This window comes from Pogona vitticeps, chromosome 5, assembly GCF_051106095.1.
Source record: "Pogona vitticeps strain Pit_001003342236 chromosome 5, PviZW2.1, whole genome shotgun sequence".
Taxonomy (NCBI): domain Eukaryota; kingdom Metazoa; phylum Chordata; class Lepidosauria; order Squamata; family Agamidae; genus Pogona; species Pogona vitticeps.
The window spans coordinates 95,632,866-95,735,628 of NC_135787.1; the positions used below are offsets into that span (position 1 = coordinate 95,632,866).

The following is a 102,763-nucleotide window of genomic DNA, read 5'->3' on the forward strand; positions in this document are numbered from 1 at the left end:
TGACTAGAGTACTATCTGAGCGTATGCAGAGTGATGTATTTGATTAAGTATACTAACATGTTTATGCTTCTGTTTTTCAGACTAGTAGAAGGTCTAACGCGAATTTCTCTCATGTATGGTAAATACTGTAATTATAATAGTTCTCATGTAACAATTGTTTTGCTATTTTAGAATCATATTTGAAATGTATTACTTTATGTTCAAGTTAATATCTTTCTCTATTTAGTTACTGCTTAATTATGGCATCTCATCTTATTCTGTTATCAAAATTAAAACTTAAATTGTTTGAGAATTTTGTTAATCTTCAGGGGGCTTGTGATGAGATGGGTTTTTGAGTTAAAATCTTTTAAAGGCATATGGGTTTTGTAATTAAGAAATAAGCCAAAGAGGTTCCATTTTGTTTCTTTGTATATAGTATCTGTGCTATGCTGACAAATTGTTTTCTAGGCGAGCAGAGAGAATGTTATTCTGAAGGCCTGAGAAGGACTGTGTGATTAGATAGATGGGAATTGTTGTGATTCTTTGAGAAACCACCGTAAACCCAAATAACATCTGCTGTGTATGAGAAAGAATTCATGTGATGTAACAGGACTGTTTGCCTAGTAACGAACTCTGATTGGATGACATCGTGGGAAGGTGCATTAGGCCCTTGCCAGTTACTCTTGAAAAAGGAACTTTTTACCTATGGAATATTCTTTATGGACTTCTTTTCTTGGAATACTCCATATGGACTATGCTCTTGTAATTTTGTAAGGACTATGGTATATTTACTGGATTTTTCTTTTCTAAGGACTATGGGACATATAATGGATTTTTACTTTTGTTTAGGGATTTTTATTCTATAGGATCACTGAGGACTATAGCCTTATTATAACCTACTTGGATTATTTTGGTTTTTACTAATGATTTCCTGGATTGGAACTGGTTTGATTCTTTTTAATGTCTTTTTGTATTTTTAATAAGGTTTTTGAACTCTTTTATATTTTTCATGTTTTCTTTGCCTCACTACATCTTTGTAACTAAACAGCACAATGCTAGTTTATTTGTTTTGGTTTAATTTGGCTTAGTAACATGCTTTTTCTTTAATAAAATAAAGATTATAAAACTCATTTGGTTTCCTGAACAGTACACTTGTCATAGGGTCATCTGAGAGTGCTGCCTTAGAGTCACTTAGCTTACTTAGAGTCCTGTCAGTGGTGCAAGTTAAGTCTAAGGACTACAAAGCCCACTTGACCTTTTCACAATAATATCTGAGAGTACCAGGGTGTTCTTATGTGGGCAGACCTGTGAGAAGGAGTGTTGTATCATGGCTAGCTGAATTTGGACTCTTCAGCCTATTTTAGCATGTGCAAACTCCTGATTGCTCTCTGTCCAAGCTTACACGTGTGTTTTCGAACCCGTGTTCGCTACGTGCTGCATCCCAAATTTCGAATCAGTTATTCCCAGAAGCTACAAACGACCCCATCAGAGTTGTTTTCTTCTCTCTACCCCAAGAGAGACTCTTAATAAGTGACTGAATCCTCTTCAGGGAAGACCATGGAAAGCATTTCCTTGACATCCACCCAGGTAGGGGCTGAGAAACATGTCCCATATCCCAATATTAAAATTGCCCCATCAGTGGTACTTCCTGAAATGAGACAATGCAAAGGCTGCTTATTTCCTTGGCTGATGGGAAGCGATAGCTTCTCCTGTGTTACTGTGAATTCAACAGGCTTTTGTCGTCGCCTTTTAGAGAGGGGTGCTGTTTTAAAGCTGAGACAGGAGAAATATTTCATGTACCCGTCTCATGTGGGTGGGTGTCAAGATAATCCTAGTATTGATTTTTTTCAGGAAGGGAAGCATTGGTTTCTCTTCCCTTAGAGGCAAATAGGCAGGCTTGCCATCATCTCGTGCTGCAGCTGGCAGAAGTTCTAATTTTCAGGCAGGAGAGCTCCTTCTACCCGTCATTGGAGGGAGGGTGTCAAGGAGAGCACGTAAGCATTTGAGAAGAGAATTGTTAGTTTCTCTTCTGCTCCATAGTCATAGCAGGTTTGGCATTGTCACATTTCGAAGATGGGTTCGTTCTGGCAAAAGTCTTCGCATTGTTTCATTTCGGGGGAGTGGTGCGTCCTTAGGCACCTTTCCGTGGGCTTTCCTGAAGAGAAGTGGTGATTTCTCTTCTGTTCAAAGACATCATCAGGCTTGGCTTCGTCGTAATCGGGGTGGTGGTGGTTGAATAGTGCAATTTTCATTACGAAAAGGATTTCCTTTACCTGTCCTGTGTGATTGGGTTCCTAGGAAATGACTTTCATAGGCTTTATTGAAGAGAAGTAGTCATTTCTCTTCAGTTGAAGGAAACTATCAGTCTTTGCATTGTCATATTTCGAGGGGTGTGGTGCGTCCTTAGGCGCCTTTCATGTTAGATTAGGCGACGTATTTCCTCTACCCGTCTTGTGTGATTGGTTGTCGAGAAAATCCCTTCCGTGGGCTTTCCTGAACAGAAGTGGTGCTTTCTCTTCACCTTAAGGGTGTTATAATTTTTCTTTGCTACCCTGTGATGTGGTAGGGAAAGATATTGTATCTGCATTTTGAAAATAATGTTGGAGAGGAGAAAATAAAGCAACTTTTGTTTTCAGTTTTGCTAAATCCTGAAGAAAGTAGTTTATGGCTAGCTAAAGCCAAGTCTGTGGCAGATGGTTCAAAATGTACAAATGAAATAAGCATTCCTGCCTGGCAACAGATTGTATCTGCCCAGGAAACCATAGTATGTCCCCTGCTTTGCCCACAAGGGAGTTCAATGCCTTTAAGAAGGATGACCCAGGAAGAGACAGGTGGGCTTTGACAGCGCTGCAAGGATTGCTCCCATCATCCTTGCTGAGGACTGAACACCCGCTACAGAAGGGTCTTTTGGATCAATGAGTGTCTCATGTGAGTGGGAAGTATGGGAGACTTCTCTTGGTACCTTTTGTCTTATACCCTGTCTCTTATGTCTCATCAATAAATGTTACATGAATAGTGCTTAACCCAAAATTACTGGTGTGTGGTCTTCTTGTCAGTAGCCTTGCTAGGGCCTGCCTCAATCAATCAATATTTGCGGTCTCTGACCCAATAAAATACATACATGTAATATTTAAAATAAATGGAAGCAATTGAAACATTTTGAGATAGCTAAAACAGCATAAGTTAATTAGATTACCCAGACATTGTCTGGTTCTATATCTTTAATATTTGGTTTCTTAGGTAGGGGTTTGCATTGCAAGGCTTTAAGGGCTTTTGCAGCTGCAGAATGACTAGACTTTTCAGCCCTCCAGTTTTGCTGCAACAAATCCACGAGTTCTGACCATGCCAACTGCAATTCATTCCCCTCTATGGGCCTCAGCCTCAACACTTTGTCCTCAGGACAGAATGCTCTTTCCTGGATCTCATACAAGCCTTTCTCCTTTCCCTGAGTACCCCCCAAGCTTGGCTCTGTTACTTCTAAGGACTCCTCCCTATATTTTACAGGGACAATTAGCTGTTTGAGACGTCCATCTTCACCCCTACGAGGTGTTAATAAAACTTCCCTATATTGTTGTGTTCAGGCAATGAACAGGCTGGTGGGATTTGTGGTGATCACCAGATAATAGATAATAGGATAGCAAAGAGTCTCTTAGCAATAGATTAAGGAAGTCAGCCACACACACAGATGGATCTCTGCCAGCAGTACTCCTGGTGGGCGACTCATCAAGGAAGCAGAATGAGAAGTCTTCTCCGTTCTCTCTCTCTCTCTCTCTGTCCATCTCTCTCTGCCCTGCCCCCAGGTGACTGACCTTTTATTAACATTACAAGGTCACAGGTAGTGACAGCATTACAGATACAGTGGGGTCTCGACTTACGAACTTAATCCGTATTGGAAGGTGGTTCTTAGGTCAAAAAGTTCGTAGGTCAAATTTGCATTTCCCATAGAAATGCAATGAAAACCATTTAATCCGTATCTGCTCTTTTCCATCCATAGAAACTAATGGGAAGCTGCTATTCCGCCTTCTGCCACTAGAGGGGGATATATTTTTCTTTTTCCCCCCCTTAAGTTCAGGAAAGGAGGGGGGAGGCAGGGAACAGTTTGCAAAGCACTTTTGAAATGAAACCAATTTTAAAGACTGTTTTAAAGCATGTTGTGCTGATTTTTTCAGCACAAAGACACACAGGCAGGCTTTTTAGGTGCTGAGCAAGCCTCCCCAAGCCTCTTCAGAGCCAGCCGATCAGCTGATAGGCGGGGAGAGGGGAGGGCAGGAGCGGGGAAAAGCACAAAATGGCTGCCAGGCTCCTTTCTGGTGTGGGCTTTTAGCTGTTTCCTGCTCTTTTTCCTGCTGTTTGGGGGCTACCAAGGCCTGGTAAGTGACTTTCATTTATTTAATTTTTAAGTTTCTGCCCTTTTTTCCCCCTCCAAAACCCTCTAAGGGGAGGGGGCACTTTTTTTCCTGGTCGTAACTCGAGGGAAGTTCGTATGTCGAGCCCTTATTTCCCCTATAGGGCGGGTTCGTAAGTTGAATTGTTCGCAAGTAAGGTCGTTTGTAAGTCGAGACCCCACTGTATCATTAATGACAGAGGTCCATGCCATATGTCATTTTAAAAATAACCAATAGAAATTGTTTATTGTTACAGATGATGATAGTTCAAGCAATGTTGTTAACTCTTAACAAATATCCTCCTTCCTCCACTCTCAACCACCACTCCCCTGCGCAAAACTCTGTCAACTCTGTCAACTCTCAATCTTCTTTCTCACTCTCAGTTTTCTGTAGCTTTCCCTATCTCCCTTGCATTTTGTTTCCCTTCTCTCTGCTATTTCTAAGGCCTCGTTCGACAGCCACTTTGCTTTCTTGCATTTCCTTTTCTTTGGGATGGTTTTTGTTGCTGCCTCCTGGACAATGTTATGAGCCTCTATCCAAAGTTCTTCAGGCACTCTATCCACCAAATCGAGTTCCTTAAATCTGTTCTTCATTTCCACTTTGTATTCATAAGGGATTTGGTTTAGATTATACCTGAGTGGCCCAGTGGGTTTTCCTACTCTCTTCAGTTTAAGCTTGAATTTTGCTATGAGAAGCTGATGATCAGAGCCGCAGTCAGCTCCAGGTCTTGTTTTTGCTGACTGTATAGAGTTTCTCCATCTTTGGCTGCAGAGAATATAATCAATCTGATTTTGATATTGCCCATCTGGTGATTTCCATGTATAGAGTCGCCTCTTGTGTTGTTGGAAAAGAGTGTTTGTGATGACCAGCTTGTTCTCTTGACAAAACTCTATTAGCCTTTGTCCTGCTTCATTCTGAACTCCAAGGCCAGACTTCCCTGTTGTTCCTTTTATCTCTTGACTCCCTACTTTAGCATTCCAGTCCCCTAGAATGAGAAGAACATCTTTCTTTGGTGTCTGTTGCGACTGCCACCTCCTCCTACGTCACCACAAGAGATGACAGGTCACGATCCTTCACACACACATACACAACTTCGCTGCCACCAACCACACATAAACCTGACACATCAGACTTATTGTGGATTTAAAAATAAAAATGATGATTTATTGATTACAAAAATAAAATGCAAATCACTGAGTAAAAGAATCACTTGTCACACTATATTTCTCAGACCTTAACCCTGCACAGTTCTTTGTTACTTAACACTCAATTACCTAACCTATATCTAACCCTGGCTACAGATCTTCTTTCAAGCCCTCTCTCAGCCCTCTATCTATCTAAAACTCTCCTCTTTGCACTTCACCCTTATATACATTAACTCCACCCCTTTAAGACCCACCTCCTGCCCTGCAATAGGCCAGGAAACTCCAGCCTTAGCCAAGACAGGCAGGTGACGTCATGGCACACGTCACAGTGTCAGTTCTAGAAGGTGTTGTAAATCTTCATTAAATTGTTCAATTTCAGTCTCCTCAGCAATGGTGGTTGGTGCATAAACTTGGATTACTGTGATGTTGAAAGGTCTGCCTTGGATTCTTATTGACATCATTCTATCATTTTTGAGATTGTATCCCATTACAGCTTTTCCCAATCTTTTGTTGACTATGAAGGCTACTCCATTCCTTCTACGGGATTCTTGCCCACAATAGTAGATATGATAGTCATCTGAGCTGAATTCGCCCATTCCTGTCCATTTTAGTTCACAGACGCCCAGGATGTCGATGTTTATTCTTGCCATCTCCTCTTTGACCACATCCAGCTTACCAAGGTTCATAGATCTTACATTCCAGGTTCCTATGCAGTATTTTTCTTTGCAGCATTGGATTTTCCTTTCACTTCCAGGCACGTCCACAGCTGAGCGTCCTTTCGGCTTTGGCCCAACCACTTCATTAGCTCTGGAGCTACTTGTACTCGTCCTCCGCTCTTCCTCAGTAGCATGTTGGACGCCTTTCAACCTGAGGGGCCCATCTTCCAGCGTCATATCTTTTATCCTTTTGTTTCTGATCATGGGGTGTTCTTGGCAAAGATACTGGAGTGGCATTGCCATTTCCTACTCCAGGTGGATTGCGTTTAGTCGGAACTCTCCACTATGTCCTGTCCATCTTGGGTGTACTAGGAGTAGGGTAGGGAATACAAAACGTAAAAGGAAGTCTAAGGGATGGGAAAGGGGTTTTGAGGATAGGAGAACAGAGTATACAATCATCCAGTCTATTCATATTAGGTATACACACCTCTGATCTATTCATTTTTCAATGCAAAAAACAACTTTGTATTCTTTATATATATATATATATATATATATATATATATATATATATATATATATATATATATATATATATACACACACACACACACACACACACACACACACACACACAGAGTTTGGTTATCCTCTAAATATCAGCTCATATTCATGTTTCATTTAAATCTAAGTTATTCCAACTCTATCAGGAAATCGAGACCAATTATAAAATACATCCCCTCTTTCTTTCTTTCTGTCTCGGATGTACATTCAGCCTGCCTGGAAAGATATCCATTTCTAGCACTTCCCATATTTTCTCAGTACCCTTCTCTTGTTTCTGTGCTTCTATTTTCTTCCAGTTTGGGGGAGATAAATTTAAATCCAGGACAGTAGTCTGATTTGTAACATAAACTTTTCTGACTGTTATAGCTGGGTAGCTCATAGGGTAACTCTTAATTTCATCTATGTTACCTGGCATCGCTCTCAATAAAAACTGTTCTGGAGTTAATACAGTTTCATTTAACTGTTGTTTAACCTCTGATGGTTTCCCTTTCATCAGGTCTTCTACCTGGTTGAGGCACTCATATACCTGCTGAAATCCTGTTATTATTGTCATTTCCATGGTAACCAGCCATTCTTTATCTGGCAAAATTCGCAACCATTGATATTTAACATTTTCGGAGGTCGTTTCCATCTTTCCAATACATATGGTTTGTATAAATGATATTTTTTGATTCCACTATTTTATCAACAAACCAAACCCATCATCATAAACCTCCCCTAGGTATGTCCTCCCCTCCTTGCCCGGATAGTATAGCAATATTATCAAAATCCACACAGTCCAACCAAAACAGAGTCCAGACTAAACATCAAACAGGGAGCCAGTCTCTCTCTCAAAAAACAACAACAACAACAACAACAACAACAACAACAACCCCATCGTACTCCTTTAATAACTCCAGTCCTGATTTTCTTAGTTTCTCCGTCTATTTCTTCTGTTGAGTTCCTCTCACTGATGAGCTGATAATTTACTGTCCGTTGCTCCCAGAGATTTATTCTTCCTTCTAAAACCAAAGACGCTTATGTTATCAGAGTCCCATTCGACTCTAGTCCTGGCTTCTCCCGCTCTTCAATCTATGTCGCCACACTGATGATTCATTGCCTATTTTTTATTCCCAAAAGCTTATGCCTCCTGCTCCAAAGACAAGATTTTATTTTCAAAGTCTCACTCAAACTAGGGAGAAAAATCCAGACTACACAGCATTGACAAGATTTCAGTCCCTTGAAGCCTGTTGAGTAGTATTTCCTCTGGGATTTTTTTCCAGAAACAGAAAAATTTTCCGTGTCACTGTGTATCTCAATGACCTTGATCCAGCTTGCTAATTATAAACTTGCTGTTTAACAGTCAATTCGCTTTGAAGAAACAGGCTGGCAGGCACGGCTCGCCACTTCCTCTTTCTCCTTTCGGTCAAGTATTTTCACTTTGATTTATGAATAATTTCATTAAGATGTAAAAGAAACTAAAGATTTACTTTGTTAATGTGTATTTTTGGCTGTATTTTGTTCTCCTTCCTCGGGAATTTGGGGGTGGAGTTTTGTGCAGCTTTCTGCCATAGAATGGCCTCCCGACCGAAGGAGGTAGAAAAACTTTGCATCTCAGCCTGCACTGTACCGAGGGCTAGGATGGCAGGAAGTCAGGGCGTGCTCTGTCTTGTCAGTCACCAGGTGGAGGTTGGGGCTGCTTAGTGGCATGAGTTCCTGAAGTAATCTGTATTCCGCATCAGAGAAGTACGAAGCAAAGAACAGTTAGAACTGCTCCCTGAAAAGACACCTTTTCAACTAGAGCCAGGTAAGCCTGGATGCTTTGGATTGTCATTTCCACCAACGTTAATCCAAACAACCTTCCTCAATCTGGAACTCGCCAGCTGTTATGTCGGGGTGATCCTTCCAAAGGCTGGGCTGATAAACAACTCAGTAACCTCTAGCCCTGCACAGCTACCATCGGGGGAGGGAATCTGTGGGTCAGGACAGAACTTAGAAACAGGAAACATTAGTTTCATGGACGTGCCATCTTCTCATGCAGTTAACAGCAGCATGTTCAAACACATTTGGGTAAAGTCCCTTTCTGGGATCAAAATCCATCCATCGGTGAAATAAGAACGGAGAGTCAGGGAATGGGAGAAATCGGCTTATGAAGGGAAGCTACGAAGCCTGAACACTTGGCACTAGTGATCTCTGCTTCACAGAAAGATTAACTGCTCAAAAACCAAGCTCCTTTGTGTGTTCTTCTCAAAATCCAAAGTTAGCAACTAACTTCAGTACAAACTCCTTCATGAATCAGATTTCATCTCTTGTTATGTAGGTATGAGGAGAGCTGAGGGACTGTGACCTCTCTTCCAAAGAAAAGCACACACATACACAAACAGGCATGCAGATATCACAGTGAATTTCTTTACCCCATCGCCTAGTAAAACGTGGTTTCATTGGGTCCCTTAACATACCTCACAATGCCCTTGTGAATCTGCCTAAGATGCTGCCAGTCCGATTTCACTAAGTCTCCCTGAAAGCCTCCGCCAGCTCTAGCTGAAAGACAAAAGCTTTGTGAAGGAACAGTACTTTGGTGGCAGATGGAGTATGATTTGGAGATGTCTAAATATTGTAGAGATGTCTCGATCCATAACTGGTCCCAGATGAGAAAGGTTTGTGCTGAGAAAGGAGTCAGAAATCAGAATTTAACTCCATAGGGTCTCGACAACTGACCAAATTTAGATTGCAAACTAAAGACCTGGTATAAGATGGAGGCCTCCCTAAAGGAAGCCACAGGAAGCCTTGAGTTTACAAGAGCTTAGTGGGACTGTTGAGGACAAGACATTTTGGAGACAGCTGACACATAGAGTGGCCAGAAATTAGAGGTGACTTGACAGCATGGAACAACAGCAACTGCAGCAGTGAATCCCAAAGGATGACTATTTGCAGTCCTTATGGAACTAGGACAAAATACAGTGGTGCCTCGCACAACGAGTGCACCGTAGAGCGATGAATTCACTCTACGAGGCCGGTTTTGCAATCGCAAATGCAATTGCACACCGATGCCTGCATAGGGCGAAAATCGCAGAGCGAAGGTTGGTAAGCGGTTCGCTTACTGACCTTCGCTTTGCGACCCGCCAATCAGCTGTTCGGCGGCTACAAAATGGCCGCCGGAAGCCCCAAAATGGCCACGCGCAGCGTTTTTGCGCCCTCGTTAAGGGAGGGGAGGGCACAAAAATGGCTGCCGGCCATTGGAAAACATTGCTGAACGGTGAGTAAATCAGCCGATTGGAATGCTAAACTGCTCCATTCAGCGATGTTTTCACACAGCGAGGGTTAATCCGGAACGAGGCACCACTGTAGTTTAAAGTTATTCTACCAGTAATAAACTGGAAGTACTTCTAAGTGGGATGGATCGCCTGGCTGTGGAGCCAGAGGCCAGGAGTTCAATTCCCCACTGTGCCTTGTGGGAGAACAGCCATCCTGTATGATTTTGGACAAGCCACATGGTCCCAGAGTTCTGTGTCACATGGTTCTGTGTCCTGAGGAAGGGAACAGTAAACCATTTTTTATTATTATTTAATTTCTACCCCATCCCTCTAGACAGAGTCTACTTGGGGCGGCTTACAAACAGTTATAAAACATCATAAAATAATTATCATAAAACAATCACATAATTAAATCAACAAATTTAGAAGTTCTAGATGAAGAAAAAGGAAAACTAAAGAAGAAAAGAATCAAGTGTTGACTGGAGGGAAGGCCTGCCTAAAGAGCCAAGTCTTTAAATGACTCTTAAAAACACCCAGCGAGGGTGATTTCCAACAGCAAGGTGTTCCACAGTCGAGGGGCCACTGCCGAGAAGGCCCAGTTTCTTGTTCTTTCTTTCCTCTCTCGTCGTTAGGCCCCTCAGCCATCTTTCCTGGCTAGAACGATTGACTCAGGTAGATCTAGGTGGGAGAAGGCGTTCCACCATGTATTGAGGTCCTAAACCGTTTAGGGCTTTATAAGTCATCATTAACACTTTAAAGTGGATGTGGAAACGAATGGGAAGCCAATGCAAGGCGGCCAGGGTGGGAGAGATGTGCTGCTATTTTCTCATCCTAGCGAGAAGTCTGGCTGCCGCATTTCACACCATTTGAAGTTTCCAGAACAACCTCAAAGGTAGCTCCATGTAGAGTGCATTACAGTGGTCTGATCTTGAGATTACGAGCACATGGACCAGACTGGTGAGCGCCCCAACATCAAGATAGGGATGCAGCTGGGCTATCCGCCGCAGATGGAAATAGGCGGAGCAGACCAATGACACCACCTCGGTCTCCATGGTGAGCGCCAGGTCCATATGTACTCCCAAGCTGCGAACCTCATCTTTGTGGTGAGAGTCACCCCCCCAAAAGAGAGGGAGTTTCCCAAACCGCAGATGGAGGGGCCATCCACCCTCAGGACCTCCGTCTTGCCCAGGTTCAGCCTCAGCCCATTCTCCTGCATCCACCGCAGTATAGCCTCCAGACAGCGCTCAAGGGATGGGATGGCATCCACTGAGGAAGGTAAAAAAGAGATGTAGAATTGAGTGTCATCAGCGTACTGATGGCACAAAGCCCCATACCCCCTGATGACCTCTCCCAGCAGCCTCATATATATGTTAAACAGCATTGGACATATTGCCCCTGTCAGCCTCCCTCAACAGGTCATCCAACAGTGCAACCAGTGCCATTTCCATACTGTGGGGTGGCCTGAAGCCTGACTGAAATGGTCCAGGGCATTGGTTTCATCCAAAAGAACCTGCAGCTGATTGGCGACCACCCTCTCCACCACTTTGCTAAGGAAAGAAACATTGGCGATGGGCCTGTAGTTGCTAATGTCATCCACCACCAAATTTGGTTTCTTCTTAATGGGCCTAATGAGAGTCTCCTTGAGGGCAGGAGGAACCTTGCCCTCAAGGAAAGACCCATTAATTATCACAGTGGCCCATTCAGTTGTTATAGGCCTGGCTGCTTTGATCAGCCCGGCCGGGCAAGGGTCAAGGGAGGAGGTGGTGGCCCAACAGCGATCAAGCGCTTTGTCCACCAAATCTGGCGTCACAGGCTGAAAGAGTTTGAGTCTCATCGGGCAAGGTGGAGCACTGGATATCTCTGCTCGATCCACTGTATTTAAAAAAAGGAAAGAGATCTTGGCGGATGGTCTCCACTTTAGATTTTTAAAATGCTGCAAATTGGTCAGGTGAGATATTAGTGGGAGGCCCATTTCTGAGTCCCAGAGGGCTAGAAAAATCTGGAAAGGGTCACCCTAAAGTGGAATAGATTTCATGATATGTTAGTTGGCTAGATAGTTAATTGGGGAAAGGGCTTTGCCTGTGTGCATATGAGGGAGGACCACAGATGGTCTCACCCTCCTCAATAGCCAAGAGAGGATGACACCTGATGTGAAGGAAGAGGCAAAGAAGAGGTTGGGGTTACCAACCCGTCTTGTCTTAAATCTCTTTTCTTAGGAATTTTTTTTTTTTGTAATTAGAAGAAATGTCTTAATGTCATGTCTCAACATAGTGCAGAGCCCTAATGCAGAGAAAAAAAACGCTCAAGGAATAAGAAAAGAGAGGAGTGGTTTCTAGGCTTCATGTAGAATTAGGATTCAATACTATGCCAGCTAAGAGTATAAGACAGCTGGTCATCTTTTATTCTGGGTCCCCTGCCCTGTCGCCAGGCGGACTGTGTTTTATTAACCTTACAAGCTCACAGATAGTTGACAGTACAGTGCTGCCTCGCAAGACAAACGCCTCACGGGACGAAAAACCCGCAAGACTAATGGTTTTTGCGATCGCTGTGATTTTCCCCCCCCCAAGACTGATGCATTCCTATGGGAAACCGCTTTTCGCAAGACAAAAATTTCGCAACACAGCACTACTTGCGGAATGAATTACTTTCGTCTTGCGAGGCACCACTGTATACAGATAGTTGACAGAGTTCAGATAGGACAATGGTTACATAATGCCATTAGGATTGCCCCAAAGAAAGGCTTTGACGTTAGCTCCCTATCACTATGAGAAAGAGGAAGTACGGGTAGCCACGCCATCTCTCAGAAGCAGCTGTGACGCTATCCAGGAGAGTGTTGTCTACTACTGCAGAATCAGACAACAGCTTAGCAACTTTGGTGAGAGGCATTCCCCCACATTTCCCCTTTTTCTTTTTTATTAATTAAAGATATATATTCTTTAATATGCTTACAGATTACATATAAGTCCTTTCTACGAAGGCCAGAAGGCGGAGGTTTGCAACAAGCAGTAATTACAGAAAAAAAGGGTGGAATGCATTGAATAAAATAACAGCAAATTACAAGGAGTGTGAAAATCATAATTGCATACATTAATACAGTGCAAATCATCCGAAGTTGGGCAGCCATGACCATAAGCGGTCGCACCAGGAAGAAAGTATGTCTTGCTGTATGTTATAGGCAAGCTGTTTCAGCTGAGCAAGCTGATTGTTCACTGCATGACAATTATCAGATAAATTGAAGCAACAGAGATTATTAAAAGATTCAGAACCAATATGATTGTGCAACATGAGATAATCCAATGCTACGTGGTTAAAATAGCATTACATAATTGATGTTGTTCCTGATTCAGCAGGGAAACAGCAGTAGAAGTGTGGTTAATGGTCTTAGCTAAGGTGCATACATAAAAACACAACAGCATCAGGGAGCTGGCATTCAGCTGAGAGACAACAACTAGTAGAAAAGTCTCAAAAGTCTCTGGGATGTGCTGCTGACTTAGAGTTCTTTTGCATTAGCATTCTGCGCCTTTAACATCCCTCAGGTGACTTTGGACTGAGAGCTCTCAGGGCTGGCACTTCCGACATGCAGTCATCTGATTTAGGGTTAGGGTCATCATTGAGTGAAAATCTGGAATGGGGTTCTGCAGGTTGCAATGCCAGCTCATCCTTTCCATGATAAGCTCTCATGCACCGAGCTGGAATTCACCAAGGACCTGTGAAAGTAAACAAAGCTGCAGGGCTGCAACTCGAGATTAATAAAGGAAAAGAACCCTTCAAATGAAGGTCAGGGGGCTGCTTATAGATCTCCTGCAGCCGTTCCATAGGATTCTCTATTGGCAACAGCTTGTGCTGACCTGCAGAGACAGTTAAATGATTTAGTGCTATGGACCCTTGATGGGAATATTTGAATCTGGTTCCATTCTGGCCTGAGGACAAAGTAGTGGAACTGAGATCTATAGAGGGGAGTAAACTGCTTTTGGCAGAGACGAAAACCTGGAGATGTGTTTTTACTAGACAAGTTTATAAAGAACATGGGATTTCTCCAGCACATGGAAACTTATTAGTAGAAAGGAAAGAGAGACAAAAGAAAATTACTAATTTCTTTTCTCCCAAAGAGGAGGGCACTAAAAATATCAATGCAATTACAATGATACCATTACCTGCTCCCAACCTAGACTGGTCAATTGAGTATATAGATGTTCAACAATAGAAACAAATAAGGAAGATTCTGCTCCTGACCTGGCAACGGAGATAGCAGCTGCAGAAAATGCTTTGGAAACCAGCAGGGTGGAAAAGAAGGGGGGGGGGGAAAGGAAGTAGATGATCTTAGGTTAAAACAAATACAGTGGTGCCTCGTATAACGAGTGCCCTGTTTAACGATGAATCCGCATAGGTGGAGAACTTTCAAAAAAGGATTTACAATGTCATAACCTTGTCCAATCCTACATAAACCTTCTATTTTTCAAAAGTTTCATTATCTCCATGGCTCTAAATATGAGAAAAATTTATACTTTATATTAATGTATTTTGCATCGCTAAATTAAAGGGAAGAAAACAATAATCAGCATTCACAGAAATGCTGGAAAGATCAACTACAAAAATAAATTCTGTTTCACACATGCAACACTTCACAATATTTGACTTACTACAGCACTTCAACTCCTACCTCCACTCTGTCCCTGTGTATTTAAACTGGCAGCAGAGGCCAGCGCTTCCCCTGTAAAGAAGGCTCAGATGCATCCTTTCTCTGAACCTGAAAAGTCACTTGCACTCTTAGACAGGCATTTGGCAAGCACATCTGGTTTCCTATACAGGGATAAGGCCTTGCGATACACATGCCTTAATAGCTCCTGGACAGACTGTGAAGACAGTCCAATTCCAACCAGCTTTTAATGATGTACTGTGCAAAAACAATGTATCTCTGCCACTGTTTTAATGATGCTTTCCCCACTACTGATTTTGTTTTATTTGATTGCTTTCCCTGATATATATATATATATATATAGGCTGCTAATTTGATATGTTGAAGAGATGGCTCTGCACTCCTCCATTATTTTCTCAGAGGATTAATAAAACAAGGCCCAGAATTTTGTTTAAATACATCTGTTTATTTTATATGCCTTAAATAAGCTTCTTTAAAATGAAGAACAAAACAAATACTTCCTTCTAAGGTTTACCTGACTTATTCAACAGTTTCCAGCCAAAAGTTTTCATCTCTATGAGACAATCATAGCATTTCACATCCCGTTTCTGAACAACTCTTCCTCCTAATCAATACGCAAAGACTAACAGCAAAGTCAACACCGTTCTGGGGATATGCATTCCCCTGAGTCAACAAGCAAACCTAAACCAGTTGAAAGGAACTGCTGAGCCAGCTTAATTGTTTTTTTCCCTAGACTCTTCCAGGTTCACTATTAGTGAAGTGTGAAGCCTCTTACAGAGAGGATGCACTGACCACTTTAGTCATGCTTTGAGCCAGGGTGATGCAAAAGCACATCCAGGCTCAAAAGCAACCTTAGGGACAAAGCCTATTCTGAGATTTAGGCAGCTAAGAGTTGTTCTGTGTGTCTAAAAATGCTTAGAGCTAAGTGTAAGAGTGTGTGTGTGTGTGTGTGTGTGTGTGTGTAAACTTTACATGTTTTTACATTTTAAAACTTCAATACTGTAAGAGATATATTTCTGTTTTCTGCTGTTTTATTGTGCCTTATTTTAAGGCTGTAAGCCATTATATTTTTAGAATGAATTCAACACATTCTCATCGTTCTTTTTTACTTTCAAAACAGTTTTTACTCTAAAAACATATTATGCTCCTGTATTTCAAATGAAAGTGCATGCCTACAACTTAAGCTCTATTTTTATGTACTAAGTCAGAGGTGACTCAATGGCATGCAATAACAACACTGTTAGGAATATACTGTCTCTGTGTCTATATATATTTGTGAACCGGTGCCCCAAAGCACTATCCTTCTGTTGCTTGGCTGTATCCTGTAACTACACTCATTCTTCTCAAAAGTAACTTTTTAACTTCTGCTGGAGTACTCTAATTGGCAGCGAACTGCACAAGCCAGAATAATCAACAAACCCTTGCCATTACTAAACAGAAGCATCTTTTTTATGAATAGCTTTTTCGCACTCACTGTTCAGATTGCAGAAACCTCTTTGGAGCAGGTGTCAGGTTGCCCTGTTTTGTGTATATATTTAACTTAAGTTGATTCTAGCCTATGGTAGTCAGTCAAAACTACTGGAATGACTGTAAAATATTGGTTTAGATAAACAGGCTGCTCCATTCGTGGGTAGTCTGCCTAAATATTTTGGATTTTATAAGCACAGACTCCCTGCCCTTCCACGTGCTCAGAAAGAGCAAGCACAACCCAGATGATGGGAGGAGTAAGGGAGAAAGGCCAAGTTTCAGAAAAAAGCACCTTGCCAGCACCATGGCTTGTCCAGTGGGGGGCACTGGAGCAGTTGAAAAAGAAGTCAACATTCCACCCCATTCTGGCTGCATAGTGAAGGTCTCAGAAGTAGGGGATAATTTGTCATGGAACTATTGCGGAGAAGGAGGAGTTTTTGTTTTCTACAAACTTCTACAAACTCTTCACCCCACCCCTGCCAAAGAATCTTGTTCATATCTTTAGGTGGTAACATCTGAGACAAAGGCAAGCAATGTTGTCTGCATCATATTTTGCAGAAGATTCACTGCATGACCTTTGTCATTATCATCCACTTTCTTATTTAGGAGGGGCAGGTGGAGTGAAATAATAATAATAATAATAATAATAATAATAATAATAATAATAATAATAATAATAATAATAATAATAATTATTATTATTATTATTATTATTATTATTATTATTATTATTATCATCATCAGCAGCAGCAGCATCATCATCATCATCATCATTATTCCCCTGTCCCTCCACATAGGATCAGGGGAAGTGCTCAATTTGCCAATATCTTGAAGCAGCTTATTTTTAAAGCCATTTCACAATACTGGACATTGACACTGACTATGGAGCTGCAAGGCTAAATTTCAGTGCATTCCCAGCAATTACACACACGGGGAACAGACTAAACTAGAGTTACACAAACCTGCACCTAAAATGTAGAAGCCCCTGACAGGGATTTAAAACTATGCACGTTGGGGGGTTGTAGGGGCAAATTGGTTCACTCTAGCAGTTACATTATGTGGTTGTAAGAAAAAAGAGCAAACCATTTGCTCCTGTAGCACATCAAACAACGCCTCTCTGAATTAGCCCATACTTTATTTTAGTGTATTTATTAAACTGTGAGCTGCTTTCAGTCCCAGACCTAGTAGAAAGCAGCATAAATTAAAGTTAGAGTAACGGTAAAGGTTCCCCGTGACAATTAGTCCAGTCGCGTCCGACCTTAGGGCGCGATGCTCATCCCCGTTTCCAAGCCGTAGAGCCAGTGTTTGTCCAAAGACAGTTTCTGTAGTCATGTGGCCAGCGTGACTAGACACGGAACACCGTTACCTTCCCGCCGTGGTGGTATCTATTTATCTACTTGCGTTTTTAACATGCTTTCAAATTGCTAGGTTGGCAGGAGCTGGGACAAGCGACGGGAGCTCACTCCGTCGCGTGGATTCAAACTGCTGGTCTTTTGACCTTTCAGCCCAGAGGCTTCTGTGGTTTAATCCGCAGTGCCACCACATTAAATGTAATTAATTAAAGGTACTAAGAAGCAAAGCTGGCTTTCTGAGCTCCAGTCAAGACCTCTAACCACCACTACAGTGCTAGCAGATCAGTAGATTTAACCTGTGGATTCAGCCCCTGACCATCAAAAGGCGGTTAGTGGAAGCCTCTTTACTTTCAGAAATCACATTCAGACACTGGTTTATGAGAAAAATGTATAAAGCTACTATGTCTTAGAGACATACTTTGATATATAAAAGATGATAGGATTCCTGGTTCTAATTCACTGTTGTCACACTGTTTTCCAACCAACTTCCAACCACCAACCACGTTTTTTCTCCCTAAGGCTATTCATGCTTTCTAGAGAAGCACTTACAGGTAGAGGCACAAAGGGGTTGCAAAGTCAAAAACAGGTCGGGAAATCTTCCAGAATTCCCCTCTTTCCCCCCTCCCATCAGCCCCAGCCCACACCTTATTTATGGTATTCAGGGGTCTTTCAAGGCAATATCTGGAATGCATTAATTTCTGGCCAACGATTTCCATTTCCAATCAAGGAAGAAAGAGAGTGAGTGACTTTGTGTGCGGGTGGATGTTTTACCACGGGGGGAGGACACACACGACTGGGCTACTTCATCTGGTCACGGCACCCAGAATACAACCACGTGTTGTAAAGACTCCAAACAACCCCATCTTCCAAAAAGCTCCTTCCCTTTTCACTGCCAAGGCAGGGATGTTCAAGCCCGCCCAAGACATGATTTACACAGATAAATTAAGTGGGCTAAACTTGTTTGCCTACTTTACTTGCCCTGTACAGTTATCTGACACCTACTCTCCAAAGAGCTGTTTGCGAAGGAAGAAAGAAACACACGTCTCCTGAGTGCAAATGGCTGCCTGAAGTTGTGCCAAGAAGAGCCATATGATATGACAACTCATAATCTCATCTTAATTATTCATTTGCATTTACTGGAAAGAAAGAGCCGTGCAAATGATATGCATGTACATATTCTTCTGTTATGATTTCAGATGACAATTAATAAGAATGTTTCTAGCAAATTAGCCCTAAAGCTGAGTAGCACTAGCTTAATTGCTATAAAAAGATAGGGATTTTTTTTGTCCTCCAGGTATTATGCAATTCGGTTCTCAGTAGTTCTTACGCCATGTCTAATGATAAATGATAATGGACATTGTAATGCAAAGTATCTGGAGGGCTGAAGGGTCCCCAGCCCTGGTCTCTCATATTTGATGCAAGGTTGGTTATACCAACAACATTCCAGATATGCCACAGCCATGACCAGCAAATTGTGAGGAAACCGTCTGTGACAAATCAGGTGATACCAGATATTGTGAGCTTGTAAATCCTCGTGCTTTCTCCCTTTTGTTGTCCTTGAATAATCTGGAGTCTCTTTGGGTTATAATGATACGGAACGACCTAGCTTCATTTCTCCATCCACAGATCCAAACCTGCTTGCTTGTAAGGTGGGAGAGGACAACAGAAGTTTTGACCGATAAGCAAAAGAATGTGCAAGACATAGCAGACGGAAAATCAAAACAGGACTGTCTGCGCTGCTGATCCTGTCCTCCCTCTGTTACCACTTTTGCCAGTAATTCTGCTTGGTTGTGTCACATCAGCACAATAGGAATAATTGGTTGGTTGGTTTGGGCCATAACAAAACCAGACAAGAGAAACACAACCCAAATAATAAAGCAAAAACAATCAGGCACGGGAGTGCAGCATGAAATGGAGTTACGTGGAAAGCATCACAATATGCAAGTCAAAAGATTTTTGCTGTTGCTGCACTGGGAATAATGTACCTGTAAATGCAGAGCCAGGAATCTGCAGATATGCAAAGGATATAACTTCTGAAAGTAAACTGCTATATGTTAAGTGTTACATACAGCACTGATGTTACCTGTCTGTCATGGGTTTGGAGGGAAAGTTCCATCCTATGGGGAGTGGAAGGCGGGACATCAGGAGGAGGGGCTGTACTGTATATATATGTGGAGCTTGTGTGGAGAAGTTTAGAAGCTGGAGGAGAAGCTGAGAAAAGAAGCTGGTGTGGGAGTCTGTGTGTCAGACAGGGTACTACTGTGTGTCAGTCAGTACCTACCTGATAGGTTCAGGTGTCTGTATGGTTAGCCAGAACTGATAGGTTCAGGGTCTGTGCTTTATTTAAAGGTGTTCTGTGTGAACCAAACTGGTGTATGTATGATTGAGACTAAGCCACGTTACTGTATCTTATTCACTTGACCCTTTTATTTTCCCTGTGTGTTATTTAAATAAACCTTATTCCTTTGTTTGTTAAAAATCCATTCCTGGTCTGTGTGACTCCTTACAGGGAATGGTTGGTGGCAGCTTAGTGAAACTGTGGCATATCCCAGTAGGTCTGGGGTTGTCACATTGATTGGTGTCCAGCGTGTGGGATATGACTGGTCCAGTTGTCCAGTGGTCCAGCAAAGCCTTGGCAAGTGTGCCCAGAGCAAGGGGGGTCTAGTCAGGGACAATCTGAGAGCGCGTAGGTAATCTTCTAGGCTTACCTCACGGGGAGGTAGGCTAGTGGAAGAACGTGTAACCTCAGATTGGGGACTAGATTAGGGAGCTCTGAGGCAACCTGTTTTGGCGGGAAAAAAGCTGAGGCAAAGCTGAGTGAAGTAGGAGTGATCTAGCCTGTCTGCTGAGAGGCCTAGCAGAGGGGGTTGGACTCTGGCTGGCAACAGTTGCAAGTTAGTGCTGAAGGAACAGCAGCAATCTATAGAAGGCTGGTTCTGAGGCAAAAAGAAAAAAGAAAAAAAAAGTGGTCGCTTTATTTTGAGGCTTGACTTTTGAAAGCAGCCTGTTCTGGGGGGGGATTATGCCCTTGACTCGAAGCCAAATGGCAGAAATGGGTGAAGTGAGGGAACCCCAGGTAGACCAAGGTTCTGAGGATGAATTTGGCTCAGTGCAGGATGACAGCACGGGAGAACAGAACCCAGAACTCAGAAAAATGCTCCTAGCCCAACAGCATGAACTGAGGGTGAGGGAGATGGAGCAAAAGGAAAGGGAGAGGCAAAGACAATTTGAGTTGGAGAAAGAAAGGATGGCGTTTGAGTTAAGAAGATTGGAACTGATGAATCAGAACAATAATAACAGTAGAGATTCTGAGGGAGGCCAATTGTCTAAAACTGACCTGAAGAAATTCCCTGTGTACCACAAGGGAGATTGCCCTGAGGTGTTCTTTTCCCTTGTGGAAAGAGCGTTTGTGGACTTCTCAGTAAGGGAAACTGAGAAGATGACCATTATGCGATCTTTAATCAGTGGCAGCCTGGCAGAAGTCTATGCAGAGATGCCAGAGGAGCTGCTAAAAGATTTCGCTGAGTTTAAAAAACTGGTGTTTGCCAGACATGGGATAAATGCGGAACAGCTGAGGCAAAGATTCAGGTCACTCACCAAGAAACCAGAGCAGACTTTTACCCAAGTGGGGGCCCAACTGGTGAGGCTGCTAGAGAAATGGCTATCTCAGGAGGGGACAGAGACCTTCCAGCAGCTCAAAGACCTGATAGCGCTGGAACAGTTTTATTCAATCCTGCATGGGGAACTGAAGTTCCAGGTGAGGGAAAGGAAACCGAAATCTGTGGCCGAAGCGGCAGAGATCGCAGATTTTATTTCCCAAATAAGAAAGCCCTTAGGTGAGGGGAAATTGATAGGTAAACCTAAAGAAACCTACAGCAAGTACTCTCAGGGACCAGGGAGAAACCAGCAAGGGGGAGGGGCCCATGGTGAAGGGAAGCCCTCAGACACGAAACCAAAACCTCAGATTTTGGAGGGAAAACCAAAACAAGATGAGAAAGACTCCAAATACAGCAGAAAATGTTATTTCTGTCAAGGAAAGGGCCATCTAATCTCAGAGTGTGAGAAATTAAAGCAGCTAAAAGGAAATGTGCCTCATGATTTGAGTGGAACCAAGCCAAAAGCTGTGTTCTGTGTCCAGAAAGAGCCAAGCTCCTTGCCACTGAGGGAGCCTGTTGCCATGGCTACTCAATCTGGAACAGATACATCTGCTGATCAGGCTGAGGAAAATGGTCCTCTTGTGGAGGTCAAGCGCTGCTTACTAGTGAGAACAGATTCGCAGTTGTTTGAAACCGCAGGGGTGGACGTAGGAATACTTGACCATCAGTATAGGGGGTTAAGGGATACTTGTTCCCAGGTGACCCTGTGCCATCCAGATATTATTCCTAGGGAGTATATAATCCCAAATGAGAACATAAAGGTGGCAGGGATTGAGGGACAGGTGATCTCGCTGCCAGTAGCTGAGGTACCTGTGAACTTTCAAGGCTGGAGGGGAGTTTGGCGGCTAGCGATTTCATCGACTCTGCCAGCAGCCGTGCTCGTGGGAAATGACCTGGCTGAACATGTGAAACGGGTGCTAGTGATTACACGTTCACAAGCTACCACGGGGACAGTTCAGGGGGGTGCTGATGAGCCCGAGACGGAAGCAGGTGGGGGAAGTGCCGAAGCTGTGGTGGAAACCTTGACCACGGACAGCAAATTTGGCCAAGAGCAAAAGGCAGACGCCACTCTCCAAAAGTGTTTTGAACAGGTGACAGACGCCCAGCTAACACCTGAAACCCCAGTGAGATTTCGAGAGAAAAAGGGAATTTTATATAGAGAGACCCTGAGGAATATCTCAAAAGGGGGAGATGGGATCAGAAGTCAGCTAGTGGTACCTGAAAAGTATCGCCCCATGATCTTACAAAGGGGGCACTCTGACATGTTTGCTGCGCACTTAGGGGTGAACAAAACACAGCAGAGAATCACACAGAATTTTTACTGGCCTGAAATAGGGAAGCAGATCAAGGAGTTCTGTAAGCAATGTGATGCGTGTCAGAGGCAGGGGAATAACCGTGACAGGACCAAAGCAAAGTTGTGCCCTTTGCCTGTGATTGACACTCCGTTCAAATGTATAGGGGTGGATATTGTGGGACCTTTGCCCAAGGCCACAAAGAGGGGGAACAGGTTCGTTCTCACCATTGTGAACCATGCCATGAGGTACCCTGAAGCCATTCCCTTGACTAACATTGAAACTAACACAGTGGCAGATGCCTTGGTGGGGTATATGTCCAGGATGGGATTTGCCTCAGAAATAATCACAGATTTGGGCGCATCGTTTACATCGAAGCTCATGAAACGGTTATGGCAAATCTGTGGAATTAAACACAAGGAAACCACTGCCTATCACCCTGAAAGTAATGGGTTAACGGAGAAGTTCAATGGGACTCTAATGCGCATGATTAGGGCTTACTTGGCAGAGAATCCAAACAATTGGGACCAGAAGCTGCAATCCCTTTTGTTTGCTTATCGATCAGTGCCACAAGCCAGTACCGGGTTCAGTCCGTTTGAACTTTTGTTTGGGAGAAGGGTGAAAGGGCCACTCGATTTAATCAAACAAAATTGGGAGCAGATCACCCAGGATGACCCACAAGATGTTGTGACATACATAGACTCTTTAAGGAATGACCTAAAGAGAAACCTAGAGCTAGCAGCAGAGACCCTGCAAGCTCAAAAGGTCAGAAAGAAAGCTTGGGATGACCAGGAAGGCAGGGAGAGGCACTTTAACCCAGGGGAGGAAGTGCTTTGGCCTAGGCCCTGCAAAGAGAACAAACTGCAGCTGGGTAGCCCAGAAATAAAATACTTGGGTCACATAGTAGGGGGAGGAGTGATCAAACCCCTGGAGGCCAAGATAGAAGCCGTTCGTGATTGGCCTAGACCCAACACCAAGAAAAAAGTCAAATCATTTCTTGGGTTGGTGGGCTACTACAGAAAGTTCATCCCGAGGTTTAGCGAGATAGCGACTCCGCTGACCGATCTGACACGGAAGAAGACTGATGACCGCATCCCGTGGACCAGCGACTGTGAGGAGGCGTTCCAGAGGTTGAAGGAGGCCCTCATCAACTATCCAGTGCTGCGTGCTCCAGACTTCGACCGGGAGTTCATCATCTACACCGATGCGTCTAACAGCGGGGTAGGAGCAGTTCTTTGCCAGGAGGATGAAAATGGTGACCAGCATCCAGTGTCCTACCTGAGTAGGAAACTCCAGAAAGGTGAGAGACATTTGGCAACCGTGGAAAAGGAGTGCCTGGCCATAGTCTACGCGATCCAGAAGGCCAAGCCTTACATCTGGGGAAGACATTTTATTCTGTGCACTGACCATTCACCACTGCAATGGTTAAAGACAATGAAAACCCACAATAGTAAACTTATGAGGTGGGCTTTAAACCTGCAAGACTATGACTTTGAAGTGAAGGTGGTCAGAGGGTCAGTGAACTGTGTTGCTGACGCCTTGTCAAGAAGACCCGAAGAATGAAGACGGCGAAAGAAACATGGACTATGTATATATTTTGGTGACCAAAGGTTAAATGTATCTGTTTATTAAACATACTTGGTTTGTATGAATAAAGGTAACTTGATGTATTGTAAATGGTAAATGTTTAAATGCCTAATTGATATGTTTATCCTAAAGTAAGTATGGTATTGTGTTATTGTATAACTGTTGTTGTATGTTTTGGATCCAGGTTGTTTTTTGGAGAAAAGCACTTTAGCTTTCCCCCTACAAAACAACTTATAAAGAGGGGAGGTGTTACATACAGCACTGATGTTACCTGTCTGTCATGGGTTTGGAGGGAAAGTTCCATCCTATGGGGAGTGGAAGGCGGGACATCAGGAGGAGGGGCTGTACTGTATATATATGTGGAGCTTGTGTGGAGAAGTTTAGAAGCTGGAGGAGAAGCTGAGAGAAGAAGCTGGTGTGGGAGTCTGTGTGTCAGACAGGGTACTACTGTGTGTCAGTCAGTACCTACCTGATAGGTTCAGGTGTCTGTATGGTTAGCCAGAACTGATAGGTTCAGGGTCTGTGCTTTATTTAAAGGTGTTCTGTGTGAACCAAACTGGTGTATGTATGATTGAGACTAAGCCACGTTACTGTATCTTTTTCACTTGACCCTTTTATTTTCCCTGTGTGTTATTTAAATAAACCTTATTCCTTTGTTTGTTAAAAATCCATTCCTGGTCTGTGTGACTCCTTACAGGGAATGGTTGGTGGCAGCTTAGTGAAACTGTGGCATATCCCAGTAGGTCTGGGGTTGTCACATTAAGAAATTTCCATGGTCTGATACTGAATTACACAAACTGGCATGCAACCGATACATCCTCAGAGATTTCTTAACTTACAACCATTCAATTCCAAATGCTACATCTTTTGTTTAATGATGCAACAGGATTTCCGTCATAGAATAAATAAGCAAGGAAAAGAAACAAGCATCCTGGTTTTCAGGCAGCATACTGTTATTCTGAGAGTCATACTTCTCACAAGGACTGAAAAAAGTATCTATCTTTTCTGTTCTACAGCACATTTTTATTCATATCATAATACATAATCATTAGACAGGTTAAAAGAGACAATGTTTTAGACTTAATTGATAAACGGAAGATCAATAAGTTACTGCGCCCAGATGGCAGCCACCCAAGCGTTACTAAGGAACTGAGAAATCAAGTTCCTGATCTCTTAACTAAAATATACACCTTGTCTCTTAAAACAGTCACAGTGCCAGATGTCACACCAATCTTTAAAGAGGCAAGAAGGGGGGACTCGGGAAACTACAGGCCGGTTAGCCCAACGTCTGTTCCAGGGAGAAACCTTTTAGAATTCTTTGAAAAGGTCAACAGGCATGTGGATATGGGCGAACCATTAGATATTATCTATTTGGATTTTCAGAAGATGTTTGACGTGGTCCCTCACCGAAGGGTGCTGAGAAAACTTCACAGTCAGGGGATAAGAGGGCAGGTCCTCTTTTGAATGGGTTGAGAACCAGGAAACCAGGAGAGTAGGTCCAGTCAACAGGCGATTTTCACAATGGCGAGAGGTGAAAAGCGGTGTGCCCCAGGGATCTGTCCTGGGACCAGTACTTTTCAATCTGTTCAGAAATGACCTGGAGGCAGGGATAAGCAGGGAGGTGGCCAAGTTTGCCGTATGCTTTCTGGGAATGCTCCCGTTTTGTAAGCATAACTAAATTGTTTCTTTAATTCATGGCTGAAGGATGATACCAGTTCAAAAGTCTAAATTTAGCCTCCAGCTACTGCAGTACAGAAAAGTAAATCAAGTAAAATTAAATAAAATAAACAAGCCCTGGCACTCATTATGTCCGATAATAATCATTGTCTGCCATCAATTTAATTCCAACTTATAGCAAGTCTAGCCAGGGATTTGTAGGTATACTCTTGAAGTGGTCTACATTTTCTTTTTCTGATGGTACCCTGAGACAGTGCAGTTTGTTCAGGACTAAAGAGGTTGGCTCTTTACCTCGGACACACATTGGAGAACTGAACTCAGAACCTCTGACATTTCAGCCAAATATTTAACTCACTGAGCCATCTATCCTCTCCAAGTAATGTTCACCTGGAAACATGCAGTGTATTCTGGTGGTTTGTTACAACTTTCTGCTGCAGAAGCTGGGACAGTAGATAGACTTGCACCCTAATGCACTGAGCCTCATGGCACATTGGTTAAACTGACGTACTGCAGCTAAAACTGTGCTCACGACCCAGGGTTCAATCCCATGTAGCCGGCTCAAGGTTGACTCAGCCTTTTATCCTACTGAGGTTGGTAAAATGAGTACCCAGCTCGCTGGGGGGGGGCAATGTGTAGCCTGCATAATTGACTTGTAAACCGCCCAGAGTGTACTTGAAGCACTATGGGGAGGAATATCAGCAGCACGCTTTGCTTTTTGCTAATCCAAAATTACATCTAAGTGAGAACCACTATCCATCCTGGAGTGGAAATGGTGGCCCTTTCTTGGCAGAGCACAGCCATGGCACACATGGCACCAGGGCTCGCATCGAGGAGGGAATGATTGGAGGGGAGGGTTTTGAACCGCACTTGAAGTAGGCAGGAAAAGGCCATGGGCATTAGATGAGATGTGTCGAGGAGGGACTGACAAGAGAGCAGGGCGGGTGGGAGGGACCATGCTTGGGTTGGGCCAGAAAGGCAGGGTGGGGATAGAGGGGGCCTGAGGGGAGGAGAGAGAAGAGGGTTGGGGGTGAAGGGGGATTTGTGGTAAGTAGGGCATGCAGCGAGGAGCAGAGGGGGCATTGCGGGAGGGTTTGTGAAAGGAAAGGGGTGGGCCTGGGAGTGAAGCGGGATGGACAAGAGGGGTTTATTTGCTTAAGGGAGGTGACTGAGAAAAAAGGAATGTTATTTTCTTGGGTATGTATGGGGAAAATGAAACCCAGTCTATCAGAGGTGTTTTCTACACTCTACACCAAGAGAGACTCTTAAAAACTGACTGAATCCTCCTCAGGGAAGACCATGAAAAGCATTTCCTTGACATCGAACCCAGATAGGGCCTGAGACATATGTCCCCCACCCGAATATTGAAGCCAAGCCTGAAGTTGTCTTTGAACAGAAGAGAAATCACCCCTTCTCTTCAGGAAAGCCCACGGAAGGGATTTCCTTGACAACCAATCACTCAAGACGGGTAGAGGAAATACGTCGCCTAATCCAAGATGAAAGGCGCCTAAGGACGCACCACGCCACCGAAGTGAAACAATGCAAAGACTGATCGTTTCCTTCAACAAGAAGAGAAATTACTTCTTCTCTTCAAGAAAGCCATGAAAGTCATTTCCTAGAACTCCAATCACACAGGACGGGTAAATGAAATCCTTTTCGTAATGAAAATCGCACTACGAACCCAGCCCCCCCAATTACGACGAAGCCAAGCCTGATGTTGTCTTTGAACAGAAGAGAAATCACCCCTTCTGTTCAGGAAAGCCCACGGAAGGGATTTCCTTGACAACCAATCACTCAAGACGGGTAGAGGAAATACGTCGCCTAATCCAAGATGAAAGGCGCCTAAGGACGCACCACGCCACTGAAGTGATACAATGCAAAGACTGATCGTTTCCTTCAACCAGAAGAGAAATTACTTCTTCTCTTCAAGAAAGCCATGAAAGTCATTTCCTAGAACTCCAATCACACAGGACGGGTAAAGGAAATCCTTTTCGTAATGAAAATCGCACTACGAACCCAGCCCACCCATTCCGACGAAGCCAAGCCTGATGTTGTCTTTGAACAGAAGAGAAATCACCCCTTCTGTTCAGGAAAGCCCACGGAAGGGATTTCCTTGACAACCAATCACTCAAGACGGGTAGAGGAAATACGTCACCTAATCCAAGATGAAAGGCACCTAAGGACGCACCACGCCACCGAAGTGAAACAATGCAAAGACTGATCGTTTCCTTCAACCAGAAGAGAAATTACTTTGTCTCTTCAAGAAAGCCATGAAAGTCATTTCCTAGAACTCTAATCACACAGGACGGGTAAAGGAAATCCTTTTCGTAATGAAAATCGCACTACGAACCCAGCCCACCCATTACGACGAAGCCAAGCCTCATGTTGTCTTTGAACAGAAGACAAATCACCCCTTCTGTTCAGGAAAGCCCACGGAAGGGATTTCCTTGACAACCAATCACTCAAGACGGGTAGAGGAAATACGTCGCCTAATCCAAGACGAAAGGCGCCTAAGGACGCACCACGCCACCGAAGTGAAACAATGCAAAGACTGATCGTTTCCTTCAACAAGAAGAGAAATTACTTTTTCTCTTCAAGAAAGCCATGAAAGTCATTTCCTAGAACTCCAATCACACAGGACGGGTAAATGAAATCCTTTTCGTAATGAAAATCGCACTACGAACCCAGCCCCCCCAATTACGACGAAGCCAAGCCTGATGTTGTCTTTGAACAGAAGAGAAATCACCCCTTCTGTTCAGGAAAGCCCACGGAAGGGATTTCCTTGACAAACAATCACTCACGACGGGTAGAGAAAATACGTCGCCTAATCCAAGATGAAAGGCGCCTAAGGACGCACCACACCACCGAAGTGAAACAATGGAAAGACTGATCGTTTCCTTCAACCAGAAGAGAAATTACTTCTTCTCTTCAAGAAAGCCATGAAAGTCATTTCCTGGAACTCCAATCACACAGGACGGGTAAAGGAAATCCTTTTCGTAATGAAAATCGCACTACGAACCCAGTCCCCCCCAATTACGACGAAGCCAAGCCTGATGTTGTCTTTGAACAGAAGAGAAATCACCCCTTCTGTTCAGGAAAGCCCACGGAAGGGATTTCCTTGACAACCAATCACTCAAGACGGGTAGAGGAAATACGTCGCCTAATCCAAGATGAAAGGCGCCTAAGGACGCACCACACCACCGAAGTGAAACAATGCAAAGACTGATCGTTTCCTTCAACAAGAAGAGAAATTACTTCTTCTCTTCAAGAAAGCCATGAAAGTCATATCCTAGAACTCTAATCACACAGGACGGGTAAAGGAAATCCTTTTCGTAATGAAAATCGCACTACGAACCCAGCCCACCCATTACGACGAAGCCAAGCCTCATGTTCTCTTTGAACAGAAGACAAATCACCCCTTCTGTTCAGGAAAGCCCACGGAAGGGATTTCCTTGACAACCAATCACTCAAGACGGGTAGAGGAAATACGTCGCCTAATCCAAGACGAAAGGCGCCTAAGGACGCACCACGCCACCGAAGTGAAACAATGCAAAGACTGATCGTTTCCTTCAACAAGAAGAGAAATTACTTCTTCTCTTCAAGAAAGCCATGAAAGTCATTTCCTAGAACTCCAATCACACAGGACGGGTAAATGAAATCCTTTTCGTAACGAAAATCGCACTACGAACCCAGCCCCCCCAATTACGACGAAGCCAAGCCTGATGTTGTCTTTGAACAGAAGAGAAATCACCCCTTCTGTTCAGGAAAGCCCACGGAAGGGATTTCCTTGACAACCAATCACTCACGACGGGTAGAGAAAATACGTCGCCTAATCCAAGACGAAAGGCGCCTAAGGACGCACCACGCCACAGAAGTGAAACAATGCAAAGACTGATCGTTTCCTTCAACAAGAAGAGAAATTACTTCTTCTCTTCAAGAAAGCCATGAAAGTCATTTCCTAGAACTCCAATCACACAGGACGGGTAAATGAAATCCTTTTCGTAACGAAAATCGCACTACGAACCCAGCCCGCCCAATTACGACGAAGCCAAGCCTGATGTTGTCTTTGAACAGAAGAGAAATCACCCCTTCTGTTCAGGAAAGCCCACGGAAGGGATTTCCTTGACAACCAATCACTCAAGACGGGTAGATGAAATACGTCGCCTAATCCAAGATGAAAGGCGCCTAAGGACGCACCACTCCCCCAAAATTAAACAATGCAAAACCTTGCCTGAAAAAACACTTCTTCAAAATTCGACGATGCCAAACCTGCTATGACCATGGAGCAGAAGTGAAACTAACAATTCTCAAATGCTTAAGTGCTCTCCTTGACACCCTCCCTCCAATGACGGGTAGAAGGAGCTCTCCTGCCTGAAGATTAGAACTTCAGCCAGCTGTAGCACTAGACGATGCCAAGCCTGCCTATTTCCCTCCAAAGGAAGAGAAGCCAATGCTTCCCTTCCTGAAAAAATTGAATACCAGGATTATTTTAACACCCACCCACGAGACGGGTACATGAAATATTTCTCCTGTCTCAGCTTTAAAACAGCACCGCTCTCTAAAAGTCGAAGACGAAAGCCTGCTGAATTCACAATAACACGGGAGAAGCTATCGCTTCCCATCAGCCAAGGAAATAAGCAGCCTTTGCATTGTCTCATTTCAGGAAGTGCCACTGATGGGTCAATTTTAATACTGGGGTAGGGGACATATTTCTCGGCCCCTACCTGGGTGGATGTCAAGGAAATGCTTTCCATGGTCTTCCCTGAAGAGGATTCAGTCAGTTATTAAGAGTCTCTCTTGGGGTAGAGAGAAGAAAACAACTCTGATGGGGTCGTTTGTAGCTTCTGGGAACAGCTGATTTGAAATTTGGGATGCAGCACACTATTTTAAGCAGAAGCGTGCATTAAATGGGTAGAAACACACCCATAAAAAGACTGTTTCTCTTTCCCCTTATATACCCAAGAAAATAACATTCCTTTCTTCTCATTCATCTCTATTATGCAAATAAACCCCTCTTGTCCATCCCTCTCCACTCCCAGGACCACCCCTTTCCTTTCACAAACCCTCCCGCAATGCCCTCTCTGCTCCCCGCTGCGTGCCCTGCCTACCACAAATCCCGCTTCACCCTCAACCCTCTTCTCTCTCCTCCCCCCAAGCCCCCTCTATCCCCACCCTGCCTTTCTGGCCCAACCCAAGCATGGTCCCTCCCACCCGCCCCTCTCTCTTGTCAGTCCCTCCTCGACGCATCTCATCTAAAGCCCATGGCCTTTTCCTGCCCACGTCAGGTGCAGTTCTGCCCCCTCCCCCCTCCCCCCTCCCCTTCCCTCCCCCTTCCCTCCCCCCTCCCCTCCCCTCCTCGACGCAAGCCCTGTCTATCCCCCCCGTATTTTTTCGGCCACCACGAGCATGGTTCCTCACCCCCCATTCTGCAGTCATTCCCTCCATGACCCAAGCCCTGTCCATTTGCTCCCCCCGCCCCACAAGTTTGGTTCTCTCCCCCACCCCCCAAGGATGTTCTGTCATTCTGTGCTTGCCACACCATCTGTCTTTCCCCTCTCGGGTCATTTCCTCCCCAACACACATCCCTTCCTGATGCCAGCTGTGTTCTATTGTTTTTCTTTTGCTATCAAGGGTGCCAACTCAAGTCTCTCATAAGGAGGCATTTCCCCCTCGTTTTGCCAATGGTCGTTGGCCACACGTTGAAAGAAAAAAGAATGGCTGGACTATGTTTCAAGTTCAGGTTTGGCAAATATAGCACTTCCATATGGTCTAGTGTGGGAACGCTCCCCTCCAGGTCACTAGCTGATGTCTGTTCTTCAGTGCAGAGTACACTCTCCTGGCATAGTGAGAGCGTCTCCTGACGGGGATCTGTGACTCACTCATTCTGCCTATTTTCCCTTAGAGTTAGTGCGTAACTTCAAAGGATTTCTCCGGCCTATCCTGAGTGGCCATGAGGTAACTAGTGTCCCATCTGAATTCTGTCAACAATCTGTAAGCTTGTTAAGCTTGATAAAAGGGAATTCTCAGGGCGACGCTCTAGGAATTCTGCTGGCGGACATCTACATCTCCACTGACTTCTTGCTTGTCTCTAAAGTTAATTGCTTTTTCTTCTGTGATCACCTAAACCTTTAGTCTTTGTTTCTTGATCACTATAGTCTAGGATGTCTCTCACGCGTGAGATGTTTCAGCAGATGCAGAAGCCATTTGGCATATAAAACAGTCACTCCAGTTCTTTCAACCAAGAGTTCACGTGCTTGCACTTGATGGCTCACTGTGCTTTCTAATGCAAAGTGCACATCTCTGACGTTCTGCAGGGAGAAAAGAAGACAAAATTGCAATGGTCAGAACACTGACTGAAATACTTCTGCTGTAAGTTCACAGAAGCATTAAAGTCAACACACCTGCATAGTTAGAGTTTGCATTTGGCGACACAGCTCTAAGCAGAAAATCACACTGAAGGCACTGGAACCCTGACATTTCCATCCATGAAAAATCAGTCAAGAATATTAGAATGAGATATGTAGAATAGAAATTTAAAATCTGGCACACAAGATCTTTCTTCTTTACACAAGGAAAAAACTGTCAGATGAGAATAGTGTAAAGGTGGGAAATCGCACGTTTATTTTGGCCATTTGACAATCCTGAATCAACTGTATGCTTTGATCTTAATTCCTGACACTCTCTCACTCCCTTTTCAACTTCTGCTTTTATTTGTTTTTGAATCTGAAGTAACCTAAGTGATGCCGTGTACGCTCTCCTAGTCTCTGATCCTTACATGGATGAACACGAGGTTTCACCTATTCATAACCATGTTCTCAACCACTGCGTTACAGTTTTCAACATCAGATGGAGAACTTTCAAAAAAGGATTTACAATGTCATAACATTGTCCAATCCGACATAAACCTTCTATTTTTTAACGTTTCATTATCTCTATGGAACTAATTGTAACAAGAATTTATACTTTACATTAAAGTATTTTACATTGTTAAATTAGAGGGAAGGAAACAATCAGCATTCACAGAAATGCTGGAAAGATGAACTACAAAAATTAATTCTCCTGCACCCGTGCAGCACTTTGCAATACAGGTATTTGACTTACTACAGCACTTCAACTCCGTACCTCCACTCTGTCCCTGTGTACATAAACTGGCAGCAGAGGCCAGCACTTCCCCTGTAAAGAAGGCTCAGATGCATCCTTTCTCTGAACCTGAAACGTCGCTTGCACTCTTAGAGAGGCATTTGGCAGGCACATCTGGTTTGCTATGCACGGAAAAGGCCTTGCGATACACATCCCTTAATAGCTCCTGGACAGACTGTGAAGACAGTCCAATTCCAACTAGCTTTTAATGAGGTACTGTGCAAAAACAATGCATCTCTGCCACTGTTTTAATGATGCTTTCCCCACTACTGATTTTGTTTTATTTGATTGCTTTCCCTGATATATATATATATATATATCATATCATAGGCATCCTTCAGTCTCGAGAGACTATGGTATCGTGCTCTGTATGGAGGACTTGGAACAGCGTCTAGTGTGGCTGAGGAGGCCAATTCGAGAGTGACAATCCCTTGCACACTTAGGACAAATACAATCTGTACCCGGTCTAGCTCCCTGATTTTGCTGCTTTCGTGACTGCCTCTTTGCCTCAGCCTGCTCTCCCAATTTGATATATATATATATATATAGGCTGCTAATTTGATATGTCTGCACTCCTCCATTGCTTTCTCAGAGGATTAATAAAACAAGGCAGAGAAGTTTTTTAAAAAAAAAGTTGTACATCTCTACGTGCCTTAAATAAGTTTCTTTAAAATGAAGAAGAAGAAAAATACTTCCTTCTAAGGTTTACCTGACTTATTTAACAGTTTTCAGTCGAGAGTTTTCATTTCAACCAGACAATCATAGCGTTTGGCATCCCATTTCTACCATGTTTCTTCCTTGCTACTCATTATGCTCATTCAACAATCGGCACACAGACGTACTTCAAAAGTCTGAAAACACAATGCACACCAAGTAAACCAAAATGACAATGCAGCAGCTGACAAGAGATAACATGCAAAACAATAAGTACACCGTTAACATAACAACATATATCTTCATGTATTGCTTCCTATGGACAATATGAAATGGGGAAAAATGTACCTCTTAAAGCCTAAAACTGAAAAGGAAAGCAGTAAAAAACTGTGCAATCTTTTCCTTATCATACCTTAGATGAAGGGGTTTTATCCCCTCCAGACATTTAAGATCAAAAAGCCCTGCGAAAATGATCAGTTTAGAAGAGACTCTACAAGGGTGACTCCCGCCCCCAACGCCCCCCCCCCAAGCAAGCTGGGACCTTTGAGTGGAAAAAGAGAGACAGACAGGAAGAGGTGGCAGGCAACAAGGCAGCCCCTGGGCTGGCATTTTCTTCCACCCCCCTCCCCACTCCTGGTCTTTGGCAAACTGGGGACTGCTCTGACACTGGGGTAACATAACAAGAACCTGCACTGACTGGGGCCAGGAGCCCAGCCCTCGGTCCAACGGGTCACCATCCTCTCCCGCCAGGCGCAGTGACCTACCTGCCTCGCCTCCCCTGGCCAGCTGCCGATGCCCCTTCCGCCAGAGCACGCCAGGCCGGGGGATGCCGGAGTGTTGCTCGGCCACGCACTCGGGCTCTGCGTTGGGGTGGAGCAGCGCCGGCCTTCGGGAGAATCCTCCAAGGGCGATTTGGGTGGCGAGAGAGCAGAGGACGAGGCGTTCCCTTCGCTGGGCGGGGCTTGCAGGCCCTTCCCGAAAGAGGCTGTGGGGCAGAGAAGGGCCCTGGCATCCGCCTTGGGGGGGACACATCCAGTTGCCATAGGCAGCAGCTCTGGAAAAGCGACCTGTCCACACCTCACTCTACCTTGGAAGAGGAAAGACAGACAGAGAGAAAGACATGGTCAACCCTGAGAACCAGGGACGGCATGGCTAGAGAAAGAGAGAGAACTGCTCTGCGGCCACCTACAGCTCAGACTAAGCCTTGCATGCAGAGAGAGTCAAAGGCCCTTTTATTGCACCGGCTAGGAATGCCCCCAATGGATGGGAGGCAAAAGCAAGGCCATCAAAAGGGCCCACCTGAAATGAAGGAAGCTGAACAAGTCTTCCCCCAATCAATACTCAAAGACTAACAGCAAAGTCAACACCGTTCTGGGGAAATGCATTCCTCTGAGTAACCAATCAAAGCTAAACCAGTTGAAAGGAACTGCTGACCCAGCTTAATTGTTTTTTTTTCCTAGACTCTTCCAGGTTCACTATTAGTGAAGTGGGAAGCCTCTTACAGAGAGGATGCACTGGCCACTTTAGTCATACTTTGAGCCAGGGTGATGCAAAAGCACATTCAGGCTCAAAAGCAACCTTAAGGACAAAACCTATTCTGAGATTTAGGCAGCTTAGAGCTGTTCCCACCAAAAACAATAATAGCTTCCTACCTCTCAGCTCTCCCCACAGATTAGCATGGTTCCAGCGCTCAAGCAGAGTTCCTCATAACAGCAGGCTGGATGACATGTTCCAGCCAGAATAAAGCTGCTGCCCAGAACTGCCATTTCCTCTGGTTGGCCTTATATCCCATCTCCCTCCATCAGAGCCTGCAGCCTTTCCAACCAATCAGGTGCAGTCCTTTCTGAAGCCAACTAATTGGTAACTCCTGGAAGAGTAGCTCCTGGAGGTCACCAGGTGTGCCTAATTAGCACACCAAGGGAAGCCAAAAAATTCCTCCCCAGTTTCAAGGCCTATAGATAGCATTCTTCACAGCCAGGATGGCTCTCTCATTGCCTGAGCCTTCTTTCTCTCCTCTCCACTCTTTTTGTAGCTGTGAAGTGAATAAGACATTCAAAATATATGAACAGGTGGCTATTAGCTATAAGTGAGTTAAACATGTAGGTACACTTGAATTCACACAAAATGCATTTGTGACTCTCTGTGATTTTTGAGCTCAAAATAAACTGCTTTTTTGCTCCCAGGGACTCTCTGGTCTTTCCTCTGCTGTTTTCTGAAAGATGGTTAGAGTGGCAGCTTTCTTGGTGCCAAAACTAGGCATCTCTGAGTCAGGGAGAGGGACTGAGTTTTAAATGCGTTAGAACTCCCCCACTGCTGGCACCAGGGAGGCAAGGGTCTCTCTGAAGACAGGCAAACGACGGTGTGGTGATGCGCTTGACAAGCCCTCTGGCCGAACGCAGTCTTTTTGACTGATGGGTTTCTCGACGCTTCTCCAGCAGAATCCTTGTTCTGTCCCCTTTGGGGAGAATCTTCCTGAAGCGAAGAGCATTTGGTCCCCTTCGGAGGAGGGGGTTTGGGGAGCCCAGCCTCTGGTAATGCCCAGGGAACTTTCACCTATGTGAATGGCACTATTCCTGGATCGGATCATGATGCCCAGGTGCTGGAGGCATCTGGTCTGCTTCCTTTGGCAGAGAGCTGGCCTGCCGCCCGAGGTTGGTGGCTGGGTAAGTTTAATGTGTGGCAAATGGGAGGGAACAAAGAGGACTCATACAGATGCTGAGGGCTATGTTTCCCCCACTCCAGCTGATTGGGGCTATCCTCTCCGGCCATTCCTGCAGACACCGTACACACAGGAAAACCAGAATGGTGACAGAGCGAGTGATCCTTTGGGGTGGGGAAAATGTGTTTCTGTCTTTTGCAGCATGTAGGGGGTTGCCTGCTCCGCAAATCAGAAAAGGTGTCAAAGACCTTACTAGTGTGTGCTGTGCTACATAACTTGCCCCCCTAGATCCCCCCCAGATGTGGGGGCTGTTATAGCCATGACTTCCCATGTGTGTTTTGAATGTGACGAGGGAAACATCCCAGGGCCCGGATCCACAGGAGGTACAGTTGCGAGACAATGTGGCCCATGCCTACTTTGGGCCACGAGGCAAGCAAGCTGCTGCAGGATGTGCCCTCTCCCCACTTTTTTGGAACTGCAAAGCTGTCTTTCACATTCCCAAGCATTTCCCAAGGATTCTCTTGCAGAAACCCACCCCGTTACTCCTAGCTACCTCCTTGCACACGATGCCACACTCCTTCCGTGGCAGGGCCTCGTCTTATTCCCTTTTCCCTCCCTTCTAACTCGTCATCAGTGGCAAATATAGCAACCAGAGCTGGGCAGAGTTGTACTTTGGGCAACCATTCCTAGGCTGGGCATGTTAGGGATCACGGGGGCTCTCGTCCCTCTGACACAACTCTACACAGCTCAGGGTCTGACCTTTCACTGTCCATCTTCCTGTCTTCTTTTCTGGTTGGGTAATGTTTAGGGACTTCACTTGGGCTCTTTCCCCCATGATTGGGCAGCCGGGTTGGCTCCCACCCACTCCCTCTGCCTCCTGGCTCATGATTGGGGGGCTGCGTGGATCCATCCAACCCTAATCCTGCCCACCCTCAGCCTCCTGGTTAATGTCTGGGAGGGAAATTTGGGTCCCTTAGAGTAGCATTCTGCCCACCCTCAACAACAACTTCACTTCAGCCCTAGAAGACACAGGCAGGAGAAGAAGTTAAGTCTTCTTTGTTGCTAGTGAGAAGTGCTCTCGTGAGAAAGGCAAGACTGACATTTCATGGCTTTCCTCCCTTCATTTACCTGGGTTTTCTTTTCTAGAAGCTGGAAGCCACAGGCTTCGGGGTGTTTGTGTCTTGCAGCTGCATTCCTGGATGGCTCTACCTTTTAGGACACGAGGCGGACAGATTAGTGGCTCTACCTGTTAGTACAGTGGTCTCCAACCTTGGGCCTCCAGATATTCTTGGACTACAACTTCCAGAAGCCTTCACCACCACCTCTGCTGGTCAGGATTTCTGGGGGTTGAAGTCTCTACCTGTTAGGATACGAGGCAGGATGCGAGGCAGACAGATGTTAGAGAAGAGAACTTACACGCTTTGGAGTGGGTTTTGTGTTGCAAAGTGCCATTTCCCATAGTGAGCTGCCACCACCACCATGACTCAAGTGTCTCCTCGTGAGTCCAAAGTCAGTATGTTGCAAAGCCAGAGAGAAAGAGTCCCCTGGCCCGGATGTTGACATCTGAGTGAGGGGTATATATACCGTTGATGGTGTGCTGTATCGTAATCTCAGCTGAGTGTGTCTCCCTGAGAGGTGGGAGGATTGGGCCTTAATTATTTTGCAAGCTCCCATTGGGTTCCATGTGCTGGAAATTACTTTGGAGTATTTTTTTTCCTGGCCTGACTTCTGCCAGCATAAGGGTGAGGAGTTTGAGCTTGGTGTAACTCAGCTCCTCCCCTGCCCCTCCCTTTCTCCTCCACTTCCCCTCCCCCTTTTGGCCCTTCTGTCCACTGATCAGATGGTGGATCAACCCGCACAGAGTGTTAGGCCAGCCTCAGGGGGCTAGGCCGGCAGAAGGATAGTTGTGCTGGCAAAAGGGACTTAGGCCTAATCCAAACCTTCTACAGCAAGCCTATCTGGGATTTTGGATTCTGCCCTAAATTGGTGCATTAATCCTATTTTCATATTGCAGACGTCTACTGATAGCTACGAAGGCCAGGTCTGTTTGCATGGATGCCTTGCTGAGTTTTTTTTTCCCCTGGGCTTTCTTTTTGCCTCCTGAGCACATGGCCTGGGGGTGGGGCCTAGGGGTGGCACTTACTGATTTAAAAGAGCATGTCCCAGGATGCTGGACCCTTTTCCCTAGGAAGCTGGGCTGAGGGCGAAGGCCAGGTCTGTTTGCATGGATGCCTTCCTGAGTTTTTTTCCCCCTGGGCTTTCTTTTTGCCTCCTGAGCACATGGCCTGGGGGTGGGGCCTAGGGGTGGCACTTACTGATTTAAAAGGTTCCAGTTTTTTTTATGACATTTCCAACATTTACTTGACCTGTTAGAGTACATCTTAGCTAATCTATCAGAAGGTAAATGCCATCTATAAAACATTTTATATAGATTCTCTTTATAAGATGTTGCCATTGTCATCTTATAGTTTCTAGACCACAGCCCTTGCCATTTTTCTAAGTCAATATTGTACCCAAAATTTTTTGCCCATTGAACCATCGTTTCTTTGACCTGTTCATCCTCCATTTTCCAATTTAGAAGGTATTTATATACTTTCCTAATTAATTTGTCATCTGATGTTAGCATTATTTGGTCAAAAGTTGTCTGTTCTTTATAAAAATTGTACATTTTTAGGTCCCGTTCATACCTTGATTGTATTTGCATTATAGGCTACCACGATGCATCTAACCCCTGGTCTATAAGGTCTTTTTTTGGCTTTAATCGCCTATCTTTGTCTAAAATATCTGTATAAGTCAAAAATTTTCTAACGTTCAGAAGGTTGGGATGAACAAATGCTTCTATGGGTGAAACCCATCCTGGTATTTTCATGTACATTTTCATTTTTATTTTTTCCCATATTATATACAGGGAGTTTCTAATATAATGGTTTTGAAAATACCTATGAGATTTGGCTTTCTGATACCATAAAAAGGCATGCCAACCCAACTGTAAATCATGTCCTTCTAAATACAGAAGTCTCTTGTTTTTCAGGCTAATCCATTCTTTCAGCCAAGTTAGAGCAGATGATTGTTGACAGTTGGTCAAGATGGCGGCGCAAGCACTTGCAGCGGCTAGGCATTCCAGAGATCGGCCCTTATTACGGACTCTACATGCTCAGGCACAAGTAATTTACAGTCGACAAGAATTATTATCTATTGGCAGAGAAGGTTACAACTTTGAATCGACGGTCTCAACTTACAACATCCCAGCTGAGCTTTTAAGACAGCCTGCATATCCGGGGGTTACTCCCCCTGCTCTCCCTGTCAGGAAGAAAAGAGCACGGAGAAAACGCAAGCAGAAAAGAGGTTGCAGGGCCGGTCTACGAGTGAGGTTAGGCAAAAATCCTCACAAGCCTGCATTGCCAAGTCTTTTTGTCTCAAATGTTAGATCTCTACCCAACAAGATTGAGGAGCTGGAACTTACTATCTCCCTACAGAAAAATATTCGAGACTGTTGCGTTATGATCTTTACAGAGACATGGCTTGACTCTTCCATCCCAGGGGAGGTAATTGAACTACAAGGACGCAGAGTACATCGAGCAGACAGATCTGTTGAATCTGGGAAGAGCAGAGGTGGAGGGGTTTGTGTTTACACAAACGATAATTGGAGCACAGATGTTAAAATACTGGACATTCACTGTTCTCCTGATTTGGAGTATTTGGCAGTGAAATGCCGCCCCTTTTACCTGCCTCGTGAGTTTAATGTTATTATAATAACAGCAGTATATATACCTCCTGATGCTAACACAACCACAGCTTTGAGTTGTTTGTTAACTGCTATCAGCAAACAGCAGCAGGCCTACCCAGATGGAGTGCTGGTGGTAGCAGGTGATTTCAATCAAGCCAATTTAAAGACCGTCCTCCCTAACTTTTATCAGTATGTGGACTGTCCCACTAGAGGGGAAAATACCTTGGATCAGGTATATAGTAACATCATACATGGATATAAGACGAAGCCATTGCCTAGCTTGGGGCAGTCAGATCATATATCTCTTTTTTTGATTCCATCATACAGACCTCTTGTTAAAAGAATCAGACCATCAATTAGAGAAATACAAGTGTGGCCAGTGGATGCATCTGAGCAACTTCAAGATTGCTTTAGGAGCACTGATTGGGCACTGTTTGAGGAGGACAATGTTGATACTTATGCCTCAACAGTACTGTTTTATATCAAAAGCTGCATCAATGCTGTTACTACTACCAGACAAGTACGAGTGTTTTCTAATAACAAGCCTTGGCTAAATAGAGAAGTGCGCCTTTTATTAAAAGCCAGAAATGCTGCTTTTCATTCTGGTGATGAACTACAGTACAGAGAGGCTAGAGCTAAACTGAAAAGGGGCATTAAGGATGCCAAAGCTATGTACAGCCAGAGAATTGAACAACACCTTGAAAGTTCTGACACTCGCCGAGTGTGGCACGGCCTAAGACAAATCACTGGTCAGAGTAACAAAAACAGTCTGTGTAGCAGCAGTGATTTTTTGGCTGAGCAGTTAAATCAATTTTTCAGCCGTTTTGAGGTGGAAACAGGAACAACCATTATTCCAGCACCTACTGTCTATAATACATCACTAGAATCTACCATCAACAGACAGCCACTAGTACTGCAGATTTCAGATGTGAGACGCGCTTTCCAGAATATTAATGTTCGAAAGGCAGCTGGACCAGATGGAATCATGGGACGAGTTATTAGGGGCTGTGCTGCAGAATTAGCTGGAGTTTTTACGGATATTTTCAATCTATCCTTGTTGCAGTGTTCAGTCCCCACTTGCCTGAAGACATCTATTATAGTGCCAGTCCCCAAGCAGTCAGCTGTGGTATCTCTCAATGATTACAGACCAGTAGCTTTAACATCTGTTGTTATGAAATGTTTTGAGAGATTGGTGCTGGATTACATTAAGGCTAGTCTTCCACCTTCTTTGGACCCATGGCAATTTGCATACAGGAAAAATAGATCTACTGATGATGCTGTGTCCATTGTACTCCATACTGTATTGAGCCACTTAGAACATCAGGGAACTTATGCGAGGCTGTTGTTTGTGGATTATAGCTCTGCTTTTAATACCATTCTACCAAATAGGTTGTTTTTTAAAATGATCAACCTGGGATTACCTCAGGAGATCTGCATGTGGATAAAGGATTTTCTGACAGATAGGCCACAGTCAGTAAGGATGGGATCTCACCATTCTTCTACCCTGGTACTAAGTACAGGAGCTCCCCAGGGCTGCGTGCTAAGTCCCTTCCTCTATTCCCTGTACACACATGATTGCACCCCACTGTATAACACCAATGCAATTATTAAATTTGCGGATGATACGACAGTGGTGGGGCTCATAAATAAGAACAATGAGTCTGCTTATAGAAAGGAAGTACAAAGGTTGATACTTTGGTGTAAAGAAAATCATCTCACACTTAACATCAAAAAAACTAAAGAACTCATAATTGATTTTAGGAGGAAGAGATATGTACATTTACCACTGTACATAAACGGTGAGGAAGTGGAGAGAGTTGGTAGTTTTAAATTTCTGGGTACTTACATCTCAGAGGACCTCTCATGGACTATAAATGCCAACATGCTAATGAAGAAGGCACAGAAGAGGCTGTATTTCCTGAGAATGCTCGGCAAGTTAAATTTATCTCAGCATTTGCTTCTGTCATACTATCGTAGCACCATTGAGAGTGTCCTAACCTATGGCATTCTGGCATGGTTTGGGAGTAGCTCTGTAGCGGACAAAAAAGCTCTACAGAGAACCATTAAAATTGCCCAGAATATCATCGGGCTCCAGCTACCAACCCTGGATGACATCTTCACATCCCGCTGTCTAAGGAAATCACATAGCATCCTGAGAGACTCTTCCCATCCTGCTTATAACTTTTTTGAACTGTTACCATCTGGCAGAAGATATAGAACAATTAAGACTCGGACCACACGTTTTCTCAATAGTTTTTATCCCAGAGCTATAATTGCAATTAATAATGAGCTTAAAGACCACCAATAGTGAATAATTAGTTGGACTGTGTAACTTGGCCTGCGGTGTAGATGTTTGTATTTTTAGTGGGGGACTTTTAGTGGGTGGGGAGTGTTTGGGAATTTTATGTGTGTGCATGTGTCTGGTCTCTGGGTGTCTGTGAATTTCGTTGTATGTGTATATACTTACAATGACAATAAATTATTATTATTATTATTATTATTATTATTATTATTATTATATAAGGTGCAGTCCGGTAAACCAAATCCTCCGTTTTCCTTGGATTCTTGGAGCATTTTTAGTTTGATTCTGGCTTTCTTCCCTTGCAAAATATATTGTAGTATCACTTTGTTTAGATCGTCAAAATATTTCTTCTCTATTTTCACTGGCACTGTTTGGAACAAGAAAAGTAGCTTTGGCAAAATGTTCATTTTGATTGTTGCAGTTCTTCCTAATAGTGATATTTGTAAGTTTTTCCATTTTTCTAGATCTATTTTTATTTGGTTAAATAGTTTCATATAATTATCTTCTTTTATAGTTGCACATCTAGCAGTTAAATATATTCCTAGGTACTTAACTTAAAATCTGACATCTTTGAGAGTTGATTTTTTTGCTTGGCTGTTAAGTTTTTCACTATAACTTTAGTTTTTTCTTTATTTATCTTCAATCCTGCTACTTTCCCAAATTCATCAATTTTGTCCAGTAGTCTCAATGTTGTTTCCAATGGGTCTTCCAATATAAACACCAAGTCGTCTGCAAATGCTTGTAGTTTGTAGCTCTCGTCCTTTATTTTGGTACCTTTAATCTCTGGGTCGTTCCTCACATTCCTATTTAATTCCTATTTAATACCTGCAGAGTTAATATAAATAGCAATGGAGAGAGTGGACATCCTTGTCTTGTGCCTTTTTATATTAATATTATCCGTCAGTTCACCATTTAAAATTACTTTAGCTATTTGTTCATTGTAGATTGTCTCAATTACATTTGTAAAGTTTTTGCCAAAATCCATAGCTTTTATTTGCTGTATCATAAATTGCCAGTTCACATTATCAAAGGCTTTTTGGGCATCCAAGAAGATTAATGCCATTTGCTTCTCTGAATGTACCTCATAATATTCTAATATGTCCAAAATTATCCTTAGGTTATACCTTAGTTGTCTTTTTGGCAAAAATCCGTTTTGGTCTGAGTGGATGAACTCCATTAAAAACTTTTTCAATCTTTCCGCTATAATTACTGCAAAGATTTTATAGTCCACATTCAACAGTGATATTGGTCTAAAAATTTTTATATGTGTGGAGTCCGTATCTTCTTTTGGTATTAACGTGATATATGCCTCTAGCCATGTCTTGGGTATTTTAGCTTCTAGTAGGACTTCATTGCAGACCTCTTTTATTGGTAAGCTTATTATATCTTGGAAGGATTTATAAAATTCCGCTGGTAATCCGTCTGGTCCTGGAGTCTTATCATTTTTTTGTTTTTTAATTGCTTCCATTACTTCCATCATTGTTATTTTCTCATTTAGGAGATTTTTTATGTTTTCTGGTACTTTAGGGAGATTTGCTTTTTTAATATATTGTATTATCTTTTCAAGAGAAACTTCTTGAGTGTCATAGAGATTAGCATAATATTCTTTAGTTTTTTTATTTGCTCTTTTTTATATTGGAGGTCTCCGTTTTGATCTTGTAGCGTCGTTGTCAGTCTTTTTTGTTTTTCTTTTTTCAGTCTATAGGATAGCCATCTTCCAGGTTTGTTGGCATTCTCGAAAAAATTTTGTTTAGCTCTTTTGACTTGTTGAGCTAATTCTTCTGATTCCTTTAAGTTTAATTTATGTTTCACTATCTCCATCTGGTTTTTAAGAGTTTTCTTCTGTGGTTCTTTTTGTAGCTCTAGCTCCAGTTTTTTGAGTTCTTCTTTCAGTTTTGTAAGTTGTTGATTTTTCCTTTTATTCCTCTTGGCTATATATGATATGGCCAATCCTCTGAAGTATGCTTTAACTGTGTCCCAGATTGTCTGCAGGGATGTTTCCTCTTTTTTATTCTCTTTGAAGAAGAGTTCCATTTCTTTTTTAGTTCTTTCCACAAATTCTTTATCCTTCAAAATTTCCTGATTTAAAGTCCATCTTGTCTTTTCTTTTCTCTCTCCTTTCCACCACATTTTCATTGGATTATGGTCTGCCCAAATATTGGTTTCTATTTCTACTTCCTGTATTTCAGTTTTTAATTCTGAGGATAGCCAGATCATATCTATTCTTGACCAGGATTTATGTCTATTTGAATAGAAGGTAAATTGAGAGCTTTTAGTGTTTGTTTCTCTCCATATATCTTGTAGCCCTAGTTCTTCTGCCATCTGAAAGAAAACATTTGGCAGTCTTCTCCTTCCATTTTTCCCTTTTTTGCCATTTTTATAATCTAATCTCTCATCTACAATTGCATTAAAGTCACCTAATATGCAGATGTTTTAGTATTCTTTTTCCAATATTGTTTTGTATAGCTTACGATAAAATTTTTCTTGTTTACTAATAGGTGCATATATTGCTATCATCAAGACCTTTTTTTATTTATTGTTATTTCTACCATTAAGATTCTCCCTTCTTCATCAGAATAGATATGTTTAGAGTTTAACTTTTCTTTCACATACAAAGCTACTCCTCTTTTCTTTTGTTGTGCAGCTGAGTAGTAGAGCTTCCCAATCTTCGGGTAGATCAGATATTTGTAATGCTGTTGTTTGATGTGTGTTTCTTGAAGACAAATTATATCTGCTTTGGTTTTTTGTAGTTTTGAAAAAAACATGATTTCTTTTTCTTGGTGTGTTCAAACCGTTAATGTTCACGGAGAAGATCCCAATTTCATTCTCCATCTTGTTTACTTGTATTTAGGTTTTACTGCCCTAGTGTTTCTTTTTTCTCTTTGTTTTTTGTTCAAATCTTGTTCAGTATCCTTTTTCTGACTCTCTTCTTCACTTAGCTCACTCTCCTCTTCTGGTGTTTTCTCTCTCTTCTTTCTACTTTCTCCTTCATTTATATCTTGTCCCTGTGCTTCTTCAAAGAAGGTTATATGTCTTTCAAGGAATTCTCTTGCTTTTTGGATAGAGTCAAGTCTGTCTGTGTCTTCTTGAGTTCCAATTAACCAGGATCCCTTCAGGTACCAGCCATCTGAAATTCACTCCTTTTCTAATCAACTTAGTGGTCAAAAATTGATATTGTTTCCTCCCCTCTCTTATTCTCCAAGGTATCTGTTTCAATACCACAATTTCCTTTTGTTGGTACTGTATTGGTTCTTCACTGGCCCTTCGCAGTATTTCATCTCTTGTCAATCTTTTCACAAACTTTACATGTACTTCACGTGGTATTCTATTCTTTCTCGCATAGCTTGAATTTAATCTATATGTTTGGTCTATCTCACTTTCCAACTCTTCTTTTTCAATTCCCAGTGCCTCTGCCAAAATGGTTGCCATCAGTTCTGGTAAGTCCTCCTGTTTATCTTCTGGTATGTTTTGAAATCTAAGAATGTTTGAGGCTCTTTCCATCTCCATCACTGCAATTGAGTCTTGTAAATTTTTATTAGCCTGAACAAGTTTGTGGTTTTCTCTTTTCAGTTCATCCAGTCTCTTCTCTGTTTCTTCTGCCTTATTTTCCAATTTTTCAATTCTTTGTTGGTTCTTTATAGTATTTTGCTGAATATCTTGGAGTTGCGTATTCATCATCCCGATCTGTTCATTGATTTTATCCATTTTCTCTTCCAGTTTCTGTTGATTCAGCTTGGCTTCTTCATGGTTTCTTCTTGCTTCTTCTTGATTTTTCTTTGTCTCCTCTTGGTGCGATACAACTGTATCTTGAATCTTTTGGAGTGTTGCTTGTAGATCTTTCTGAAATTTTTCTTGAAATAACATTGTATCAATAGACCTTTGCTTTACTGGACTGGGAGGCCCAGATGATGGTGCAGAGGCTGTTTTTTTTAACAGTTTTAAATAAATTTGGTAGACTCATTATGAATATTTTCCCCCAAATATCAGACCAACCCACCAAAGTTCTATTGATCTACTACACTATCTTTTCCACCCTTTAGGTATTCAAATATTGTCAATATATCATTATATCAGCAATACCTTATATTCAATGGTCATCAATAATACCTGATCATCACAGCTCTATATTCTAAGCAAACTATTAGCTTTACAATTTTACAATTTGATATAACAAAGTTTCAAGGATTATTCCCACTGTCCCGTTCTCGACGTATATATCCAAATCTGACCAGATGATCTAGAGTTTTTAATTGTAAATCCAGCTCGATCTGAAAGCCATTAGGTTTATTATTTGTAATCCAAGAGTTAATTGTCTGTAATCATCTGTAATTAATCCAAGCTGCAGGTCCAAAAGGAAGACAGAAAAAAAAAACAGGCTTTAAAAGTTTTAGCTAAGCCAAGGTCATCATAAGAGATAACTGTTGCTCTTCATCTGGGCTCACCGCCAGTTCCACTGTTTAGACAACGTTTAGACACAACAAAGTTTCAGAGTTTGCGTCCACTCTTTAATGCCTGGAAAGATGATTCCCGATCTCCATTTGCAATATTAGGTCCAAAAAAACACCCGTTATTTCCCCTCTATTGCTTTCGAAGAGTTTCTAACAAATACAGATTAATGTTCGATAGGATAGACTTGCCGTGTCTTCTTAGCCTCCCCTTCAGAGCAGCGGACCGCTCCTCTCTTCTATCGCCGCTTCCTTTCACCAGCTAGGGGACGGTTTAGAATCTTTCTTTCTTTTAAGGAGTTATTTGAGTCAGGAATGTTGATAGAGTTAGTAAAAGCAGAAGAAAAATAGTCTCACCCAGGTTGATAGCACGATGTAAAATATCCAAAACTTAGTGCTGTTTTTCTTTGGCAGCCGATGACTTGGACAAACCGCTAGCATGCAAGCGGTTTGTTTTCCTCCTGCTGGTTTGGGGAGTTTCCTGGATCAAACGAAGACAATTGCCATTATCTTCGTGATCTACAGGTATCTCCCCCTCACTCATCACCTCTCCGGGGTGATTTAAGCCCCTTGGGGCTCCCTAGCAGGCTGAAAAGCAGTCTCGGGGAGCAGAGCTCTGTCTCCCTGGAATGTATCGTCACGACGTCAAGCCGGAAGTCTCCTGAGAACTCCATTTTTAACTGTGGGCGACCAACAGTCCATGGATCATGAGGAGGAGGCTCAGTAACAATGGGGTTAGCCTAAAGGACAAAGAAAATGTCAGGTAATAGGAAGAAAAACACATATTCCACTCAGCTTTTTTCCTGCCTTGATATGGAGCATACCACAGTGGCAATGAACCTCATCTCACTCCCTACCCTATACCTTCCTCTCTGCCCAGAAGAAGGTTCTCCATCCTTTTTCCTGAAAAAGACAAAGTTTTCTTTTCCTCACCATCATGTTTTGCTGTTGCCAACATTCAGGCTGCCTTTCCTATGTAAAGCCTGGCATCCCCTTTCCTGCTGGCAACATGCACATGCTAATGTGCAGCAATATTGGACCATTTTCTGACATTTTGAATCATGGCTACAGAAGCAAAATATCCCACATTCATATACTGGACGTTTTTTTAAAGCATTGAAAATATATTAAAAAATAAACCCAGGAAAAACCAAAACAAACAGATCCATCCATCCAGATCCATGGCTTTCAGTGCTCTTAATTCTTAAAGGTCTAGGTTTCATTCTCCCACTGATTATTTAACGATATTGGCCCTGAAGTAAGCCCTGAATTGTTACCCGTCCCCCTTCTTTAACATCTGCTTAGTCATTAGACAGACAACATGGTCCACTCCATGCTCGGAATAAACACACCTATTGAATAGTCAGTAGAGGTGGAGAATAATTTCATGTCATGCCATGTGTTGAAGAATTTACCAAAATTCACAAAATGCATGCTTTTTTTGCTTGTCCTACAACGCCACCTTGAACATATACTGATTTTGGCTACTGCAGAGTTGGGCCTGGTTAGTACTTGGCGGGCAACCATCTGGAAATACCAAGGATTTTCAAGTATAGCTAAGAAAGAATGCTTCTGAAACCTTGAAGAGGCAACGATGTCAGAATGCACAAGACTGGGTTAGATGGGCCAACTGTTTGGTTCAATATAAGTCAGTTTCATTCATTCAGTCAGTCAGTCAGTCATGAGGCACAAAATGGTCCAGCGACCCATGTTCTCGCTACAACGGTTGTAGGTTCATGAAATGGGCTTTGTGATCACAAGTAATTAGGATAGCAAATAGTCTTAGAGAATAGAAGTTAAAGAAGTCAGCCACACACAGAGAAAGATGTCTGCCAGCAGTGCTCCTGATGGGAGACTCAAAGAAGAGAACCTCGAATAAGACTGCCCTGCCCCCAGGAGGACTGTGTTTTATTAACCTTACAAGCTCACAGATAGTTGAAAGTATACAGATTGTTGACAGAGTTCAGATAGGACAATGATTACATAATGCCATTAGGATTGGCCCAAGGAAAGGCTTTGAAGCTAGCTCCCTATCACTATGAGAAAGAGGAAGAATGGGTAGTAACTCCTCCCAGAAGCAGCTATGACGTCCCAGGAGAGTTTGCTCTACTCTTGTAGAATCAGCCAACAGCTTAGCAACTTCGGGGACGGGCATTCCCCCACAAACAGCCAACCAGCTAGCTTTCTCATCCTTGCTTTCTTCCTTGTTCAGCAGAAACAGGAAGAGACATATTTGACATGTAGAGAACGAGCAAGACTTTACACATGTCTCTAGTCCTCACTCTTCTGCTTGAGTGCCACCAGATTCCCAGATCTGTGGAGTTTTCTCCTACCCGGTGTAGGCTTCCAAGTGTTATGAAACATGACTCTAATGGTAGCAGTTCATGCATCAGAGCAAGTGACGTGCACCTCAAGCTATCCCCAGCTATCTCATTCCTGCCTTCCTCCTTACTAGAGGCAGAAAATTTTTCTACATATATATATTTGCCTTTGTGTTTATTGATGTGATGAGAATGCCACAGTGTGTTGAGAAGTGTGCGTGTGTGTGTGGGTGTGTGGGTGGAGGAATAGCTACTTCTGCTAGTTGACAATTTGGTGTTGTATCCCAGACTGCAAAATGCCTTCAGCTGCCCTGAAAATGAGCAAACACAAGCACCACATCTTTATGTTACTACATACTTAGAGGAACCACCTGAAAGCAGGCTGCTCAGTTCAACCAACCCTGGCAGCCCATCCTCTCTGGAAGCACTTGTAACATGCCTGGATGTACTCTGCCCAACACAAGAAGGCTATGCCAGCCTTCTAGGGCCATGCTTGGAATCAGCCCATATTTCCTCACTGCCACCTCAGCAGCAAAAGCACAGGGTGACCTGGATGCACCTAACTAACAGGGCAGTTAGCGCTGAAAGCTGTTCATAAGGAGGAAAAACGACCATGCTCAGCAAGTGAAAGCCACCTATTTGCCTGATCACCATTCTTCACAGGCCTTAGCCATGTGGCTCTACCTGGTTGCCCTCTTGGGGCTTTATTTCCTTCGCCGATGGTACCGGGAGAGACAGACTGTGGAGAACCTGACAGAGAAATGTGTCTTCATCACCGGCTGTGACTCCGGCTTTGGGAGAGCGCTTGCCAGGCAGCTGGATGCCCGGGGTATGCGGGTGCTGGCCGCCTGTCTCACCCAGAAGGGGGCAGAGGAGCTGGAGAGACTCACGACTGATCGATTGAAAACTACCATTTTGGACGTCACCAGCACAGAGAGTGTTGCTGCAGCGACTGAGTGGGTGAAAGGATGTGTTGGGGTCAAAGGTAACAGGCTCCCTCTTTGTTCATAATGCCCTCAGTACTCTGTATCTAGAAAAACTGACCCGATGATACATAATTGTTATTAATTTTACATACACAGCACACCTACAGTATGCATCTATACAGAAATGCCGATACACTTCACTTGTCACAGAGATTTATCCCTCGTGTTCCCAAATCCCTCCTCATTATCTTTGTCCTCTGCCCTCAACTCATTGGCTTCCCTAACCACCGTACAATCCTTGTATTCTCTTTTGAAACTCTAGTTACTTTCACCCACCCTGTTTGACATTATACAGTATCTGCTCCCTAGTCCACCAAATATATTATGACACTCTCGCCCTCACAAACCATTCCCAAAGCTGTGCTCTTACTTTTGCCTGGTTGTAGTCACTTTGTTTCAAACCTTCAGCAAATTTGGTAGGTCAAAAGGCTGGCTGGGCTCTGTAACACCAGAGAGGATGCTTCTCTCGAGATTGACCTTTTTGACAATAGGACTCGTTTAGCTCTTTGGTCTCATAGATTTCATGGGTCGCAACTTGATGAGGCAGTGAGGAATTTTCAAGCTCCTGTGAAATTCCTTGTGAAAAAATGCTATTTTTGGTCAGTGTTTCTGTAATTTGTGCAAACTATCCCTTCATTTTGAGAAGCAAACCACACAAAGCCTAACAGAATTGGAAAGTTGTTTTAAAAGGAGAGAAGTTAAACAACTTTTGTGTAAGATGTGTGACCTCTGCATTAAACACTATTTGGGAAATACAGTATTCCTTGGTTTGCGCAAAAGGATTTGTTCTCATTCTCTTCTTCCAGAGCATGACAAAATACACTACCCTCTTGTGAAGCATAAAGGATGAGACAAGTGAGGATTTACACGGCTACTCAACGTTGTGTTCCCCTCTTAACATTCCACAGAGAACCAAAGGTTTCAATAGGAAAGCAAGCCATGTTGTTCTGAAAATTCCTCAGAGCCTTCAAGAATCCATCTTGACCAATTCAATAAGTGCGCCCATTCCTGCAGAGAGAGGGGGAGCCATTACAAATTTAAACTGTGCCACAATATGGTCTGACCATGAGAATGGGCTTAAAGATTCATTTGAAATCAATCTTACAGGTTACATTGACATGGTATGGAAAACAATTTTAGAAACACCTAGTTAATTTTGAAATAACAGACAAGGTTGAAATAACTGAAATCACTACCGATAGATGTCAAGTGCAAGATTACCCATGAGTCTTTCTCCACAGGACTCTGGGGCTTGGTGAACAATGCGGGCATTGCAATGCCACTGGGCCCCAATGAGTGGCAAAGCAAGGAGACCTTTGCACAGATAGTAGAAGTCAACCTCCTTGGAACAGTCGATGTGACCCTGCACATGCTGCCCTTCATAAGGAGAGCTCAAGGAAGGGTGGTCAATGTAAGCAGCTTAGCTGGAAGAGTGGCGTATAGCGGAGGGGGCTACAGCCCTTCGAAATTTGCAGTGGAGGCGTTCTCCGACAGTCTCAGGTACATAAACCTCTCTCAATCCAAAACACTTCTACGGTTTCTGCCGCTGTCGACCAGCCAAAAGGGGAGATAGGTCAGGTACTCGGCTGTACGTCATACTTTCAAGCTTGTTTTTATTTGAATATATGACCAAATCATACAGCAAATCATCTGAACAATTGGGGAGGAAGGGTGGCAGACTCATAGGCAGATAGATAGACTACATGTGCAATTTCCCTTCAGGTTTTTATTAGAGCTATGAGTAAACTAGTGCTCTTAAGATTCCCTCTGTTTTCTGAATACATTCTCTGGCCTTTTTTTTCTCCCTGCACCACATTAACTAGACCTGTAGGAATACAAGAAAATTCTCGGGGCTTCTTGAAATAAATTTTAGAAAAGTTTTTTCCTTTACACTTTTTACAAATAGGTTTCTCAAATGAATGAAGATTGGCCAGAATCTTATTAGTGTTCATATGAGATATACACAACTTGCTGTGGCTAATTGCACCTAATTGAGGAGGTGCCAGTCATATGTTGTGTGCCCAGCTGCACCATTGAGATGTGCCCTGGCATCCTAGCAATTAACTGAAATTAGCCATAGTAAATTATCTTGCATAAGCACTCATAATATTTTGACTGGTAAATGTTGTTGTTGTTACTGTATTATGGATTTGTTTGTGGTGTTTTTGTGTGTGTGTTGCCAAATAGTAGTCTCCTCATCAGTCACAGCTTCTGCACTAGTCTGTTAGCAGAATAATATCTGATAATCCTATCAGTTTTCATAAGTGGTGGTCAAAATTCTGTTGCTTTAGTGTAGTATATCATGCTAGAGTAGACCCATTGAATCAGTGGAGGTTTGGTGACTCAACTTCTGGGTAAGCGCCACTGATTCAAATGGGCCTACTCTAACTGTGACATACTGTAGCCAAGTAAATCACAGTTAGAGTAGGCCCGTTTGAATCAGTGGAACTTATGAAAGAATTGACTCACCAAACCCCGACTGATTCAGTGGGCCTACTCTAGTGTGGTTTATTTTGCCTCACAACAGATCTATCTTGCATTCTGTCGATTCTTGGCTCCTTTAGGACACTGGCCCCCAACCTTGGGCCTCCAGATGTTCTTGGACTTCAACTTCCAGAAATCATGGCCAGCAGAGGTAGTGGTGAAGGCTTCTGGGAGTTGTAGTCCAAGAACATCTGGAGGCCCAAGGTTGGGGACCACCGCATTAGGAGAAAGGCTTAATTAAAACACTCAGCACCAGAAAGACATTTCCCTGTTTAGCTAGTGGGGCAGTGCAATAAAGGATCCTAGCTCATGAGAAAATGTTCTTTTTCACATGTTGATTTTCTTCCTAGGCGTGAATTATATCCCTTTGGGGTCAAAGTCAGCATCATTGAGCCAGGAAGCTTTTTCACAGGATTAAGTAATGTCAGTGACTTCCGTGCATTCTGGGATACAGTGCCTGTGGAGATCAAGGAACTCTACGGGCAAGAGTACTGGAATAACTGTGAGTTCCAAGTCATTAGAGGTTGAATATGTTGTAGCATCAGATGGGAGGGATTGGAGCCTGACTGGTAGCCATTACTGTACTGTAAGAAATGAACAAGATCTAACAAATTCAAATTCCTCATAGCTCCACACATAGTTCAACATGTCCCACAGGAGCTCTGCCCTTCACTTGGAACTCTCAGCCTGGCCCCTCCCAGAATCATGAGATAAATGGTGATGATATTTTCAGTTAACAATTGCCAAGTCTGGGAAAGAACTGTGGAGCTAGATAGAGAAAAGCTCATATTCTCTCCTTCCTTGACTTCCTGCAGCAACAATGTTAGCACGTGCTGAAAATGTGAGATAAGGCTGCTGTGGACACCACTCAGATACATTGCCTCTCCCAGGCACCTTCTGCTCCAAATGGATAAAGGTTCCCCTTGACAATTTTTGTCCAGTTGTCTTCGACTCTAGGGGGCGGTGCTCATCCCTGTTTCCAAGCCATAGAGCCAGTGTTTTGTCCGAAGACAATCTTCCGTGGTCACATGGCCAGTGCGACTTAGACACGGAACGCTGTTACCTTCCCACCGAGGTGGTCCCTATTTATCTACTTGCATTTGCATGCTTTCGAACCGCTAGGTTGGCGGGAGCTGGGACAAGCGATGGGCGCTGACTCCGTCGCATGGATTCGATCTTACGACTGCTTGGTCTTCTGACCCTGCAGCACAGGCTTCTGTGGTTTAGCCCGCAGCGCCACCACGTCCCAGCTCCAAATGGATATTGAGCACTTATTGCCAGGTGTTAACTGTTGCTTCAAATTAATTCTGATGCATATCTGTTTCCTGTAACATTCGGGATCTAGATTAACTGAGCACAGTGACTTGATCATGTAAAGGAGTTCTTACACAGAGAAGGAGATGGATCCTTGCACAGCTTTTTACCATTGAAGAGGTGCATTTCCTTAAAGAGATGTGCTACTGGTGGTGCAAGAAGAGACTGATGTCCATGTTTCAAGGTATTATAGCCTGTAACGGGCAGATGGTACAACAACCAGATGGCAGGAGAGTACAAGGAGCAGGCAGGATAGGCAGAGTTGGCTAGAAGACAGTCCACAAGCAAAGGCCACTAGACACAATGCTTCTGGGACCTTCAGTAGGCCACTGGGAACTGGATGTGTCTTATTCCAAAAAGGTCACTTTCAGATCCAGTTGAAATTTTACATACCCTCCCATGGGCCCTGAGTGCTCTGTCCTGTTCCACCCATTGGCTGAGGAACAGAGAACGTTAAAGGGGCAGGTGCCCCCTGGGCTTGATGCCGAACATTCTGTCTCATCTTCATAGATGGACAAGGAGCTATGCAGTACTTAAAGTCCATGGTATGTTCTTCTGAAGCCAAGGCTGGCAACTTCTGAAGCCAAGGCTGGCCTCCAGAGTGGAGGCACTGAGGTTTGCAGAACTATGGGGGAATATAACCAATGCACCCCACTCCCAGGGAGACAGCTCTCCAGCAAGGAAGGGCTTCTTGTACTTGGTCACTCTGTCATCAGAAAACTCGGCAGCATGTTTTCGATGACAGTGTATAATACACTGTGAACTGCCTGCTTGGCATCTTCCTCCTATGTATACATGCTGAGTGGTAGAGCTCAGTCTTGCTATTGAAAAAGAGATTCTGGGGCTGAATCTTGGAGAAGTCTTTATGCTTCTTACGTTTTGGACAGAAGGGTACTAGGGGAATTTGCTTCATAAAAGGAGTGCGGAGGGTTCCTAAAAATAAGCAACTGTTTTGGAAAAAGTTCCTGTAGGAGACAGTATGAGATTGGGCTATTGTGTGGAAGGAAACACAGTTTCTGCCTTCTTTGACTCTAGCTTTCCTGCAAAAGGAGAAGGGTTGTTATTTAAGTTCTGAAAGTGGAGGTGTGAGTAGGATTACTGGTTGGGACTGACGTTGGTGTAGTTAAGCAAACTGACAGCACCACCTTCCAGTTCCTAACATATATTCGTCGTTGTTGTTTAGTCATGTCTGACTCTTCGTGACCCCATGAACCAGAGCACGCTAGGCCCTCCTTGCTATTATATATATATATATATTAGCAAGAGTTACAGTAAGTATACAGGCCTCAGTTCTGGCACAGAAATTGTGACAGCTGCATCTTCAGCCACTAGCACAGGTGAGACTGATGGGTCTGTCTTCTTCTTCTTCTTCTTCTTCTTCTTCTTCTTCTTCTTCTTCTTCTTCTTCTTCTTCTTCTTCTTCTTCTTCTTCTTCTTCTTCTTCTTCTTCTTCTTCTTCTTCTTCTTCTTCTTCTTCTTCTACAGTTAACAAAACATTTGTTGGCCAAAGATGGCAGAAGAAAAATCTCTCCCTAATCACAGACTGTATGGAACATGCACTAACCTCCTGTTACCCCCGTAGTCGCTACAGTGCCGGCTGGGATGCCAAATTATTCTTCATCCCACTCTCCTACTTGCCAGCATTAGTTGGGGACTTTGTCATGACGTATCACCAGCCAAGACCAGCCAAAGCTCTCTACTGACATAGGCCTATGAAGTCTATAAAAGCCAACATATTGAAAAATGGATCAACCAATATCCCCATACTCCAAGACCAATACAACCGATATCCTCATATGCCCCACCATGTGTACAAAAGAAGATCTAGCAAATGGCTGAGTTATTGCTATTGAAACAGTCCACTTCTGGTCAAAAGTAGTCTAATTATCATACCATTTTAATGTGTTTTTAATTTAACCTATATTTCACATATGACCATAATTTAAAATTGTGCAGTGCTTTAATATAAAGAAAGAAAGAAGATTTCAAGATCTCTTCATTCTGTTGCAGTTTCCTACATCATTACTTGTCAGACAGGGACACAGCTGAATCTGCCTACCAGCTCCCAGATCCTTATTGGTATAGAAGTTTAAAACTGAGAGTACTGGAAAGTTAACAACTTACTTGTAGCTGCTGCTTTTGAGGTGATAACGCAGTCTCCAGCTGGCCTCCACAGCCACTGCCTGCAGAAAAAGACGCTAGATGCCCTTTGCAAAGATGGCAGCTGCGGCTTCATTTAGGTTAGGGAAGCTACAGCCTCCATCTTTGCAAAGGGCAGCCTGGATTCTGTTAGCCTGCCTTAAGGCCAGCTGGAGACTGCGGCAATGGTGGTCCGCTGGCAGCGGCGGTCTGGCGGTGGCAGCGGTGCAGCAGTGGCCACCAAGGTAGGGAGGCGACAGGGGCAGGGGGGCAAGCTGCGGGGGTGGGAAGGGGTCAGCTTTGTTTTTTTATACAGCCTCTGGTTGTCTAACCCCCCTCACAAACCAACGAATAAATTTGTGCTTCGTCGGTTCATGGGGGGAGCTTCATGCTTCGTGATTCATCAACTTTGACGGATCACGAAGCAGGAGGACTCACCAAAATGGTGAGTCATCCCCATCTCTAATTATGAGTGAATTATAAAAAGGCCATCATTTGGACTGGGTGCAGCAAAATATTATTCGTGCACTAAAAGGAGCAAACAAACAGCCAATTCAGCTGATGCCAGCCCCCAGTGCATGTGACAGTGTGTCCAAACAGCCAGACCCATCTTCCACCATCTGTAACTAAATTAAGGGCAACACTTACAACTGCAAATTCAGCATTCCATAAGGCAACTCAAAAATAGGGGCACCCCAAACATTATAGCTTTGAAACTAGACCTTGCATATCAATGCTGAACTTGGCACAGATATGACAGATGGTCTGCTTTTGCTCTGTGCCAAATTTAGGGAAGTTTGGGCAAATGGCTTTTGAGTTATTATTTTTAAATATGTATCACTATTTTACTCCCAGGCAGACAGCAGTGACCTTCTGCAGTCTGTAGATTTAAAACAAATCAAATACATTGAAAAGTCCAAACTTGCTTATTTTGACAGAGAATGATGAGTTTCAGCTCCTTCATTTATTTGTAAGGAATCCAGGCATTGGTGGGGAATGATCTGAATTTTTAAAAAGCAATTTTGAGGGGGAAAGTCTGTGTTTCTGGCTTCCTGAGGTGAATGAGTGTTCTAAACATAAAAAACACTCTCAAGTCTGCAACAGTGTTGCACGTTTGAGAGCCCATGGAAGGTCTGAAATTTTGAATCTGACACTTGGAACCAAATTGAAAGACTCTAAGGAGAAAACTTCTAAACTCATTCCTGCCCAAACAGACATTAAAAAGAGTTTCTCTTTCTGGTGTACAAATATTTACATATATATTTATTTATATTTTGGTACACCAGAAAGAGAAACTCTTTTAAATGTCTGTCAGTTTAAATGAGTGAGCTTTGAAATATTTATCCTCTTTTTAAAATATATTAATATATTAAGTATATTTTTCTATTCTAATATATATCTTTTAAATATCTATCTTTCTAAAAAGAGAGGATAAATATTTCAAAGCTCACTCATTTGAACTGTGAAATTACTGGTTTTTGCTTCGTGGCTGGAGATGGTCTACCTCGATGTTAGCAGAGCTTGGGGGCCTATTCCACCAACTTTGTCACTAGACAATTGCTTAGTTATTAAGGAAAAAAACTATAAAGATACTTTGTGCCATTAAATCACTTCTGATGTATGCTGACTATGAGAGTTACTGACTTTCAAAATGTCCTGTCATTAACAGCTCTACACAGATCTTGTAAACCAACATCTCGTATTAGGTTGTTCTCTCTTTCTTCCTTTCTTTTTCAATCAGTTCAGGCTTGACTGGATTGAGCATCCACTTTTCTACTTTTCTGGTTGTCTTTTGTATTTATAAAGCCCTACTCCAACACTACATTTCAAATGAGTTGATTTTTGTCCCTGTCTTGTTCACTGCCTTTCTTTCACATAATATGGATGATTTTGACCCTGGTTTCCAGTGACATTCTTTGCAAAATCCAGTCTTTATTATTTCAAAAGGCAAAGGGACATCTTTTGGAAAACATGCACACAGCATGTCTGTAAAGCTTTTCGTCCTATATAGCTTTTCTTTTGCAGCTTGCCTAATTGAAATAAAGAGTTTGGAAACTGGAACATAGCTTTCTAGCATTCTACAGAGTGAGCAATGTTAGTTTATCTGAGAGGTTAAAGGGTGTGTATGTCTCTTTACTTGGTGTACCTACTCACATCTTTGCTTCAAAATTTTGTTAGGTCCGAAACAATCCTTCAAAATATTGTGGAACAGAGGAACTACAGCCACATCCAAGCTGTTCTTGCTTCAGTCCTCTCCCAATAACCATAGCACAGATCATGTGCTCCTGGAATCCCACAGCACTGGATAATTCTATATTTGGGAAATTTCTATTGGGATTTGTGGATATTTTAAAACTCCCATTTTAAAAAGCCCGGAAATAAATTCTTTTTTAAAAAGTCTCTGGTTTATTAATGTGGGATATTGCATTTCATTTTTGCCAGCTTTCACTGCAAAAGCATGTTTTACTGCACCTGTGAATTAGGTTACAGGCATAATCCTTTGTAAGTATGATGTGATGGAGCCCAGCAGAGACCTCTATTTGTTTTACAATTTGAGCATCAAGCTGAAATTCATTAGACAAATGCTCCTCCACCCTCCATTTCAGTACCCTCATGCACAGGGATATCTTCTTGTCCTCCTTCTGTGCATGTAATCCAGTTGTTAAAAGGTGAAGCTGTCCTGCATGGAGAATGCTGGTGAACTTAAAAACAGAAGGACAACCAAGGAAGCTGCCCTGTGTGCTAAGGAGGACCTTACACATTTCATGAGAAGTGTCTCAATCCAAAAATGTCATTGACCAACGAGGAGGGTTGAAAGTGTCTTAAAACACCATCACTTGGAAGAAAAGGACCTAAAACCCAGTGGGGATACAATTACAGTAGTGGGGATAACTGAAACTTGACATCTTAACTATTAAAACTGGTGAGCCAAGGTTTGATCTCATGCACCTCAATAGCAGCTGGTTTGTGGTGATCACAAGTGAAGGAAATCTTTCATGGTTAGGGGAAGAGGTGCTGCACTCATAGGAGCTATTTGATGTAACCATTAGCACCAGGTAGAAGTGATAGAGTTTCAGCACAGCTCTGTTTTGAACAAGGACTTTTTGAATATCGATCTTTTATATGTAAACAGTACATTTTCCTTTTTAAAGAAAACTGTATTCCCACCCCCCACCACAATGCAGGAAACGGTACAGGAATTAATAAATAATAATTACAGAATTACATGTTGTCAAATCAGTCCCAGTTGATTGTCCCACTTTCTAGGATTTTCTATGTAGAGAATACATGTTTTACTTTTCCCTTTGATGAGATTATGCGTTACCAAAGGACAGAGAGACTGGCTCTTCTTTTGGGAAGCAGAGTGGGGAATTTGAACCCCTAATCTTTGGATTTAGAGTCAGGGACCAAATTGACTAAGCTATCCAGCCAGTTTTATAGACTAAAGAAAGTATTCAAAAATATAGAAAATGGTCACACAATTTGGATTAAGGCGTGTGTGCCACAGTATTGCAAACTCCTCATGCTGAAATTCTTTTATAACGAACTGGGAGGTCTGAAAAGAGTGATCAGCTCCCACACCCAAATGGGATTTGTGTTACATGATAACATCAGGGTTTTCTATTTAACATATTCCTTGTAGTAAGTGACCTTGTATTTCTGTGGATGTTTTTGTGTAGGCATCCTTCAGTCTAAAGAGACTATGGTAACATACTCTGAATAGAGATCGTGGAACAGCATCTAGCATGACTGAGAAGGCCAATTTGAGAGTGACAATCCCTTCTGCACTGAAGACAAATACAATCTGTCCCCTGTCCATCTCCCTGATTTTGCTGGTTTGGGGACTGCCTCTTTGTCTCGGCCTGCTGAATAAATGTCTCTTCAAATTGGAAGAGGCCATGCTGTATTGCCTACCTCCAGGCTGAACACTCAGATGTCAAAGTTTCCCGTCTGTTGAGGTCCATTCCTAAGGCCTTCAGATCCCGCTTGCAGATATCCTTGTATCGCAGCTGTGGTCTCCCTCTGGGGCGCTTTCCCTGCACTAATTCTCCATACTGGAGATCTTTCGGAATCCGACCGACAGCCATTCTCATGACATGCCTGAGCCAACGTAGACACTGCTGTTTCAGTAATACATACATGCTAAAAATTCCAGCTTGTTCTAGGACTACTCTATTTGGAACTTTGTCCTGCCAGATGATACCAAAAATGTGTCGGAGACAACAAATATGGAAGGTGTTCAACTTCCTCTACTGCCATGCACAAAGTGTCCAGGACTCACTGCAGTACAGGAGTGTGCTCAGGACACTAGGCTCTATAGACCTGGATCTTGGTATATGCCATCAGCTTCTTATTAAGCCATACTCTCTTTGTGAGTCTAGAGAACATGGTAGCTGCTTTGCCAATGCATTTATCGAGCTCGACATCTAGAGAAAGTGTGTCAGAGATGTATTCGCGAATACGGCCGGGATCTAATGGTTGTTGTGGGTTTTTCAGACTCTTTGGCCGTGTTCTGAAGGTTGTTCTTCCTAATGTTTCACCAGTCTCTGTGGCAGTGCTGTCCTCTGAAGATGCCGGCCACAGAGACTGGTGAAACGTTAGGAAGAACGACCTTCAAAACACGGCCAAAGAATCCGAAAAACCCACAACAACCATGTGTCAGAGGTCATTTATTTATTTAATTTCTTTATTCAATTTTTACCTCACCCCTCTAGACAACGTCTACTCGGGGCGGCTTACATAGATTAAAACACAACAAGATAACATATATGAGCCAAAGTATACAAAATCATGAACAACCTTCAATTCTTGTGTAGAGATGGTAACAGAGGGAGGTGAGTCCACACCCTGGCCCATGTTTTGTGTTTTCTTCAGGCTGATTTTTAATCCAAAATCTTGGCAGGCCTTACTAAAACAGTTCATAAGTTATTGGAGATCTTCAGCAGAATGGGCAACAACAGCTGCATCATCAGCGAAGAGGAAGTCCCACATGCATTTCAGCTGGACTTTCGTCTTTGCTCTCAATCTAGAGAGATTAAAGAGCTTTCCATCTGATCTAGTCCTTAGATAAGACACCTGTTGCAGTTCTCAAAGTGTGCTTCAGCATGACAGCAAAAAAGATCCCAAACAGGGTTGGTGCGAGGACACAGCCCTGTTTCACTCTGCTTCAGGTGTCAAAGGGAGTCAATGTTGAACCATCAAAAACTACAATGCCCTTCATTTCCTCATCAAAGGACCTGATGAGGTTAAGGAGTCGAGGTGGACATCCAATTCTGAGAAAGATTTTAAAAAGGCCATCCCTGCTAACCAAATCAAAGGCCTTTGTGAGATCTATGAAGGCCACAAAGAGTGGCTGTCATTTGTTCCCTATATTTCCCCTGCAACTGTCTGAGGGAAAATACCATGTCAATGGTGGATCTATTAGCTCAAAATCCACACTGCGATTCTGGCTAGGTTCTGTCTGCAAGCACCTGGAGTCTCTTCAGCACAGCACAGGGAAGCAGCTTCCCTACAATGCTGAGAAGAGAGATGCCACAGTAGTTATTGTAGTTGCCCTGTCACCTTTGTTCTTGTACTGTACAATGTGACAATGTTTGCATCCTTCATGTCCTGTGGTACTCCACCTTCCCTCCAGCAAAGACAAAATATTTCATACAGCTCAGTGGTGATGATCTCTTTACAGCATTTCATCAGGGATGTTATCCTCCCCAGGTGCCCTGGCAGAGGGCTAAGGAATCCAAGGCTGCTTTTATTTCTGCTAAAGACTGCTATATTTTAATCTAATCTTTTGTGGACCTTCACCCACTTCTTCAGAAATCACACAGTAAAACCTTCATGCCTAGTTCTAACAGACAATGCTGCATTTCAGATGTTGTTGACTTATTGCTCTACTGAAAATTAGGACTGCTCCCCAAAAAGACATTAGTATATCACCATATGAAATGTTGTTTGGCCTGTCTTATATGGCCCGTTTAGAATGTCCACAGTTTGGAACTACTGGTAAATTTCTTAAGTAATACATATACTTGGGCTGTCCACTTTTTTTCTCCTCAGTTCAGAAGGACTTTTGAGTCGAACTCCACCACAGGAATTTGCTGTGCATAAGTATCAACCTGGATGGTGGGTGTTGGTAAAGTCCTGAAGAGACCCCAAAATTAGAAGCCGATTGGGACGGCCCATTTCAAGTACTCTTGGTCACCAAAACAGCAGTCTGAATGGCAGAAAAAGAGTGGGCTAATGATACTAGAGTAAAGGGAAGAGTAAACCAACCCAAAAACTTGGGGAAAAGAACAGAATCTTATGGATGCGTGTTCTAATGAATACAGGTTGCATCAAAGTGATAAGTACTACTGGACAATAGCAGAATGATGGGAAGTGTTTGGACAAGTTTCTGGATCCTTTGTTGGCACCTTACAGACCTAGTATTACTAATTGTAGTAATCTTTGTATTTGGAGTTGGTACCATCTATGGTATTCAGGGTCCATACTGTTGTGGGCAGGGGAAGGTGACGGGTGGTGATTATTCCAATATATGCCTTATTCACATTCACATTCTGATAGAGTGAGGCACAGATTAGAATATAATTTATTGACAGAAATCCTAATAATTTCACAAGAAGGGAAGGCAGAATCTTCTGCAAGAGGATTTCTTAAAGTAATAAGGCCTGGTGCTGGTCTCTGGTGTTGGGGGGTGTAATGGAACAGGCACACAGAATTTACAGTAGTTGTAAAATAAACATTAAAGTAAATGGAGCAAATATGTCAAACGGAACATGGACAACAGACTATGAGGAGTGAACCTAAATATCTCAGGGTACTATTTGCAGTGGATTATGGAACAACAATGTAGCAATATGTTTTCTGCATTGTGATGACACTATTTAATGTGTGGAAAGATCAGTGGCTGGGGGGGGGGGTGAGCGATCCGGTGACCTATGGCTTGCATGCCTACAGAAAGGGCTCTGCGTGCCAGCTGTGGCTCACATGCCGTAGGTTTGCTATCTCTGGCCTATACCATCCTGCCCAACAATTGGAAAGGGAACTGTTACATAGAATTGCCTTCCTTCTGAATTTTAACAGAATTACCAAAAACACAAGGAAGGAATAAAAGAGATGTTGCCAAGGCACATCAGTATGTCAAGGATTACAATCGATTGACACAATCTAAGGTCCCTTAATCATGCCATGTACCACATATAAGTGGTAGTGGAAATATTAGCAAATGAAACAGGAGAAGCCTTGGAGCTAATAAAATTGGAGCTGAGTGACTTGAGGCAGTTATCTCTACAAAATAGGGAGGCATTGAACATAACATTGGCTGCACAAGGAGGAACATTACAAGGAAGTAATTGGGAAGGGGTGTTGTGGGTATGTCCCTGATTATGGGAAGCAAATTGAAGAGGATATCAGCCAAATAGAGGAAGTAGCTGAAATACCACATACAGAGCAAAGAAGGAATCCATTTTCCTGATTGACCAGTTGGCTACCAAACTTGGGATGGTTGAAATCACTTTTTCTGGAGACAGTAGTAGTAGTAATAGTAGTAGTAGCAGCAGCAGCAGCAGCTGGAATCTTTCTTCTTCTTCTTCCTTTATTGTTCTCTTCTCCAGAACTGCATTGATTCCTGATTTGGAGATTTCCTTTTTCCTCTTGTTAGCACATATTCAAGAAATCTGCCCAATATATCATAAAATTTATTCCTTTTCATCTTTCCTTTCTTAACCTTTAAATTACAAGTTAGCTTATCGTTTATAGCAATGTTCCATATTTCATTATACCATTCTTCCATTTGAAATTCAGATTTTGATTTCCAATTCCTAGCTATTATTAATCTGGCTGCTCTTAATAAATTGGTAATCAACTCTCTAGTCATTATATCATATTCCACATTCTCAAATATTGATAACAGAGCTATCTCAGGATTAAATTCTATATCTTTTCCACATATGCCATTTAATTCTTTAAAGATTAGCTTCCAAAATCTTTGTACTTTTTCACATTCCCACTACATATGAAAGTATGTACCAATTTCCTTCTCACATTTCCAACAGACATTCAGATAACTAGCGGCAATTTCATTTAATTTTGTTGGTTTTAAATACCATCTTAAGCCCAATTTTTTTAAAATTTCTCTTATTCTCACTGACATAAATCTCAAAACCCTCATTTTCCACATCTTCCTCCATTCTTCCTCATTTATTCTTTTTCTAAAATTTTGTTCCCATACTTTCAATCCTTCTTTCTCACTTTCTTCTTCTTCTAAGTGAAGCAGGAATCCATAAATTTTACTCACTGTACCCTTTACTGAATCAGTCATCTGAATATCTTCATATGATAATAAAAATTGTTCATACTTTGTGTATTCTCTACCTTTGTTATATTTCTTTACCCATTCATTAGTCCATCTTTCTAACTGCATATAATTCAACTATGAAATATTCTTATTCTGAAGGATTTGTTTCATTTGATCTTTCAATCTCATTTTATACAACCAGCCTTTCAATCTAATCGCCTTTTTTTCTTTAAATAATTCCACATACACTTTAATATTGACAGGAAAATTCTCTATTTCAGTCAATAATCCTAGTGGAGAGTTAAATGGGCATAAATTCTTTCTGTATTTATACCACATGTTTAACATTGTCTTTAAAAACGGGTTATTAATTTCATTTATTTTATATTTCTTGACTATACCAAATAGCTATTTTTCAATATCAACCTGTAATTGCGATGGTTACATTTTCCACCAAATTAACTTTTCTGGGTTATATATAATTTCTCCAATAAACCTTAACTGATTAGCCAAACAATCATTCTTTATATTTGGTAAACCTATACCACTTTTTTGTTGTTTTATACCAATACTTTTTATTTATTCTTGTTCACTTCCCTTCATTACAATATTTGTTAATTATTCCTTGCCAAAATTTAAAATCATTCTCTGTTAACTGTATTGGTAACATTCTAAATAAAAAATTAATTTTTAGCAAAATTTTCATTTTTATCAGTGCAATCCTCCCAAACCAAGAAAGTTTTAAATTATTGTATTCCTGTAATTTCTTTTTAATTTCTTATTTTAATTTATTATAATTATGTTCCTTTATTTTTTAATGTCTTTTACTAAGTCTATACCTAAATATTTGATTGATTTACATATCTTAAAGTCATATTTATCAGCAAACCTTTCATGTTCAAATTTATTATTATTAAACAACGTTATTTCAGATTTTTGCCAATTTACGCATAATCCAATTATTTTTCCAAATTTTTCCAAATGAGTTTTAATTCTATCTATACTTTCCAACAGATTTTTCACTGTCAATAGGAAATCATCAGCAAACAAATTAATCTTTATTTTATTATTTTCACCCATACCTTCAATTAAATTGTCATTCCTTATTACATTTGCTAGCATTTCAATAATCAAACAAAACAGAACTGGAGAAAGAGAGCAACCGTATCTAGTGTGGTTGTTATGGCTTTTTCGGGCTCTTTGGCCACGTTCTGAAGGTTGTTCTTCCTAACATTTCACCAGACTCTGTGGCGGGCATCTTCAGAGGACAGGAGCAGCCTTGGCCTAGAGTAATCTGTTCTGTCATCCCATCATTAACTATTACGGTGGAAGTATTCTCCACATATAATTGATCTATTATCCCCCTAAATTTCTTTCCAAAACCCCAGCCCTTTAAAAGAATCTTTGATGTTGGCCACTCTACACAATCAAATGCCTTGAAAATATCTAATGATAAAATACCTGCCTTTGATTTATCTTTCTCTATATTATATATAATATTCAAAACCCTCCTAGTCAAATTTTCCATTTGTCTTCCCTTTAAAAACCCATTCTGATCCTCTTTAATATATTTTGTAATAAACTTGTTCATTCTATTTGCCAGTATTGCAGTGAATATCTTTGCATCTTGGTTTAATAGTGAAATAGGTCTATAGGAACTTGGGTCTGTTAAACCTTTATTAGGTTTTGGGATGAGAGTTATTAATGAATGTTTCAAAGAATCTGGTATTTTCTCTCCTTCCAATATCTCATTGTAAAGTATTTTATCTTAGGGATCAGTATTGACTTAAAAGCTTTATAACATTCTGATCCGATTCCATCAAAGTCTAGAGTTTTACCATTTTTTAGTTCTATAATATCTTCATCCTTTATCTCTTTTTCTAATTCTCTTTTATCATTCTCTAATAGTTTACTCTTAACATTTTCTTTAATATAATTTTCTATACCTTCTTTCAATGTACTATTAGCTTTATATAAATTTTGATAGAATTCTTTAGACTACAAATCTTTCCTGTTTCATCTTTAATCACTCCAATTGTATTTTTTGATCTTTTAGTTTGAGCTATTCTAGCTAAAAGCTTTGAATTTTTATTACTATATTCAAAAAAATCCTCTTCGTATATATCAAATTCCTCTGGACCTTTTCTAACTCTACACTTTCTGTATAGAAATCTCTAATGATAATAATAGCTTGAATCTCTAATTAATTTTTTTATTATCTCTATAAAGTATTTACTTTCTAAATCTTTTAATGATTCTTCTTTTTTATATTTTCTTCTCTCAAATTTTTTATTCTACACGATTCTCTTATAGCAATTCCTCTCATAATAACTTTAATAGTGTCCCATAACACTCCTATTTTACTCCCATCTGCTTCATTACTTGACTATATTTCCAACCATTCTTTCTTAACTCTATACACTACAGCTCTATGCTGAAAAATTTTGGAATCTATTCTCCATCTTCTAGCTTCTCTATAGTCCTTCCTAACTTCCATATCCATCACAATCAAAACATGAACCGTTATTTTTATCACATTAATATTTGTATCTACTACCTTTGAAATTAAATTTTGCGATATAAAGATAAAATCTATTCTTGAATAATTATTACGTACGGAAGATAATACGAAAATCTTCTTTCATCCCCCTTCAATTCTCTCCATATATCTTTTAAATCTGTAATTTTCAACATCTTGCTCAAAAGTGTACTTTTGTTCAACTCATTTTTTTTACATACAGATTTATCATGTACCTTATCCAAAATCATGCTAAAATCTCCTCCCATAATCACATATCCCTTTCTAACCTTCTCCATCTCTTGAATCACATTTCTATAAAATTCTCTTTGATTCATATGTGGTGCATAAATATTTACTAATGTATAACTGTCTTCCCCTATTTGACCCTGTATTATCAAATATCTACCATTTCTATCTTTTACTACTTCTTTTATTGCAAATTCACAATTTTTAGATATCAATGTCGCTACACCTTTGGAATTGGAAGTCCCAAATCCTTTTTCATAAATATGTATATTTTGTAATTTCAGTTCATTAACTCCATCCTTTGATTGATGAGTCTCTTGTAAATAAATAAAGTCAACCTTGTTTTTCTTCAGTAGTGATTCTATTCTCTTTCTTTCTGTTACAGACCCTAGGCCTTTCACATTTAAAGTAACTAAACTTATGTTTTTCTCCATAATCTGACTTTTATTTGGTCCCGTTGTGTATCCCACAAAACAAAAACAAAAACACCCTAAGAAACCAAATTCACCTACATCTCTATCTAATCTCCTATCCCTAACATCCCTCTCTACATATAAACTCTTTTCCTCCCTCCCATTTTCCCGTGTCTCAATAAAGTTTGATGCGAGCTCTGGGAGGGAGGGAGATGCCACACACACCAGTCTGGGCCCCAGCCAAATCTTCATTCCTGTTTCACCCTACCCTGTATATATATCATAATGCCATAATGCCTCTTTCATTTAACATATTTGTTTCTATTTATGTCCTTATCCCTTAACTTTTCCTCTCACTTCTTCAACCCAAAAACAAACAAACAAAACAACCCACAGAAGAAAAAAGACAGCGTTAATAAAAAGAAAAGGAAGAAAAAAGGGAAAAGAAATAAAAAATACAGTGTTAAAAAAAGGAAGATAGAAAGAGTGGGGGGAGGGGGGAGTAGTCAAACATCCGATAACATCCAATGGTTTCTTCCAATCGAGATATCTTTCTCTTTCAAATTTCCACTCCTTGCACGCTTACTTACTTGTACCTTGGTCGCCTTCATCTTCTTGCCAAAGCCCCCTCACAATCAGCAAATCCTTGCCTTCTTCAAAAGAGTAGATTTTGAAAACTACTCCATCCTTCCATATTTTCAAAAAGACAGGACGAACCAAGTTGCATTTTCTACCATTCTTGATTAGAATTGAAGTGACGGGTTTCATCGTTTTCCTCCACTGTATAGATTCATTCCTTAAAACCTGGTAGATCTGAACTGGGTTTGATCTATAAACTAGCAGTTCTGGTTTTTCTTTAATGACCTTAAGAAATTGTTCTTTCTTGACATAGTTGAAAAATTTCAATATTTACAGGTACAGTGTGTTGCCCCATCGGGCACTGGGGCACATAGAAGCAGAAAAGTAGTATGTGCTGCCCAATTAGGCATTGAGGTAGATGGCAGCAGCGAAGTCGCGTGTGTTGCCCCATCAGGCACTGAGGTAGACGGCAGCAGCAAAGTCGCATGTGTTGCCCCATCAGGCACTGAGGTAGATGGTAGCAGCGAAGTCGCGTGTGTTGCCCCATCAGGCACTGAGGTAGACGGCAGCAGCGAAGTCGCGTGTGTTGCCCCATCAGGCACTGAGGTAGATGGCAGCAGCAAAGTCGCGTGTGTTGCCCCATCGGGATGTCCACATCCCACACTGATTTTCTAGGCTGGATCAGTGTGGGATTACATTCTAGGTACCAACATAATTATTGGCAGATACGGTGGCATTGGGGGTGGCATTGGTAATTTATTGGCAGATATCTGCCACATGGATGAGGAAGAGGGAGGCATTTGCCATCAAGGAGGGATAGAGACACTCACCAAAGTGAACTAAAATATGCTGTTTTTGGCTGGCAGAAATGGTGGGATGCTGAATTCAGATCTGCAAGCAGCACATGAGCCTCTAGAAGCTGGAATGAACAGTGTACCTACCTACTGAGGCAGTAGAAAAGGCTAGGACACTGGAATGAACAATCTGCAAGGAATTTGGAATGAAGGCTGAGTGGACTTTGGAGCACCGTGCTTAGCTATGCTATTTTGCCAATCATTGCCATTAACGTGAAGAGTGTTTTGTTTTGTTTATTGAAAAAATTATTACAACTGGGATGGGCAAATTAGATTGAGTGATGTCATTGACAACTGCAGACAGATCATGAACTTGTGTTTATATTGGTTTAAAAATGGTTACGGTACATAACTGTGCACTAGGACTGTGTACATTTAAGGCAGTAGATTTAAACATGGAGAGGGAAGAGGTGCCCTTTGGAGTTTTCTAAGCAAAAGAGAGAACCAGTGGACTCGTTTCGCCATTCAACTGAGCATCACGGCACTGCAGTTTGAGGACGAGAAAATGCAGAGAGAGACTCGGCCCATAGAAGAATATAGGCTCTTGCCTGAACTGGATGGCGTCGTGGAGGTTGATGGCTTTGAGAGGTCAATATGTCAGTGAACCTGCTCTAGGTTTTTATTCTGAACTTTACGAGAGCCATCCAAAGTAGGGAACCTTCTTGTCAAAAGGAGCTTAGCATCTCACACAGGAGTTTCAAAGTCTAAACTAAAACCCAGAGGAGATAGGCCACACCGCTGACCTTGAAGACACCAGCCTTCGCTGAAATGCCACTGTGAGGGATAAACTACGAGGCTGGCTCTATCCTTCCTCCTTTTGTCCCACGATAGATTGAGTTCCAGTGGTTGATGAGAGGCTACGGAAGCATTAGTCACATCTGGCCTTAATTTTCAATGGATTATTTTCCCAGTCAGTATAAGGCAGACAAAATCTTTATTAAGCTATCAGTAGACGACTGCAATATGAAAATAGGATTAATGCACCAATTTAGGGCAGAATCCAAAATCCCAGATAGGCTTGCTGTAGAAGGTTTGGATTGGCCTTTAAGTCCCTTTTTCTGGCACAACGATCCTTCTGCCGGCCTACCCCCCTGACGCTGGCCTAACACTCTGTGCGGGCTGATCCACCATCTGATCAGTGGACAGAAGGGCCAAAAGGGGGAGGGGAAGTGGAGGAGAAAGGGAGGGGCAGGGGAGGAGCTGAGTTACACCAAGCTCAAACTCCTCACCCTTATGCTGGCAGAAGTCAGGCCAGGAAAAAAAATACTCCAAAGTAATTTCCAGCACATGGAACCCAATGGGAGCTTGCAAAATAATTAAGGCCCAATCCTCCCACCTCTCAGGGAGACACACTCAGTTGAGATTACGATACAGCACACCATCACCGGTATATATACCCCTGTGATGGACTGCGATGATGTCACCTGCCCATCATTGCTATGGCTAGAGTTCATCTGCCTATAGCAGGACAGGAGGTGGGACTTCAGAGGGAGGAGCTAAGGTATATAAGGGGGAGTGAATGATTTGTGAGTCAGATAGGGACTTGGTTAGGGTCTTGTTAGGGACTTAGGGCATTTGCAGGTTATGAGGTACTGTGTTAGTGAAGGTCTGTGTGAGAGAGTGTATGAGGGGATACTTTATTATATTGATTGCCTTGTTTAGTTAATACAGTGATTTACTATTACTTATGTTGTATCAATAAACAATCATTTTATTTTTAAAATCCATACCATTGTCTGAGGAGTCAGATATGTGTGTGGTTGGTGGCAGCGTGTAAAGTGTGTAGGTAAGAGTGACATGACACCTCCTTTGTGACGTGAGAGGAGGCTGTCACAATAAAACTGGTGTCCAGCGGTTGGGATACGAGTTGTCCAGTAAAGCCTTGGCCAAAGTGACCAGAGCAAAAGGATTTCAGTTAGGGTCACCTGAAGTGTAAAGCGTAGGTAACTCTCTACAATTTGACTGAAGGGGAACAAATTTAGTGGAGAGGCGCTTGAGCTTCAGAGTGGGAGAACTGATATATGAGCTCTGTGGTGTCCATTTTGTGAGGGAGAGTGGCCCAAAGCGCAGTCTGTGCTGATTTGGTCAGAGTGTCCAGAGTTAGGTGAACTCTGTTGGGACAGACCAAGGGCAGCAAAGCTGAGGGATCTCCATTGTAAACAGTGGAACCTAAGTGTGTGGGTAGAGCTGTAATAAAATTTTAAGTTGTGCCAAAGGCAGAAATATAAAATAAAGTATCCTTAGTTTGGCAAGAGGCCCAGTATAAGGGGAAGAAGACGACAGAGAAGCGTAGTTACAGTTACCAGCTTAGCTAGACCAGCTGGAATACACTGCTAATAAATAGCAGACCTTAGCACAGGAAAGAAAAATAGTGTTTTTACACAGGGGCTTGGAAATAGTAAAGAGCCTCTTGTGCAATTAACATGCCTTTAACGCACAGTAAAACGGCTGAAAGTGAGCCAAAATCTCCAGGGATGTCTGATAGGTCTGGGGATGAGTTTAATGGCGAGAAAAGGTTTGCCTCAGTGCAGGAGGAAGAATTTACTAGTGAACATTTATCAGAACTGAGGAAAATTCAGTTAGCCCAGGCACATGAATTTCAAATGAAACAGCTAGAAAAAGAGGAAAGAATGAGGCAGTTAGAAGTAGAAAAGGAGGAAAGAATAGAAAGGGAAAGGATTGCCCTAGAAAAAGAGGAAAGAGAGAGACAAAGACAATTTGAACTGGAGAAGGAACGTATGGCCTTTGAGATTAGAAAGCTAGAATTGATGAACCAGAATAATAACAACAACCAAAAGTCTAGTCTGGAAGAGGGCCAATTATCAAAAGCAGATTTAAAGAAATTCCCTTCTTATAAACAGGGGGACTCTCCTGAATCGTTCCTTACGATTTTTGAAAGAACATGTTCCGATTTTTCTGTCAGAGAATCAGAGAAAATGATAATTTTAAGGTCTCTACTTAGTGGGAAAATGGCTGAAGTCTATGCTGATATGCCAATTGAATTCAGTAAAGATTATTCAGAGTTTAAAAAGATGGTTTTTACTAGATTTGGCATAAATGCAGAACACCTGAGACAGAAATTCAGAAAACTTTCAAAGAAATCAGATGAATCTTACACACAGCTTGGTTTTAATTTAGAAAAATGCTTGGACCGGTGGCTAGCACAAGAGAATGTACAGACGTTTCAACAATTAAAAAATGTTATAGGATTGGAACAGTTCTATTCCTTACTCCATGGTGAAATTAAATATTTGGTTCAAGAAAAGAAACCTTCAGACATTAAACAGACAGCTCAGATTGCTGATTTTATTTCTCAAATAAGGGGGCCTGTAAATTCTGAGGGAAAATACATGAGGAAGACATGGGACCCTAAGTACCCCAAAGGGCTAGTTCAGAGCCAGCCGAAAGTGGGCGACCATTTTGTTGAAAAGCCTTCAGGACAGAACCAGGCCAAGAGCCAGGTTTTGGAGGGAAAAGAAAAATCAGAAAGATTTGCTGGCAAAAGCTCATGGGGAGAGAAAATTTGCTTCGCTTGTCAGGGGAGGGGACACATTGCTTCCCAGTGTTTTAATACAAAACAAATTAAAGAAATTTCTCCTCAGAAAGTGAATTTAAAAGAGACCAAGTCTGTATATTGCATACAGAACAGTCAGATGACTCCCTCTAGAGGTAGCTCTGTAACCATGGAAACGAAAACAGAGGCAGCTAAGACCTCTGAAATTGATACTTTGAGTGAGCAGATTTCAAGCAACGATGAAAATCTGCCTATAGCTGAGATTAGACACTGCTTATATATTCAAGCTAATTCTCAGTTACTTGAATCAGCTGGTGACAAAATAAAAATATTTGAAAACAACTATACAGCCTTAAGAGACACTTGCTCCCAAGTTACCATCTGCCACTCTGACATTGTACCTCAGAAATGTATAATTCCTAATCAGCACCTGACTCTCAAAGGGATTGGGAAGGAGGTAGTGATTTTACCTGTAGCTGAAGTTTTAATAAATTATCAAGGTTGGCGGGGTAATTGGCGAGCTGGGGTTTCTTCTCAAATTCCTACACCAGTCCTTATTGGTACTGATTTAGCAAAACATGTCAAAAGTGCCTTGGTGATTACACGGTCACAATCAGAACAAATTAAGGCTGCAAGAAATGGTACCGAATCGCAAGAGAAAGAGGAAAATATACCCCAAGCTGAGGCGTTTTCTTTAGAAATACCTCAGAAAAATATATTCGCCAAAGAACAGATAGCAGACCCCACTTTAAAGATTTGTTTTGAAAAAGTGGATGACAAAGAATTATCCCTTGAATGTCCTGAACGTTTCATTATCAAACGTGGGTTGCTTTATAAAGAAAAACTGATCCATATTTCTAAAGGGGGACCTGAGATTAAAAGTCAATTGGTTGTACCTGATGAATATCGTCCCATGATTCTGGAAAAGGGACATGCAGACATTTTCGCAGCACATTTGGGTATAAATAAGACCAAACAGAGAATATCCCAGAATTTTTATTGGCCTGAAATGGGAAAACAGATTAGAATTTTCTCTCAGAGATGTGATGTATGCCAGAAGCAGGGTCATAACCGTGACAAGACTAAAGCAAAGCTGTGCCCTTTACCAGTAATTTCAACACCTTTTAAACGTCTAGGAGTGGATATTATAGGTCCATTACCCACAGTCACTAAGAGAGGGAACAGATTTATTCTTACCATTGTGGACCATGCCACGAGATACCCTGAGACAATTTCTTTAAGAAATATTGAGACCCATACCGTAGCTGATGCTCTGGTGAACTATATGAGTAGGATGGGTTTCCCTTCAGAGATTATCACAGATTTAGGAACACCATTTACCTCCAAACTTATGAAGAAATTATGGCAGATTTGTGGAATAAAACACCTAGAAACTTGTCCCTATCATCCGGAAAGTAATGGGTTAACAGAGAGATTCAATGGGACCCTCATGAGGATGATTAAAGCTTATTTAACTGAGAACTATACTAACTGGGACCAAAACCCACAGTTACTTTTATATGCCTACAGATCAGTTCCACAAGAGAGTACTTGTTTCAGCCCTTTTGAGCTATTATTTGGGAGACATGTGAGGGGTCCATTTGATCTAAGTAAGCAAAATTGGGATCAGATTGTTAAAAGAAACCCCCAAAATGTGATCACACGTGTAGACTCTGTGGTAAACAGCCTCGAAAGAAATCTAGATTTGGCTGCTGAGAATCTAAGACCACAAAAAGTCAAACTGAAAATGTGGTATGACAAAAAGGCTAGGGAACTTCAGTTTATTCCTAGAGATGAGGTCTTTCTGGTGAGGCCCATCAAGCGGAACAAGTTACAACTGAACTGGAACAGTCCATATGGAGTTATTCATGAAATGAGTAACCTCAATGACATTCTTGAGGGAGTTGAACACCTAGACAAAAGGGTTGTTCATGTAAATGCCCTTAAGCCTTCTTATAGTGAAAAAAAATTGTGCTGTTTGAAATGAAAGCAGCTGATAAAAGAGAACATGAGTTACCTTTCTGGAAAGGGAGGGGTCAGCAAAAGTTCATCTCAGAGGAGGTGCAGATCAGCCCTACTCTATTCATAGAACAGCAGAGTGATTTAACATTAGTTAATAAGTATCAGCAGGTTTTCTACAGCAAACCTAATGTAGCCAAAGGAATGTTACATCAGATTGATGCAGAGCTGATGAAGAAAAGGAGCAAGGACCTAGTTCCATGGTCCAATGACTGCAAGGAGGCTTTTGGAAAGCTAAAAGAAGCATTTACCAACCACCCTGTGTTGCATGCTCCAGACTTAAAACAAGAATTCATCGTCCACACCGATACTTCGGAGGCCGGGGTAGGAGCCGTTCTGTACCAGTGTGATGACAACGGAGACCAGCATCCTGTGTCCTACCTGATCCAGAAACTTCGAAAGAGAGAAAAGCACGTGTCGACCATCGGAAAAGAGTGTTGGGCCATCGTTTACGTGATCCAGAGAGTGAGGGCCTACATCTGGAAAAGACACTTCATGTGGACTATGACTTGGAGGGTAAGGTTGTCAAATGGACAATGAACTGTGTTACTGACGCCTTATCCCGAAGACCTGAAGACGACGGATGAATAAACAGGGACTCTTAAAAACTATAATTAAGTGTAAAAGGTTGTAAAATGTTATTGTGATTGCATTATTATCTGTGTAAACTTTTGCATTTGCTTATTTGGAAAGTAAGTATATTTAAAGAGATGTTTATGAATAAAAATGTTATGTGGTTGTGCTATGTATAGTATTGGGGTATGTATTGTTATATTTCTTGTGCAGTTGTTTTGGGATGAAAAGCACTTTAGCTTTTCCCCGCAAAACAACTTTATAAGGGGGGAGGTATGTGACGGCTGCGATGATGTCACCTGCCTGTCATTGCTATGGCTGGAGTTCATCTGCCTATAGCAGGACAGGAGGTGGGACTTCAGAGGGAGGAGCTAAGGTATATAAGGGGGAGTGAATGATGTGTGAGTCAGATAGGGACTTGGTTAGGGTCTTGTTAGGGACTTAGGGCATGTGCAGGTTATGAGGTACTGTGTTAGTGAAGGTCTGTGTGAGAGAGTGTATGAGGGGATACTTTATTATATTGATTGCCTTGTTTAGTTAATACAGTGATTTACTATTACTTATGTTGTATCAATAAACAATCATTTTATTTTTAAAATCCATACCATTGTCTGAGGAGTCAGATATGTGTGTGGTTGGTGGCAGTGTGTAAAGTGTGTAGGTAAGAGTGACGTGACACCTCCTTTGTGATGTGAGAGGGGGCTGTCACACCCCTCACTCAGATGTCAACATACGGGCCAGGGGACTCTTTCTCTCTGGCTTTGCAGCATACTGACTTTGGACTCACGAGGAGACACTTGAGTCATGGTGGTGGTGGCAGCTCACTATGGGAAATGGCACTTTGCAACACAAAACACACAAAAGACCCACTCCAAAGCGTGTAAGTTCTCTTCTCTAACATCTGTCAGCCTCGCATCCTGCCTCGTATCCTAACAGGTAGAGACTTCAACCCCCAGAAATCCTGACCAGCAGAGGTGGTGGTGAAGGCTTCTGGAAGTTGCAGTCCAAGAATATCTGGAGGCCCAAGGTTGGAGACCACTGTATTAACAGGTAGAGCCACTAATCTGTCTGCCTCATATCCTAAAAGGTAGAGCCATCCAGGAATGCAGCTGCAAGACACAAACACCCCGAAGCCTGTGGCTTCCAGCTTCTAGAAAAGAAAACCCAGGTAAATGAACGGAGGAAAGCCATGAAATGTCAGTCTTGCCTTTCTCACGAGAGTACTTCTCACTAGCAACAAATAAGGCTTGACTTCTTCTCCTGCCTGTGTCTTCTAGGGCTGAAGTGAAGTTGTTGTTGAGGGTGGGCAGAATGCTACTCTAAGGGACCCAAACTACCCTCCCAGACATTAACCAGGAGGCTGAGGGTGGGCAGGATTAGGGTTGGATGGATCCACGCAGCCCCCCAATCATGAGCCAGGAGGCGGAGGGAGTGGGTGGGAGCCAACCCGGCTGCCCAATCATGGGGGAAAGAGCCCAAGTGAAGTCCCTAAACATTACCCAACCAGAAAAGAAGACAGGAAGATGGACAGTGAAAGGTCAGACCCTGAGCTGTGTAGAGTTGTGTCAGAGGGACGAGAGCCCCCGTGATCCCTAACATGCCCAGCCTAGGAATGGTTGCCCAAAGTACAACTCTGCACAGCTCTGGTTGCTATATTTGCCACTGATGACGAGTTAGAAGGGAGGGAAAAGGGAATAAGACGAGGCCATCCCACGGAAGGAGTGTGGCATCGTGTGCAAGGAGGTAGCTAGGAGTAACGGGGTGGGTTTCTGCAAGAGAATCCTTGGGAAATGCTTGGGAATGTGAAAGACAGCTTTGCAGTTCCAAAAAAGTGGGGAGAGGGCACATCCTGCAGCAGCTTGCTTGCCTCGTGGCCCAAAGTAGGCATGGGCCACATTGTCTCGCAACTGTACCTCCTGTGGATCCGGGCCCTGGGATGTTTCCCCCGTCACATTCAAAACACACATGGGAAGTCATGGCTATAACAGCCCCCACATCTGGGGGGGATCTAGGGGGGCAAGTTATGTAGCACAGCACACACTAGTAAGGTCTTTGACACCTTTTCTGATTTGCGGAGCAGGCAACCCCCTACATGCTGCAAAAGACAGAAACACATTTTCCCCACCCCAAAGGATCACTCGCTCTGTCACCATTCTGGTTTTCCTGTGTGTACGGTGTCTGCAGGAATGGCCGGAGAGGATAGCCCCAATCAGCTGGAGTGGGGGAAACATAGCCCTCAGCATCTGTATGAGTCCTCTTTGTTCCCTCCCATTTGCCACACATTAAACTTACCCAGCCACCAACCTCGGGCGGCAGGCCAGCTCTCTGCCAAAGGAAGCAGACCAGATGCCTCCAGCACCTGGGCATCATGATCCGATCCAGGAATAGTGCCATTCACATAGGTGAAAGTTCCCTGGGCATTACCAGAGGCTGGGCTCCCCAAACCCCCTCCTCCGAAGGGGACCAAATGCTCTTCGCTTCAGGAAGATTCTCCCCAAAGGGGACAGAACAAGGATTCTGCTGGAGAAGCATCGAGAAACCCATCAGTCAAAAAGACTGCGTTCGGCCAGAGGGCTTGTCAAGCGCATCACCACACCGTCGTTTGCCTGTCTTCAGAGAGACCCTTGCCTCCCTGGTGCCAGCAGTGGGGGAGTTCAAACGCATTTAAAACTCAGTCCCTCTCCCTGACTCAGAGATGCCTAGTTTTGGCACCAAGAAAGCTGCCACTCTAACCATCTTTCAGAAAACAGCAGAGGAAAGACCAGAGAGTCCCTGGGAGCAAAAAAGCAGTTTATTTTGAGCTCAAAAATCACAGAGAGTCATAAATGCATTTTGTGTGAATTCAAGTGTACCTACATGTTTAACTCACTTATAGCTAATAGCCACCTGTTCATATATTTTGGATGTCTTATTCACTTCACAGCTACAAAAAGAGTGGAGAGAAGAGAAAGAAGGCTCAGGCAATGAGAGAGCCATCCTGGCTGTGAAGAATGCTATCTATAGGCCTTGAAACTGGGGAGGAATTTTTTGGCTTCCCTTGGTGTGCTAATTAGGCACACCTGGTGACCTCCAGGAGCTACTCTTCCAGGAGTTACCAATTAGTTGGCTTCAGAAAGGACTGCACCTGATTGGTTGGAAAGGCTGCAGGCCCTGATGGAGGGTGATGGGATATAAGGCCAGCCAGAGGAAATGGCTGAGCTTAGCAGTTCTGGGCAGCAGCTTTATTCTGGCTGGAACATGTCCTCCAGTCTGCTGTTATGAGGAACTCTGCTTGAGTGCTGGAACCATGCTAATCTGTGGGGAGAGCTGAGAGGTAGGAAGCTGTTATTGTTTTTGGTGGGAACAGCTCTTAGCTGCCTAAATCTCAGAATAGGTTTTGTCCTTAAGGTTGCTTTTGAGGCTGGATGTGCTTTTGCATCACCCTGGCTCAAAGTATGACTAAACTGGTCAGTGCATCCTCTCTGTAAGAGGCTTCACACTTCACTAATAGTGAACCTGTAAGAGTCTAGGGAAAAAAAAAACAATTAAGCTGGGTTACTCTGGGGAATGCATTTCCCCAGAACGGTGTTGACTTTGCTCTTAGTCTTTGAGTATTGATCTGGGGAATGCATTTCCCCAGAACGGTGTTGACTTTGCTCTTAGTCTTTGAGTATTGATTAGGCAGAAGACTTGTTCAGCTTCCTTTATTTCAGGTGGGCCCTTCTGATAGCCTTGCTTTTGCCTCCCATCCATTGGGGGCATTCCTAGCCGGTGCAATAAAAGGGCCTTAGACTCTCTCTGCATGCAAGGCTTAGTCTGAGCTGTAGGTGGCAGCAGAGCAGTTCTCTCTCTTTCTCTAGCCATGCCATCCCTGGTTCTCAGGGTTGACCATGTCTTTCTCTCTGTCTGTCTGTCTTTCCTCTTCCAAGGTAGAGCGAGGCGTGGACAGGGCGCTTTTCCAGAGCTGCTGCCTATGGCAACTGGATGTGTCCCCCCAAGGCGGATGCCAGGGCCCTTCTCTGCCCCACAGCCTTTTTCGGGAAGGGCCTGCAAGCCCCGCCCAGCGAAGAGAACACCTCGTCCTCCGCTCTCTCGCCGCCCAAATCGCCCTTGGAGGATTCTCCCGAAGGCCGGCGCTGCTCCGCCCCAAAGCAGAGCGTTGCCGAGCAACCCTCCGGCATCCCCCGGCCTGGCGTGCTCTGGCGGAAGGGGCATCGGCAGCTGGCCGGGCGAGGCGAGGCAGGTAGGTAGGTTGCTGCGCCTGGCGGGAGAGGGTGGTGACCAGTTGGACCGAGGGCTGGGCTCCTGGCCCCAGTCAGTGCAGGTTCTTGTTATGTTACCCCAGTGTCAGAGCAGTCCCCAGTTTGCCAAAGACCAGGAGTGGGGAGGGGAGTGGAAGAAAATGCCAGCCCAGGGGCTGCCTTGTTGCCTGCCACCTCTTCCTGTCTGTCTCTCTTTTTCCACTCAAAGGTCCCAGCTTGCTTGGGGGGGGGGCGTTGGGGGCAGGAGTCACCCTTGTAGAGTCTCTTCTAAACTGATCATTTCCGCAGGGCCATTTGATCTTAAGTGTCTGGAGGGGATAAAATCCCTTCATCTAGGTATGATAAGGAAAAGATTGCACAGTTTTTTACTACGTTCCTTTTCAGTTTTAGGCTTTAAGAGGTACATTTTTTCCCCATTTCATATTGTCCATAGGAAGCAATACATGAAGATATATGTTATTATGTTAACGGTGTACTTATTGTTTTGCATGTTATCTCTTGTCATCTGCTGCATTGTCATTTTGGTTTATTTAGTGTGCATTGTGTTTTCAGACTTTTGAAGTACGTCTGTGCGCCGATTGTTGAACGAGCATAATGAGTAGCAAGGAAGAAACATGGCAGAAATGGGATGCCAAACGCTATGATTGTCTGGTTGAAATGAAAACTCTTGACTGAAAACTGTTAAATAAGTCAGGTAAACTTTAGAAGGAAGTATTTTTCTTCTTCTTCATTTTAAAGAAACTTGTTTAAGGCACGTAGAGATGTACAACTTTTTTTAAAAAAAACTTCTCTGCCTTGTTTTATTAATGCTCTGAGAAAGCAATGGAGGAGTGGAGAAATATCAAATTGGCAGTCTATCGATATCTGTCTGTCTGTCTATCTATCATCAGGGAAAGCTATCAAATAAAACAAAATCAGTAGTGGGGAAAGCATCATTAAAACAGTGGCAGAGATACATTGTTTTTGCACAGTACGTCATTAAAAGCTAGTTGGAATTGGACTGTCTTCACAGTCTGTCCAGGAGCTATTAAGGGATGTGTATCGCAAGGCCTTTTCCGTGCATAGCAAACCAGATGTGCCTGCCAAATGCCTCTCTAAGAGTGCAAGTGACGTTTCAGGTTTAGAGAAAGGATGCATCTGAGCCGTCTTTACAGGGGAAGCGCTGGCCTCTGCTGCCAGTTTATGTACACAGGGAGAGAGTGGAGGTACGGAGTTGAAGTGCTGTAGTAAGTCAAATACCTGTATTGTGAAGTGCTGCACGGGTGCAGGAGAATTAATTTTTGTAGTTTACCTTTCCAGCATTTCTGTGAATGCTGATTGTTTCCTTCCCTCTAATTTAACAATGTAAAATACTTTAATATAAAGTATAAATTCTTGTTAAAATTAGTTCCATAGAGATAATGAAACGTTAAAAAATAGAAGGTTTATGTCGGATTGGACAATGTTATGACATTGTAAATCCTTTTTTGAAAGTTCTCCATCTGATGTTGAGAACTGTAACGCAGTGGTTGAGAACATGGTTATGAATAGGTGAAAACTCGTGTTCATCCATGTAAGGATCAGAGACTAGGAGAGCGTACACGGCATCACTTAGGTTACTTCAGATTCAAAAACAAATAAAAGCAGAAGTTGAAAAGGGAGTGAGAGAGTGTCAGGAATTAAGATCAAAGCATACAGTTGATTCAGGATTGTCAAATGGCCAAAATAAACGTGCGATTTCCCACCTTTACACTATTCTCATCTGACAGTTTTTTCCTTGTGTAAAGAAGAAAGATCTTGTGTGCCAGATTTTAAATTTCTATTCTACATATCTCATTCTAATATTCTTGACTGATTTTTCATGGATGGAAATGTCAGGGTTCCAGTGCCTTCAGTGTGATTTTCTGCTTAGAGCTGTGTCGCCAAATGCAAACTCTAACTATGCAGGTGTGTTGACTTTAATGCTTCTGTGAACTTACAGCAGAAGTATTTCAGTCAGTGTTCTGACCATTGCAATTTTGTCTTCTTTTCTCCCTGCAGAACGTCAGAGATGTGTACTTTGCATTAGAAAGCACAGTGAGCCATCAAGTGCAAGCACGTGAACTCTTGGTTGAAAGAACTGGAGTGACTGTTTTATATGCCAAATGGCTTCTGCATCTGCTGAAACATCTCACGCGTGAGAGACATCCTAGACTATAGTGATCAAGAAACAAAGACTAAAGGTTTAGGTGATCACAGAACAAAAAGCAATTAACTTTAGAGACAAGCAAGAAGTCAGTGGACATGTAGATGTCCGCCAGCGGAATTCCTAGAGCGTCGCCCTGAGAATTCCCTTTTATCAACCTTAACAAGCTTACAGATTGTTGACAGAATTCAGATGGGACACTAGTTACCTCATGGCCACTCAGGATAGGCCGGAGAAATCCTTTGAAGTTACGCACTAACTCTAAGGGAAAATAGGCAGAATGAGTGAGTCACAGATCCCCGTCAGGAGCCGCTCTCACTATGCCAGGAGAGTGTACTCTGCACTGAAGAACAGACATCAGCTAGTGACCTGGAGGGGAGCGTTCCCACACTAGACCATATGGAAGTGCTATATTTGCCAAACCTGAACTTGAAACATAGTCCAGCCATTCTTTTTTCTTTCAACGTGTGGCCAACGACCATTGGCAAAATGAGGGGGAAATGCCTCCTTATGAGAGACGTCAGTTGGCACCCTTGATAGCAAAAGAAAAACAATAGAACACAGCTGGCATCAGGAAGGGATGTGTGTTGGGGAGGAAATGACCCGAGAGGGGAAAGACAGATGGTGTGGCAAGCACAGAATGACAGAACATCCTTGGGGGGTGGGGGAGAGAACCAAACTTGTGGGGCGGGGGGAGCAAATGGACAGGGCTTGGGTCATGGAGGGAATGACAGCAGAATGGGGGGTGAGGAACCATGCTCGTGGTGGCCGAAAAAATACGGGGGGGATAGACAGGGCTTGCGTCGAGGAGGGGGGAGGGGGGGAGGGGAGGGAAGGGGAGGGGGGAGGGAAGGGGAGGGGGAGGGGGGAGGGAAGGGGATGGGGGAGGGGGAGGGGGCAGAACTGCACCTGACGTGGGCAGGAAAAGGCCATGGGCTTTAGATGAGATGCGTCGAGGAGGGACTGACAAGAGAGAGGGGCGGGTGGGAGGGACCATGCTTGGGTTGGGCCAGAAAGGCAGGGTGGGGATAGAGGGGGCTTGGGGGGAGGAGAGAGAAGAGGGTTGAGGGTGAAGCGGGATTTGTGGTAGGCAGGGCACGCAGCGGGGAGCAGAGAGGGCATTGCGGGAGGGTTTGTGAAAGGAAAGGGGTGGTCCTGGGAGTGGAGAGGGATGGACAAGAGGGGTTTATTTGCATAATAGAGATGAATGAGAAGAAAGGAATGTTATTTTCTTGGGTATATAAGGGGAAAGAGAAACAGTCTTTTTATGGTTGTGTTTCTACCCATTTAATGCACGCTTCTGCTTAAAATAGTGTGCTGCATCCCAAATTTCAAATCAGCTGTTCCCAGAAGCTACAAACGACCCCATCAGAGTTGTTTTCTTCTCTCTACCCCAAGAGAGACTCTTAATAACTGACTGAATCCTCTTCAGGGAAGGCCATGGAAAGTATTTCCTTGACATCCACCCAGGTGGGGGCCGAGAAATATGTCCCCTACCCCAGTATTAAAATTGACCCATCAGTGGCACTTCCTGAAATGAGACAATGCAAAGGCTGCTTATTTCCTTGGCTGATGGGAAGCGATAGCTTCTCCCGTGTTATTGTGAATTCAGCAGGCTTTCGTCTTCGCCTTTTAGAGAGCGGTGCTGTTTTAAAGCTGAGACAGGAGAAATATTTCATGTACCCGTCTCGTGGGTGGGTGTTAAAATAATCCTGGTATTCAATTTTTTCAGGAAGGGAAGCATAGGCTTCTCTTCCTTTAGAGGGAAATAGGCAGGCTTGGCATCGTCTCGTGCTACAGCTGGCTGAAGTTCTAATCTTCAGACAGGAGAGCTCCTTCTACCCATCATTGGAGGGAGGGTGTCAAGGAGAGCACTTAAGCATTTGAGAATTGTTAGTTTCACTTCTGCTCCATGGTCATAGCAGGTTTGGCATCGTCGAATTTTGAAGAAGTGTTTTTTCAGGCAAGGTTTTGCATTGTTTAATTTTGGGGGAGTGGTGCGTCCTTAGGCGCCTTTCATCTTGGATTAGGCGACGTATTTCCTATACCCGTCTTGAGTGATTGGTTGTCAAGGAAATCCCTTCCGTGGGCTTTCCTGAACAGAAGGGGTGATTTCTCTTCTGTTCAAAGACAACATCAGGCTTGGCTTCGTCATAATTGGGTGGGCTGGGTTCGTAGTGCCATTTTCATTACGAAAAGGATTTCCTTTACCCGTCCTGTGTGATTGGAGTTCTAGGAAATGACTTCCATGGCTTTCTTGAAGAGACGAAGTAATTTCTCTTCTTGTTGAAGGAAACGATCAGTCTTTGCATTGTTTCACTTCGGTGGTGTGGAGCGTCCTTAGGCGCCTTTAGTCTTGGATTAGGCAACGTATTTTCTCTACCCGTCGTGAGTGATTGGTTGTCAAGGAAATCCCTTCCGTGGGCTTTCCTGAAAAGAAGGGGTGATTTCTCTTCTGTTCAAAGACAACATCAGGATTGGCTTCGTCGGAATGGGGGGGGCTGGGTTTGTAGTGCGATTTTCATTACGAAAAGGATTTCCTTTACCAGTCCTGTGTGATTGGAGTTCTAGGAAATGACTTTCATGGCTTAATTGAAGAGAAGAAGTAATTTCTCTTCTTGTTGAAGGAAACGATCAGTCTTTGCATTGTTTCACTTCGGTGGCGTGGTGCGTCCTTAGGCGCCTTTCGTCTTGGATTAGGCGACGTATTTCCTCTACCCGTCTTGAGTGATTGGTTGTCAAGGAAATCCCATCCGTGGGCTTTCCTGAACAGAAGGGGTGATTTCTCTTCTGTTCAAAGACAACATCAGGCTTGGCTTCGTCGGAATGAGGGGGGGCTGGGTTCGTAGTGCGATTTTCATTACGAAAAGGATTTCCTTTACCCGTCCTGTGTGATTGGAGTTCTAGGAAATGACTTTCATGGCTTTCTTGAAGAAAAGAAGTAATTTCTCTTCTTGTTGAAGGAAACGATCAGTCTTTGCATTGTTTCACTTCGGTGGCGTGGTGCGTCCTTAGGCGCCTTTCGTCTTGGATTAGGCGACGTATTTCCTCTACCCGTCTTGAGTGATTGGTTGTCAAGGAAATCCCTTCCGTGGGCTTTCCTGAACAGAAGGGGTGATTTCTCTTCTGTTCAAAGACAACATCAGGCTTGGCTTCGTCGGAATGGGGGGGGGGCTGGGTTCGTAGTGCGATTTTCATTACGAAAAGGATTTCCTTTACCCGTCCTGTGTGATTGGAGTTCTAGGAAATGACTTTCATGGCTTTCTTGAAGAGAAGAAGTAATTTCTCTTCTGGTTGAAGGAAACGATCAGTCTTTGCATTGTTTCACTTCGGTGGCGTGGTGCGTCCTTAGGCGCCTTTCGTCTTGGATTAGGCGACGTATTTCCTCTACCCGTCGTGAGTGATTGGTTGTCAAGGAAATCCCTTCCGTGGGCTTTCCTGAACAGAAGGGGTGATTTCTCTTCTGATCAAAGACAACATCAGGCTTGGCTTCGTCGTAATTCGGGGGGCTGGGTTCGTAGTGCAATTTTCATTACGAAAAGGATTTCCTTTACCCGTCCTGTGTGATTGGAGTTCTAGGAAATGACTTTCATGGCTTTCTTGAAGAGAAGAAGTAATTTCTCTTCTTGTTGAAGGAAACGATCAGTCTTTGCATTGTTTCACTTCGGTGGCGTGGTGCGTCCTTAGGCGCCTTTCGTCTTGGAATAGGCGACGTATTTCCTCTACCCGTCTTGAGTGATTGGTTGTCAAGGAAATCCCTTCCGTGGGCTTTCCTGAACAGAAGGGGTGATTTCTCTTCTGATCAAAGACAACATCAGGCTTGGCTTCGTCGTAATTGGGGGGGCTGGGTTCGTAGTGCAATTCTCATTACGAAAAGGATTTTCTTTACCCGTCCTGTGTGATTGGAGTTCTAGGAAATGACTTTCATGGCTTTCTTGAAGAGAAGAAGTAATTTCTCTTCTGGTTGAAGGAAAAGATCAGTATTTGCATTGTATCACTTCAGTGGCGTGGTGCGTCCTTAGGCGCCTTTCATCTTGGATTAGGCGACGTATTTCCTCTACCCGTCTTGAGTGATTGGTTGTCAAGGAAATCCCTTCCGTGGGCTTTCCTGAACAGAAGGGGTGATTTCTCTTCCGTTCAAAGACAACATCAGGCTTGGCTTCGTCGTAATTGGGGGGGCTGGGTTCGTAGTGCGATTTTCATTACGAAAAGGATTTCCTTTACCCGTCCTGTGTGATTGGAGTTCTAGGAAATGACTTTCATGGCTTTCTTGAAGAGAAGAAGTAATTTCTCTTCTTGTTGAAGGAAACGATCAGTCTTTGCATTGTTTCACTTCGGTGGCGTGGTGCGTCCTTAGGCGCCTTTCGTCTTGGAATAGGCGACGTATTTCCTCTACCCGTCTTGAGTGATTGGTTGTCAAGGAAATCCCTTCCGTGGGCTTTCCTGAACAGAAGGGGTGATTTCTCTTCTGATCAAAGACAACATCAGGCTTGGCTTCGTCGTAATTCGGGGGGCTGGGTTCGTAGTGCAATTTTCATTACGAAAAGGATTTCCTTTACCCGTCCTGTGTGATTGGAGTTCTAGGAAATGACTTTCATGGCTTTCTTGAAGAGAAGAAGTAATTTCTCTTCTTGTTGAAGGAAACGATCAGTCTTTGCATTGTTTCACTTCGGTGGCGTGGTGCGTCCTTAGGCGCCTTTCGTCTTGGAATAGGCGACGTATTTCCTCTACCCGTCTTGAGTGATTGGTTGTCAAGGAAATCCCTTCCGTGGGCTTTCCTGAACAGAAGGGGTGATTTCTCTTCTGATCAAAGACAACATCAGGCTTGGCTTCGTCGTAATTGGGGGGGCTGGGTTCGTAGTGCAATTCTCATTACGAAAAGGATTTTCTTTACCCGTCCTGTGTGATTGGAGTTCTAGGAAATGACTTTCATGGCTTTCTTGAAGAGAAGAAGTAATTTCTCTTCTGGTTGAAGGAAAAGATCAGTCTTTGCATTGTATCACTTCAGTGGCGTGGTGCGTCCTTAGGCGCCTTTCATCTTGGATTAGGCGACGTATTTCCTCTACCCGTCTTGAGTGATTGGTTGTCAAGGAAATCCCTTCCGTGGGCTTTCCTGAACAGAAGGGGTGATTTCTCTTCTGTTCAAAGACAACATCAGGCTTGGCTTCGTCGTAATTGGGGGGGCTGGGTTCGTAGTGCGATTTTCATTACGAAAAGGATTTCCTTTACCCGTCCTGTGTGATTGGAGTTCTAGGAAATGACTTTCATGGCTTTCTTGAAGAGAAGAAGTAATTTCTCTTGTGGTTGAAGGAAACGATCAGTCTTTGCATTGTTTCACTTCGGTGGCGTGGTGCGTCCTTAGGCGCCTTTCGTCTTGGATTAGGCGACGTATTTCCTCTACCCGTCTTGAGTGATTGGTTGTCAAGGAAATCCCTTCCGTGGGCTTTCCTGAACAGAAGGGGTGATTTCTCTTCTGTTCAAAGACAACATCAGGCTTGGCTTCGTCGTAATTGGGGGGGCTGGGTTCGTAGTGCAATTTTCATTACGAAAAGGATTTCCTTTACCCGTCCTGTGTGATTGGAGTTCTAGGAAATGACTTTCATGGCTTTCTTGAAGAGAAGAAGTAATTTCTCTTCTTGTTGAAGGAAACGATCAGTCTTTGCATTGTTTCACTTCGGTGGCGTGGTGCGTCCTTAGGCGCCTTTCATCTTGGATTAGGCGACGTATTTCCTCTACCCGTCTTGAGTGATTGGTTGTCAAGGAAATCCCTTCCGTGGGCTTTCCTGAACAGAAGGGATGATTTCTCTTCTGATCAAAGACAACATCAGGCTTGGCTTCGTCGTAATTGGGGGGGCTGGGTTCGTAGTGCGATTTTCATTACGAAAAGGATTTCCTTTACCCGTCCTGTGTGATTGGAGTTCTAGGAAATGACTTTCATGGCTTTCTTGAAGAGAAGAAGTAATTTCTCTTCTGGTTGAAGGAAAAGATCAGTATTTGCATTGTATCACTTCAGTGGCGTGGTGCGTCCTTAGGCGCCTTTCATCTTGGATTTGGCGACGTATTATCTCTAGCCGTCGTGAGTGATTGGTTGTCAAGGAGATCCCTTCCGTGGGCTTTCCTGAACAGAAGGGGTGATTTCTCTTCTGTTCAAAGACAACATCAGGCTTGGCTTCGTCGTAATTGGGGGGGCTGGGTTCGTAGTGCCATTTTCGTTACGAAAAGGATTTCCTTTACCCGTCCTGTGTGATTGGAGTTCTAGGAAATGACTTTCATGGCTTTCTTGAAGAGAAGAAGTAATTTCTCTTCTGGTTGAAGGAAACGATCAGTCTTTCCATTGTCGTATTTCAGGGGTGTGGTGCGTCCTTAGGCGCCTTTCATATTAGATTAGGCGACGTAATTCCTTTACCCGTCTTTGTGATTGGTTGTCAAGGAAATTCCTTCCGTGAGCTTTCCTGAACAGAAGGGGTGATATCTCCTCTTGTCAAAGACAACATCAGGCTTGGCTTCTTCATAATTGGGTGGGCTGGGTTCGTAGTGCGATTTTCATTACGAAAAGGATTTCCTTTACCCGTCCTGTGTGATTGGAGTTCTAGGAAATGACTTTCATGGCTTTCTTGAAGAGAAGAAGTAATTTCTCTTCTTGTTGAAGGAAACGATCAGTCTTTGCATTGTTTCAATTCGGTGGTGTGGTGCGTCCTTAGGCGCCTTTCATCTTGGATTAGGCGACGTATTTCCTCTACCCGTCTTGAGTGATTGGTTGTCAAGGAAATCCCTTCCGTGGGCTTTCCTGAACAGAAGGGGTGATTTCTCTTCTGTTCAAAGACAACTTCAGGCTTGGCTTCAATATTCGGGTGGGGGACATATGTCTCAGGCCCTATCTGGGTTCGATGTCAAGGAAATGCTTTTCATGGTCTTCCCTGAGGAGGATTCAGTCAGTTATTAAGAGTCTCTCTTGGTGTAGAGAGTAGAAAACACCTCTGATAGACTGGGTTTCATTTTCCCCATATATACCCAAGAAAATAACATTCCTTTTTTCTCAGTCACCTCCCTTAAGCAAATAAACCCCTCTTGTCCATCCCTCTTTACTCCCAGGCCCACCCCTTTCCTTTCACAAACCCTCCCGCAATGCCCCCTCTGCTCCCCGCTGCATGCCCTGCTTACCACAAATCCCCCTTCACCCCCAACCCTCTTCTCTCTCCTCCCCTCAGGCCCCCTCTATCCCCACCCTGCCTTTCTGGCCCAACCCAAGCATGGTCCCTCCCACCCGCCCTGCTCTCTTGTCAGTCCCTCCTCGACACATCTCATCTAATGCCCATGGCCTTTTCCTGCCCACTTCAAGTGCGGTTCAAAACCCTCCCCTCCAATCATTCCCTCCTCGATGCGAGCCCTGGTGCCATGTGTGCCATGGCTGTGCTCTGCCAAGAAAGGGCCACCATTTCCACTCCAGGATGGATAGTGGTTCTCACTTAGATGTAATTTTGGATTAGCAAAAAGCAAAGCGTGCTGCTGATATTCCTCCCCATAGTGCTTCAAGTACACTCTGGGCGGTTTACAAGTCAATTATGCAGGCTACACATTGCCCCCCCCCAGCGAGCTGGGTACTCATTTTACCAACCTCAGTAGGATAAAAGGCTGAGTCAACCTTGAGCCGGCTACATGGGATTGAACCCTGGGTCGTGAGCACAGTTTTAGCTGCAGTACGTCAGTTTAACCAATGTGCCATGAGGCTCAGTGCATTAGGGTGCAAGTCTATCTACTGTCCCAGCTTCTGCAGCAGAAAGTTGTAACAAACCACCAGAATACACTGCATGTTTCCAGGTGAACATTACTTGGAGAGGATAGATGGCTCAGTGAGTTAAATATTTGGCTGAAATGTCAGAGGTTCTGAGTTCAGTTCTCCAATGTGTGTCCGAGGCAAAGAGCCAACCTCTTTAGTCCTGAACAAACTGCACTGTCTCAGGGTACCATCAGAAAAAGAAAATGTAGACCACTTCAAGAGTATACCTACAAATCCCTGGCTAGAGTTGCTATAAGTTGGAATTAAATTGATGGCAGACAATGATTATTATCGGACATAATGAGTGCCAGGGCTTGTTTATTTTATTTAATTTTACTTGATTTACTTTTCTGTACTGCAGTAGCTGGAGGCTAAATTTAGACTTTTGAACTGGTATCATCCTTCAGCCATGAATTAAAGAAACAATTTAGTTATGCTTACAAAACGGGAGCATTCCCAGAAAGCATACGGCAAACTTGGCCACCTCCCTGCTTATCCCTGCCTCCAGGTCATTTCTGAACAGATTGAAAAGTACTGGTCCCAGGACAGATCCCTGGGGCACACCGCTTTTCACCTCTCGCCATTGTGAAAATCGCCTGTTGACTGGACCTACTCTCCTGGTTTCCTGGTTCTCAACCCATTCAAAAGAGGACCTGCCCTCTTATCCCCTGACTGTGAAGTTTTCTCAGCACCCTTCGGTGAGGGACCACGTCAAACATCTTCTGAAAATCCAAATAGATAATATCTAATGGTTCGCCCATATCCACATGCCTGTTGACCTTTTCAAAGAATTCTAAAAGGTTTCTCCCTGGAACAGACGTTGGGCTAACCGGCCTGTAGTTTCCCGAGTCCCCCCTTCTTGCCTCTTTAAAGATTGGTGTGACATCTGGCACTGTGACTGTTTTAAGAGACAAGGTGTATATTTTAGTTAAGAGATCAGGAACTTGATTTCTCAGTTCCTTAGTAACGCTTGGGTGGCTGCCATCTGGGCGCAGTAACTTATTGATCTTCCGTTTATCAATTAAGTCTAAAACATTGTCTCTTTTAACCTGTCTAATGATTGTGTATTATGATATGAATAAAAATGTGCTGTAGAACAGAAAAGATAGATACTTTTTTCAGTCCTTGTGAGAAGTATGACTCTCAGAATAACAGTATGCTGCCTGAAAACCAGGATGCTTGTTTCTTTTCCTTGCTTATTTATTCTATGACGGAAATCCTGTTGCATCATTAAACAAAAGATGTAGCATTTGGAATTGAATGGTTGTAAGTTAAGAAATCTCTGAGGATGTATCGGTTGCATGCCAGTTTGTGTAATTCAGTATCAGACCATGGAAATTTCTTAATGTGACAACCCCAGACCTACTGGGATATGCCACAGTTTCACTAAGCTGCCACCAACCATTCCCTGTAAGGAGTCACACAGACCAGGAATGGATTTTTAACAAACAAAGGAATAAGGTTTATTTAAATAACACACAGGGAAAATAAAAGGGTCAAGTGAATAAGATACAGTAACGTGGCTTAGTCTCAATCATACATACACCAGTTTGGTTCACACAGAACACCTTTAAATAAAGCACAGACCCTGAACCTATCAGTTCTGGCTAACCATACAGACACCTGAACCTATCAGGTAGGTACTGACTGACACACAGTAGTACCCTGTCTGACACACAGACTCCCACACCAGCTTCTTCTCTCAGCTTCTCCTCCAGCTTCTAAACTTCTCCACACAAGCTCCACATATATATACAGTACAGCCCCTCCTCCTGATGTCCCACCTTCCACTCCCCATAGGATGGAACTTTCCCTCCAAACCCATGACAGACAGGTAACATCAGTGCTGTATGTAACACTTAACATATAGCAGTTTACTTTCAGAAGTTATATCCTTTGCATATCTGCAGATTCCTGGCTCTGCATTTACAGGTACATTATTCCCAGTGCAGCAACAGCAAAAATCTTTTGACTTGCATATTGTGATGCTTTCCACGTAACTCCATTTCATGCTGCACTCCCGTGCCTGATTGTTTTTGCTTTATTATTTGGGTTGTGTTTCTCTTGTCTGGTTTTGTTATGGCCCAAACCAACCAACCAATTATTCCTATTGTGCTGATGTGACACAACCAAGCAGAATTACTGGCAAAAGTGGTAACAGAGGGAGGACAGGATCAGCAGCGCAGACAGTCCTGTTTTGATTTTCCGTCTGCTATGTCTTGCACATTCTTTTGCTTATCGGTCAAAACTTCTGTTGTCCTCTCCCACCTTACAAGCAAGCAGGTTTGGATCTGTGGATGGAGAAATGAAGCTAGGTCGTTCCGTATCATTATAACCCAAAGAGACTCCAGATTATTCAAGGACAACAAAAGGGAGAAAGCACGAGGATTTACAAGCTCACAATATCTGGTATCACCTGATTTGTCACAGACGGTTTCCTCGCAATTTGCTGGTCATGGCTGTGGCATATCTGGAATGTTGTTGGTATAACCAACCTTGCATCAAATATGAGAGACCAGGGCTGGGGACCCTTCAGCCCTCCAGATACTTTGCATTACAATGTCCATTATCATTTATCATTAGACATGGCGTAAGAACTACTGAGAACCGAATTGCATAATACCTGGAGGACAAAAAAAAATCCCTATCTTTTTATAGCAATTAAGCTAGTGCTACTCAGCTTTAGGGCTAATTTGCTAGAAACATTCTTATTAATTGTCATCTGAAATCATAACAGAAGAATATGTACATGCATATCATTTGCACGGCTCTTTCTTTCCAGTAAATGCAAATGAATAATTAAGATGAGATTATGAGTTGTCATATCATATGGCTCTTCTTGGCACAACTTCAGGCAGCCATTTGCACTCAGGAGACGTGTGTTTCTTTCTTCCTTCGCAAACAGCTCTTTGGAGAGTAGGTGTCAGATAACTGTACAGGGCAAGTAAAGTAGGCAAACAAGTTTAGCCCACTTAATTTATCTGTGTAAATCATGTCTTGTGTGGGCTTGAACATCCCTGCCTTGGCAGTGAAAAGGGAAGGAGCTTTTTGGAAGATGGGGTTGTTTGGAGTCTTTACAACACGTGGTTGTATTCTGGGTGCCGTGACCAGATGAAGTAGCCCAGTCGTGTGTGTCCTCCCCCCGTGGTAAAACATCCACCCGCACACAAAGTCACTCACTCTCTTTCTTCCTTGATTGGAAATGGAAATCGTTGGCCAGAAATTAATGCATTCCAGATATTGCCTTGAAAGACCCCTGAATACCATAAATAAGGTGTGGGCTGGGGCCGATGGGAGGGGGGGAAAGAGGGGAATTCTGGAAGATTTCCCGACCTGTTTTTGACTTTGCAACCCCTTTGTGCCTCTACCTGTAAGTGCTTCTCTAGAAAGCATGAATAGCCTTAGGGAGAAAAAACGTGGTTGGTGGTTGGAAGTTGGTTGGAAAACAGTGTGACAACAGTGAATTAGAACCAGGAATCCTATCATCTTTTATATATCAAAGTATGTCTCTAAGACATAGTAGCTTTATACATTTTTCTCATAAACCAGTGTCTGAATGTGATTTCTGAAAGTAAAGAGGCTTCCACTAACCGCCTTTTGATGGTCAGGGGCTGAATCCACAGGTTAAATCTACTGATCTGCTAGCACTGTAGTGGTGGTTAGAGGTCTTGACTGGAGCTCAGAAAGCCAGCTTTGCTTCTTAGTACCTTTAATTAATTACATTTAATGTGGTGGCACTGCGGATTAAACCACAGAAGCCTCTGGGCTGAAAGGTCAAAAGACCAGCAGTTTGAATCCACGCGACGGAGTGAGCTCCCGTCGCTTGTCCCAGCTCCTGCCAACCTAGCAATTTGAAAGCATGTTAAAAACGCAAGTAGATAAATAGATACCACCACGGCGGGAAGGTAACGGTGTTCCGTGTCTAGTCACGCTGGCCACATGACTACAGAAACTGTCTTTGGACAAACACTGGCTCTACGGCTTGGAAACGGGGATGAGCATCGCGCCCTAAAGTCGGACGCGACTGGACTAATTGTCACGGGGAACCTTTACCGTTACTCTAACTTTAATTTATGCTGCTTTCTACTAGGTCTGGGACTGAAAGCAGCTCACAGTTTAATAAATACACTAAAATAAAGTATGGGCTAATTCAGAGAGGCGTTGTTTGATGTGCTTCAGGAGCAAATGGTTTGCTCTTTTTTCTTACAACCACATAATGTAACTGCTAGAGTGAACCAATTTGCCCCTACAACCCCCCAACGTGCATAGTTTTAAATCCCTGTCAGGGGCTTCTACATTTTAGGTGCAGGTTTGTGTAACTCTAGTTTAGTCTGTTCCCCGTGTGTGTAATTGCTGGGAATGCACTGAAATTTAGCCTTGCAGCTCCATAGTCAGTGTCAATGTCCAGTATTGTGAAATGGCTTTAAAAATAAGCTGCTTCAAGATATTGGCAAATTGAGCACTTCCCCTGATCCTATGTGGAGGGACAGGGGAATAATGATGATGATGATGATGATGATGATGATGATGATGATGATAATAATAATAATAATAATAATAATTATTATTATTATTATTATTATTATTATTATTATTATTATTATTATTATTATTATTATTATTATTATTATTATTATTATTTCACTCCACCTGCCCCTCCTAAATAAGAAAGTGGATGATAATGACAAAGGTCATGCAGTGAATCTTCTGCAAAATATGATGCAGACAACATTGCTTGCCTTTGTCTCAGATGTTACCACCTAAAGATATGAACAAGATTCTTTGGCGGGGGGGGGGGTGAAGAGTTTGTAGAAGTTTGTAGAAAACAAAAACTCCTCCTTCTCCGCAATAGTTCCATGACAAATTATCCCCTACTTCTGAGACCTTCACTATGCAGCCAGAATGGGGTGGAATGTTGACTTCTTTTTCAACTGCTCCAGTGCCCCCCACTGGACAAGCCATGGTGCTGGCAAGCTGCTTTTTTCTGAAACTTGGCCTTTCTCCCTTACTCCTCCCATCATCTGGGTTGTGCTTGCTCTTTCTGAGCACGTGGAAGGGCAGGGAGTCTGTGGTTATAAAATCCAAAATATTTAGGCAGACTACCCACGAATGGAGCAGCCTGTTTATCTAAACCAATATTTTCCAGTCATTGCAGTAGTTTTGACTGACTACCATAGGCTAGAATCAACTTAAGTTAAATATATACACAAAACAGGGCAACCTGACAGCTGCTCCAAAGAGGTTTCTGCAATCTGAACAGTGAGTGCGAAAAAGCTATTCATAAAAAAGATGCTTCTGTTTAGTAATGGCAAGGGTTTGTTGATTATTCTGGCTTGTGCAGTTCGCTGCCAATTAGAGTACTCCAGCAGAAGTTAAAAAGTTACTTTTGAGAAGAATGAGTGTAGTTACAGGATACAGCCAAGCAACAGAAGGATAGTGCTTTGGGGCACCGGTTCACAAATATATATAGACACAGAGAGAGTATATTCCTAACAGTGTTGTTATTGCATGCCATTGAGTCACCTCTGACTTAGTACATAAAAATAGAGCTTAAGTTGTAGGCATGCACTTTCATTTGAAATACAGGAGCATAATATGTTTTTAGAGTAAAAACTGTTTTGAAAGTAAAAAAGAACGATGAGAATGTGTTGAATTCATTCTAAAAATATAATGGCTTACAGCCTTAAAATAAGGCACAATAAAACAGCAGAAAACAGAAATATATCTCTTACAGTATTGAAGTTTTAAAATGTAAAAACATGTAAAGTTTACACACACACACACACACACACACACACACACTCTTACACTTAGCTCTAAGCATTTTTAGACACACAGAACAACTCTTAGCTGCCTAAATCTCAGAATAGGTTTTGTCCCTAAGGTTGCTTTTGAGCCTGGATGTGCTTTTGCATCACCCTGGCTCAAAGCATGACTAAAGTGGTCAGTGCATCCTCTCTGTAAGAGGCTTCACACTTCACTAATAGTGAACCTGGAAGAGTCTAGGAAAAAAAACAATTAAGCTGGCTCAGCAGTTCCTTTCAACTCGTTTAGCTTTGCTTGTTGACTCAGGGGAATGCATATCCCCAGAACGGTGTTGACTTTGCTGTTAGTCTTTGCGTATTGATTAGGAGGAAGAGTTGTTCAGAAACGGGATGTGAAATGCTATGATTGTCTCATAGAGATGAAAACTTTTGGCTGGAAACTGTTGAATAAGTCAGGTAAACCTTAGAAGGAAGTATTTGTTTTGTTCTTCATTTTAAAGAAGCTTATTTAAGGCATATAAAATAAACAGATGTATTTAAACAAAATTCTGGGCCTTGTTTTATTAATCATCTGAGAAAATAATGGAGGAGTGCAGAGCCATCTCTTCAACATATCAAATTAGCAGCCTATATACAGTATATATATATATATCAGGGAAAGCAATCAAATAAAACAAAATCAGTAGTGGGGAAAGCATCATCAAAACAGTGGCAGAGATACATTGTTTTTGCACAGTACATCATTAAAAGCTGGTTGGAATTGGACTGTCTTCACAGTCTGTCCAGGAGCTATTAAGGCATGTGTATCGCAAGGCCTTATCCCTGTATAGGAAACCAGATGTGCTTGCCAAATGCCTGTCTAAGAGTGCAAGTGACTTTTCAGGTTCAGACAAAGGATGCATCTGAGCCTTCTTTACAGGGGAAGCGCTGGCCTCTGCTGCCAGTTTAAATACACAGGGACAGAGTGGAGGTAGGAGTTGAAGTGCTGTAGTAAGTCAAATATTGTGAAGTGTTGCATGTGTGAAACAGAATTTATTTTTGTAGTTGATCTTTCCAGCATTTCTGTGAATGCTGATTATTGTTTTCTTCCCTTTAATTTAGCGATGCAAAATACATTAATATAAAGTATAAATTTTTCTCATATTTAGAGCCATGGAGATAATGAAACTTTTGAAAAATAGAAGGTTTATGTAGGATTGGACAAGGTTATGACATTGTAAATCCTTTTTTGAAAGTTCTCCACCTATGCGGATTCATCGTTAAACAGGGCGCTCATTATACGAGGCACCACTGTATTTGTTTTAACCTAAGATCATCTACTTCCTTCCCCCCCCTTCTTTTCCACCCTGCTGGTTTCCAAAGCATTTTCTGCAGCTGCTATCTCCGTTGCCAGGTCAGGAGCAGAATCTTCCTTATTTGTTTCTATTGTTGAACATCTATACTCAATTGACCAGTCTAGGTTGGGAGCAGGTAATGGTATCATTGTAATTGCATTGATATTTTTAGTGCCCTCCTCTTTGGGAGAAAAGAAATTAGTAATTTTCTTTTGTCTCCCTTTCCTTTCTACTAATAAGTTTCCATGTGCTGGAGAAATCCCATGTTCTTTATAAACTTGTCTAGTAAAAACACATCTCCAGGTTTTCGTCTCTGCCAAAAGCAGTTTACTCCCCTCTATAGATCTCAGTTCCACTACTTTGTCCTCAGGCCAGAATGGAACCAGATTCAAATATTCCCATCAAGGGTCCATAGCACTAAATCATTTAACTGTCTCTGCAGGTCAGCACAAGCTGTTGCCAATAGAGAATCCTATGGAACGGCTGCAGGAGATCTATAAGCAGCCCCCTGACCTTCATTTGAAGGGTTCTTTTCCTTTATTAATCTCGAGTTGCAGCCCTGCAGCTTTGTTTACTTTCACAGGTCCTTGGTGGATTCCAGCTCGGTGCATGAGAGCTTATCATGGAAAGGATGAGCTGGCATTGCAACCTGCAGAACCCCATTCCAGATTTTCACTCAATGATGACCCTAACCCTAAATCAGATGACTGCATGTCGGAAGTGCCAGCCCTGAGAGCTCTCAGTCCAAAGTCACCTGAGGGATGTTAAAGGCGCAGAATGCTAATGCAAAAGAACTCTAAGTCAGCAGCACATCCCAGAGACTTTTGAGACTTTTCTACTAGTTGTTGTCTCTCAGCTGAATGCCAGCTCCCTGATGCTGTTGTGTTTTTATGTATGCACCTTAGCTAAGACCATTAACCACACTTCTACTGCTGTTTCCCTGCTGAATCAGGAACAACATCAATTATGTAATGCTATTTTAACCACATAGCATTGGATTATCTCATGTTGCACAATCATATTGGTTCTGAATCTTTTAATAATCTCTGTTGCTTCAATTTATCTGATAATTGTCATGCAGTGAACAATCAGCTTGCTCAGCTGAAACAGCTTGCCTATAACATACAGCAAGACATACTTTCTTCCTGGTGCGACCGCTTATGGTCATGGCTGCCCAACTTCGGATGATTTGCACTGTATTAATGTATGCAATTATGATTTTCACACTCCTTGTAATTTGCTGTTATTTTATTCAATGCATTCCACCCTTTTTTTCTGTAATTACTGCTTGTTGCAAACCTCCGCCTTCTGGCCTTCGTAGAAAGGACTTATATGTAATCTGTAAGCATATTAAAGAATATATATCTTTAATTAATAAAAAAGAAAAAGGGGAAATGTGGGGGAATGCCTCTCACCAAAGTTGCTAAGCTGTTGTCTGATTCTGCAGTAGTAGACAACACTCTCCTGGATGGCGTCACAGCTGCTTCTGAGAGATGGCGTGGCTACCCGTTCTTCCTCTTTCTCATAGTGATAGGGAGCTAACGTCAAAGCCTTTCTTTGGGGCAATCCTAATGGCATTATGTAACCATTGTTCTATCTGAACTCTGTCAACTATCTGTATACAGTGGTGCCTCGCAAGACGAAAGTAATTCATTCCGCAAGTAGTGCTGTCTTGCGAAATTTTTGTCTTGCGAAAAGCGGTTTCCCATAGGAATGCATCAGTCTTGGGGGGGGGGAAATCACAGCGATCGCAAAAACCATTAGTCTTGCGGGTTTTTCGTCCCGTGAGGCGTTTGTCTTGCGAGGCAGCACTGTACTGTCAACTATCTGTGAGCTTGTAAGGTTAATAAAACACAGTCCGCCTGGCGACAGGGCAGGGGACCCAGAACAAAAGATGACCAGCTGTCTTATACTCTTAGCTGGCATGGTATTGAATCCTAATTCTACATAAAGCCTAGAAACCACTCCTCTCTTTTCTTATTCCTTGAGCGTTTTTTTTCTCTGCATTAGGGCTCTGCACTATGTTGGGACATGACATTTAGACATTTCTTCTAATTACAAAAAAAAAAAAAAAAAATCCTAAGAAAAGAGATTTAAGACAAGACAGGTTGGTAACCCCAACCTCTTCTTTGCCTCTTCCTTCACATCAGGTGTCATCCTCTCTTGGCTATTGAGGAGGGTGAGACCATCTGTGGTCCTCCCTCATATGCACACAGGCAAAGCCCTTTCCCCAATTAACTATCTAGCCAACTAACATATCATGAAATCTATTCCACTTTAGGGTGACCCTTTCCAGATTTTTCTAGCCCTCTGGGACTCAGAAATGGGCCTCCCACTAATATCTCACCTGACCAATTTGCAGCATTTTAAAAATCTAAAGTGGAGACCATCCGCCAAGATCTCTTTCCTTTTTTTAAATACAGTGGATCGAGCGGAGATATCCAGTGCTCCGCCTTGCCCAATGAGACTCAAACTCTTTCAGCCTGTGACGCCAGATTTGGTGGACAAAGCGTTTGATCGCTGTTGGGCCACCACCTCCTCCCTTGCCCGGCCAGGCTGATCAAAGCAGCCAGGCCTATAACAACTGAATGGGCCACTGTGATAATTAATGGGTCTTTCCTTGAGGGCAAGGTTCCTCCTGCCCTCAAGGAGACTCTCATTAGGCCCATTAAGAAGAAACCAAATTTGGTGGTGGATGACATTAGCAACTACAGGCCCATCGCCAATGTTTCTTTCCTTAGCAAAGTGGTGGAGAGGGTGGTGGCCAATCAGCTGCAGGTTCTTTTGGATGAAACCAATGCCCTGGACCATTTCAGTCAGGCTTCAGGCCACCCCACAGTATGGAAACGGCACTAGTTGCACTGTTGGATGACCTGTTGAGGGAGGCCGACAGGGGCAATATGTCCTTATTGGTCCTCCTTGACATTTCAGCGGCCTTTGATACCGTCGACCACAGTATCCTCCTGGGGAGGCTCTCGCAGTTAGGAATCGGTGAACAGGCACTTGCCTGGCTCCGATCCTTCTTGGAGGACCGCCCTCAGTGAGTCCAGCTTGGGGAGAGTGTTTTGGCCCCATGGAGGCTCAACTGTGGGGTTCCGCAGGATTCGATAATCTCTCCAATGCTGTTTAACATATATATGAGGCTGCTGGGAGAGGTCATCAGGGGGTATGGGGCTTTGTGCCATCAGTACGCTGATGACACTCAATTCTACATCTCTTTTTTACCTTCCTCAGTGGATGCCATCCCATCCCTTGAGCGCTGTCTGGAGGCTGTACTGCGGTGGATGCAGGAGAATGGGCTGAGGCTGAACCTGGGAAGACGGAGGTCCTGAGGGTGGGTGGCCCCTCCATCTGCGGTTTGGGAAACTCCCTCTCTTTTGGGGGGGGTGACTCTCATCACAAAGATGAGGTTCGCAGCTTGGGAGTACATATGGACCTGGCGCTCACCATGGAGACCGAAGTGGTGTCATTGGTCTGCTCCGCCTATTTCCATCTGCGGCGGATAGCCCAGCTGCATCCCTATCTTGATGTTGGGGCGCTCACCAGTCTGGTCCATGTGCTCGTAATCTCAAGATCAGACCACTGTAATGCACTCTACATGGAGCTACCTTTGAGGTTGTTCTGGAAACTTCAAATGGTGTGAAATGCGGCAGCCAGACTTCTCACTAGGATGAGAAAATAGCAGCGTATCACTCCCACCCTGGCCGCCTTGCATTGGCTTCCCATTCGTTTCCACACCCACTTTAAAGTGTTAATGATGACTTATAAAGCCCTAAACGGTTTAGGACCTCAATACATGGTGGAACGCCTTCTCCCACCTAGATCTACCTGAGTCAATAGTTCTAGCCAGGAAAGATGGCTGAGGGGCCTAACGACGAGAGAGGAAAGAAAGAACAAGAAACTGGGCCTTCTCGGCAGTGGCCCCTCGACTGTGGAACACCTTGCTGTTGGAAATCACCCTCGCTGGGTGTTTTTAAGAGTCATTTAAAGTCTTGGCTCTTTAGGCAGGCCTTCCCTCCAGTCAACACTTGATTCTTTTCTTCTTTAGTTTTCCTTTTTCTTCATCTAGAACTTCTAAATTTCTTGATTTAATTATGTGATTGTTTTATGATAATTATTTTTATGATGTTTTATAACTGTTTGTAAGCCGCCCCGAGTAGACTCTGTCTAGAGGGATGGGGTAGAAATTAAATAATAATAAAAAATGGTTTACTGTTCCCTTCCTCAGGACACAGAACCATGTGCCCCGAAGAAGGGAACTCTGGGACCATGTGGCTTGTCCAAAATCATACAGGATGGCTGTTCTCCCACAAGGCACAGTGGGGAATTGAACTCCTGGCCTCTGGCTCCACAGCCAGGTGATCCATCCCACTTAGAAGTACTTCCAGTTTATTATTGGTAGAATAACTTTAAACTACAGTGGTGCCTCGCTGTGTGAAAACATCGCTGAACGGGGCAGTTTAGCGTTCCAATCGGCTGATTTACTCACCGTTCAGCGATGTTTTCCAATGGCCGGCAGCCATTTTTTTGCCCTCCCCTCCCTTAACGAGGGCGCAAAAACGCTGCGCGTGGCCATTTTGGGGCTTCCGGCGGCCATTTTGTAGCTGCCGAACAGCTGATTGGCGGGTCGCAAAGCGAAGGTCGGTAAGCGAACCGCTTACCGACCTTCGCTCTGCGATTTTCGCCCTATGCAGGTATCGGTGTGCAATCGCATTTGCGATCGCAAAACCGGCCTCGTAGAGCGAATTCATCGCTCTACGGTGCACTCGTTGTGCGAGGCACCACTGTATTTTGTCCAAGTTCCATAAGGACTGCAAATAGTCATCCTTTGGGATTCACTGCTGCAGTTGCTGTTGTTCCATGCTGTCAAGTCACCTCTAATTTCTGGCCACCCTATGTGTCAGCTGTCTCCAAAATGTCTTGTCCTCAACAGTCCCACTAAGCTCTTGTAAACTCAAGGCTTCCTGTGGCTTCCTTTAGGGAGGCCTCCATCTTATACCAGGTCTTTAGTTTGCAATCTAAATTTGGTCAGTTGTCGAGACCCTATGGAGTTAAATTCTGATTTCTGACTCCTTTCTCAGCACAAACCTTTCTCATCTGGGACCAGTTATGGATCGAGACATCTCTACAATATTTAGACATCTCCAAATCATACTCCATCTGCCACCAAAGTACTGTTCCTTCACAAAGCTTTTGTCTTTCAGCTAGAGCTGGCGGAGGCTTTCAGGGAGACTTAGTGAAATCGGACTGGCAGCATCTTAGGCAGATTCACAAGGGCATTGTGAGGTATGTTAAGGGACCCAATGAAACCACGTTTTACTAGGCGATGGGGTAAAGAAATTCACTGTGATATCTGCATGCCTGTTTGTGTATGTGTGTGCTTTTCTTTGGAAGAGAGGTCACAGTCCCTCAGCTCTCCTCATACCTACATAACAAGAGATGAAATCTGATTCATGAAGGAGTTTGTACTGAAGTTAGTTGCTAACTTTGGATTTTGAGAAGAACACACAAAGGAGCTTGGTTTTTGAGCAGTTAATCTTTCTGTGAAGCAGAGATCACTAGTGCCAAGTGTTCAGACTGATGTAGGGTCACCAGGCTTCGTAGCGTCCCTTCATAAGCCGATTTCTCCCATTCCCTGACTCTCCGTTCTTATTTCACCGATGGATGGATTTTGATCCCAGAAAGGGACTTTACCCAAATGTGTTTGAACATGCTGCTGTTAACTGCATGAGAAGATGGCACGTCCATGAAACTATGTTTCCTGTTTCTAAGTTCTGTCCTGACCCACAGATTCCCTCCCCCGATGGTAGCTGTGCAGGGCTAGAGGTTACTGAGTTGTTTATCAGCCCAGCCTTTGGAAGGATCACCCCGACATAACAGCTGGCGAGTTCCAGATTGAGGAAGGTTGTTTGGATTAACGTTGGTGGAAATGACAATCCAAAGCATCCAGGCTTACCTGGCTCTAGTTGAAAAGGTGTCTTTTCAGGGAGCAGTTCTAACTGTTCTTTGCTTCGTACTTCTCTGATGCGGAATACAGATTACTTCAGGAACTCATGCCACTAAGCAGCCCCAACCTCCACCTGGTGACTGACAAGACAGAGCACGCCCTGACTTCCTGCCATCCTAGCCCTCGGTACAGTGCAGGCTGAGATGCAAAGTTTTTCTACCTCCTTCGGTCGGGAGGCCATTCTATGGCAGAAAGCTGCACAAAACTCCACCCCCAAATTCCCGAGGAAGGAGAACAAAATACAGCCAAAAACACACATTAACAAAGTAAATCTTTAGTTTCTTTTACATCTTAATGAAATTATTCATAAATCAAAGTGAAAATACTTGACCGAAAGGAGAAAGAGGAAGTGGTGAGCCGTGCCTGCCAGCCTGTTTCTTCAAAGCGAATTGACTGTTAAACAGCAAGTTTATAATTAGCAAGCTGGATCAAGGTCATTGAGATACACAATGACACGGAAAATTTTTCTGTTTCTGGAAAAAAATCCCAGAGGAAATACTACTCAACAGGCTTCAAGGGACTGAAATCTTGTCAATGCTGTGTAGTCTGGATTTTTCTCCCTAGTTTGAGTGAGACTTTGAAAATAAAATCTTGTCTTTGGAGCAGGAGGCATAAGCTTTTGGGAATAAAAAATAGGCAATGAAT

General features: G+C 43.1%; 1 protein-coding gene and 3 long non-coding RNA genes across 6 annotated transcripts; 3 read left to right on the forward strand and 1 right to left on the reverse strand.

The window, feature by feature from the left end:
• The first annotated feature begins 1,427 nt into the window (after window positions 1-1,427).
• On the forward strand, window positions 1,428-3,009 carry LOC144589462 (uncharacterized). Its single transcript, XR_013545574.1, has 2 exons — window positions 1,428-2,114; window positions 2,387-3,009. It is a non-coding gene; the product is annotated as an uncharacterized LOC144589462 (long non-coding RNA).
• Window positions 3,010-4,271: 1,262 nt separating this feature from the next.
• LOC140707468 (retinol dehydrogenase 7-like) lies at window positions 4,272-66,459 on the forward strand. 2 transcript variants are annotated; one of them, XM_078394103.1, is made up of 5 exons: window positions 4,272-4,349; window positions 49,559-49,880; window positions 51,123-51,381; window positions 52,716-52,867; window positions 55,165-55,444. In XM_078394103.1, exons 2-5 carry the CDS (start codon window positions 49,568-49,570, stop codon window positions 55,380-55,382), a joined length of 942 nt encoding a protein of 313 aa, XP_078250229.1. In that variant the 5' UTR covers window positions 4,272-4,349; window positions 49,559-49,567; the 3' UTR covers window positions 55,383-55,444. The 2 variants fall into 2 exon arrangements, with proteins under 2 accessions (XP_078250229.1, XP_078250230.1); XM_078394104.1 differs by lacking the exons at window positions 4,272-4,349; window positions 55,165-55,444 and adding an exon at window positions 57,997-66,459 and having other exon boundaries at window positions 42,351-49,880.
• On the reverse strand, window positions 31,030-34,580 carry LOC140704758 (uncharacterized). Its single transcript, XR_013545575.1, has 3 exons — window positions 34,206-34,580; window positions 33,497-33,638; window positions 31,030-31,955 (listed from the first exon to the last, which is right to left on the reverse strand). It is a non-coding gene; the product is annotated as an uncharacterized LOC140704758 (long non-coding RNA).
• A 2,038-nt stretch (window positions 66,460-68,497) lies between the features above and the next one.
• LOC144589463 (uncharacterized) lies at window positions 68,498-81,351 on the forward strand. 2 transcript variants are annotated; one of them, XR_013545577.1, is made up of 4 exons: window positions 68,498-78,143; window positions 78,739-79,052; window positions 79,624-79,765; window positions 81,091-81,351. It is a non-coding gene; the product is annotated as an uncharacterized LOC144589463 (long non-coding RNA). The 2 variants fall into 2 exon arrangements; XR_013545576.1 differs by lacking the exon at window positions 68,498-78,143 and having other exon boundaries at window positions 78,599-79,052.
• The last annotated feature ends 21,412 nt before the right edge of the window (window positions 81,352-102,763 follow it).

Bases quoted from the DNA above. Each gene is read 5' to 3' on its own strand.
- LOC140707468 (XM_078394103.1), top strand. From the start codon at position 49,568: ATGTGGCTCTACCTGGTTGCCCTCTTGGGGCTTTATTTCCTTCGCCGA. The intron at 51,382-52,715 runs GTACATAAACCT...TTTTCTTCCTAG, and splicing joins GCGTTCTCCGACAGTCTCAG to GCGTGAATTATATCCCTTTG. The intron at 52,868-55,164 runs GTGAGTTCCAAG...CTTCTTCTACAG, and splicing joins GCAAGAGTACTGGAATAACT to TTAACAAAACATTTGTTGGC.